At 38.4% G+C, this 144179-nt stretch overlaps 7 protein-coding genes and 1 long non-coding RNA gene across 14 annotated transcripts in view; 4 read left to right on the top strand and 4 right to left on the bottom strand.

The window, feature by feature from the left end:
• The first annotated feature begins 32668 nt into the window (after positions 1-32668).
• Positions 32669-35940, top strand: cdkn2a/b (cyclin-dependent kinase inhibitor 2A/B (p15, inhibits CDK4)). The gene is made up of 2 exons (XM_051705099.1): positions 32669-33011; positions 35116-35940. The coding sequence occupies exons 1-2, from the start codon at positions 32802-32804 to the stop codon at positions 35365-35367; spliced, it is 462 nt and encodes a 153-aa protein (XP_051561059.1). The 5' UTR covers positions 32669-32801; the 3' UTR covers positions 35368-35940.
• A 120-nt stretch (positions 35941-36060) lies between these two features.
• mtap (methylthioadenosine phosphorylase) lies at positions 36061-44885 on the bottom strand. Its single transcript, XM_051705074.1, has 8 exons — positions 44791-44885; positions 42600-42686; positions 42349-42407; positions 42055-42222; positions 40451-40553; positions 39490-39729; positions 36817-36939; positions 36061-36617 (listed from the first exon to the last, which is right to left on the bottom strand). The coding sequence occupies exons 1-8, from the start codon at positions 44812-44814 to the stop codon at positions 36579-36581; spliced, it is 843 nt and encodes a 280-aa protein (XP_051561034.1). The 5' UTR covers positions 44815-44885; the 3' UTR covers positions 36061-36578.
• Positions 44886-48781: 3896 nt separating this feature from the next.
• On the bottom strand, positions 48782-52865 carry toporsa (topoisomerase I binding, arginine/serine-rich a). Its single transcript, XM_051705025.1, has 2 exons — positions 52700-52865; positions 48782-51644 (listed from the first exon to the last, which is right to left on the bottom strand). Exon 2 carries the CDS (start codon positions 51639-51641, stop codon positions 49221-49223), a length of 2421 nt encoding a protein of 806 aa, XP_051560985.1. The 5' UTR covers positions 51642-51644; positions 52700-52865; the 3' UTR covers positions 48782-49220.
• A 1693-nt stretch (positions 52866-54558) lies between these two features.
• On the bottom strand, positions 54559-57017 carry ndufb6 (NADH:ubiquinone oxidoreductase subunit B). The gene is made up of 4 exons (XM_051705101.1): positions 56740-57017; positions 56491-56583; positions 56158-56202; positions 54559-54732 (listed from the first exon to the last, which is right to left on the bottom strand). The coding sequence occupies exons 1-4, from the start codon at positions 56917-56919 to the stop codon at positions 54661-54663; spliced, it is 390 nt and encodes a 129-aa protein (XP_051561061.1). The 5' UTR covers positions 56920-57017; the 3' UTR covers positions 54559-54660.
• Positions 57018-61759: 4742 nt separating this feature from the next.
• mxd4 (MAX dimerization protein 4) lies at positions 61760-88035 on the bottom strand. Of its 2 annotated transcripts, XM_051705087.1 has the most exons (6): positions 87793-88035; positions 87611-87707; positions 80599-80628; positions 74816-74930; positions 67799-67958; positions 61760-65415 (listed from the first exon to the last, which is right to left on the bottom strand). In XM_051705087.1, exons 1-6 carry the CDS (start codon positions 87854-87856, stop codon positions 65258-65260), a joined length of 624 nt encoding a protein of 207 aa, XP_051561047.1. In that variant the 5' UTR covers positions 87857-88035; the 3' UTR covers positions 61760-65257. The 2 variants fall into 2 exon arrangements, with proteins under 2 accessions (XP_051561047.1, XP_051561048.1); XM_051705088.1 differs by lacking the exon at positions 80599-80628.
• LOC127445210 (uncharacterized) lies at positions 67969-74793 on the top strand. Of its 2 annotated transcripts, XR_007897948.1 has the most exons (4): positions 67969-68093; positions 68744-69041; positions 70714-70904; positions 73269-74793. It is a non-coding gene; the product is annotated as an uncharacterized LOC127445210 (long non-coding RNA). The 2 variants fall into 2 exon arrangements; XR_007897947.1 differs by lacking the exon at positions 67969-68093 and having other exon boundaries at positions 68130-69041.
• Positions 88036-102663: 14628 nt separating the features above from the next.
• On the top strand, positions 102664-134521 carry pdcd4a (programmed cell death 4a). Its single transcript, XM_051705048.1, has 12 exons — positions 102664-102902; positions 103062-103135; positions 115871-116170; positions 120807-120904; positions 124368-124481; positions 124766-124987; positions 128637-128734; positions 130576-130690; positions 130970-131077; positions 131313-131423; positions 132996-133135; positions 133231-134521. Exons 2-12 carry the CDS (start codon positions 103090-103092, stop codon positions 133280-133282), a joined length of 1404 nt encoding a protein of 467 aa, XP_051561008.1. The 5' UTR covers positions 102664-102902; positions 103062-103089; the 3' UTR covers positions 133283-134521.
• Positions 134522-140927: 6406 nt separating this feature from the next.
• Positions 140928-144179, top strand: part of gpank1 (G patch domain and ankyrin repeats 1) — a 7448-nt gene continuing 4196 nt past the window's right edge. For 2 of the 5 annotated variants that reach the window (XM_051705059.1, XM_051705064.1), the window contains exons 1-2: positions 140945-141075; positions 142335-142584. In XM_051705059.1, coding sequence (XP_051561019.1) covers positions 142398-142584 — 187 coding nt within the window. In that variant the 5' untranslated portion in view covers positions 140945-141075; positions 142335-142397. Of the gene's footprint in view, positions 141076-142334; positions 142585-144179 lie in introns of all 5 variants that reach the window. The other 3 variants (XM_051705061.1, XM_051705063.1, XM_051705060.1) reach the window with 3 other exon arrangements.

Below are 144179 nucleotides of genomic sequence, written 5' to 3' on the forward strand. Positions count from 1 at the left end.
ATTTATAGTAGCATTTTTTCTGGGGAGTGATGGAGAGACAGCATTAATCCATTTTTCTGTTTAGTTTTGGAGGGAGGGGGGATAGCTCCCATAACGTAGAATACATTTACAGTATGTATGTATTAATATTTTTCTCATGCTTCTATGGTCATAATTACTCACATCCTAATGTTATCTTATGTTAAGACATTCACATAAGCATGCACAACAAGTGAATATCAATGAATGCAAGCAGCTGCTCAGTTTAACCCAAGAAAGAAGTTTGGCAACCAATTGCATTCAACAAAACATTTTATTATATAATATATCCAGGGAGAGGGTAGAAAAGTTTTTCCTTGAATGGGCAGTCTTCATAGAAACTCATTCGACATCCTACAGGGAGAGAAAGCTGGCAGAAAGCAGGCCAGGATAGGAATAAAAGTGTTCAAAATAGCCAGTGCATTCTTTCTTTCACCGCTACAGTAGGACGAAAAGGAGATCTGGATACCTGGCCAGGTGCGCTCAGTAAAATTCACTGGATGATGACTGCATAAAACATCTCCAGACACACATGCAAGAACCACAGTGTCAAACTCTTATCTATACAATGATAGCAAAAACATTCAAACTCCACGACACATGTAATGCCACAGTTACTTGAATTTTTGGGTGAGGGCATTCCACTGCCAGAAGCAGACAGTGGTGGAAGATGTATTCAGATGTTTTACTTAAGTACTAATGTACTAATACCACACTGTGAAAATACTCCACTACAAGTAAAAGTACTGCATTCAAAACCTTACTTAAGTAAAATTATGTATGTATTATCAGCAAAATTTACTAAAAGTACCAAAAGTAAAAGTACTTTGCAGAAAAATGTTTTACTATTATATATGATGTTTTTGGATTAATATTACTGCTGCATAAATGTGTATGTTGCATTTTACTGCAGTAGATGTTTAAGGTTGAGCTAATTTTAACTACTTTATATACTGTTGGGTAGTTTAATCTATAGCAGTGCATCAAATTCTATCATCATATGTTTGTAGCATCACTGTCCTGTGAGAACCACGTATCAAAAAGTCAACTTTTCATGATATCAGAAAAACAGCCCTGTTTTCATCTTTGTCACAATGCATTTTCTAGCTAATCCAAGGGGGTTTTAAATAGTTTATTTAGCTTAAGAATAGGAGAATTTTCTCAACCCATAAAGGAACACTTAATCTTTGAGTTTATCACAAACATTCAAAATCACCACATTTGGAGATACGGTTTTCACTGGAAAGGAAGGGTATGAAAAACTGTCAACTGAAAAGTAACTACTGTAGTAACTAAAGCTGTCAGACAAATGTAGTGGAGTAAAAAGTACAATATTTGACTCTGAGATGTAGTGGAGTAAAAGTATAAAGTTGCATTAAATGGAAATACTCAAGTAAAGTACAAGTACCTCAAATTTGTACTTAAGTACAGTACTTGAGTAAATATACTTAGTTACATTCCACCACTGGAAGCAGACCATGTCATAGGCCCCAGAAGAGACCGGGTCTTGAGTCGAGTTGATCCTGTTGCTGCTGGAGAGAACTGGGAGTAGTAAAGAAAGATGAAACTGTGTTAAGGTTAATACACTGAAGCACATAGATTAAATACACATCGAACGCAGTGTTTCCCAAAGATTTTAATGAGGTAGAGATTACAAAAGTGAGAGTACACACCTACAGTTAGGTCCATATGTATTTGGACATTGGCATGATTTCTGTCCAGTACATTGAATCTGAAATTAAATAATGACTATGGACTTCAAGTGCAAACTCTCAGCTTAAATTTGAGGGTATTTTCAGATGTATCAAGTGAATCATGTAGTAATTACAGCCAATTGACAGACTGCCAATTTCAGAGGACCAAAAGTTATTGCACAAGTTCCCATAAACCTAAATAAAATGATCATATTTAGTACTTGGTTGCAGATTCTTTGATTTTGAAGACCAAATAATACCCTCATACTAAAGCTGAAAGTCTGCATTTTAAACTCCTAAATCATTATTTAATTTCAAATCCAGTGTGCTGAAGGACAGAACCAAAATAACCAAAAATTGTGTCATTGTCCAAATATATTCGACCAATCTGTATACATCCCAAACCAACCTTACAGCTGTAGGCTAGCCCAACACCTATACTTCTCGGTTCAGACATTGTGGATATGGGGTGTGTTCCTCACCATCAGGAATCAGGGGTTAATCCCTGGCAACATTTCAGCGGTTCCCTCTACTCGTGAACACTGCTAGGCAACACCATGTGGACGTGCCTGGTGACAAGCAATCTCCCTAATAACAAAAATAACAACACAGAAACAACTCATTATCAGGGGTGCAACTCATCAGGGGTCAGGGAAGAAACTTTTTTAAATATCAGCTTTAAAATGTGGATTTACAGTCAGAAATAGGGGAAAACTCACCCTAGAACTAATGTAAGGAAGGGAGGGGTTCACTGGCACCCCTTCTCTGGAAACCGAAGTAGTATTCATAACATCTAACTTTTATAGATTGATCTGCCTTGCTTTGGAAAAATTAACCTATTTGGTCAGAGGGAAATTAAATAAATTCAGTCAAATATGGGACACTTTTACGCAATTTCTGGAAAGTGATTAGGCTGAAATTAATGAGTGAAATTAATAAATAAAACGACAGCGTCTATAAGAAAATACCTCTTACTATTATATATTATTTATTTATTTATTTATTTATTCTATATTCTATTTGCACTCCACTACTCTTACAATATACAATTTTGGTATTTCTACGAAGCCTATAAGCATATATACAGCTGCCAGTTTATTAGGTACACCGAGCTAAAACTAATACAGTCTAACAGTCCTGCAGTAAATCCTACATTCCTGAAGGTTATAATGTTCAGTTTTTGTTGTTTGGAGGCATTGATTCAACTCTGAAGCACTGTCTAATAAACGATGTCTGTAATGACTGAATTAACCAAGGAACAACCTTGCTAGATACAAGCTAGACATGCTATCTAGTTGAGCTAGCTACGATTCATTGAAATTCAGTGTACTAATACGGTATGGTCTTGTACTAAGTGTTGCTAACTTTAACAACAAATCGAATCACAAAAGATAAAGTTTGTATGTTAACGAACGCCAATAACCGCAATTAATTTGAGGTAAATGTAGGCCAACTGACATTTGGTTATGGTAGCTAGTGAAGCATTGCTCACGTTAGCTAACTGCAATTAGAATCTAACTAGCTATTATCTAACGATAAACATTAACTAGAGCTGGCTACATAAAATACCACTATTGACTAGATTCATGCGAGGTCAGCTAATGTGTTAAAATGTCATAAAATGCAGTCATTTCATCAAGTTACCAGCGAGTGTGCTTGAGAAACATTAAAATGAATGGGGTTCAGTGCTGGAACTATTCAGTGTTTGGAACTATCGGTTGCCCCACGACACGCATCACTTCCGCATTTTCCGATTACAACAGAAGTCTATGGCAGTGTCGCAACTCTCTTTTTCAACAGCGCTTGTGGCAACAAACTCTATATTAGCTCTGACTTTAGGCTGCTCTCTTCAAAAATTAGCCATTTTCTATTTGTCTGTGTGCTTGCTTGAGTAAATAATCCAATGTTATGTCTCAGATGTCAAGAACAAATATACAGTTCAGCAGAAAAAGTTTTATGAAGAAATCATCAACAAAATATGTTCTAAAAAATAGACTGAATGCCTATGGAAGAGCACATGGCAAGTACTCAGCTGCATTAGAGTGCCACCTGCATTTCAGATCTGTGTTGCAATGGAAGGTGATACTTGAAAATTTCTTTTTTCTTGCTGACATCTAGTGGAATGAACTAACACTTTTTGCAGGGACATAGTGCAAACAGAGCCTGAATCATAGGCTTGCAAAGGAAAAAAAAAAGTATCATAAGACTTTCCACATATACAATATTATTTATATTTATTTATATACAATATAATTGTAATCCTTTTTTATTTATCTGAGGGGGTGATGACCACATGAAAGAGAACGTTGAAAACTACCCCCCAGAAGAAGAAAACGACTGGTCTTGTTGCTGCTGGCATGTAGCTTGAGTTTGTGTTTGTTGTCTACTTAGCATTGTTTATTTTTCTGTTTTCACCATTTTAATCTTTAATCTCTTCTATTTTACAGTGTGTATCCTATTTTCTGCTTTTTTCCCCCTTTATCATGATTCAGCTGCATGCATCTGTTTTCTCCTCTGCATTTTAAATGGATTTTTGCATCTATCTTAAATCCCCGCTGGAACCACCACCACAACAAAAAATTGCAGTAAGTCAGCACACGTTATCACCAATTGCACTGCATGCCACATGTTTACTATAGCTTCATCCTTCAACAGTGAGGCTGACAGAGAAGATTAATAATGAGTTAGAGACACGCATCCGAACGGTAGTTGAGGTCAGTGACAAAGAGAAGCCGGTAGATATCTGTGACAAGGAGGAGGGCGTGGCCGGGCCTTGAGAATGCATGCCCAGCGCTGGGTTGAAAATGCCCTGGTTATAGGTGATTAGATTGTAAGGCATGTGGAAATAGATACTCCAGCCACCATTGTAAAATGCTTGCCCGGTACCAGAGCGTCTGCCATCAGATCAAATTTACAAGTGCTGGCTAATGCTAAACATAGATTTTCTAAGATTGTTATTCATGTGGGCACTAACAATGTCCAGTTTTGCTAGTCAGAGATCACTAAAGATAACTATAAGAGGTGTGTGAACTTGCAGAAACTACAGTGCATTAATAAAGTATTCAGACCCTTTCGGCTTTTTTTTCACATTTTGTTATATTGCAGCCTTATGCTACAATGCTTTTAATTATTATTTTTTTTTCACATCAACCTACACTCCATATCCCATAATGACAAAGCAAAAAACTGATTTTTGATAAACTGAAATATCGCATTGACAGTATTCAGACCGTTAACTCAGTACTTAGTTGAAGCACCTTTGGCAGCGATTACAGCCTCAAATCATTTTGGGTATGATGCGACCAGCTTTGCACACCTGGATTTGGGGATTGTCTGCCATTCTTCTCTGCAGATCCTCTCAAGCTCTGTCAGGTTGGATGGGGACTGTCGGTGGACAGCCATTTTCAGCCATTCTCGCGTTGTCTTGGCTGTGTGCTTAAGGTCATTGTCCTGTTGGAAGGTGAACCTTCGGCCCAGTCTGAGGTCCTGAGTGCTCTGGACCAGGTTTATATTAAGGATATCTCTGTATTTTGCTGCGTTCAGCTTTTCTTCAACCACCATGCTACCACCACCATGCTTCACCGTTGGGACGGTATTGTGCAGGTGATGAGCGGTGCCTGGTTTCCTCCAGACGTGACGCTTGGAATTGAGGCCAAACAGTTCAATCTTCATTTCATCAGACCAGAGAATCTTGTTTCTCACAGTCTGAGAGTCCTTTAGTGCTTTTTTGCAAATTCTATGTGGGCTTTCATGTGTCTTGCACTGAGGAGAGGCTTCATTCTAGCCACTCTGCCATAAAGCCCAGATCGGTGGAGTGTTGCTGTGATGGTTGTCCTTCTGCAAGTTTCTCCCATCTCCACACATGATCTCTGGAGCTCAACCAGAGTGACCATCGGGTTCTTGGTCACCTCTCTTATCAAAGCCCTTCTCCCCCGATTGCTCAGTTTGGCCGGGTGGCCAGCTCTAGGAAGAGTCCTGGTTGTTCCAAACTTCTTCCATTTCAGAATTTTGGAGGTCACTGTGCTCTTGGGATCCTTCAATGCAGCTGAAATGTTTTTGTAGCCTTCCCCAGATCTGTGCCTTGACACAATCCTGTCTCTGAGCTCTGCAGGCAGTTCCTTTGACCTCATGGCTTGGTTTTTGCTCTGATATGCATTTTCAGCTGTGTGATCTTGTATAGACAGGTGTGTGCCTTTCCAAATCATTTCCAATCAATTGAATTTGCCACAGGTGGACTCCAATCAAAGTGTAGAAACATCTCAAAGATGATCCAGAGAAATGGGATGCACCTGAGCTAAATTTAAAGTGTCATAGCAAAGGGTCTGAATACTTATGTCAATGTGATATTTCATTTTTAGGTTTGTTTTTCTTTTTAATAAATTTGCAAAGTTATCACAAATCTGGTTTTTGCTTTGTCATTATGGGGTATGGAGTGTAAATTGATGTGAAAAAAGTTTTAGGGTAGACCTGACCTGCTCAAGTGAGACGGACTCCATCCCTCCAGGGAAGGTGCCGCTCTCCTCTCTAGTAATTTGGCTCATAGTCTTAATAGTAATAGTATTTGACTAACTGGGGCCCAGGTCAGGAAGCAGACAGAATGGCTTAACCATCCACCTGTTAGCTGCCTTGAAACATCACACAGATCACATAAACTACAACACATTGAGACTGTATCACCTAAATATCATATACTGTAGAGACTGTGTCTGTTCTCTGAACTACCAATCACAAACCCCTCACTAAATAATTTAGAAAAAAATGTGATTGATGTCAAACTAGAAAATAACCCAAAATAATTCAGATGAACATCTTATAAAGGTAGGGCTACTAAACATTAGAGCTCTTTCTACCAAAGCACTAATTGTAAATGAAATTATTACAGATCATAGTTTGGATGTGCTGTTTGACTGAAACCTGGCTTAAAATGGATGAATATATTAATTTAAATGAGTCTACTCCCCCTCATCTGAAGGGTCAAGGAGGAGGTGTTCCTACAATTTATAGTGATGTCTTTTGTGTTAATCAGAGGTCAGGATACAAGTTTAATTCTTTTGAACTAATAATGCTTAATATGATACTGTCAGATATAAATAAAAAATCTCTGTCATCTTTTGCCCTTGCTACTGTATATAGATCACCTGGGCCGTATTCTGATTTCCTTGGTGAATTTGCAAATTTTCTATCAGATCTTTTAGTTACTGTGAATAGAGCTTTAATTATTCGTTCAACATTCACATAGATAATGAAAATGACACATTGGGATTAGCATTTATCAATATCCTCAACTCTCTTGAAGTCAGACAAAATGTGACAGGACCAACTCATCGCCATAATCATACGCTAGATTTAATTCTGTCAATGGAGTTGAGGTTGATAATATAGCAATTCTGCTGCAGAGTGTTGACATCTCAGATCATTCCCTCGTCTCTTGTTTTCTACGATCAGCTAATGTCACTCAATCTATGCTGCATTATCAATCAGGTAGAACTATTCTTTCAACCACTAAAGATAGCTTCACTAAAAATCTCCCAGATTTGTCTTAAGTACACAGTAAGCCAAAAAGTTCAGAAGAACTTGATGTATTCACAGAAAATATAGATACAGTCTTCTCTAGCATACTAGATAGTGTCGGCCCCCTTCGATTAAAGAAAGTTAAAGAGAAAAGCCCCACACTGTGGTACAATGATCACACTCATTTTCTCAAGAGAGCAGCTCAGAAAATGGAGCGCAAGTGGAGGAGTACAAGCTTGCCCAACATAATTAATAAATAATCTTCTTTATTTATCACACATTATACATTTGCACATATACAGTGAAATTCTTCTTTTTCACATATCCCAGCTAGGCTGGGGTCAGTGTGCAGGGTCAGCCATGATACAGCACCCCTGGAGCAGATAGGGTCAAGGGCCTTGCTCAAGGGCCCAACAGTGGCATCTTGGCAGTGCTGGGGCTTGAACCCCTGACCTTCTGATCAGTAACCCAGAGCCTTAACCGCTGAGCTACCACTGCCAATAGGAGGATTTGTCAATGGACAAAAGATTAGTAATTAGAGCGTAGAGAGTGTTTCCCAACCTTTTTTCATTCATGGCACTCTTTGAAAATTTACAAAATCTTGTGGCACCATGCATTAGGGAGTACTGTATTAATAAAACATCAAAAATTGTCAATAATCTAATCTAAATATACATCAAAGGTGACTACTTTCCTCAATTCTCACCTTTAGTTTTATTCAGATAGAATGATTTTTCTTAATATGCATCCTCACAACCTATATTATAGCTCTTCTCTTCGGTCACTTGTTTTCCAGCAAGACATGCAATCATGTGCTGACTTGCATTTGTATTGTTGTTCTTGGCAAACACCTTTTAAAAAATACTTTAACAGGTAGTTAAAAGGATAGTTCACCCAACAATGAAAATTCTGTCATGATTACTCAACCGTATGTTGTTCCAAGACCATAGGTCTGTGCATTGCGATATTTTTGTGTGAGTGAGACGAGAAAAAGACACTGTTTCAGAAAACTACATCTAGCTGTCATTATATGCACGTATTTTTCACGATGAGTGCAGACCAAATTAATTGCTGAACCTAACACTTTTCTTTCCTTAAGGAACTGAATGCCTTCACGTGTAAAAGTAAGATTTGTTGCCATTCAGGTGTTATCAATTGACAGCCTTAATGAATTATTATATTAGTAAATAATTTATAACAAATAAATAGGATTGAACAAATTACTAATACATTTTTGTTATTCCTATTCCCATCTATAAGTCGCTAAAAGCGTCTGCTAAATTGATAAAATGTAAATGTAAATAAATGACAATAACTTGTTAATAGCCCATTACATTAATCTCCCTAATTTGCACCTGCTCGACCTGGAGCATATCATTTTTGTATTAAACCATGTATTGTTTATTAATGTGAAATGTATTTATTTATTTCATACACTGTAATTCCATACATAGAAAAAAGTAATAACCTCACTGTGTCAGGTTCCTGTCACAAGAGTCTTCTGGTTATTGTTGTGTTGTTTTATCTGGTTGTATTCTTCTGTCATTTTCTCCATTTTGTGTTCAGTTCCTTTGTGTGTGAGCACATGGCTTTTGTATGTGTTGCCATGTGCTCTGCCATGTGCTCTACTGTCAGTTCTGTCTCATGTGCTAACCCCCCGTTTGCCTTGTTATAAGTTCATTTGCCCCACCTGCCCTCCCTCTTTACCCTCCTCGTTTGCTTCCCTATTTATGCTGCATTCCATTCCACTCGGAAAGTCAGATTTTCCAACTTTCTACAAGGAAAAAGTGCAATTGAATGGTACTTGAAGTTGGAATTCCAACTGGGAAACTCGTGAGGAAATTTTAAACTCAGATTTAGCCGAAATGCAGGTGCGTGACGTCACACAAACATGTCGGCACTCAGGGAGATATGCAAAGTAAGTGATAAACACTTTTATTAAGTAATATGGATAAATGATTCAAAGTTACTACATTATATGCTTGTTTAACCAACGGCTGCAGAAACAGGTGTATACAAAATTGTAAATTATACTCTCTTTTGATAATTGTACACCTGTAGCACAAATGCTAGTGTTGCAGCATTGTTTATCAGTTGGGTTGCTGGGAAACGTCTCTGGTTAGTCAAACACCTGCTAAGATGACGGGGAGCGTTGAACATTTGTTTCTTTGCACATCATCTTCTCAGCATCTGGCAAAGGAATGCATTTATGGTCGTTGAACAGAGACATCAAGTAGGAATGTCCCACATCCAACTTGAATGGAACGCAGCATAAATCTCCCTTTGAGTCCATATTTATTTATTTATTTATTTATTTTATTTTAAGGAATGTTCCGGGTTCAATACAAGTGAAGCTCAAACGACATTATTCGCGGGATAATGTTGATTACCACAAAAAATCATTTTGATTCGTCCTTTTCTTTAAAAAAAAAATTTAAAAAAAGAGCTAAAATCGAGGTGACAGTGAGGCACTTACAATGGAAGTCAATGGGGGCCAATTTTTGGAGGGTTTAAACACAGAAATGTGATGCTTATAATTTTATAAAAGCACTTTAATTCTTCTGTTTAAAATTATAGTATTTGAGATGTAAAGTTGTTTAAATTGTAATTTTAGGGTTTGTTGACATTACATCGTCATGGTAACAAAGTTATATGGCTATAACTTTCCACAGATGTGGTTAGTAAGTGATTTTATCACACTAAAATCATGTTAACACACATATTGTTGATGCCTTGTGGCGATACTTTTGAAACGGCGAGTATTTTAACGGTGTCGATTGAACTTAACTTGTATTTGAACCTGGAGTATTCCTTTAAATTGCAGATGAACTGCAATGATTAACAGGTGAGCTTGCCCCTGATTAAAGTGCCAGCTGAAGAGGCTCAGAGACCTAAGGTTCCCTCTAATGGTGACTCATGGTACTCTGAATGAAACAGCACATGCATCACCACACCACCAGTGTCAAAGAAAGCACACAGTTTTTAATGCTTTGATGAAGTCACTGTACTTAAAAATATAATTACACTATACAATATTTTTTTTCCCTATAGCATACAACAAGAAATAAAGAAATAGCTATATTTGAACTTAGTAGAGTAGGCTACTAAATTAAATGAACAACATGGACATATGATGTTATATTAGACACATTAATTCAAGACTGGTATGTTTTGTGTCGGTCTGGATCTGGATTTCCATACATCTGGCTATGTCCTATGAAAATTATTCATGCAGTCCCAATTTAAATGGTTTACTCAATTCAAGTAAAATGTAATTTTACAAATTTAAATTGCACATATTGAAATTGTTTAATAATTGCGTTGCATTTGTTTTAAACAGAGGACAGGAGAAGAGAGTAAGGAGATGAAAAAACACGTGTGAGTATCCTCTAATCCAATCTGATCAATGGTGATATTAATCTGCTAGCCAGTTAACCTGTCACCCAACTGTTTGATTAAAACAGGGAAGAAATATGATGTAACCAATAAAACCGTTTGTCAAAATGCCTAAGCTTGCAATGAGACAGTTAGAAATGCAGGCAGATATAAAAGAGAGTGAGAAAAAGAAAGAGAGACGTAGGAAGGGATGGAGGGATTGGGGGAGTGTGTTGAAACAACATTCACGTGTTTTCCTCTTCATGAGCGTATCTGTCAAATTCACTTTTCCCAGTTCCCACATTCCTGTTCTGTGTCTTGATTCTATTTTTGGAACTGCTGCAATGATACAGCAATCTTCAAGACATTTTTTTCCTGAATGATTAAATCAAGGTGTTTCTCTCATCGCCCTTTTCCAGCAAAATGGCGATGGTTTTCGTGCCGGGGCAGTGTCTGGAGTCTATCGCAAACCAGCCATGCTTTTCCACAGACTTGAGAACCAAAAGGTGCCTGTTACATGTCTACGTGGTAGTTTTACGTGACTACCTCACCTGCCCACAAATAAACATGGCACATCACAGTGATTGTGTACAGCTTTTACTCCTGTTTTTGAGGACATATTTAAACATACAGAAAAATGCAATCCAGCGTTTTTACATTGTGCAACAAGATTGCCAGAGACGACATCTAAGCACAAAATGACAGGTAATGTAATTACATTGTTGTTAATTAACTTTTTAATGTGGCTTAACTTGATAAGTACTCTAAACTGTAACAGTGAAATTGTTATTATCATTGGTGACTGGTGAGATATCTCGGGACACTTATTTCATTAATACCTTTAAGTGAGTAAGAAAATTTTTTGCATACTTTTCCATGAAAAAAATCACTTACAACACTTTAAGCTTTATCGATAGTATCTGTAGCATGCTATTGATTACCATAGAAAATTATTTTCCCACTTTCTAACTTTCTAAAGTATAGCCATAACTCTTAAATATTATAATAGAATTACACTAGCCTTGTCTGAGCAAAGTTATATTGTATGATGTAACTTGTGCATAATATTCACGAAAAGATACCAGTAAAGGGTAGGATTGCCACCCATCCCATAAATTACGGGATCGTCCTGTTTTTAAAGATGAAAATTCGAGTCCCGTATTTTAAGCTGACAGATGGCGTCATGGCGAAATTGTTCTAGATCGTTAATTTAACCTTGATAATTGTTGTAAATGTTACCTTATATGGGTATGGGACCATCTGCAGTGTCTCTCTTTATTGTATGTTATGATAATTATATTTATAATTATATATGTAGTCATTTATTTCAATCATAAAATTAAATGCGTAATTTAATTATAACTTACTACTATGATTAATACGAATAACAAATGATGATAATAATAATAGTAGCAATAATAGTAATAGTAGTAGTAATAATAATAATAATAAATATAGCTGCAAGCAGCAATTAATGGGGTTCAAGCCTTTAAGGTCCTTTAACCCTCTGGGGTCAACGGACGCACCGGCGCGTCCTGCTGGATTTTTTCCGCATAACAGCGGAAACAACTTAAAATACTCCGTCATTTTTGGGCATACAGATAAGTGTAAGACATCATTAGAAACTATAAAGGGTCTACTATTATTTGTGTACACTCACAATAACAACAAAACCTTGTGCTTTTGTAAAATAAAGAAAATATACAGGGTGCGCTTTCAGCCGTCTCTGTCTCTGCGAGCATCTTTCTGAAACACGTCACAAAAATGAACTGAAACTCCTCGGATACTTATCACACAAACATGAAACATATGTCTAAAGAAAGCTTAAAATGTCTACTTTTAAATAAAACCATTCAAATTGAAAACAAATATTCTCCTGCAATGTAATCTGTATGAAACTAAAGAGATGTACAGTTTCTCCTGGCTCAGCTCATTATCCCTAATGTGATCACACCCACCAGCAGAGGGCGCTATTCATACGGTAATGTGCTGAGGCGATCAATGCAAATGGTAAACGCCCCCAACAGTGCCTTAAAAAACATCAAGTTCATTCACTTTTCTGCACGTTTGGAAGATGGCACGCTACACAGGTGAGGAAGCTCTACAGATGGTCCTGGATAGTGACGAAGAGTTCACATTTTCCTCAGAAGAAGAGCGGGACTCCGACGATGAACGTTTACATTTTGAAGAGCGATTTGATCCAGCCGGGGATACAATTCCGGATGAGTAAGTCTTTACTTACATTAGTTGACATGCTATTTTATATAAACATGTACATATTTTACTAGTTGGACTATTTCCAGACTTGCCAGCCGGGATTCAGAGTATTGACATTTGAAATATGTCCTAATAGGAAAGTTTTAGTTGCATTTAAATGTTGTTTCAGCTAAATCAGGTATTTAAATTGTATGCTGTATGTTATAAATATGATATGTAATATAATATAAAAATAATATGAATGTTTAGATTATATTTTAACTAGTGTTTATGCCGCCTCATTATCATCAACGAAGCTTGTGCTTGTAAATATCTGTTCGGGTGTAAATGTGTAAAATGTGCTGTAAATATGCCCACATTAGAAAATCAGCATATTAGAATGATTTCTGAAGGATGATGTGACACTGAAGACTGCAGTAATGATGCTGAAAATTCAGCTTTGATCACAGGAATAAATTGCATTTTACAATATATTCAAATAGAAAAGTTATTTTAAATTGTAAAAATATTTCACAATATCGCTGTTTTTGCTGTATTTTGGATCAAATAAATGCAGCCTTGGTGAGCAGAAGAGACTTCTTTTAAAAACATAAAATCTTACAGATCTATAAACTTTTAAATGGTAGTGTAGGTCTAAAGTTTTTAAGTAAAGTCTTTATGTAAAGAAAATGTATAGTCAGATAATACATTCAATCATTAAGTCTCCTCACATTCATTCTCTCTCAGGGGAGGGGTCTTTGTCTCCTCAGGTGTGAATCACATTAATATTCATGATCATCCACGCCTCCTCGCATATGGCCTTTCTAACACTAAAAGTGTCTTACAAAAGTTAAATGACTATATTATTTTGCATGAATGAGTGATCAGGATGGTTTTCACATCATTTTTGTAGCAAAAACTCTAAGCTACAAGATCCAGTTCTCAAAAGTCTTGTGAACAAATGTTTAGTATAACTTTATTTTCTCAAAAATACAAACATGTACTTACATGTTGTTCACATATTATTGTAGCCCAGTTTGTGCTGAATACAGTGTTATCAGACTTTAGCCATTAATATGTTTTTAAGCAACTGAAAAAAGCACAAATGTCAAGGCATGTCAAAACTTCTCCAGGGCCCAAAACACCCTCAGACCCCAGAGGGTTAAGTATACATGTAACAGATATTAAATATTTAGTAGACAGTCTGTTAGCAAGTCAAACATTGATAAAGTGACTTAATATTCAATCAGGTTAGGTGGCACAGAGATATGGTACTTTTACATTCCTGCCAGTTATAGCGCCACCAAGAGGCAGAAGTATGCCATTTTTTTATGTGTCCTCAGATTGACCTCATACATTAGTGTACCAAATTTCATAATAATATCTCATTCCGTTCAAGAGTTATAACCACTACGTACGTTTTGGCATGGCTTTGCGATAGTGAATAGAAAGTTCAAACTTATTTTGATAATTAGCAATATTGGGACTCCAGGGAATCTTTCTGCACTACTTTGGTTCCGATCAGGCGAATGGCCTAGTACTAGTTCAAATAGCTGCTAAAAGTTGATTCTTTTTCGATAGCGACCATGTTTTTCAAGATGTATGACTGTCCTTATAGACCTTGATGGCATCTTGGACAAAGACACTGCATGCAAAATGTCAAGTCGATCGGACCAACGGTTCCATAGTTAGAGCCATGTTTAGATTTTTTATTATTATAGCGCCATCAAGAGGCAGAGTTGTTTAGTGTGTCCTCAGAATGACCTCATACATAAGTGTACCAAATTTCATAATAATATCTCATTCCGTTCAAGAGTTATAACCGTTTTAGTAAAAGTGGCCCCACCCACTACGTACGTTTTGGCGTACCGTTTGACGATGAAAACAGATGTAAAGATTTCTTTGATAACTTTTCAAATTGGGAATTTTTCTGTACTGATTAGGTTCCGATTGGGCGAATGGCCTAGGACTAATTTTTTTCAAACAATCCAAAATAGCGGGAAAACTAGGGGCGGAGACAAAATTGGCCGGAGCTTAAAATATTTTGTTTCTATCCCTTACGGTTCAAGAGTTAGAATCAGGCCGATTCTATGCGTACGGCTAGCCAAACGGAGTACTACCATCTCTAAAAATGTCAAGTCTCTAAGCCTTATGGTTTGGTCTGCACAATCAGTTTTATGGCAGAATAATAATAATAATAATAAAAACAGTAGGGTTTCTAGCCTTTCGGGCTTAAACCCCTAATAATAACAATATTATTATATAATTACAGGTGATGGATAGTGAGTTTTCCTGTCTTCTGCTGTGGCTGAAAGCAAATAACATTGAGGAGATCATCTTTAAAGACAGCAGAAGATTACATTTTAAGATTATAGATTATATTTGAAGGTCCTGCATGTGTGATGGGAGAGGGAGAAAAGGTCCATGGCCATGATAATTTCAGCCTCTCTCTCCCTTGAGACATCACGCTGTCTGAGCCAGTCTGCCCGTCTATTCCATCTTTCCCTCATTCCCTCCCATTCAAATCTTCCCCTCCCCCATTCAATCTCCTGACTGCTGGTTAAAGCTGGGTATCTTTTTTTTTTTTTTTTTTTAGTGGAGAAGCCATGCACTGCAGTGAAGTCCTGCAGCAAATCATCACATTAGGAATATGGTCAAATAATACTAAGGCTCATTTGCCTTTTGACAACACCTCAGAGAACAAACACACACACAGACACACGCGCGCAAACACACAAGCATATTTACAACCACTCACAGTTATAAAAATGTAGAGATTAAAACACAAAAAAGATGCTGTACATTTAAAACTCAAAACTTTAAAACACACTTGGACATGATCGTAGACGTGCAGTTTTTATGTTCAGCAATGCAACCACTTCCATCCATATAAGGACCTTCACGTTCAGTCAGATTTGTTCAGTAAACAGAAATGCCTTTTTTATCCATGCTGGAGAATATTATGTATACTTTTAAAAATTAAGATAAAAAAAAAACATTAAAACAAAATCAGGATGTCCAGTTATTTCTGATGCAAGAACACCAGTAAGACCTGTTAAAGCAGTTCCACCTTAAGAGTGGAACCTTAACAGATTATCTCGGTTATTTCACTGCCACTGAGCCGGCACTAATAGTCCAAGGCAGATATTGAAGGGTAGCGCAGGGCCGTGGAGATCTATTAGAAATTCCCATCTACACGGCTCATACATATTGATTTCTGACACCAAGCAGCACTGAAAGCCCCACGGGAATAATATATTTAGCAGGGTTGGCAGTGAGGAGGTCACAGAGTGCATAAAGATTAACCACACAACCCCCTGACAGGGCTGTGGGTGTGTGTGTCCACATACACACAAAACATGTTTATTTATTTCTATTCGTCCTCGGCATTGATGGAGGCAAGCAACAGAAAAGCACCAGTGATTCAAATATGACGCATGAAACGGGAAAGACATTGTATACATCATCATCAGTGGTTAAAACAAGAAAATACTAGTTGCACTAACTGTATGATTTACCTCTACTCATTTAGAAAATACACAATTTGTGTACTGATATTGTTATTCTACAGGGTGCACAGTTTTTGTGTTCATTTGTGTATGAATCTGTTGTTCTGTTGGAGTACGCTGGAGGTGGTGGGTGTTAGTTACATGCACGGCGCGCCCGCACTGATGAGCTTGTCCGGGTGAAAGAGTAATTACTGACAAGGGACGAGTGGCAGGAGCAAGACAGAGATCTGTAGAGGAAGGCTTGACTCCACACTGAGAGCACTTAAAATTACCCCCTTCCCCTACCCCCACACACAAACTCACACACACACATTGCCCATTTCCTCTAACAAAAAAATGTTCTGCGCTCTTGCTCTGCTTCTACCTCCTTTAATTCACTCGTTCAACCATTTTATCTCACATAGTACATGTACTGCAATCTGCGGTAGCCTCTGCAGAAATGACAGAAATGTGTTTTATAGACTGAAGTAAATGTACACCTGGCTGGTGGTTTAATTCTTCTGATGATCATAGAGTATCAAAAGTTAATGATGAGTTGATACAAAGCCTCTCTGTCACCACAGTATGTGTAAAGGATGATACAACTGAGAAAGCAAGATAATAAGTACTAATATTAGGGATGTCCCGATACCATTTTTTTGAGAACGAGTACGCGTACAAGTACCAATACTTAATTTTTGTTACTCGCCTGAACCGTATCAACTGCCACAAGGGTGGCACGGGGTCCATAACAACGTTCCGGCACCACCCACCCCATCACCGGCGCTCAGACATCTCAGACATCTGGCAGGAGACAGCCGACACCCGGGTACCATCAAATGAAACTCCGCCGGAGACAATCCCATACCTGGGATGACCACTTCTGAATGGAATGCACCCTGAGTGTATACACAAAGACTAACTGGGTAAATAAGACACACCTGGGAGTAGGGCTGGATGATATGATGATATATATCGTGGTGACGATATAAAGTGTCAACCGTTAGAGATTTTGCTATATCGTGTATATCGCGATATGTAAATGTTAATGTGCGCAGCACTTGCGTATCTATTTTTGTGTTTGTGTTTTTAAATAAATGATTATAATTTTGTAATTTATTTTCTGCAATCAAGGGGAAAACACAGAACAGAGACAACAAGAATAATACAAAAGAAATTCAAAATAAAAGTCACTCCTCTAGCGACCCTTACTGGCCGCTAGGGGAAAGTCCCACACAGAACACTTTGATTCTAGACTGCTTTCTGTCCTACATTTCGACTGTCCTCTATGGGTGGTAGGTCTTTCAGTGTAGTAGTGTAACGGTGGCCAGCTGATAGATAGCTGTGCGATGTGTATAAATCTCACTCTCCTGACCTCAAGCGGTGCACTAGCGACTGACGCTAGCCTCCTTGTTAGCGCACCTACCTCCCATGCTGGAGACGCAAATTCAAGTCCCGTACGGAGCGGGTAGAACAGGAGCGTCACAGTAGCACCTAAACTTTGAAACTTACTTCCACTGAACCTCCGCAACATCACCTTAATCTTCACCTTCAAATCTCAATTAAAGACTTAAAGTCCACCAAGTCCTTTTTATTTTTTTACATATATATGATTGACTATATCAGGGTTCCCACTCTTTACAAGGCACAATTTTTCAGGACATTTTAACGTGCCCAAAAAGTGAAATATTTAAGATAAAACACATGCGTTAATTTATATCTAGCTTTTATTTTGGCATTTTGTGTGTTTTTGAGGGTGGTTTCTCACCTCCAGGTAAGTAGTTTGCTACATAGCCCAGTGTGATTGTATTAATTAAATTAAATCTCATTAATAGAGTCTGTATGTGCTGCACGCTTCAGAGTGTTCTGCTCTCTGTCATCTCACACACACAAGAGCGCGAGTGATGATCATGATGAGGTGTTTTCAGTGTATGAGCGGCCGGCTTCACACGTTCATTTTGAAGTGTGCAGCACATGCAGATTATATATTTATTTAATTAAATCACATACTTTTGCAGTTTAATTATCACACTAGGACATATCTCAATTTTAATTTAATCATTTGTGCATTCAAACATTAATCTTCATCCAAATATGTCATATTCCATGACATTCTGCGTTTTATAGCTAATGCCATTTTTAGACTAGATTCCGTGATTCCGTCCGTGTTTTACACATACTTCATGCGGTAACCGTAGTATAAGCACTCTCCGATTGTTGAATTATTGAAAATTAATTCACATCCCGGGGTATTATGGTCGAATCACCACGCTACCAACCAAGGGAATTATTATTATTATTTTTTTTTTAATCAGTTGTCTGACTGTCATCATTATCTAAAGTTTATAACTCAAATGTTTTAGTGGTTAACACAACAGCAATGTTTGAATGAAAAAAATGATATTTTGTACTATATCAATACTTAAACTATTTCGTCGGAGCGAAGCAGAGATGGCATTAGATGAGCAGAGAGTGTATGTGACAGGAATTTGTTCGCTAAAATATTTTCCATGACTGGAAAGCTGTATTGCAAAATTCCAGGTATTCCAGAACACGTGGGGACGCTGTACATGATGTGATTTTCTTGTAAAGCGACCTTGAGCTCTTTGAAAGGCACTACATAAATAAAACATATTATCTGTATTATTAACTTACCCCTAAATAGCTCATCTTACCCACTGAACAAGAGCAACTTACCCCTAACCCTAACCATTGCCAAGTTGACCCAATGGATTACATTTTTCTAAGTGATAGCAGATACTGTACCTTGAAATAAAAGTAGCTCTATTTATTTTACCTTTGTCTTATTTTATCTTGTATAGGAGACAACATATGTTCATATCGGCTCAGCTTACCCCACTAAGCTTTGATGATAACATTAGGCTCACTCCCTCTTTTTTGGAATCTTTGATATGTCTTAAACTTTGAGTCACACATAGGTTTCAACCTCTGAAATTGAACAAAAGGAATATTTTCTATAAGCCAGGGAGGATGGAAATATCTGCCCTCAACATGATATTGCAATCTGTTCTTTTTTTGTAGACAGATGTATGTACGTTCCCATTATGGTCTTTTAAAATCTACATATCAAGGAAATTAATTTCAGTAGATGAAAATCCCAAACTGAGTTTCAAATGAATGTTAGTATTATTTAAATAGGAATGAAACCGCAGTAATTTTGTCTCTGACCTAGAGCATAGAAGTATAATATTTTCAATGAATCTACCCCACCACACAATCTTCACATTTAGTACACATTTAAATCTGAATATACAAATTCCAAGGACAATTTGGCAAAATTAGGAGCAAAATATGCATGCACAGCTGTACTTTGTTTACAGAACTGATCCTGAAAAAGAAAGTTAATGTTATTCAGAGTCCATTCTGCAAGTTGTAGAATAAATCCAGCAGAGGGCATTTGTTCTGATGGTGTAATTTCCAGGTAATGTGATAATGCTTCAAAGTGGTCTATGTTGGTATATAATGATTCAACATCCATAGTAAGAATGATGACCCAAGTTTTTTTTTTTAATCTCTTTGATTATATTCAAAACATGAGTAGTTTCTTGAATAAAAAAGGGAAGTTATGCAACCAATGGCTTAATGAAGTCAACACATTTTAAAGCAAGTTCACGGATAGATTCATTCCCACAGAACATTTTTTCATTATTTGCATGTGACAGTATGTACATGTGCCTATTTGAATGCATATTGTTACATCTGAGTCTGCAGCTCCACCTCTCCACTACCAGAGGTCCACTTCTCCTGAATTCTGGATACAAATGCATTGTAATCATTTGAACTATCATTATCTAATTTCCTTAGTCAGTGTATAAATATTCTCGGTTCATGAGTTTAAACATTTGGTTTAAATATAAAGGCTATTTAAAAAGTCACAACAAACCCTTACCCCTTATGATGAACCCTGTGCTTATTTCCCCTTCATTGACTATTACTGAGAGGGGTTTGGGTCCCTGAAGAACACAACAGTGATTCATCATTTAATTATGATTTGACAAATGCTGTTGCCTCCCGATTCCTTGCGCCCCTTCTTTTTCATTTCACAGCACTGTCAAACTGTCACGCACACTCACCTGGGATTAATTCACACTGTCTGTCTTTGCAAGGCTGTTGGGACTCCCAGGGCGGTGGGTGCATGACACTATCAATGAACAGAGCAGCAGACACTTCCACAAGAGCCACACACATTTTGGATGCATTTTTAACACCCAAATTTAAAAACTCAGCTTGCACACATACAGTGGACTAATTGCAAATTATTGGTGTCATGTTACAGAAAACCCTCAAAAGAAAAAAGATTCTAATAATTTTTAAATAATAGTTTGTTTACAATTTTCTGATGAACATATTTTTTCATCCTATTATTGAAACCATGTGATTTAGGCTTTGTTTGCTCTATGTCCCTGCTAAAAATGTTAGTTGATTCCACTTGATGGCAGCAAATACTAGGAAAAAGAAGTTTTGCTCTATCACCTTCAATCACAATATACAGATCTGAAATGCAGATGGAGCTCTAACATAGGTATGCACTCGCCATGTACTGTACTCATCCATATGCATTCAGTCTATTTTGTGGTCCCACAAACCTTGAGATCCTCAGCTTTACGAAGATGTGTAATATTACATCATTGGTGGTCAGGAACATGTTTTGCCAATGACTTGTGTATTATGCTTTTTCTGCTGGGTTGTATATTTTGTTCATATACATAACATGAGAGTATTTACCCAAGTTGGCTTACAGACAAGTAAAATATCCCATTTTGAAGAAAACAGGTAAGAGTTGATGTAGAGTTTGTGGCTACATGGGGCTTACAGAAGCAGTGATAAGAGCAGACATGAGGCGTTTGTCTTTGTTGTCTTACAGCAGTGGTTCTCAACCTTTTTCTCAACTGGGCCACATTATGGTCACACGGGCCGCATATCATTTCATTTGTGATCAGTAATGGATTGCAATTTAGAAGTAATCTACCCAGCACTAAGCATAGTTATTTGAAACATTTACTACTTTAAAATTATTTACTACTTGAAATATTATTATTATTATTACTATTATTATTATTATTATTAAGCATTTGGTTTCTTGGTACTGTGGAAATGTGCAAATAGCATGTAGGGTTTTTTCTTTTTTTTTACTACATGACTCAGTTGTCTTTTGTTTCAAAAATAGGGTATTTTGTTCTCAAAATTGCCATAGCATTCTGTCCCTTTCCTCCCTGGGGTTCTCCAACAACATTTAACATTATAAAAACAAAATTTAACTTTGATTTTGATCTTCAACTGGTCAACATTGTAAGATAAAGCATTCTTATTAAAGGGATAGTTCACCCAAAAATGAAAATTCTCTCATCATTTACTCACCCTCATGATATCCCAGATGTGTTTGACTTTCTTTCATCACCAGAACACATTTGAAGATAAATAGTAAAATATCTCAGCTCAGCAGGTCCTTAAAATGCAAGTGAATGGAGATTTCTCTTTTAAAGCTCCAAAAATCACAGACAGTCAGTATAAACATCATCCAATCGACTCCAGCGGTTAAATTAATGTCTTTTTCACACTTTTGGTGCGAAAAATATCAACATTTAAGTACTTTTTAACTATAATCCAACGTGAGGGTAAGCTTCACGAAAGGGTGGAGATCACGTGGTCTCTCGTGTGACGTATTACCGTTGCCATGATACCGAAGTACTCTCACATTCTCCACTTGGTTGAGACTCTGTGTGATGCACATGTGTCAGTTCTTGCATTTCAAATGCCAATAAAATTACATCAGACGCGTGTATCGCTCCTGTCCGGAAGCATGATTTAGAGTTAAAAAGTACTGAAATATTGATTTTTTTCACACCAAAAGCGATCGTGTCACTTTAGAAGACATTAATTTAACCGCTGGAGTTGTTTGGATGACGTTTCTGCTGACTGTCTGTGATTTTTGGAGCTTCAAAAGAGAAATCTCCATTCACTTGCATTTTAAGGACCTACTGAGATTTGTTTTTCTATTTTTCTTCAAATGTGTTCTGGTGAAGAAAGGAAGTCAAACACATCTGGGATATCATGAGGGTGAGTAAATAATGAGAGAATTTTCATTTTTGAAATGAACTATCCCTTTAAGAACATCCCAATCAATATTTGAGTGCCACCTTGTGGTGGAATTATGCAAGGAAGCCACATGTTATGTCAGGTAGAGTGTCTGTGTTTAATGAGATGAATAATGTAGAACACAACCAATAGAGGGGTTTAATGATATACTGTGCCACAGTATATTTCGATACAAAAATGTGACAATATGCATCATGGATATGAATACATTTCTCTCAAATCTGACCAAAAAAAAAAAAAAGTTTGAACAACAGAGGCATAGTCAACAAGTAGCGATTTCAAAAATTCAGGTGAGAAAAATAAATGACTGTACATAAATAAAATAATAAAATATGATGAAATGTGAGCTTAACTCATGTGTATAGCAGTCATCTTTCTAAAGTCACTCCAGTGGATAAAGTTTCAGTGGGAGGCAAGGTCTCTCAAGCCTCCCTTCAGCTCATTGCAATCTTATTCACCTCCTAAAGCATACTGAGCCACTTGAGCACACGCTCTTATATGTGGCAGTGTAAACATTTAAAAATAATACTTATAATACAATTCATAAACTTGAGTCTTTGATTTGACTTGATTTAATAAATAGTGTTAATATGAATATACAAAAATAAAGGTATTTCATGCTTATTTAAAGTGTAAGTTAAAAGGTATTTCAAATGCCTTCCCGTACAGAAATCTGATATATGGCAATTGACATATATGTTGTTGCATTTATGTGCAAGTATGTGACTTTTTTACAGCATATATTTTTATGTAGGTCTACGTTTTTCTATCATATGTTGTGTTAAATCAGATGATTTGTAAGGGTTTAAACTGAAAGCTATAGAAATGTAAAATGAAATTGAAATAGGAATTTACATTGGACCTTTTCAAAAGTCCAACATACGCCACTGTAGTCGACGTAGGCCCTATGTATCATGCACGATGCATCATTATTTTAAATAACCATAATAAGTTGTGGACGTCACATATCATAGATATCAATTGGAGAAGCATAAACCCCCATCACCCATTCTTCATGAGGATTCAGGTAGATCGCTGACTATGATTTGATCTGACTTGACATGTTTCAGGCTTACTGAATAACATTTGAGAAGGGATCAATTTGATATGATAAAAAATTATAATCTTATATCGATGATCAGCCACACAAGTTGTGAAGCCACTGCAGCCTTTTGCGGTTTAGTAAACATCATATTGCGATTTTAGTTTTCAATTATTAAGTGCAATTATTATTGTGCAGCAGAGTTTTGTTTTAGGCAAGTAAATTGGATATCCATGTGCAAAACTTTATGTACTGATCTGTTTACTAGTCTGTAGCTATGTTTCCATCCAAGTTGTGATTTTAATTTATGCGAAAAACCATAATACTGCAAAAATATTGTGCATATAAAGCTGTGTTTCCATCCAAAGAAGGTCCATGCTCACACACAAATTTGACATATTTGGGGAAAATTGGATGCAAAAATAATCAAATTAAATCCTGCGAAAGACTGCAATCTTAGTCTGCATGAGCTGCGTACTTTAAAGTGAATGTATGAAGAAGACTGCTCATAACTCCAAACTCCACAGAATCATGCGCGCTGTGTGTTGTATGAGACGACAGAAAGCACTATATATTTAAATAATTAAATCACAGCATTTGCACTTTAATGATCACACTGGGCCATGTTGCAAACTTTTTATCCAGACAAGAGAAGCTTCCATCAAAAACACACATCAAAATAAAAGCTAGATGCCTGAAATTGAAGAAATTCAACAGAAATATAATAACTGTGTAGTCACGTATAATATGTAATAGTCACTGTAATAATAATACAATATATATGATAATAACTAATAATAAGAATATTATTATTATTATTAATGATAATAACAATGATGATTAAGCAATATATCACAAGCAAGATTGCTGTTGTACTGGATAAAAGTTTGGTATCCAATGGTATGTTGAAAAGTAATTGTTCTATAGTAATTTGTTAAAACTTATTACTTAGACACTGTATGTTGATGAATTAAATTGAACTTTAAAACATGGAATTCTAAAAAATTAAATAAAATGGAAAACAGATTTCAGAAGGGCCCTACTTAAAAACACTTAAGCAATGCATACTTCATTGAGAAACACTTGAAGGACACATGCATTTGTTTTAATTTATTATTTACACTGAAATGTAACTTTTTAAATAGGCTAAAGGAGTGTGTTCAATAGCACATTACCATATTAAGATATTTTTTCGCTGTGATAAAATATGAGGAGGGAAATCCAGCTTGTGAAACAGCCTGTACTTATTTACTATATTTTACTCTCTACACATTTTCCGCCATATGTGTTTGTGTAATCAGTCACTGAGACTGTTGCTGCATTATTTAAATTATCTTTTCCCATGCCGGTCTATTTTTATAGTAATATACTGTATACCTCAAATAACCTGCACATAAATGGCACAAAAAAACAAAAAAAAAACACAAAAAAAAAACCAACTATGATTGATCACCTTCATGTCAGTCAGTTCTTGGCCAGTTTAAGCTTCCAAAAAGCCCAGCCCAGTCAAAGGTCTGGCTACTCGAGACTACGTGGGGGTTTTGATGTTTTGATATACTTAGCTGTGTTAACTCCTTTTTCTCAGAAAGAAATGTCTATTGCAGAACAGTTGTGTCTGAAATGATATTTGTTTCATCCTGTAATACAGAGTTTGCAGGTAAAAGGTAGGGATTTGCAAAACTACCAATTTAAAACTACTAACTGACCAGTCGGTGCGTTGTCTGAGCGATTAGCCGACTAATCAATGTTAAGGAACCCATGTATAAGGCTGCATTGTTATGGGACTTGCAGGAAGAAGGATCCAAACGCAGGAATGATTGAAATAAGTGATTATATTTAACAAAAGAATAACAAACAGGAAACACAAAACTCTCACGAGGGAGAAAACTGGTAAGAAAACAAAAGGAACAAAACACGATAACAAACTGATAACTGATAAACAAGATAACAAACCAAACAGAGGAGTAGAACACGAACACCGGTCCACAGACATGGGAACAAAGGGGCAGAGTTGGGAGAGCACATGGTAAACATAAACATTAGACTAAGCCATGTGCTTATACATAAACTCACACCGACAAAAAAACAACAAGGCACATGAGTAAACAAGACAATCAACATAACGAGGACTAAACTAGGGGTGAGGCCAGAGGGAATGAGGGGGCGGAGTTGGGAGAGCACATGGCAAACATAAACATTAGACTAAGCCATGTGCTCATGCATAACACAAACTCACACAGACAAAAAAAACGACAAAGACAGAAGGGCAGACAGAGAAGGATCATGACAGTACCCCCCCTCAATGGATGTCTCTTGGTGTCCACAACAGACAGGACCAATGGATTGGCCAAGGGAGTGGGCAGAGGACCAGGAGGGCAGAAAGCAGATTGAGTAGGGGGTGGGTGGGGAAGACCAGGCGAAAGGAATGGGCCAGGCCGAGGGACAGATGGCAGACCAAGGAGGGTGGGTGGGGGAGACAAGGGGGATGGTCTGGGCCAGGTGGTAGGTGGACCAGAAGGCCATGGCCTTCTGAGGAGGAGGAGGAGAACCCGGAGGCCTGGATGGACAGGGAGTCCAGTGACGAGCCAGAGGGGAAGCCGGAGACCAAGGCAAGGTCCGAGTTCAGCACTGGAAAATCCTTGGCCACTGGGCAAATGGGGTCATTGGCCGCTGCTGGGCAGATTTCAGACGGGTTAGTGGAGGCCGCTAGGCAATGGGTGAGGTCAGTGGTGGCCGCTGGGCAGATGGTGAGGTCCATCACAGCCGCTGGGCAGACGGTGAGGTAAGAAGCGGTACAGGACAGGTCAGACCGGGCAGGCACCCCAAAGGGCTGGACAGACCAGGCAGGGGCCCCAGAGGGCTGGACAGACTTGGCAGAGACCCCAGACAGCTGTACAGACTGGGCATTTGTGGCTGGAGGGGACAGGGCAGACTGTTTTTTGGTGTCCGCTGAGCCGAGGGTGTGATCTGTGGTGGCTGCTGGGCAGGTGGTGAGGTCAGTCATGGCCGCTGAGAATTGGATATGGTCAGACAGGGCTTTGGCGGCCAAAGAGAACTGTACAGGGTTCGACAAGATGTTGGTGGGCTCTGGCATGGGGTTGGCTAAGGGCAGGTTGGACAGCGGCCGTGGGTTTGGGACCAGTCTGGCTGACAGCCACAAGGTACTGGACAGTTTGGGTGATGTCCGCAGGGAACTGGACCGACTGTGCGGCAGCCACTGGAATGAGGTCAGGCCAGACGGCGGCCGCTGGCATGGGACCAGTCTGGGCGGTGGCCGCAGGATACTGAACAGTTTAGGCGGCAGCCGCAGGAAACTGGACTGTTTGACCGGTGGCTGCTGGATAGGGGTCAGTTTGGGTGGCTACCACTGAAAACTGGACTGACTGATCTGTGGCCACTGGGTAGGAGTCTGTCTGGGGAGCAACCGCTGGACAGGGGTCAGTCTGGGTGGTGGCCTCAGGGAACTGGATGTGGTCAGACATAGTGGCAGCCACTGGTGACTGGACAGACTGGGCGGCGGCCTCTGGTGACTGGACAGACTGAGCAGTGGCTGCTGGTGAGGGGTCACAGTGGGCAACGGTCATTGGCGACTGGACATGCTCATCGATGGCCACTGGGGACTGAACAGGCTCACTGACAGCCAAGGGGAACTGGACAGGCTCGTCAACGACCACAGGGGACTGGACAGGCTCGTCGACGACCACAGGTGACTGGGCAGGCTCGTCGACGACAACAGGTTAAGAGACTTAGTGGTCACCCAGGGGACAGCAGCAGACTCGGACCCCTCCAGTGACGCTGCAGTGGCTCGGACCCCTCCATGGGTGCTGCAGCAGACTCAGATCCTTTGTGGCAAGCTGGAGCGGACTTGGACCCCTCCAGGGGTGCTGCAGCTGATGCAGGGACCCCTCTCCTCTTCTTCTTTCTCCTCCTCTTGTGGATGGAAAGAGCAGTGGGCGGTCAGCAGCGGGCTCCTCCGCCTCCTGGTGGTCCGCAGCGGGCTCAGTTGTGGAGCTCAGTCTCTTCCTCCTCCTCCTCTGGGTGATGGGAAGAGCAACTGCAGCACCCACGGTCAGTGAGGGAGCATTGCTGTCCTTGGGCTGGGATGAAGAGAGAGAGCCTTCTGTGACACAGGCTGAGATAAATTAATCCCATTTTAAAGCCAATTTTATGGTGTCGCAAAGACTCCCTCCTTCACCCCCAACAGTTATAAAAGACTAGACGGGGCCCAACCAGGCCTGCCACAAAAAGATCAATGAGGCATTCCTGGTTGAAGCCAAGGCCGAGGTCAATGCTAGAAATTACAGCGAATACTCCCTCACTGACTGGTTCCCCTGACAGAGATCAAAAAGGCACTGGACAGTGGGATCACAACAGTGAGACAGGGAATGGGGTTCAAACTAAAACCAACTCATTCCTGCTGGGTGCTGTCTTGGTCGGATCGTTCTGTTACAGGATTTGCAGGATGGAGGACCAAAGGCAGGAATGAGTGAACTAAATTATTTTATTAAACAAAAGAAAACAAACAGGAAACACAAAACTCTCATGAGGGAGATAACTGGTAAGAAAACAAAAGGAACAAAACACGATAACAAACTGATTACTGATAAACAAGACAACAAACCAGACAGAGGATTAGCACACGAAGACAGGTCAACAAACATGGGAACGAAGAGGCAGAGTTGGGAGAGCACATGGTAAACATAAACATTAGACTAAGCCATGTGCTCATACATAACACAAACACACACAGACAAAAAAACGACAAAGACAGAAGGGCAGACAGAGAAGGATCATGACATGCATTATGTCCATGTTACCCAATCAGACATGTTCCATATGGACAAAGAAACCGCTTTCTCTAGAAACTCATTAGTCAATCATTGTTTTGAGGAATGAAGGCTATACAATGCTTGAAATTGCCAAAAAACTGAAGATTTCATACAAAGGTGTACACTACAGTCTTCAAAGACAAAGGACAACTGGCTCTAACAAGGACAGAAAGAGATGTGGAAGACCAGATGTACAACTAAACAAGAGGATAAGTACATCAGAGTCTCTAGTTTGAGAAATAGACGCCTCACATGTCCTCAGCTGACAGCTTCATTGAATTCTACCCGCTCAACACCAGTTTCATGTACAACAGTAAAGAGAAGACTCAGGGGTGCAGGCCTTATGGGAAGAATTGCAAAGAAAAAGCCACTTTTGAAACAGAAAAACAAAAAGAAAAGGTTCGAGTGGACAAAGAAACACAGACATTGGACAACAGATAATTGGAAAAGAGTGTTCTGGATCTTAACCCCATTGAGCTTTTGTGGGATCAGCTAGACTGTAAGGTGCGTGAGAAGTGCCCGACAAGACAGACACATCTATGGCAAGTGCTACAGGAAGTGTGGGGTGAAATGTCACCTGAGTATCTGGACAAACTGACAGCTAGAATAACAAGGATCTGCAAAACTGTCATTGCCGCATGTTGATGAGAACTCTTTGAAGAAGTTTAAGAAGTTCTGAAATTTTCACATTATTAATGTCCTGACTATACATTGTGATCAGTTGAATGACACTTTGATGAATAAAAGTACCAATTTCTTTCCATAAGAGCAAAATATGTACATTATTCCAAACTTTTGGCCGCCAGTGTATGTAAGTCAAAGTTCCCATCCAAAGGGAATACTAAACACCATAATGGTGAATTCAAATGAAACACTATTACCCCACAATGCAATGCGATATTGTAATAACTTTTTCACAGTAATTTGTTGTTATGACAGAAAATGACCTAGCCTGCATTGATTTTACTAGAAAATTCTGAATAGAGTATTTTATTGTAAGATAATACTGTGAAACCTTGTAAAATCCTGGCAATTTTTTTACAGTGTGGACACAAAGCACAGTCATTTAACAGGGTAACTAAGGGCTATTCAAAGATTAAATAGGCTAAATAACTATAACCTCTTATCCCACAAAACTATTAAAGTAAAAAAGAAAGAAACACAAAAAGCTCCAATACAGAGTGGCACAAAACTATCCCGGATGCTGAATGACTCATGACACAGGGTGATCCTCGCTGCGCATTCAGGAGGACACAAAGAACATAAATATTGTGGGGGCGTGACATGTGGTTTATGGCATCCGACAGTTTGATGAGCCTTTTTACTGCTTAACTATTTATTCAAGCAGTGTCAGACAGAATACAAATACTCTTCACAACAAATGTGGATTATGCTTAATAACAGGAAAATTACCCACAGCAGAGTGACGTCCAACAGTAAACAAGCGGCACTTTGATGGCTGCAACAGCAGTGCATTAAACTGAGCATCAAGAATTAAAGGGAAGAAACTTCTGGTTGAACTCTGCACAAATAAATAGGCTATAGTTCCTATATGTAGCCTATCTATCAATCATTGTATTAGCATTAAGCTTTACCTGTAATTTGTGTTTTAATAATAATAATAATAATAAAAGATTTTTTCATCAGGGAAACGATTTTAAAATTATTTGTCTCAAGGTTCACGATTTGTAACAGAATCATTTTTTCCCCACCCGTACTAAAAACAGATAGGCTAACAAATCTGTAACATATAGCCTACAGTAATATTAATAATGTAACAATGTAATGTATTACATACGTAATGTAATAATATTCTATAGTTTTAAGATAAAGAATATCGTGATTTATTATTAGCCTACATGAACATTAGGCTACACATGATTAGTAATAATTTGTATTCAGTTATATTGGTATGGTATGAGGTAGCCTACACATGAGCAGTATGTAGATGTTTATTTTAGAACCAGTATTGTGTAGAGTAATTTTCAAAACACTTCCGTTATGCACTTTAAAATCTAATTAGACTTTTCAAGGCAATCGGTTTGCATTATTTTTCTAAGTAAACATACTTATTTGGCTCAAGTAAACTGAACTTAATTTTTAAAGTAATGTTAACTAGTTACAAGTAAGCTTAACTCATCTATGATTAAAGTATGGTTGCTTTAATTTAATTATTTACATTGGGTCATAACATGTCTTATACAGTATAAGGGAAATTGCACTGTAAACCCTAAAGTTGTCATTACTGTATAAATCAAGTTGTCTTAATTATTACTTTGTCAAGTTTTGGACTCATAACTCAAATATTTAAATTCATTAAACTTATTTTTCTTAAAAATCCATAGACTTAAGATTTGAAGTGTTAATAACTCAAACTACTGAGTACAAAATTGAGGCTATGGGGAATACCCACAATCCCTTGCTGCTTGAATTATGTTTCCTTGGTCAGAGGGAACAGATTGGGGAATTTAAATAATTGTTATTAAGAATTAATAGATGTTTTAGCACTTTTGTTGTATTATTTATGCTTTGTTGCAAATAGTTGTTTGGTGTAATGTCACCATTAGGGTGATCTGTGTCTCTTTGGTCAAGTTGGACCCTGGTCACACTATCTCAGTTCTCTTTGTGCATGTGCAGCTGAAGTGCATATATGCATTTCTGTAAAGAATTATTTAATAACTGATCTAGAATCAGTTATCACCTTTATTTGAGCTGTGCTGTTGTTTGATCTAAAATTGAATCAATTCAACTAAAATGTTAACAGCAGAAACAACTATATTTAAATTAAAATCTGAGTCTACTTGCATGTAGTTAACTCAAATAGTTAAATTCACTATACTTGAAAACCAAGTTAAATCAACTTAAATACTCAAGTTTTGGAAGACCCCATTTCTCAATGGAATTGAGGGAACAAGTTTACACAATCAAATTAGTGCAATGAACATATTAGGGTTTTCAGTGTATGACTAGTCTCTAGGTTGGCCATATGGCACACTGAACTCTGCTCAGTACTTCTTAGAATAGATCAGTGTAAGAGGAAACACTACTCACCCTCATGGTGACTTTTCAAAAATCTCAATTATCAACCAGCTACGGGGGTCTGGGTATCTCAGCGAGTAAAGACGCTGATTACCACACCTGGAGTTGCGAGTTCAAATCCAGGGCAAATCCAGGTCTCCTAAGCAACCAAATTGGCCCGGTTGCTAGGGAGGATAGAGTCGCATGGGGTAACCTCCTCGTGGTCGCTATAATGTGGTTCTCGCTCTCGGTGGGGCACGTGGTGAGTTGTGTGTGGATGATGCGGAGAATAGCGTGAAGCCTCCACACGCGCTACGTCTCCACGGTAACACGCTCAACAAGCCACGTGACAAGATGCGCGGATTGATGTCTCAGACGCGGAGGCAACTGAGATTCGTCCTCCGCCACCTGGATTGAGGCGAGTCACTACACCACCACGAGGACTTAGAGCGCATTGGGAATTGGGCATTCCAAATTGGGGAGAAAAAGGGGAAAAACAAACAAACAAACAAACAAAATGTATCAACCAGCAACAACAAAACAACAACAATAGTCATAAGAATTTAAACGTATTATTTTACTACATAATGTCCCTTGTTTTGACCAAACAAACATAATTTGTTCAAGCGCAAGGGTTTATGGGTATTCCACACAGCTTCAGTTTTGTACTTGATCATTTTGAGTTGGCAGTACTCGAAGCCAAAGTTTAAAGGACTTGTGTATTTGAGTTGATTCCAAAATGTGACATTTCAAGTAATGTTTAATTAGGACCACTTTAATGACAACTTTAGGATTTAGAGAGTAACTGTAACTTAATTCAAACTAGTAAGAATAGTACAAATGTAAGATTAAGTTGAGTAAACTATTTTTCTTATAATACTAATTTGAGATTACTGGTAGTATTTACAGTGTGTCCTTGACAGCTGTGAACAAAAATGTCCAAATCAGAAACATTTTGAAAACAGTAAAAAGTCTTTGATGCCTGCGGTGGGAAAATATGATTTGTTGGGAGGTTTAATATGTGCCCAAAATTATGGAGCATTCAGACAATTAATCTGCCCATGGGCATTAATATGCCCATGTTTTTAGTCACCATACACCACTGGCTGCAACTAAACTTTAACTTCTAAAATGCCATCTTATCTTCTTTGTTTGCTTTAATATGTTACTACAATTGCGATTATGGACACCACCGAAGAACAGTACAAATTGGATGTTCTCGTGATGGTGTCTTTGCAGTTTAAGGCATAAACAGACTCCCTCCTTAACGGCTTATCCAACTTCAGTCTTCCTGGATCCATGTGAGAGTGGACATGCGCAGTACATACACTACTGCTGCCTGCACCGTTTCAGTGACGTCAGTAACAGAGGCAAGTCCGAACAAATATCTGCCTATGTCTAATAATTGTCAGACACAATATCTTGTACAGGAACTGATTTAACTCATTTACGCAGCGCAAATGAACGTTTAAAGCCTGGCAACAGCGGGAATTAATATGCAATGTGAACTGTGATGATTTTTGCAGTAATATCAGCATTGCTTTTACCTGTCAGCCCGGAATTCTTAAGTGTGACAGTGATGATGATGATGGTGGTGATGATGCATACCGAGGATGAACTGACCACTGCAGCAGCCACTGGGAACATGGACCGTGTTCAGTATTTATTGTCTATGGGGGTGCAGGTGAACGGCGTTAACAAATTTGGAAGAACACCTATACAGGTACGTTTTCAGACATGTCGACAGGTTTTGACTATATTCAAAAAAATATTATATATGAAGATACAATATTCAATATTACAACAGAACTATTTTGCAGTAAAGGTCAAATTATTTCACAACATTACGCAATGGAATTTTGGTTAATTCTGTCTGTTTATTTAAACGTATTCGCTTGGATTGATAGTACATTTATTTATTTATTTATTTTATTTACTTGGTACTTTGTTTCTTTTATTTAGCCTACTTAATTATTTGTACAAGTCAAATAGCTTGACCGGACAATTGCATTGTAGACATTAGTCTAAGTGTATTAATGCCCTTTAGTGATGTTTTGAAAACAATGAACATGCAGTTTCCATAATTTTAAGGTATAACACAAATAAAATAAATATCTCCAATAATGCATTTGCATAATTTAGTTATGGCTCCATATTAAGACCCACATTTTTCACGCTTGTATTGCAATTCATCCGTGCACTGTAAAAAATGTCTGTAATTTTAACGATAAAAGACTGTAAAAATGCTACAGAAAAAAATAATCTTTAATTGATAAACGAGTATTAACTGTAAATATACAGTACAAAAATATTCTATATTTTTTTAAAGATAATACAGTAGTCTTTACAATAAAATATTGTAAAATTTAATTTTTTTAGATGTAAAAAGTATGATTTTCCTGTATAATTAATGGTAAAAATGTACATTATGTTTAACAAGAGAGTACATGTACTGTTTTCAGTAAAATATTTTTAAAATTACAGTAAAAACAATAATCTTGCGTTCCCAGAATTCCCTGCATGACCCATCACATTTCATTATATTTAATGGGAATAGTTCTGTTTCTTCTTATTTTTAATATCAGTTATAAATATAAAATATAAATATAAAAGTGATATAGTGTTCTGTGTAATATTTGATGTAGTTTAGATAATGTTTACTGTATTATTTAAATATCACATGTGTTACCCTGATGGTGTTTAGTGTTTGTGTCTCGACATGTTTATTGATCATTGCTTCTGGAAGAGCCACTATTGATGAACTTCATGTCATCATGTGATCTGTCATATTTACAGTGGTTAAAAATACCTTATAAAGTAAAAAGCAGATTTTTACAGTTTCAGAAGATTAATATCAAGTTTATGATTTTTTTTTTCATTATTTTTTTTTTACTTTTTATTTTTAAATTAAAAAAAATTAACAGTAAAATGTACAGGTTGTTCTGTAAAGTTGTTTACATTTTTACTGTATTTTTTACATAATGATTCTGGCAACCACAGCTGAAAACCTCAGGGACAAAAAGTATAAAACTGTTGCATTTTTATTTATCAGAAAATAAAGGGACTGAACAATTGTCCTCTCTCATTAAAGACAACGGATTAAATCATATGATGCAAAGAACAAATGTACCAATTTCCATTAGCCTATATTTTATTATTATTATTATTATTATTATTATTATTTAAAAAGTAAGCTCAGAATAAGTTGTATCATTATGGACCTTTGAATTTAAAAGAAGTGCCCTGGGCATATTGTTTTGTCGGCTTTAAAAAGGAAAAGTCAACGACAGCACAATTGTCTAGAAACTTTATGCTAAAAGATAGCTACTTGAGTTCACAGATTAATTTGTAAGATAAAAATGCAGCTAGGATTATTCTCTTATAAGATGTTGTCAAAGTGCCCATACTCACACAACCTGACAAAAACTTCTCATTTATTTTAACCACTCGCAATTAAATAGCCTAATAATATTAACAACGATGATCAAAACATTAAATGACAAATGCATGGCATATTGTTGCAATATTAAACAAATGGCATAATAGTTCAAATGCCTGTGATTGTGGTTTTGTATTAGGTGGCCTGTTATAGGAGGCCTATTATACTGTATGCACTGAAATGTTCTTAAGTGAAAAAAAGCAGGTTTCAAAAGGTGCATCTTGCCCTCAGTTCGCCTTTTCAAATAGCCTAATATCATTTTTGTTTCTTTATCTGAAACATTTATTTTAAAAGGGGCCTACCACCACAATAACAAGGGTTTGACCATGCAGTATTGTGTAGCTCATTACTGTCTTTTTATGAGAAGGTAAACATAACTTGTTCACAGGTGATGATGATGGGGAACACAAGGTTGGCGAACATGCTGCTTGAATATGGAGCAGATCCTAACGTGCCTGATCCCGGGACAGGCAGCACTCCTCTACATGACGCTGCCAGAACCGGATTCATGGACACAGTGCGGCTTTTAATCCGCTTTAACGCCGATCCTAATGCAACGGATCACAGGAATTTCCGCCCCGTGGATGTGGCACAACAGACGGGCCACGTGGACGTAGTTGAATTTCTCAATCGCTTTTAAATGCGACCTTTATTATTTGTATTTATTACCTCATAAAAAGTATATCTGAAGTATATATGTGCAGTACTATTGTTAGGGATAATTACAGTGGACATCTTATTGTAAATTAGATTGCATAATTTTCAGTCGTTAAACATATCAAGTATAGCCTACATTTGAAAAGTTTTCATTGAGATCATTTGGGCTGATTGTTGTGCAATTGCTGTGCATTGATTTAAATAATAATAATAATAACAACAATACATTTTCAGTTCTTTCTTATATGAGGCATAAATGTTATTTCTAAAAGTAAATACAGAAACTGAATAATGCGTTCAGATAAAAATGATTGAGCATATTTAAATAAGTTAATAATATGATATAGTAGACTACTGATAATATTATTACCACAACCACCCCTCTGAAAAGTCGATCAAATGGGCTGATTGCAATGTGGACTAACAGCTGCAACCCCAAAGCAACATTTTAGCGCGTGCACCAATTAACGCTTGTACTGTTATTGATGTCAGCTATACAAACTACTGCAAAATATGTACTCTACAAACTACATTTGAATTCATTTTTAAAACTTGATTTTGCATTGATACCTTTATTTTTTTATTTTTTTTAGCTTTCAGCAAAGTGTTTAAGACAGATATGCCTTTAGTGGTTATGTTGGGTGAAATACCCACTAAGAGAGACTGATGACAAATGCATTGTGTAAAATGTTTTATTCTGTGATGTATTATCTACACTTTAAGTGGACAGTGGCATGCAACATGAATAATTGGTCTAATCACTGAAAAACATGAACAGTTACATCACATAACTCATGCACATCATGACGCACATTGGCCTACCTGAACAAACAATTGGAGGAACATTTAATCTGTCAGCCAAAACCAAATAAAAATATACAGTCCCCCCCGTGCATTTAATGGACAACATAAACCAACTGAAAAATAAAAATGTGATATCAAAAGGTTCTATACATCCAGAATTGCTCCCAGATGTGCATATGTCTAATTGGTGTTACATTTTTATACAAACCCTACAGAGTCACTCCATTTCAGGGGAAAAAATAATTTTCATAACTGTTTTCCCACATCATTGTTGTTGGCAAATCGACCCCACAGCCTTCAAGACATTTATAGGCCGTGGCTGTTGAGTGTCACACTCTTTATGAATACATGCTTGCAGTCATGGAGGTCGCATCTTGATGGCAATGTGCTTTAATGTTTTGGCAACATTACTGAAGACTGAGACATCAACTGGAAAAAACAAAACAAAAGAAAATTCAAATCTTCAGACATAAAAGGTTTGGTGGCTGTCAGATATGCAAAATATTTTTGATGATTTCATAATGTTTTTTTTTTCTTTTTTTTTTTTTCAAAATTAAATCAATCATTAACTTTATTCCAACAGCTTTAAACAGGAAGACACATACGTTTTGTGTAACGGCACACTCACTTTTTGTGCATTTATTGTGCTCTCCCAGTCCATTTGGTAGATCTGTGGAATTGCTGTGAGCAGGATGCTGCTAGCCTTATTTGCATTCTCTTTCATTGTTTTCAGAACATTGTCCACACACACCTACAAAAAAAGAAAAATAATAATAATTAAAAAAAAAAATGTGTGTGTATATATATATATATAGAGAGAGAGAGAGATTATAAAAAAAGTTTATGAAGAATCTGCAGTAATATCATTAATTATTCATTTTAGTTTTCTGCACATGTTTAATGTTTGGCAATTAATTGTGTAATTGGACCAAAAAGCCAGAGACCATGAACCATTAAGATGTGACTAAGCAGTGACTGCCCATAAAGGAACAATGCACTGAGACATTATAATGACCGCAATTTTTCTTATGATGGAACATTACAACTCCTACAAAGAAAATTACAAATAACAGATATAAAATCTGTTAGGTCTTTATGATGCACACATTTACCTGTGACAGTCACATAGACAGCCATGTGCTATTTTTTCTAAACAGACTAATTGCCCAACTGATGCCTGACTGTGTAATATATTTGGTTGTCTTCATATGTTCTTAACAGTTGCATTGTACAGTAAATACATGATTTTCCCAAGGTTGAAAGCTGTGGAGGTCTGACTAATCAGTTGGCAGTGTGATTAGTATGAGTGTGTGCATGAGTCAGAGGAAGAATGAGAATACAGGATGGGGGTGGAAGAATGCAGTGAAGAGGCGAGAGCAAACTAGAGGTCGGAGACAGGAACTCGGAAGGAGGACTCTGAATTGCAAGGGGAAGTAAACATTGCTCTAAACTACCAGACTAACCGGTCATCCGGCTATCGGAAACAGTATTCGGCAAAGTGAGTTTATTGACTAAAATAGGAATATCCTCAAATATTTGTTCCAAACTAAAATGAACCTTTATGATCACAAGAAAAACACATTTGCCCTTCATTATGTCATTTATGTGAGATGCCTTCAAAAAATAAATACATGCAGTCATACAAATAGTCTATTCAGAATTAAACATTTTGTAAAAGACATTTTCAAAAAACAAAGGGCTTTAATGCGGCACAATGCATTCAGTTATGGCACTCTATTTACTAGTACAGCAGATCTGTACTATGCAAATGAATATATAAAAATTAAAGAGACAGTTCCCCCAGTTTCATAGATTCTTTTCTCCATATAATGAAAGTGAAACATGACTGAGGCTAACATCTCCTTTTGAGTTCCACAGAAGAAAGACATACTGACACGTTTAGAACAACATAAGGCTGAGATGAAAATGATGACACAATTTTCATATATGGGCAAATTATTCCATTAAAGTCTGTATAATTTTTTGATTATGAGTATTTTCTCCAGAGATAAGGACAATAAGTGGAAAACGTAGGCTTGTATGACCCTGAAGTTGTAGATCATTCTTGCTATGATCTAAAAGTATTTTGTTCTGAGCTCATACACTGGAAATGTAACCGTGTCTTTGACATGAAATTTCAAGCAGTGACAGCAGTGTTACATGATATACTCCCATCTAATATTATTCGGAACTTTTTAACTCTTCTTTAAGTATTATACATACCATTTTAAAGACCTTATATTAATTGAGAGATAACAAGGAATATTTGTACTTGTCACAACACTATTTATGTGCACTGCAAAGGGGATTAAAATGTTGAAAATGAAAACTTGGTGTAAATGGTGACTAGTTACAACACTTAAAACTTTTACTTAAACACATACAGTATATAACATTTAACCTAAAATCCTAATGTAGAAAAAAAAAAAAAGTTCATGGACATGTTATTTGGCAAAGAGGAGGCATTAGACTAATTTATCAGATAGCAGGCAGTGCCTTCTTGGCATACTGTCAATATAAACAAATCTAAAAGCACCACAAAAAAAATAAAATAAATAAATGTAGAAAAAGGTTTAGCTTGTATAACACACTGTTAGATAGATAGATAGTAATTTATATATAACACATCATTATATACATTATACTTGATATACATTAAAGAAACAATGTTTGCATTTCAATATTGTGAACTGAACTGACTTGTAGTGAAATTACTAGTAAACAAAAAACAATATGTATTGCATAATGTAAGGTCTAAATTTAGATCAGATCTTTCTTATAAAACTACTACTGACACACACACACACACACAGACAAACAGACAGACACACACAAACGCACGCTCACACAAACACACACAGTCACACACACACACACACACACACACACAGACAGACACACTCACACAGATGCACGCTCACACAAACACACAGACAAATAGACAGACACACACACTCACACAGATACACGCACACACACACACGGACACGCACGCACACACACAGACACGTATGCACACACACACAGACACACTCTCTCTCACACACACAGACACTCACTCACACACACACACTCAGACATGCACACACAGACAAACACGCAGGCACGGACAAACGCACACACGCACAGACAGACACGCACGCACACACACAGACACGTATGCACACACACACACACTCACAGACATGCACACACAGACAAACACGCAGGCACGGACAAACGCACACACGCACAGACAGACACGCACGCACTCACACGCGCACAGACACACACAGGCACACACAGGCATTTATCTGCTCACCGCCTCTTCATGCTCTTTCCAGCAGTCATAATCAGTTGCCATTGCAATACTAGCATAGCACAGGCCAGCTTCCTTGGCAAGAACCACCTCAGGTACTGTGGTCATGTTAATGACATCAGCACCCCACTGTCTGAACATGAGGCTCTCTGCCCGAGAGGAGAAACGAGGACCCTCTATAGTCACCACTGTCCCTCGAGTGTGGCACTTCACTCCATGTGCTTGAGCAACCTCCAGCAGCACCTACAAGAAGAGGTATGAAACAATTAGGGATGCACCGATGCAATGTCTGGGTCAGTAAAGATAACTGATGATTCAGAGCTCATTGTGTCTGATACCAATAATTGATGATTTAACTTTTTGCATTTTAACCCTTTAAACTGGAATTCTTTAAAAACAACTGACTTGAAACAAAATACACAATTCAAGACTTCACAATCTGATGAACTATTAACAGCAGAATGAGAAGAAATGAATTCTGTCCATTCTAAATCAGACAAAGAGATAAAATAGTATGATAATATAAAGTTTATTTGAACTAACTAAATAAAAAGCTGTAGGTAAAATTGTAAAAATGGACATGAGTTTTTAGGAGACGTTGGAAGTCTCAACTCTTAAAACACAACAAGCACAAAAGTTACATCGACAAACTAGAACTTTGACCAAGATAACATCTCACACTGTGAGGATCATTTCAAGAACTACGTATCTACAGTATGTCTAACCATGTTACGCAGTGTTTGGGCTGATTTAACTGGGATCATCTGCTGTAAATTACAATATTCAATTATGATGTTCTGTTTATGTTTCACGAAGTAATAAGCAAAAAAGTATATACATAAGCTTTTTGGTGCATTTTCGATAATTACTTAATGAAACTTTCTAAAAGTCACTGTAACACATGGCCTCTCTTACAGGCTTAAGATGGAGAGTGGGAGAGAGCGAGCTGGGAAATGCCACTGACCTCTCTAGTCCTGCTGCAGAAGGGTTCAGCCATAGGGATGTGACACACACCTGGGGGACTGGTGGGCTGCCCGTCATAGAACGTTGAAACACGATTTGTTGTCCTTGAATTCAGGGTGGTGTGGGACATTTTAGTGTGTTAAGAAATAAAATCGAAGAGAAAAAGAGAAAGAATATGAACAAAGTTCATAAAGTGCATTGTGAGGAACAATAAGAACTCATCTGTGTTTACCAAACTAATTAAGCCAACTGATATGATTTCTTTATCTCTAGCCAATACATTGACGGATGAGCACTGTTTTGGTAATTACGTGAGTCGGGCTTCAGCTCTGCTTTTCAGCGCAGATGAATCTGATGGTTTGAGGAGTACTGGTGTAACCATGGTTACAGGTGATCAACTTAGAGCGAATGTCACTAACAACAACAAAACTCAAATAAATAAATAACGAAAGGAAGAAAAAGATGGATTTCCTACAGTAAGTAGCACATCTTCCACTGTTGTTTTGACTTATTGAAAACAACTGTTTCAAAATAAATAATGTTACAAAAGTTAGGCAACACTGACATTAGACAACGATTGCTAGTCATATCAGATAAAGTCAAACCGTGGAAACTATTATAACTTAGTTAGCAGGCATACAGACTAAAGTAGTAACTGGTTTAGGACTGGTGTTGTTACCAGCATAAAGTTAATTTTTTCCCATTGTCCTTCCTTGAAAATGAAATCAAGCACTGCAGTCCCACAATCCATAATAAAATACCCCATTAGAGTGGCTAACACTATCTAACGAACTACCACGCTACAAGACGGCCCAATAAAACGGTCCAGACGTGTCACGCGAGAAAAACTCAATCTCTGGATCGGTTTTAAATCCTTTCAGGTCTCTGAGTTGTCGCCAACCTCTGAAAAAGCCAAGCCGATGTTGATTCGTGTTTTATTATTATTACGAGCTCTTTCGCTTTCCATTTTTGCTTGCGGACTCTTCTCAGTTCGAGGTTTCTTTATTTTGATTCCCCAGACTGGTTGCCTTTTTGAATGATTCATGGTCAATATTGCTCATGTGTTGTGACATACACACGTGCTGTAGTAACTCCAGACCTTCCTTTCTTTATTTACAGACATGACGTAAACACGCACCGATGACTGACGGAAGTACGCGATTTACCACTAAATCCGTCCCGACAGCTCTTAAATATAAATCATTATTATAAACTTACCGTAGTGAATCAGGGTACGGCAAAAACATGGTTTGAAAGATGGATTGTTGGTGTACTTGCTCATTAATGAGATTTTGCTCATTTCTAACAAAAAAAAATCTTACATAGTGTAGCTTTAACTGGGCTGAGTGGACACTAAAAACTGGCTCACACTGACAATCCTTTAGTTCACACATTGTAATAAAAAGTGCCTTAAAGGGTGCATTTATTTATGGCTATGGGTAAGTTAAAAGCTTTTAGGCAAACTGAAGTAAAGTCTAAAAGGTTTTATGGGTTCAGTATAAAGGACGACTTATTGTCTGTTTAGTAGCTCTGTATTTTTCCAAACATTGGCAATCACCCAGATTCTTTGAAAGGGTTATGACAAATGATTATTGAGAAACTAACCTATCAATGAACTGGTCAATCAAAACAATGTCCCCAGGTTGGATGTCCTCTCTAAGGGAGCCACAGGCTGTGGTGACTAACAGGTGGGTGCAGCCTTCTTCCTTCAATGCCCAAATATTGGCCTGGTAATTGACATTGGTGGGCATGATGGTGTGTTGTCTCCCATGCCTTTTAGAAAGAACAAAATTTCTAGATTCGAGCGCTGGCCTGGACAGCTAAAAAAAGTTGGCATTTGAAGTCATTTAAATACACTATGAATAAAAGTATATTTTATATACCCATCATTGTAATTACCTTGCAAGAAGTACACACTCAACACTTTTTATTTTGCCCAAGACCAGAGCATCGGATGGCTTTCAAAAGAGAGAAGAACAGGATGGGCAGAAATGTTTCAATATTGGTACAGTAGTTGTGGTACGTTACAGTAAGCACATAGTTTAAAAGCTAACCCAAATGAATGATTCTTTCAACTTTATTAATTTCAAAGAAAGCAAATGCATCAATTAATTTGTAAAATGCACAGCACACAGTGCAGAGACACTCACCTTTCCAAACGGTGTGACTACATACCGTTCTGTCCTTCCCTCCAAGATATCTGGATCATCAAGGCCAGAACCACCAATAATTCCAATCTATAAGAATTTGACAAATTAAACGCTACATATCAGAAGTGGGATGTGTGAATGCATTTGGTTTAATAAACATTTTCAACACATGCAAATATAATTTAATGGCTCAAAATAAGTAGTTGATGGGCAAAGATATCAAAGAACTTGACAAAATGATGTCAGACTATGCATTGCACACTCAGTCACTGTAACTTTGTAACTTTCTGTTACTTTTCTCAGTGCTGATCAGGATGGACAAATCAGATGTTTGTTTTAACAGAGTACAATGGGGCTAAAGACACTTTAAGGAAAATGTGCTCTTTTTTTCTGGTTACAAAATGCAGCAAGATTCAAGAAATAGATTTATTTTTATTCAACACTGAAGGAGCAACATAACTTATGTGAAAAGAAATAACAACAGAAGGTTGTTTGGGGGAAAAAAAACAAATGTTGCGAGGGGGCCTTTCACCGCACACCTGGGGTAAAAGGCTCCCTCACTTGGGGTAAAAGGCTCCCTCACTTGGGGTAAAGGCTCCTTCACTTGGGGTAAAAGGCTCCCTCACTTGGGGTAAAAGGCTCCCTCACTTGGGGTAAAAGGCTCCCTCACTTGGGGTAAAAGGCTCCTTCACTTGGGGTAAAAGGCTCCCTCACTTGGGTTAAAAGGCTCCCTCACTTGGGGTAAAAGGCTCCCTCACTTGGGGTAAAAGGTTCCCTCGCTTGGGGTAAAAGGCTCCCTCGCTTGGGGTAAAAGGCTCCCTCGCTTGGGGTAAAAGGCTCCCTCACTTGGGGTAAAAGGCTCCTTCACTTGGAGTAAAAGGCTCCCTCACTTGGGGTAAAAGGCTCCTTCACTTGGGGTAAAAGGCTCCTTCACTTGGGGTAAAAGGCTCCCTCACTTGGGGTAAAAGGCTCCCTCACTTGGGGTAAAAGGCTCCTTCACTTGGGGTAAAAGGCTCCTTCACTTGGGGTAAAAGGCTCCCTCACTTGGAGTAAAAGGCTCCCTCACTTGGGGTAAAAGGCTCCTTCACTTGGGGTAAAAGGCTCCTTCACTTGGGGTAAAAGGCTCCTTCACTTGGGGTAAAAGGCTCCTTCACTTGGGGTAAAAGGCTCCCTCACTTGGGGTAAAAGGCTCCTTCACTTGGGGTAAAAGGCTCCTTCACTTGGGGTAAAAGGCTCCTTCACTTGGAGTAAAAGGCTCCCTCACTTGGGGTAAAAGGCTCCTTCACTTGGGGTAAAAGGCTCCTTCACTTGGGGTAAAAGGCTTCCTCACTTGGGGTAAAAGGCTCCTTCACTCACAAAATGACAAAATTGATTTTAAATCTTTTTATAATTTTAAATTCTTCCTATCAGCCATTGTGGCCAAGTACATTCAACATGTTTAATGAAATAAAAATCTTGTTAAAGATAATTAATGCATGTTTTCCAATTTTTCCACAATACAGGGTTAAAAAAAAAGCTATAATTACTGTACCCACATATCTTTTTACAGAACACTTTTGTGTGTATGTGTGTGTGCAAAAATACTCCACTCAGTAACATTTTGGAATTCCGTTGTTACAGTATATATTAATATTATAACCCAACAATTATTTATTGTTGTCCAGATTGTCATTATAATATGATACAGTAATATTATTATTACTTTGAAGATTTGATGTATACAAAAGTAATATATTTCTGTCTTATTTACTTTCACCTGGAGCTTATATTCTGATGGCAGTGTATTGTTCATCATGTTGCATAAGGCTGTATTTTATGTAAGCATCGCAAGGCAACATTATTGTAACAGTAAACAGGCGGCTCCTCAGAACATTAGAGCAGCAGCGGGAAAATGACGTTTATCAAGCGCTGAAACATCCGGGGACCCACGTGGTGGTTAAAAGTGCTACTGCTCACGGATCTGGATTTTTTTCCAGTGTTAAGTGACAAACAGGTGTTTAGGAAAGTGCTGTGGTAATTTTTGCTATTTAGTGTTTTGAGAGAAAATAAAATCAAAGAAGGCTTTAGCCCCGTTATATACTACTAATATTTGTATTATTATTATTACTTGCAGTGGCCCATCTACTAAATATAGAAATAATTTCTTATTTCAGTTCTTTGTCATGTTGTACGATAATCATATTAAATTTACCTTTACATGGCTGCTGGACGACATTTTCTTCAGACCCGTGTCTGTTTCCTAGTGAGGTTGAAGATAGTTCTTTCTCTTTTCTTTTCTGGTGCATCGTATCCTAAAGTAGTGCATTACCTCCACCTACTGTACTGTAGACCCACAAAACTGTATATGATTCATTTAACTCATTTTTTATTCACTTAATTTACTTAATATCATTAAGACAAACAGCATATATATATATATATATATATATACAGGTGCATCTCAATAAATTAGAATGTCGTGGAAAAGTTCATTTATTTCAGTAATTCAACTCAAATTGTGAAACTCGTGTATTAAATAAATTCAATGCACACAGACTGAAGTAGTTTAAGTCTTTGGTTCTTTTAATTGTGATGATTTTGGCTCACATTTAACAAAAACCCACCAATTCACTATCTCAAAAAATTAGAATACATCATAAGACCAATAAAAAAAACATTTTTAGTGAATTGTTGGCCTTCTGGAAAGTATGTTCATTTACTGTATATGTACTCAATACTTGGTAGGGGCTCCTTTTGCTTTAATTACTGCCTCAATTCGGCGTGGCATGGAGGTGATCAGTTTGTGGCACTGCTGAGGTGGTGTGGAAGCCCAGGTTTCTTAGACAGTGGCCTTCAGCTCATCTGCATTTTTTGGTCTCTTGTTTCTCATTTTCCTCTTGACAATACCCCATAGATTCTCTATGGGGTTCAGGTCTGGTGAGTTTGCTGGCCAGTCAAGCACACCAACACCATGGTCATTTAACCAACTTTTGGTGCTTTTGGCAGTGTGGGCAGGTGCCAAATCCTGCTGGAAAATGAAATCAGCATCTTTAAAAAGCTGGTCAGCAGAAGGAAGCATGAAGTGCTCCAAAATTTCTTGGTAAACGAGTGCAGTGACTTTGGTTTTCAAAGAACACAATGGACCAACACCAGCAGATGACATTGCACCCCAAATCATCACAGACTGTGGAAACTTAACACTGGACTTCAAGCAACTTGGGCTATGAGCTTCTCCACCCTTCCTCCAGACTCTAGGACCTTGGTTTCCAAATGAAATACAAAACTTGCTCTCATCTGAAAAGAGGACTTTGGAACACTGGGCAACAGTCCAGTTCTTCTTCTCCTTAGCCCAGGTAAGACGCCTCTGACGTTGTCTGTGTTTCAGGAGTGGCTTAACAAGAGGAATACGACAACTGTAGCCAAATTCCTTGACACGTCTGTGTGTGGTGGCTCTTGATGCCTTGACCCCAGCCTCAGTCCATTCCTTGTGAAGTTCACCCAAATTCTTGAATCGATTTTGCTTGACAATCCTCATAAGGGTGCGGTTCTCTCGGTTGGTTGTGCATCTTTTTCTTCCACACTTTTTCCTTCCACTCAACTTTCTGTTAACATGCTTGGATACAGCACTCTGTGAACAGCCAGCTTATCTGGCAATGAATGTTTGTGGCTTACCCTCCTTGTGAAGGGTGTCAATGATTGTCTTCTGGACAACTGTCAGATCAGCAGTCTTCCCCATGATTGTGTAGCCTAGTGAACCAAACTGAGAGACCATTTTGAAGGCTCAGGAAACCTTTGCAGGTGTTTTGAGTTGATTAGCTGATTGGCATGTCACCATATTCTAATTTTTTGAGATAGTGAATTGGTGGGTTTTTGTTAAATGTGAGCCAAAATCATCACAATTAAAAGAACCAAAGACTTAAACTACTTCAGTCTGTGTGCATTGAATTTATTTAATACACGAGTTTCACAATTTGAGTTGAATTACTGAAATAAACGAACTTTTCCACGACATTCTAATTTATTGAGATGCACCTGTGTATATATATATATATATGCCTGTATGTTACTGTCATGATTAAACATTTGTCTTCATATTCCTAAAAGTTTTATATACAGTACTGTGCAAAAGTTTTAGGCACTTGTGAAAAATGTTGCATAGTGAGGATGTCTTCAAAAATAATGTCATAAATAGTTTTCATTTATCACTTAATGTCATACAAAGTCCAGTAAACACAATAATAATAAAAAAAAAAGCTAAATCAATATTTGATGTGACCACCTTTGCCTTTAAAACAGCCCCAATTCTCCTAGATACACCTGGACACAGTTTCTCTTGGTTGTTGGCAGATAGGATGTTCCAAACTTCTTGGAGAATTCACCACAGTTCTTCTATCTATTTTGGCTGTCTCAATTGCTTCTGTCTCTTTATGTAATCCCAGACAGACACGATGGTCGGTGGGGGTCATGACATCTGTTGCAGGGCTCCCTGTTCTTCTATTCTAATCTTTTCTATTTGCAAAAGTAATGTTTGGGAGTCTAACCTTTATATTTCTTATTGACACACTAAAGCTGAAGATATAAATAACCATCTTAAGACAAATGCTTTTTGAACAGTACTGTATATATATTACACTGGCGGCCAAAAGTTTGGAATAATGTACAGATTTTGCTGTTTCAGAAGGAAATTGGTACTTTAATTCACCAAAGTGTCATTCAACTGATCACAAAGTATAGTCAGGACATTACTGATGTAAAAAACAGCACCATCACTATTTGAAAAAAGTCATTTTTGATCAAATCTAGACAGCAGCCATCACTCCAACACATTATCCTTGAGTAATCATGATAAATTGATCATTTGGTGCTAGAAAATCACTTGCCATTATATCAAACACAGTTGAAAGATATTTGGTTCATTAAATGAAGCTTAACGTTGTCTTTGTGTTTGTTTTTGAGTTGCCACAGTATGCAATAGACTGGCATGTCTTAAGGTCAGTATTAGGTTAGAAATGACAAAAAAGAAACAGCTTTCTCTAGAAACTCATCTGTCAATCATTGTTTTGAGGAATGAAGGCTATACAATGCTTGAAATTGCCAAAAAACTGACGATTTCAAAGATGTACACTACAGTCTTCAAAGACAAAGGACAACTGACTCTAACAAGGACAGAAAGAGATGTGGAAGACCAGATGTACAACTAAACAAGAGGATAAGTACATCAGAGTCTCTAGTTTGAGAAATAGACGCCTCACATGTCCTCAGCTGACAGCTTCATTGAATTCTACCCGCTCAACACCAGTTTCATGTACAACAGTAAAGAGAAGACTCAGGGGTGCAGGTCTTATGGGAAGAATTGCAAAGAAAAAGCCACTTTTGAAACAGAAAAACAGAAATAAAAGGTTCGAGTGGGCAAAGAAACACAGACATTGGACAACAGATAATTGGAAAAGAGTGTTCTGGATCTTAACCCCATTGAGCTTTTGTGGGATCAGCTAGACTGTAAGGTGCGTGAGAAGTGCCCGACAAGACAGTCACATCTATGGCAAGTGCTACAGGAAGTGTGGGGTGAAATGTCACCTGAGTATCTGGACAAACTGACAGCTAGAATAACAAGGATCTGTAAAGCTGTCATCGCTGCACATGGAGGATTTTTTAATGAGAACTCTTTGAAGGAGTTTAAGAAGTTCTGAAATTATTTTTTCAAATTGTAATAGTAATTTTTCATGTTATTAATGTCCTGACTATACATTGTGATCAGTTGAATGCCACTTTGGTGAATAAAAGTACCAATTTCTTTCCATAAGAGCAAAATATGTACATTATTCCAAACTTTTGGCCGCCAGTGTATGTATATATATATCTCAACACATTTACTCATTAATTCACTATTAATCATCCTTGCCCTCAGTGTAGCGATTCAATATTATGACAGAAGGCTATCTCAAGAAGTCTATTATTTCCTCTTAACCTTGTTAACACTTAATACAGATATCTACTGTAAATGGCAAAAGTCATAAACACCATTTTGAATTTATTCTCTGAACTTGTCTTGGAAATTGAAATGGACATTAAATGTGTCATATACACTGTGGACCAAATGGTAGTAATGATAAACTCCGGTGTAAGACACTGTGCTACCAGATTCTTTTAAGCAAACATACACCAAAATAAACATTATGGCTTACACAAAATAAATAAACATGTATGATCCATTTCAATGTATTTTAGACAGCCACATGAAAAAAACAACAACTTTAAAACACTGCAAAGTGGTGATTATTAACACTCTTGCAAAATAAGACCATTCTGTTGTGTATATTCATTGCATATCTTGATGTCATATAGTGTATTTAATGTTGTAAGCTTACATAACTATTTAGGCACAATATTTGTATAAGAGAGCTTGCGGTGTATACATTTTCATAAGTGCAAATGTCTTCAACACATCTTTTTACATAATTAAAAAAAGAAACCCCAGATAAAGATTAACACATTACATCTAAAACCTATCCCTTTATTTATAAGCTAAAACATACACAAAATAAACATTTGGGTATAACAACAACAGTCCTTTGTCACATCTTCACTGAGGAGTTCAATAACAGTTCGTTTTACCATATGAACTCATACCCTGGCATGACACTAATCTATTTGGGGGTGATTTCCTGCATCACCGACAGCACTATTTTCAACACCAGCAGTTCCTTGTTGCCCCATGTCTAGGAAACTGGACTCAAGCAGCTTACTTTCTGTAGCACTGTCTACAACGGTGGAGCTAGATGCACAGATACTACTGCTTGAGGGTAGAGTGGGGTCAGTACTGTCACTGTCAGAGGTAATTGTAATGAAAACAGGGCTGGGCTTGTCCGTCCTCCCCTTACTCTTACGTCTCTTACTTTTCCTCTTGTGTTTCTTCTTCTTGTGATGTTTCCTATTGTGCCTCTCAGATTTGTCATCATAAACAATGTCCGTGCTTGGACTCCTACTTTTCCTCTTGGACTTCTTATGATGTTTCTTGTTTTTCTTCTTTGCACAATCATCAGCAGACTCAGCATATAATTTTCTAGAACTCTCCCCAGAGGGTTCCTCTAGATGCTTTGTTTTGTACTTTCTCTTCTTGCCAGATTCGTCATGTCGTGACGTCTGATGAGAGGACCGGACTCTAGAATTGCTCTTTGAGCGGCTTCTGCCTTGGCGGCTGGATGAGTTGGAGTTCATTTTAGAATTGCTCCTTGAGCAACTTCTGTCATGACGGTTGGAGGAGTTGGAGCTTATTCTAGAATTGCTCCATGAGTGGCTTCTGTCCCGACGCTCCCTGCTTCGCCTTCTACTATGTGATCGAGAACGTGAGCGATTATATACATTTCTGTAATAGCTGGAGTAGGATGAGCATGTCTCTGTATAATATCTCCTGCCACTATCTCTCTTACTGTAATGGCTATATGAATGCCAAAAAGATGAAGTGCGGTGACTGGTCTCCTCTTCTTGTCTCCACTTATGCTTATCCTCTTTAGAGAATGGGTGCTTTCTGCTATGAGAGCAAGAGTGTGTCTTGTTGTTGTGTGAGGATCGTTCTCTAGATCCTGTCAACTTCCTTTTAAGATGGCTTTTGTCATATTCTTGTCTATGACGATTGGATGACATTTGCGTGGTGTCGTCAGGCGAGTGAGACCCTCTCTTTGACCCCCTTGAAAGGCTTTGAGTGACGGAGGGTGGCGAATCAGGCTCTGAAGTAAAACGAATGTGTTGGGGTGATCGTGGGCTTTTTGGTCCCCCGTTCTGCTCACTCTGTTCTGAATCGGAGGAAAGCTGGACAAGTTCTGGTGTCCTTTCTGCCGCAGGCTTAACATAGCCAATAATAACACAGTCTTCATCACTGTCAGAGGAATGCTCCCCTACCAATGCAGTAGAGTCAGCATTTACTTGACGGTCCTGATGTGGCTCATCAGACACTACTGCTTCGTTGTCCCTCACGAGGAAAGGTAAAACCTGAGAAGGTTCTGAAGAGTATGATGGTCCTGGTGTCTCATCATCCCATGCTGCTTGGCTTAAGGTAACCCTAGGAGTGGCATAATCCTGAGCTCCTGGCATTAAAGAATCACTCTCATCCTCAGAGATGGCGATCACAGAGGTATCTGAACTGCTACTCTCAGCGGACGGGCCAGGCAAGTCATAGATAGCATGCTGGTCATATGCTCCCATGTTGAATGGGGATTGAGCAAAGCTAAGAAACTCATGTAAGAAGTGTTCTGTGCGGGACAGCAAGTAGGGCCTAAGCTCATGTATGACAGCCTGGTCATCCAAGTTATGTCGAGTGATCAGAGTCATAATAATGTGCTGCACTATGTTGACAAGGGATCCATGGCTACCGTACAGAACAGTAAGCTCCCGTCTCAACCATGGCACAAGCCTGTGGAGACAAGCAGGGTTCCTTTTGAAGAACTCTGCAGAGGTCTCCCTGGTACGGCCACCGTCCTGCACCCTTTGTACTCGCACACCTCTTCTGTACAAAGCCCGTCTGAATTTAATCACCTCTTGTTCGTGAAGACTCCGCACGGACCTGCCCTCACTCTCTGCCCGCTGCCTGGCTGCCAATCTCCTCATCATGCGATGGAGATCTCGGTTGTGCTGTTGTGGAAGAGATCCACTCAGACCCTCAAATAAAATTCCATGATCAGGGGGAGGAGACGTCCGCCTAGGTGCTGGTCTGCGGTCGCCTGTAAGTGTGGTACGATACCTGAATCTTTGCCCTGCCATGTTGCCAAAGGACCCATTTTCAGTTGGTCGTAGGTCAAACCGCTTGTAGTCATTTTCGGCCTTGATGGTGTGATAGATGGAGTTAAATGGCTGTTTGCATAAAGGGCATTCCGCTTTGTTCTTGGACCACTCGTGAATGCACGAGAAGCAAAATTTATGTAGGCACACATCAAGATAAGATATGTTTTTGAAGTGATCCAGACATATTGGACATTTTGATTCTGGAGATGCTTCTTTTAATATTGTGTTTAATGAAACACCCGATGAGTTCTTCCTGAGGCACTCTTTAATCTCAGGCGATGCCATAATCTGAAAGAAGGAACATTTGAATTAATCAGCCGGAGAGTTTGCTGCATTCAGGCCAGCGGCACTGCTTCCAGTGTAAACTAATTCAAGCGTTTTCGATCAAGAAACTTGGACTAACACTATAAATAGGGGGGAAAGCCACAAAAGTGCTTTCATGTTTTTCAAGAAAACGCAATCAAATAAGTGGGGGCCCAAAAAAAAGTACTTTCAAACGGTTACATCATAATATCAGTGAGCTTGGTATATTTACACAAAATAAACAAACTATGCAGTGTCGCATTGTCTTTTGTGATTGTTTGCTCACAATGATCAATACATTTACAATCTGATGCATGTCAACTAATGTAGAAAAAATGTATTTATATGATGGGTGCAAAGCTCTCGCAAAAATGCATTTAACCCTTGAAGGCAAAGTCTGGGTCTAGTTTTTAAGAGGTAATTTTTACATGAAGTGGTCTTCTGATCTACCACACCAGGTATTCCTCAATTAAGGAGACTGGGATTTGACTTTTCAACATTGGTTAAATATATTTATTTTTTTAATTATAAGAGAATTTGCATCACTACCCCTAGAATGCATATGTGTGTCTCCTATATAACCAATATGTGTTTCCAATGGTAATCAATCCATTTTATTTTAGTAATACATAATTCTGCAATATATAGACATAAAGTCGGTATTTTACAAGTATACTGATTTATTTATATATTTTGCAAAAACATTTTATCCTAGTCCAGTGTATTTATCTGAATGTTTTTTGTGGGTACAGTTGTTGAGACATTTCATATTTAACCACCAAACACTGAAGTTGCCCATATATCTGATATACAGGCTTTTTTACACTCAAAACTCACCTTTTGTATCTAATGTGTCTGAAACTCTTCAGGGTTGAATAAAATATATATCAGCTATTTTAAAAATGTAATTACTAATACAATTATTATTAGAGTTTGATTTTTATCGAAAAACAATAAGTCGTTTTATAAAGATTTCACCTGGGTCTTTCGTTCTAGGGTTAATGTTATTGCATGTACAGTATATTTTGTATGAAACCTACTATATGATTTGTTTGTTGAAACTCTCGGTGTCCTGTTGTCGTTTATCCTCTGAAATCTCCGTATCAAACAAACGAGCGTTATTGTAATTTTCTCAGTCGGTTTTCAAAATCATTTTTTGTACACGATGTTGATCCTGATGTAAGAAGACTTTTCGGAAGTGAAATGTTCGAATACTTTCAGTACTTCCTGTTTTCACTTCAAAATAAAAGTCCATTTGATGAGAAGCTCCTTAACAGACATGCGTCAGAGAGGACACGCCCAAAAAGAACAAGGTGTTCCGAAGCACTAAGTCGCACGTATGATTCTTACATCGTTCTCAGTTTGACAGAGAAAACGGATATTTAAATAAATTATGTTAATATATTTTGATAACCGGAAAGCCAACGTACTCTATTTCCGAAGATAAAAGTAGTGTAAAAAAATAAATAAAAAAAATAAATACAATTCTAAATAGGCTATTCCGCAGTCTGTGCACGTGATGTTATGCCAAAGTATTTTTTAGCAAGTCAATTCACTCGGCGGTCATCGTTGGAACGCTCCCGGGCGGCTATTTTTCAATGTAAACAAGCGGCATGCCAGTGCAGTCTACTTGAATGGGGAAAGACCGAAATCTACAAAACAATTTGTCAAGATTACGATCAAAGAATATATTTCAAATCAGCAGTAAAATCTGGCAACACTGGTACCATAAATTATGCTTCTTTACCACAGATTACGCTACAAAAATAAAATGTTCCCAGCTTGTATAGCTAATGCGCATGCGCATCCTCAAGTTGATTGACAGTCGATGTCTGCGCATTTAAAAGGTGATTGGCTCTTTTACCTGTAAGGCGGGACTTCCTTTATTTCCTTTCTACGTCTGTTAAGCGTTCCAATTTCTCCCATTCAGTTTAGTACAAGTGGCCCGTCTCTGCTAAATATTTTCTCTGGCAATGCCTAAACATAACTATTGGCAACGGAGAAATTATATAGTCTTATGAATCATATCGATTTCGCAAGGAGACGTATGTGACCCTGCAATTGTTTAAAACGTAAATTATGTGACAAAATAGATAATAAAACACAACATTATTAAAGGGAGTTAGAATGAAAGTGCTGATATTGATTGTTTCCCTCTCTCTTTCTCCCTCCAATGCACTCCAAAAAATATTTTAGACTATTTTTTTTAGATTTACGCATCCCAGTTTCATAACAACATTTCATTAAATTGAACTGTGTAATGTTTAACCAAATTAAATTACTAAAATGTTTAGGTTTATTATTTTATCAAAAATTACTCGATTCAGTTTGATAGATTTTTTTTTTTTCTATAAAAGTTAAATGCATAAATCATATATATATATATATATATATATATATATATATATATATATATATATATATATATATATATATTAGTTTGGCTAGTCCAAATCTCCTCCAGGACCCTAGTCTGTCCATACATAATGTCCGTACATTTGTGGCATAATGTTGATTACCACAAAAATTAATTTGGCTTGTCCTTGCTTTTCTTGAAAAAATAAAAAAAATAAAAAATAAAAAAATATTTCAGATGTTGATTAAATAGCATTGACAGAGCTTGTGGAGTATTTAATTTAGCTACTGAATTAGTCCCACGTTTTATTTGATGTCTCAGTCTTTCATTCTGAGAATGTCTTCAGGTCAGCTCTTTATTTAAAAAAAACATCTGGACCCTGAAAATTGTCATCTACATGTGTCAAACAAAACCCGAAGAACTGTAATAAATAACAAGATTTATTTATTTGTAATGTGTATTATTTAGTTTTACAAGCTGTATTACTTTATGCCACACACTGAATAATGTCAGTTCCTTAACTAAAGGTACAACAACAGCATACAGAATCAGTAATAATCTTTATTGACATAGTATACACACAAGTGCATCAATTTTACAATAGGAGCAGATGAACATGTTTATACTGAATATTAACTTGGATCTTCAATGATGACCATGACTCTCTGCTTCAGGAAGATCTGGAACAACTTCTCCTGTTTCCATAATGGTGTCTCCCTGAAAAACATGCAGGTGTTTAAAAAAATATGTTAATGAGAAAATTCAGATGCATCAAATTCAAAAATAAAGGTGTACTGACAGCACTTAACCCTTGTGAGACCTTCGGGACATTTTTGTCTTTTCGATCATTTTGGCTGTGTTAATGCCATTGACATACATTTTGCCAAAGGTGTGTATTTTTGGAGGAATTTTGATATTTCAAACTCAGTTCCTATAATACATCTATAATACACAAAAGAGTTACACTCAGGACCTTCAGGACAAAAATGTCCCCATTGAAACCCATTAAAACTGCAATATTTGATCCCAGTGCCATTAAAGCATGAAATCATGAATTCTATAATATTACACTTTCATTCCGGAGCCTTGACTTCAACATTTACATTTTTAATATTTTCCACCAGATGGGGCCATTTTTCTCATATTTAGCCTATGGAGCAAATACATGCTTTTTCCCTATTCTCTGTTTGCTGTATTATAGAGCACTGCAGGACAATTGAATAAATGATGCAGATAAAATTGTGTGGGTGTGTTGGTATGGATGTCAGAGTGTGTTTTGTATGTGTGTATTGAGAAATATGTGTATGTGTTTTGTATGTGTGTATAAAAAAACAACAGTGGCATTATGTAAACAAACTGGCATTTAAAGGGTTAAAATCCTGAAAATGAATGAATATTTGGTAATTATGATCAGGACTGATGTTGGTTAAAAAAATCTAATTCAGTGAAAGTGGAAAATAATATTAATATATAATATTATGGGGGCCTGGGTAGCTCAGCGAGTATTGACGCTGACTATCACGCCTGGAGTCACAAGTTTGAATCCAGGGCGTGCTGAGTGACTCCAGCCAGGTCTCCTAAGCAACCAAATTGGCCCGGTTGCTAGGGAGGGTAGAGTCACATGGGGTAACCTCCTCGTGGTTGCTATAATGTGGTTCTGGCTCTCAGTGGGGCGTGTGGCGAGTTGTGCGTGGATGCCGTGGAGAATAGCGAAGCCTCCACATGCGCTACATCTCCGCGGTAACGCGCTCAACAAGCCATACAATAAAATGCACAGATTGACGGTCTCAGACGTGGAGGCAACTGAGATTCGTCCTCCACCACCCGGATTGAGGCGAGTCACAACGCCACCACGCGGACTTAGAGCGCATTGGGAATTGGTTATGAGAAATTGGGGTGAAAAGGGGAGAAAAAAATAAAAATAAATAAATAAATTATATATATATATATTGGTCAGTGAAAGTGGAAAACAATATTAATATATAATATTTTTATGGCAGTTTTTTGAAATGGACATTTTTGTCCTCTAAGGTCCACACACAGGTTAATATGCATGAAGTGTCATGGACTGATACAATTTGTACAATAAATTCTGTTTGTTCGTGTGATGATAACAACTGACCCAAATAATGATATACTTACAGGAAACAGCCTGGGTTTTAACTCAACAATTCCATATGGCATTTTCTGTGAAAACAACCAACATCAGCATATGAGCTTTACATTGGCTCATGATAATGATCAGTCTGAGAAACGTATTTACCTTTTATCCAAGCCCTTAGAACACTAGTACAATAATGTATTACTTATTAAAATGCATGAGTATGACGTTGATATTGTTTAAATTAACCTATGACAGACTGGTAATTACATCTGTATCATACAGTGGCTTGCACTTTCGTCATTTAGGGTAGAATGTAAACAAATGACACTTGTGTGTGACTGTAGAGGAAACAATGTATCAGCATGACTTACAGCGACGTGGTACTTCATGTAGTAATGCACAATCCAGGCTGGGATCAGAATTCGCGTGATGGCAAACACACTGGCATTATAGGCTTTAAATGTCTTGTTCATCCGCATAATAAGAAAAAAAGACAAAATGAAACATTATAAAGATTTTCTGCATTTCTAGTGCTTGCCATTTTCAGTTCAATGCATGTCTCTCGTATAAATCATACAGAAGTCTTTTATCTGAATACATGAATTAAATCACCGACTCACATATAATCTCCAGAGAGTCTTTGGCTCCAGGAATCCAGCCCAGAATCGGGCGACCCGGCCGGGTGTTTTGGGTGCAGTGACGGGCTCTCGAGGACTGAGCTCCTGATCTTTCAGCCACTGTCGCCGCAGCTTTATTAACTGCTCATAGCGGAGTTTTTCATCCGCTGTGTATCCAGACATCCTGATTATGCTGCTACTTTCCAACTAACACACACTTTACAACAATGACATCTAAAAGGACAAACCTCCCAGTGTGCAACACGAACTAAGAGCGTTCGACTGAAATATCGAGCGACATCTACTGATCTGGAGTGAAATAACCGATGTGCAATAATGCATCACATGGAGATAACGCGTCATAAACCAGGACCACACCAGACCTTTTTATTTTATTTTATTTTATTTTTTTATTGGAACATATAACAGTGGAATACAAATACATACATCATGTGCAGCTTAATATACATATACAATATACTTCTGACTTATAGAACCCCCCCCAAAAAAAACAAATAATAATAATAATAATAAAAGATATATATATATATATATATATACACACACTATATTGCCAAAAGTATTCGCTCATCAGCCTTTAGACGCATATGAACTTAAGTGACATCCCATTCTTAATCCATAGGGTTTAATATGACGTCGGCCCACCCTTTGCAGCTATAACAGCTTCAACTCTTCTGGGAAGGCTTTCCACAAGGTTTAGGAGTGTGTTTATGGGAATTTTTGACCATTCTTCCAGAAGCGCATTTGTGAGGTCAGACACTGATGTTGGACGAGAAGGCCTGGCTCGCAGTCTTCGCTCTAATTCATCCCAAAGGTGCTCTATCGGGTTGAGGTCAGGACTCTGTGCAGGCCAGTCAAGTTCTTCCACACCAAACTCGCTCATCCATGTCTTTATGGACCTTGCTTTGGGCACTGGTGCGCAGTCATGTTGGAACAGGAAGGGGCCATCCCCAAACTGTTCCCACAAAGTTGGGAGCATGGAATTGTCCAAAATCTCTTGGTATGCTGAAGCATTCAGAGTTCCTTTCACTGGAACTAAGGGGCCAAGCCCAGCTCCTGAAAAACAGCCCCACACCATAATCCCCCCTCCACCAAACTTCACAGTTGGCACAATGCAGTCAGACAAGTACCGTTCTCCTGGCAACCGCCAAACCCAGACTCATCCATCAGATTGCCAGATGGAGAAGCGTGATTCGTCACTCCAGAGAACGCGTCTCCACTACTCTAGAGTGCTTTACACCACTGCATCCGACGCTTTGCATTGCACTTGGTGATGTATGGCTTGAATGCAGCTGCTCGGCCATGGAAACCCATTCCATGAAGCTCTCTATGCACTGTTCTTGAGCTAATCTGAAGGCCACATGAACTTTGGAGGTCTGTAGCGATTGACTCTGCAGAAAGTTGGCGACCTCTGCGCACTATGCGCCTCAGCATCCGCTGACCCCGCTCTGTCATTTTACGTTGGCTACCACTTCGTGGCTGAGTTGCTGTCATTCCCAATCGCTTCCACTTTGTTATAATACCACTGACAGTTGACTGTGGAATATTTAGTAGCGAGGAAATTTCACGACTGGACTTGTTGCACAGGTGGCATCCTATCACAGTACCACGCTGGAATTCACTGAGCTCCTGAGAGCGGCCCATTCTTTCACAAATGTTTGTAGAAGCAGTCTGCATGCCTAGGTGCTTCATTTTATACACCTGTGGCCATGGAAGTGATTGGAACACCTGAATTCAATTATTTGGATGGGTGAGCGAATACTTTTGGCAATATTGTGTATATACACTTTGCTTGTGTATGTGATATTTACCAAACAAAGAAAAAACTTTAATTGTGTTGTCAGTCTCCAATAAACTGCTATCACATTCCAAAAACAAGACCATTGAATCAGTTGAATAATTTTGTGAAAAATCTCCAAAACAATTAAAGAAATCTGAGACCAAAATGATTTTGTATGCGTACAATTAAAAGATAAGTGTAAGATTGTTTCTGCTTCCTCTTTGCAGAAACAACATAATGGTGAAAGATCATCCTTAAATTTGCTAATAAAGGCATTGCAGGCGTAAAATAGATTTATTATTTTAAATTTGATTTCTTTAATTTTGTTAGGAATTATATATTTATTAACATCTAACCACAATTTCTGAACAAAAAGAGACGGATAATCATATTTCCACTTCATAACAGCGCTAGGAGGGAGACGTTTATCTTTGGTTAATATCTTTCTAATAAATACATTATTAAATGATGTCAATGCCACCAACAGCAAGAGACCTGGAAGTGAACCGGTTATAGAAATATTCATCTTTTCACTTTTGGTAATAGTAGTTTTGGGGAAATACAACAAACAAATTTGAAGTATTCTTTTAGAGGTACATTTATTCCAAAAGTATTAATTAATTCATTGTAACTATATATTTCACCAGAATGATTTAATAATTCTGCAACAAAAACTGACCACACCAGACCTGCATTACAGGGATTTTGCCATGATCAGCAGAGTTTCTAAAATGTCCTTAAAGGGACAGTGCACCCAAAAATGAACATTTTCATGCCATCCCAGATGTGTTTGACTTTCTTTCTTTAGCAGAACACAAATGAAGATTTTTAGAAGAATATTTCAGCTCTGTAGGTCAGGGGTTTCAAAGTCTTGGACAGATTTACAAACATAAAATAATGTTGCAAAGGCAAATATCAAAATAAATAACAAATAAGATGTTATTTACAAAATGTAAAATATATACAGCTCTGGAAAATTGATCAGTTTCTCTGGATTTACTATTTATAGGTATGTGTTTGAGTAAAATGAACATTTGTGTTTTATTCTATAAAGTACTGACAACATTTCTCCCAAATTCCAAATAAAAATATTGTCATTTAGAGCATTTATTTGCAGAAAATGACAACTGGTCAACATAACAAAAAAGATGCAATGTTTTCAAACCTCGAATAATGCAAAGAAAACAAGTTCATATTCATTATTAAACAACACAATACTAATGTTTTAACTTAGGAAGAGTTCAGAAATCAATATTTGCTGGAATAACCCTGATTTTCAATCACAGCTTTCATGAGTCTTGGCATGCTCTCTGCCAGTCTTTCACATTGCTGTTGAGTGACTTTATGCCACTCCTGGTGCAAAAATTCAAGCATCTCTGCTTTGTTTGATGGCTTGTGGCCATTCATCTTCCTCTTGATCACAATCCAGAGGTTTTCAATGGGGTTCAGGTCTGGAGATTGGGCTGGCCATGACAGGGTCTTGATCTGGTGGTCCTCCAGCCACATCTTGATTGACCTGACTGTGTGGCATGGAGCATTGTCCTGCTGAAAAAACCAATCCTCAGAGTTGGGGAACATTGTCAGAGCAGAAGAAAGCAAGTTTTCTTCCAGGATAACCTTGTACATGACTTGATTCATGCGTCTTTCACAAAGACGAATCTGCACGATTTCAGCTGAAGCACCCCCAGATCATCACCGATCCTCACATCCAAATTTCACAGTGGGTGAGAGACACTGCGGCTTGAAGGCCTCTTCAGGTCTCCGTCTAACCATTGGATGACCAGATGGAGGACTGGTGATGATCTGGGGGTGCTTCAGCAAGGCTGGAATCGGGCAGAGCTGCTTGAATTTTTGCACCAGGAGTGGATAAAGGAGTGGCATAAAGTCACCCAACAGCAATGTGAAAGACTGGCAGAGAGCATGCCAAGACACATGAAAGCTGTGATTGAAAATCAGAGTTATTCCAGCAAATATTGATTTCTGAACTCTAAGTTAAAACATTAGTATTGTGATGTTTAAAAATGAATATAAACTTGTTTTCATTGCATTATTCGAGGTCTGAAAACATTGCATCTTTTTTGTTATTTTGACCAGTTGTCATTTTCTGCAAATAAATGCTCTAAATGACAATATTTTTATTTGAAATTTGGGAGAAATGTTGTCAGTACTTTATAGAATAAAACACAAATGTTCATTTACTCAAACACATACCTATAAATAGTAAATCCAGAGAAACTGATCATTTTGCAGTGGTCTCTTAGTTTTTTCCAGAGCTGTATATAAATATCTAAATATAAAACAGCAGGTACATTCTGGCCACATTTTTGAAGTTATTTCAGATATTGTCCTCTAGTGTAATATTATCAAAATGTATCATATTTCAGGTGTTGGAGCAATTCACCAATGATGATCAATAACCTGTAATTCAGTCTGACAGACTCATTCCGCCAATGCGTTAAACAATGATGCGTGATTAACAGCTATACATTTTTCGACATTAACAATATTATAACACTATAGAGCTATGGTCTATTATGCAGGACTATGGTCCATTATGTCAATAATTTTCATTCATCTTCACAATAGATTTTTGTTGTATTTGTGTATCTTTTGATTTTACTTGGTGAAATGATCATCAATCTCCACGCCTCCCAGTTTTGAAAAACTTGGCTGTAGGTCCATATAATGCAAGTGAATGGTGACCAGAACTTTGAAGCTCAAAAAGCACATAAAGGCAGCATAAAAGTAATCCATAAGACTCCAGTGGTTTAATCCATGCCTTCAGAAGTGATATGGTAAGTGTGGGTGAGAAACAGATCGATATTTAAGCTGTTACTATAAATTCTCCACCTTGTCCATTAGGGGGCGATATGCATGAAGAATGTGAATCACCAGAAACAAAAGTAGAACTCTTAGGAGAGTGGAGGGCTGTTTGAAAGTGGAGATTTATATATAAAATAAAAAATATACTTAAATATTGATGTTTCTCATACACACCTATCATATCACTTCTGAAGACATGGATTAAACCACTGGAGTCTTATGGATTACTTTTATGCTGCCTTTATGTGCTTTTTGGAGCTTCAAAGTTCTGGTCACCATTCACTTGCATTGTATGGACCTACAGAGCTGAAATATTCTTCTAAAAATCTTCATTTGTGTTCTGCAGAAGAAAGAAAGTCCAAAAAAAGAAAATGAGGGTAAAAAAATGACTCGGACCAATGTGTATAAAACATTTTAATCATTTGTATTACAATACAAGAATACATTATACCTCAAAGTGTGGGCTCAAAACATAGCCAGCACCATGTAATTGTGTACACACAAATGGGTTGGGTGGGGGGGGCGACCTTTATAATATTATATATGAATGCATATTACTAATTTTCTAAAAGGAAATCTGTTCACAGGCACAGAACCCTCCTTCAGTGAAGCACAGTATGTCACAAGCTCCTCCTTTCAACGCTAACATTAACAAGTTTCTCTCATAACAACATGTATGGATTGTGTGATCCATGCCAAAATCTCTGACCTGTCAACAAAATGCTGCATTAACACTTAACAAATAAAAGCAGGGGAATAAGCATGGTGCACAGAAAATATGACTTACAAATCTATAGGCTATTCATATAAAGATATAAATCTGAAATTACACCTGATGTCTCCTAAAATGAGAAGGGGTTACTTAGAAAAATAAAATGTCACTTATACGGCAGGAAACGTTTTATTGAAGTTCTTTCTTTTAGTGCCATTACATGTATACCAAGGGTAAGAGGATTTGTTTTTTATAGCTACATTTTTTATTTGTCACTCTGATCTGATCTGTTTCAGAAGCCCATGTGCTTTTGTTGAAGGCTCCATCTTTCTAGACCAACAACATCATCATTTGTGTTTTCCTAGTGGATAAAACTCTCTCTTTCTCTCTCTCTTTGGAGTGATGGAAGATGGATCTAAGATTCACATAATTATAGTTCCAGTCAGTTGACGTACTCAGTTTAGTGTTTTAAAGCTTTCCTCCAAAACCATGCTGCAACTGAATAGCACTGTCATAAAGTATATTTTTTTCATCACATTGCTATTGCATAACTGATCTTTAGCTAAATTTCACGACTTCACATGCAAAATTATGTAGCATGTAATTTGAAAGCTAAAATCTCAGAGATTTCATAAAATCTCATACGTAACCCACAAGTCCAATTCTCTAAACTTCCAACTAAACCATGTCAATGGGAGGTTCTGTGCAAGAGGTTTTTTTGTTGGTATTAATTTGCAAGCCACTTGTTCAATATAATGGAACACACTGAATAATATGTTTTGCTACGAACAGTCAGGCATACCCATGACATAAATGTAAACTCTTCCTGAACAATGTAGCTTTCATTAAAGTAAAAGAAAAAGACATGAAAAAAACATATTTGCTCCCTCCTTTCAATATTGAAGTGGAGAGGTAAAATCAATGTTATATTCACTTTCACAAAAATGTTGGTTACAAATGCCCCATAGTTTTGAAACAGGGCTGCTTTACATCCACCCCTTTGAAAAACAAACAACAAAAATCATATTCAAATTGCTGCATTTTTGCTCCTACTGGCATAGGAATCCATACTATGATTTAACACTAGAACAGGAACTACCATTGGGGGTCTTGAGCTGCCATTAATTATTGATTTCGATGCTCTTCTCCTAAAGTCTTCACTTCGCTTTCTGAATTACAAAACACATTTCAGGCGTAAGGTCAGAGTTGATTAGATGATGTTTTTAAAGGAGAAGCTGATGTTGCCTGGCACACAGAAAGGAAAGCAGGTTTTCAGAGAATGAAGAGACAAGAGCTTTTAATTGTAGTCAAAGGTGACTAACTGATAGTTACAACACGCCTATTCCTCATTACTTTTTGCCAAAAGCATGAGGAAGAGTCTATTCTAAGGCCTGAGGATGGAGACTGGCAGTTTATTTGAGCAGGGTTGGAGCGATGTGTCAAGGAAACGAGAGGAACATGGACATGGCAAGTCACCAAGGCACGGCATGACAGTGGGAAATCTAAGGGACAAAAGCCCAAATTGTCGTAAGAACCAAGCCTGGCCTTACTTTTTATAATTTTCATATACTCTTCTTTTTTTTGTCTTTCAACTAAGGAACATTTAGGAAAATAAAATACAAATGTTACTTTAGAAAATATACTACAATTCAGTCTTTTTTTCTCTCTCACTTTTTTGGTCAAACCTGCTGTGCAGACTGGGTCTGTCTGTGGATGTTGGAGTACCCAACTCTAAGAACCCTCTTTTTTATACTAAATATTGCACACTGTATTGCAAATATACTGCATTAGACCTTAAAGAATGATGGTGATGTCATCTACATTGAACATAAAGAAGGGAACAATACACTGTAGAAATGAATGTAATTCTAGGATGGTACCAACACCTCAACAAAGAGCTTTTTCCACCCATACACCTTTACACGTACAGTTTTGACATGTCAGTTTGAGTGCTGGCCTCACACAGATACAAGCTAAGCAAATGAATGTGATAAATGTGCTGTATAGTTAAAAGTATGTTGTATTTTTTAGTTCAGAAGGAGCAGGTGAGAGGAGATTAATGAATTGGCCTACTCATCTTCCAAGCCTTGGTCCAAAATTATCAATGCATGAGAAAGCCACAGCTTTCCATGTTTATGCTACATCATTTACTACTGAAAGAAGAAAAATATATGAGTATGTGGGATGTGCACAACAGACAGATCTTGTTCAAACCCATTATGCAAAATACTGTAAATGAATTTTTCCCCCCTCAAATTCATACAAAAGTACACGCATCATTTCTCTCTCTATTATTTTAACTAACATGCAAGCTCTATTCCAACACCTAGTGAGTTGCCTGCCAAGACAGCATCTGTAGGCATCATTCGCTCACTCCTGATGTGAAGCCATGACTTGTTGGTCTAAGCTTTAGGTTTTGGATTCAAGGGGTTCAGCGTTTAATTGAATCCCATAATATGTTTTTTGTCGTTGTTGTGGTTTGTATTTGGTTTTGTTATTTATCTGGATCGGAGAGCGGGCAGCAGATGAGCGACAGAGAAGAAGAGTGCGAGTGTGCAAAAGAGAACATTGCCAAGCATTGAACATTTTGCTACTTTGGACAATCGATGCAAACACAGCAAAACACTAAAAACTATAAACTCCAGTGAAGACTTAGATTAGATTATTAGATACATACCTGACGCAAGCTATTTCATGAAGCGGTGGGGACAAAATCAGCAATGGCAAAAAGTGTTAAAAGACACCTATGACATCTACACTTCACATGAAAACTGCTTTTTGTGTGTCGTGAGCGTTAACGGTTTCTGCCTAGAAAGAGTGTTTCAATTCAGTCACCTAAAATGTTCCATTTCATTTAGGTTGCTGCCTCACTACATAGCTGCCCATGTAAACTGTCCAGCAGACATCAAGGCAGCTTCTTAGGTTTTGGAACAGAGCCTCTGTTTCTCAGTTTTATAGTACATAAATACACAACTGAACAGACAAGTCAAAACTGCATTACCACACTACATATGTTCCCACCAAAACCACAGACTGCTAGTCTGTGTCTTCTTGTAGGGCTGATTTAAAGGGTTGGGAGAGGAAAGAGTTTTCTGATGAGTGGAAATCACATGAGGAGGCTCAGCCAGGTGCTTCCTGCCAGCTGAGGGCTGATGGGCATGTCGGAAGTTGTGGTCTGGCACAACCTAGCAGATGTGAGCCTGTAGTCTCTGGGAATGTAAATGGAGACCTCCGTCGCTGGAGCTGCTCTGCAGGCTGAAGTGGTCCTCACCATCGCTAACACTGTCCACGCTATCACCCTCGCCTGGTGTGAACTCCATCCCCTCTATGTCAACGTCCACATCTGTGATCAGACAAAAAACACTGCTGTAATTCTACAGTTGTTGAAGAAGGTCTTTTAGCATTGTGCTGACACTTAAGTCATTACTATGACACCCAATGTAGAAATACCAGATTTGAACAACACTGACTGCATTTACATGCACTTAAAGGTGCTGTAAACGATTTTAGCAGTTCTGAAACTTCCACCAGACAAGCCGTTGAATTAGCCACGCCCCCTGTGTCCAAAATCTACACACAAACACACTAGAGACCATTGTGTTGGAGCAGAACTATTTTTAATATTTCAATCTTCTTCTTAACCCATTATATGACTGGACTGATAAATATTAATTCAATTTGACACAAAATTATATAAGAAATGCAAATTAACTATGTTCATGTCCGAGATGATAACTGGATGCCACTTTCAGAAATTAAACAAAATAGTGAGGTCATATTACAACCATGTAGTATATGAATGATTTTAACTAGGCTTGCTTGCATATTTCCATATTTAGGCCTATTTATTCTTTTATTACTGACACTCTTTTATTTTTGGGTGCTTTTAATTCTTTTATTTCCCTTTGTTTTGTTTTTAATTATTGTTTTCTATTTGTTTGTTTTTTTTTTATACAGAATCTTGATCCTGTCAGTCTATGATGTCCTTCCAAGCCCGTCAAACCTCTTCTGCTGGGGCTTGGCAGAAACACCAGAATGCCCACTAAGCCACAAAAAGAGACCCCTGGAGCACATATTGAGCTGCTGCCCAAAGGCCCTGGGAGAGGGGCACTATCGCTGGCATCATGACCATGCCCTGAGGGCATTAGCTGATGCCATCTACGTAGGGATCTCAAGTAGTATGCAGAACCCCCAGGCGAAGAAGAGCATCACCTTCATCAGGAAGGGAGAGAAACCCCTAGCACAGCCAAGAACTGCAGATGGGCTTCTTGCCACAGCAGGAGACTGGCAGCTTCTGGTCGACCTAGGGAGACAGCTCAGATACAATCGCAGTGATCACCCTCAGGCCAGACGTGGTCCTGATGTCTGAAATAACAAGGCAGGTGGTCCCGCTGGAGCTGACTGTCCCCTGTGAAGACCGTATTGAAGAGGCATATGAGAGGAAGAGGGCCAAGTGTGTGGGCTTGGTGGGCAAATGCCGCAGTCGCAGTTGGAGGGCTAGATCTTCTTAGACTAGCTTCTAAAAGCTTCTTAGACACAAGCTGGGGTATGATCACCCCCAGTTGGGTCACCTGGGGGAGTGTGTCTGATGATTGAAGTCCCGAAACACAAGTTGACCCCAGGTTACATCACTAATGATGTGTCCAATTTGCATCTTGAGGTGTATGTCAGAACTATGTTTTTTTTAAATGTGAGATATAAATATTAATAAACAAAAGTTTATAAGGTAACTGTATTCTGAATACAGGTGCTTAAAAACGTAACAAGGGATGAATGCAGTTACTTCATTTTTCTATTCTGAATGTGTAACTCCATTACATGTATTCTATTACAGCCCAACCCTGCCAATTGTCATTCAACAATTTAAAATAATGTCTACTGTCCTTTACTTCCAGGTATATGCACTCAAGTATGCTGGGGGAATCCCGAAGTATGATGTAAGAGGGAAACCCCACTATTGCAGCGCAATTCCACTGAAGGTTGTGGTGGAAAGTAAGGAAACAAAAACAGCAACAACAAAATATCTGAAGATAAAGTCGTCTTCTGACGCCATGTTCGATATCTTCATCAGTGTTGAGGGGAAATAACATGCTGTGTAGAAAGCTGTTTACTGACTGAGCCGCATGTAAACAGGAGTAAAGAGAAAGCCTATAAAACAATGCATGTAAATGTGAATGCTGCTGTTGAATCTTAAGCAACTTTCACACAATAAACAGCTTTCTGGTGTTTATGTAAACATGTAAACGAGCTCACTGTCAGACAGATCTGATTTCATCACTTGCAAAATGACAGTGAAGAAAAGATTTTTTATTTTTTATTAATTGGGATTTGGAATTGGGTGCATTGTGAACAAAGCGATTGGTCCATATTTTTTAAACAGGCTAAATACCAATCCAGGATATCATTACAGATTACCATCTGTTTGACATATTTGTTTATGTAAGCTACAGGAGAAGTGGCCCACTTGCAGTTGTGTTTTTTTAAATTATATATTAATTGGAGCTGTGTGGTCAAACCAAGCAGTCTTTTTTGTGTGCAATTTAAGTAAATCCACTCACATGATAAGTATGGCAGGATATTAACCATGTCAGAAGTTAGTAAACAGGCTTTTTGCATGTTAACAGTAATTGCTACAAGTGTATAGTCACCTAAAGGTTTGAATAGCATAACAAGTAAAAATGGTGAATGCATCATTGAACACAAAAATAATTGTGTCTGTTCTGTACCTTGCTCAGAGTCAGTGGAGATAGTGGAGCCCATGCTGTCAGTGCGAATGCGTTCTAAGCCCTGTACAGAAAGCTGCTCCAGGCGCCGTTTGAGGTAGCGATGTTCTCTCTGCAGCTGTTCTTTCACATTTACAGCCTTCCTGTCCTGTTCCTCAAGCTTCTGTAGAGCACATGTTTCCAATGATCAAACCACAGAGCACAGAGACACCACAATGTATGACATGTTCATGTACCAATCAGTTTGAGAATGCACAGTGCAAGAAGTCCACAATCTTTGAACATGGGCTAAAGTAAGGTAAGCAAATTTATGGCTGAGCAATAAAGACAAACCAATGCTGCATGACAGGAAACCAGGCCGACTGAGCTGAGATATTGTGTAACAAACAAGACAGAAACTAAGGGTTAACAGTGCCATGGTACTGGGTTGTCTTTCTTGTCTGCGTTTCACACACCTGTAGTGACAGTTCGTTGAACACTGTCCACTCCACTGAGGCTTACACCCATTTTCATGTGGCAGAGATAAATAATAAGGCTGGACATGGATCAGTATTGTTTTGCCATTATGTCAAGAGCAGAAACTGTCTTGCCTTTGTCACACACTTGAATGTAAACCAGACATGCTAATGTGCTTCATCATTTGATGCAATGATTTATGTGAGTGACCTTGAATTTTCACTCTTAAGGATGCATAGATGGGGAATGGAGAAAAAAAATAAAATTAATATAAAATGTAATAATTTTTAGGGGAGGTAAATTATCATCTCTGTTGTCAGGAAACATAGGTCAACGAAGTTGCAACATGTAGAGTGATTCACTTCCTGTACTTCCTGTGGTTTTCAACTGGTTTTCCTTTTGCTTCATTTTACATTGGACATCAAGTGGTGACCCAACACAGTAAAAAACATAACCTGTATTTAATGTAACATTTATCTTATATTCTTCAAGCTTTATTAGGTAAGCGAGGCAGAAGTGGCATAGATAATAGACCAAGCACCTGTGGAGGCAGTGCCACGGTAGGGTCAGCATGTCGAGAAGACGCTGTTTTCTTCACTGCGAAAGCAAGACCTCTATGTTTGACTTCCAAAGGCAGATGAATTGAAGAATCAGTGGTTCAAATGTATTTTTACCACTATTCCTCAGCAGTACAACCACAACCAATGCCGGATTGTCAAGACGGTTACTCCTGAAAGATGGTGCAGTTCCCACTTTATTGGGACAATCTGGTGCTTCAGGATCACAACCTGTAAGTATGCTTGATTATTTGTGGATTTATCCGCTACTGAGAGTTCAAATGCAGAGTTTGTGTTGTAGTTACGGTGTACACCCAGTGCACAGCTGTAGGACTCTGCTAACCTAACAGCTAATGTTATTGTGTTGAAAGAGTTTTGCTTATCAGTTGCGGGCCCACTTTTACCTACAATTGTGTAGAATTATGCAGATTGTTTGTTGTTCTTACTATCATGAATAGTGATCAAGTGTGGAGATGGACTTATTTTTACAAACCTTCATTTTACATCTGCAATCCACGCTAGTGCTCAGCTTTCTTGCTATATAACGTTATCGTTTTGGTCCATATTGTAATTGGGAGTAAGCCGTTGTTCTCCGTTCATATCTCTGGCGACAGAAGTTCGGCTTCACCCATTCCAGCAAAAGATGACTAACTTAGATGCACTACGTGTCTTTTACTTGAAGCTTTGTTAGGTTCACAATATTCAACAGTGTTCTTGTAAGAAAGCACCAAAATTAAAACTTACCACTGTGAAACGTCCTGCTCAAATCATGCTTGCGAAGGTGGTTCGGGTCGATCAACTTGTTCCTCCAAACTTTCATTATTTCATTCATTATTGGACTCGGGTTCGAACTGGTACGGCAAAAACCGACGCCACTGTTACCATAGTTACAGTAGAGTTTACAGAGATGCCCAGGAAAACTCGGGAGCTGAAACTCGGTTATGGTAAGGGGCGTTACATTTCCGACACACGCTCTACGCGGTTGGCCAATCACAACAGACTAGGCCAGCTGACCAATCAGAGCAGACTGGACATTTCGGAAAGGGGGGCTTTAAAGAGACAGGAGGTAAATCATAGCGTTTAAGCCAGATGATGAAGAGAGGAGAAAAGAAATGTACAGTATGAGAAAAATTATGTGTTTTCTGATTATTAAAGCATGTAAACCTATTCTAGTAGACTCCCAAAATAAAATTATGAACCTGTAAATTAGCATAATAATTTTTTGAAAACAAAATTGAGAGAGGGAGACAGCTATTTTATTTTTTGAACCTCGGATATGCTCGGATTTAATGATGAACTGATCACAGGCTGAGATCCAAACCAGTCACCTTAAAAAAGGCATTAATTCAGGGCAGTGAGAATGGCCATTGTAAATATACTGGATGGTGCCTTGATTATCGTGATGGACTAGAATGCTTTTTGTCGTCCATTCTTTCCCCCATAGAAAGGCTGCTATTACCAGAGAATATAATTCGAACAGAGTGGATGATGCTACAGATTGTGGTAAACTGGAAAGCTCGGGGGGGCCAGGTGAAGGAGAACCAGCGGCCTTGGTAGTATCCTCCAAATCTGACGGATGGGGCAGCATCTGTAAACAATTTGATGTCATTGGGATGTGAGACACAGTAGTCGTAAAAGAAGGAGAGTCCATTCCATTGACTGAGAAGTGCTGACTACAGCTGAAAGTCTGTGCAACATTGGGGGGTCATAGTTATTTATTCATTTAGTGATATTACAGATGATGCTAGTAAAAGGAGGTGCGATATGAAGGGGTGACTTTGTGGAATTATGCGTATGGCAAAATTTAGATGACCGAGGAGAGAAAGGATCACGCTTAGTGCAACTCTGACTAGACAGGATTATCTCAATAACTTCCAACCTTCTATCTATTTTTTTTTTCTTTAGGCAAGTAATTTGAATTTGTTTGCATCAAGATGGATGCCCAAAAACGCAATGGATGTCAAAGGACTCATGGTTTTCTCTTTAGAGATGGAGACTAGTAAATCAGAGAAGACTTTCTAGATGATGCATAGGTGAGCAGCTGGAGGTGCATTGTGTGGCGAAACAATGAGGACATCATCAAGCAGGTGGACAAGGTATGGAACTGAGTAATTGTTTGACAAAATCCAGTGCAGAGATTCTGATAACATGTAAAAAATGTTGTGGCTGCCAAAGGTTAGATGGACCACTAAATAATATTTGTCGAGCCAGCGCACACCAAATAGGTGCCAAAAATCAGGGTGGATGGGCATCATTTTAAATTCAGAAGTTGTGACTACTTTTGAAAGCCCCTCTGCCTACATTTTTGATCATTTGGATAGCATGCTCGAAATTGTGGTAATGGAGTGAAAATTTGTCAATAGGGATCAAGCTATTGATGCTCGGGTGAGGGCATTCATGGGAGGCAGAGAGATTGATGATGCGCTTTTTTTCTGTGAACTTTCTGGTGGCTACCCCGATAGGACTAATGCAGAAGACGATGAATGGGGGAACCTCAAAGGGCCCGATCATAAAACCTGATTTAACTTCTTTATTTAAGAGGTGATCAACTACCTCTGGTTCAGCAAGTGCGGATTGCAAGTTATTGCGTATCAGGTTTGTGGTGGGTAAACTCTCTAGACCTGGATTAAAACTGTTTCAGTCCAGATAGTAGATAATGGGTGAATTGTGTGTCAGGATAGTTCACCAGTTCTTTAGCCAAGGCAGAGATATTGACAGGAGTGAAGAGGTACTTTTTAAAATCTTTATTTGGAGCATTTTTTCATACCAGGGAAAATAGTGCGAGCATGCATGCCTCTGCAGAAATTACATGTTTGCAAGAAACGGCAGCAGTGCCTAGGGCAACCACATTCATTTAAATTATTACAGACTTGCCTGCTTGATGTGAAGCGAACCACCCGACCCCTGGAATCCTGGATTGCTAAATTCAAAGAAAGATCATCCCTCAAGCATGGGACATAGTTTGTCAGTTTGACTGAATTTAGGTCATTGGGGCAATTAGGAATGGTAGGGCTGATTAATGGACTTGAAGCGGTTTGGTGTTCCACTGATCTATAGACTGCATGTGAGATTCTACGGCATCCCAAGAAGATTCTGTTGTGAAGATCTACATCGAGGGCTCCCCAATTCGGATATTGGTTCTATTGAGCCACTCTCTCCATGCATTTGGCGGAGGTAGGTGTAGAAATGAGTGCCACCACAGGAAAGGGAAAGTTCAGCTAATTAAAAAATAAACAGTCTTTCAATTCACAATACCTGTGGGGAAACACAGAACAAATGATTTCCGTGTATCGCCCGAAGGTGATGTCGAATTCTGCTAGAGCGAGTACACAAGGGAGGAAAAGGAGAGAGGCGGAGATGATGCAGTAGGGGCAGGATTGGGTGCATGGGCTACGCTGGTTAGACACCTTCGGTGCTGACAGGCTGCTGTATTCACCTTAGGGGAGTCATCTAGTGTAGCTGGGTTAGTAGACAGAGTAGATTCAGAAAATAAGTGAGGCATCTGTAATTTTTGCTTGGAAGAGTTCACTTGGATGAACACCTAGAGGTTTTGGGAAGTCCAGAGGCTTTTTGGGCAGTTTGGTTACCATGCAATGTTTGCACCTTAGAAGACATCTTTTGAGACTGACGCAATCCTAGATTCAGGTAAAGTTTATCTGTAATCTCAGCAGTTTATATATAAATATTTTCTGTTAAGAATAAAAAACTTTTTATTAGAATTAATTGTTAGATAGATTTATTGTTTACTCGACCTATTGCCTCAAAAGGCTGTTAGATGTTTGACTCTAATAACAAATGAGAAATCCTTTACCTGATTATTGCAGTGTAGTAATTCTACTGCAATATAATCCACACAAAATCTGCTAAATTTACACAAATAAAAATGGTAACATTACAATGAACACATAGGCTATGATTGAGTAAAAAACAGTCAGCTTAAGGTAGCTGCAAGTATTATGCAGTTAAATCTCAATATAACTCTTTTAAATGGTTTAATTGACCTAATTTCACTCACAGCTGTAAACAGCTTTCCCTTCCTTCATACACTAGAATTGTTAGGGATGGGGGTAGGTTAAGCAGAGATTCTTTTATACTGAGACGCCAACATCGCATCTCTACTATAGGAGAGAGAGCGTAATGGTCTACTAGCATGTTACGACAGTAAATCACCATTTGTGGATACCATACAAATGAATGGGGAGAGCCATAAACTCACACCTACCTGTCATAAAATTGTCCTTGACTCCTTGTGACGAGGAGGAGGGCGTGGCCGGGCCGTGAGGATGCAAGCCCGGCGCTGAATTGTCCTAATCAGCTGGGAGGGGGATAAAGACGAGCCGGAGGTGCCAGTTAGAGAGAGAGAGAGAGAGAGAGAGAGAGACACACATGGCCACTGTATGTGTGTGTCTGTGTGTTTATGTTTATTTATGTCAATAAAGTTATGTTGACTGTTCTGCCAGTTCCCGCCTCCTCCTTGTCCATCCTGAATCCCATTACACTGGTGCCGAAACCCGGGAAGGAGGCGCTGTCGTGGAGTCCTCACCACTGCCGTCTGCCGGGAAGCGGAGTAGCCGCGGCTGTCCGCCGGGAGTCGGAGGAACCGCTGCGGTCCACCAGGAAGCGGAGGAGCTGTTATCATCTGCCAGGGGTTGGAGGACTCTCTACCGTCCACCAGAGGGCGGAGGAGTGGCTGAGGTCCAGGCGACGGCATGTCCGGGGACCGGCGAGCGAGGTTTTCTCTCTCTCTCTCCTCTCTCACTGTCTCTCCCCCTCGCTCTTTCCCTCTCCCCTCTCCCTCCCCTCATCTCTCCCAGGGCTCCAAAGAGGTGAGGAAGAACTGCCGGCAGAAAGACGGATGGAAGGGCAACACCTCCCCTCCAGGAAGGGAGGGGAGTATGTCAAGCCAGAGGTTTCCCCGGCCTGAATTGGGCGGTGAAGGAGTGTGACGAGGAGGAGGGCGTGGCCGGGCCGTGAGGATGCACGCCCAGCGCTGAATTGTCCTAATCAGCCGGGAGGGGTATAAAGACGAGCCGGGTTAGAGAGAGAGAGAGGCACACGTGGCCGCTGTGTGTATGTGTATGTGTGTTTATGTTTGTTTAAGATGATTTATGTCATTAAAGTTATGTTGACTGTTCTGCCGGTTCCCGCCTCCTCCTTGCCCATTCTGAAACCCGTTACACTCCTCTTATAATACAGTAAAAAAGAATATTTAGTGTGAAACACATTGAAGATTAGCGGACAGAGTGATGAGCTGTTCCCTCACAAAAGCAGTTTATTAGTCTATTAACATCCATTCAAAAGGAATGGCCTCTGATCTCTTCACCAGTGTACCGCTGCGTACCACCACTAACCTTGAATGCTCCCCCTTGATAAAGGGGTTCTCGGTTAAGAGCGATCTGCTACGATGTCACAATCGAGTTGCATTCTGGGAGATGGGGCTGCCTGAAGCATACATATGTGTAGGGTCTCTCACTCAGTCAAAATTGAGAGGTTGAGGGTCTGTCAGAAGAAATTTCCCTCAGCCACTTAACAAAGTGGAACGGACTTCCAAAATGGCAGCAAGGATTCCCCTGAGAGGAAGTGTTTAGGAAAGTTAGCGAGTGTATGTTTAAAGTGAAGTGGAACGCAGCCCACATCATTGGTGCAAGTGATTCCGTGATGGCTCACGCCACACTTGCACGAAAAACCAGGTTTTAATCGCATCACGGTTTCAGAAGAGAAGCATATTTAGCACATTTAAAGTGCCAAACGCGAGTTGGATATAATTACATTTGTCTTGAATGCTCCGAAATTGAGCCGTGGAAAATTGGAATGGAGAAAGAACCCTGGCATTGTTCTTTCCTTGCTGTTTCTTGCAATTTAATGTTGCAACCCACCAGTTGAGAAACACTGCTGTAGACAGATCCTGATTAACTGTCTCTCTGACCGTAACTGCTCTAAGCTGCTCTAACCTCTTAGCTGCTGTGCAAACAGAGATATTGGCATAAAGTTGCTGACTTTTTTGTACCTTGATGTGCATTTTGGCACGTTTGAGCAGGCTCAGTGTGGTGTGACGGTTGCTATCAGGACCCAAAGGCACAAGCTGTTTCAACTCCTCCAGGTACAGTCGCAGTTTGGCACGTCTGCAGCAAAACAAAACAAAAAAAAAGACAGGTTGGGGGAGTGGAGTAATACTCGGAATTAGTATATTGAACTTGAGAGTGATCCAGGGTATTGGTATTCTAATGCCAAAAGGTTTGAAGCCTTGCAGGCATGACAGAGAAAATTAAGATTGCAATCTGGGCTTCATAGATTACAGTTTTGCTATGAAAACTGCTAAATTAAATGGTTATGTTTTGATTTATGTTATGGGGTACAGCAATCAATTTAGAATTGAGTCCCAGGCAGTTTATGACCAGTTCTGACTGTGGACCAATGACCAAGTTTAGTCTAATTTTCTCTTAAGTCTCATTATCTTACTTGCTTTTGACATATTCTACATGTATTATCTTATACTTTGTAATTTCTGCACCGCTAGGTAAATATGTGCAAAAAAGTTTGCACATGAGGTTAATTTAACCATACAATGAAAGTCAATATGGCCCAAACTTTTGAGCTCCAAAAAGGACATAAAGGCAGCATAAAAGTAATCCATGTCTTCTGAAGCGACACAATCTGTTTTGCTACGGGGGAATTGTAAATCACATTCATCACTTTGTCTCTAATCACAGAAGAAATCAACTACATGGAAGTTGCACTACAATGGCAGTGGAAGGTCAATCTCCTTTGTGTTTCTATTAAAGTTTAAGCCCCTTCAAAAACATTTAATATACATGCCTGTATGGTTTTATTGTCTTCCCTGGTACTCTACCTAGTACTGTGAATGTTTCAACAGAAGCAGAAGCTCTGATATGTGGAAGGACGTGACTGAACATATTTTTTTACCAAGTGGCAGTAATCAATCCCTCAAACATAGGCATGTGACTGGCAAAGTCCAAGATACCAGCACATGGGACACAAATCTCATGCAAACACGCTCCACCTCTTGCACACATTAGCACAAAAAGGTTTGACATTTTATAGAGGGCACAAATGCAATAATGTGTAAAATGTGATACAGGCCCCAAAATGTAATAGAGACCCTATATGTAATAACTTTTGGTCGTAAACATAATACATGTCCAACATGTAATAAATTGTTGGCCAAATAAAATAAAGAGTCAATATATAAAACTTTTGAGAACTGATGTATAACAGTAAAGGGGTCATGAAATGCTCTCTTTTTTTTAAATAGTTTTATTATCTTTCCTGAGGTCCACTGATAATGTTAGTAAAGATTTTTTTGCATTAAAACAGTCATAATTTAATAATATATGATCATTTGATCACTGAAATGCTCAGTTTTGGCCTCAGCTCCAACTTTAAACGGCAACGAAAACGCCCACTGTTCTGATTGGCTAACATCGTGCAGCCCCTCAAATACAGCCATATTTGAAATTCAATCGGAAGTGAATTTTAACAACTCCGCAAGACAACAACACTTATAAATCAAAATGTCAGGGTTTACAGATAATGTGCATCCAACACATTGCATCTGAATATATAAAACTTCATCTCAAGCACAACTGTTAACACACGTCCCGTCTACACCAGACGCGAGAGTCACGTCAAAAGCAATAGAACCCATTATAATCAATGACGCTGTCTACCATGGAAGTGTCAGTTGCGGCGCATCGCGCCGACTTTAAACAGATATCCCATTCCATTTTGTAATGCACACGCTGGCGCTATTACTGCCAACAACACATATAAAGGGTTTAGAAAGTTCGTGTTGACGCGCCCAGTATCGAGAGCCTCAAGCCGTTGCGATGTGCCCCGTGTAAATGGTGTTTAAACACCATAAACTATCAAACAGTCATTTAAAATATTCATGAATGGAACTGTTTACTTATGTTTTTGATCTGGTCCAAGTGTTTTAACTTCACCATCCATCAATAACAATTCCTTAGCAAAGTTGAATCGTTTTATGACTGGTTCACAAGCAATCACAGTGATACAAGCTGACAAAACATGCAATCCACGCTGAAATACGCTGATGACATATCCACATGATGCACACACATAGTCTAAAGAACAATGAACAGGCACACATCCAGTTTCCAGTATCATACTGCACTGAAATGCACATCGCTGGAAATGCATCAAAACTGTCAAAGACGTCCGTCTAGTGCGTGTTTACATACACCAACAATTAAAAATAGCGCAGATGGGTGGTGTTCAGGAATAGTTACGCCACACTAGGCCTATATCCTGCTCTCTCTCTCTGAGAACGAACTGTGCCCCCAGTGGGCGGGGCCAAGGGTGCGATGATGTAAAGTAGGCGTTGATGTTGTTGCTGTAGGCGGTCATGAATTAATTAGTACCCTTTGTGACATCTCAATATTATGGAAGTAGAGAACGAGGCATTTTGGCAGCTTGGTTTCGATAAATGCTTTTATTGCATTGGGGGTTAAGTTTTGAGTTCTGAAATTCACAGTATGTTTTTATAGAAGAAAGACCTCTTATATGTCAAAATATCAAGGATCATTTGATTCCTCATGACATGACCCCTTTAAATTAAATTCTATATCAATTCTCCGCACAGTACGTGTGACACAAATTTCATAATCAAAACAGTCTGCGTGGACTCACGACCAAGGGTCTGTGCGCATCGTCGAACGCGTTCGTATTCCGTCACGGTCAATAGAGTATACTTTGAAAGGTAACACGGTCAACCGGCCGCGATCCGATATGGAATGCAGAAAAACAAAATATGCCCGTGATTTAATTGCCCTGTTCACTTACTGAATGTTTTTACTAGGGGTGATGAAACAACATTTTGTGGGGATGTGAAGAGTTGCGTGTCACAGCGACCTCAGACTTATCCTGTTTGTTAACACAATGGGCCTCATTCATGAAACTTTCGTAAATATATGAGTAAATTCGGAGTAATCTGGACGTAAAATGGACCTTCCCAAAAACTTTCCGCCGGGTTCACAAACGCTTCGTACTCACCAGATTTGTTAGTAAAACGTGTTTGTAAGTGAATTCCAAACATTCGTGAACAGGGGGCGTGTGCACGTTCACTCACAATTATCATAATCCACACCCATAGAAACGCCATATAAGGAAAGCTTCAGACTTGCTAGTAAATGAGAATAGGAAGCTTTTAACATCTATGCGAACAGTAATACAAGTTATTTTTTTTTATTTTATTTGTTCAAATGGAATGCATTCACATCGTAAAATATTCATTTAGCAAACACTCGCAAGTTCGTTCTAAAAAGAAAGTGATGAACTTACAGTCATCGTATACTTCTGCTGTCATCGGAGGTTCTTTTGTCAATTAAATGGTCCAAGAGGTCAATAAAAATGGTTTGAAATGAAGCTTTAGTGTAAAAAAAAAATTCAGTTCACGCCGGCAGGAAAACGTCCACCACCATTAATCTTCTCTGGTTCAGTTGAGCGCATCGCCAGCGTCATTGGCAAAACTTCTCGTGTAAATCATAATGGTAACAGTGATTTTTTCCTTGCAACAGGAAAAATCTTTATAGAAATTGATAGAATGCCTGAAGAAGGTCTTTGACTGAAATTGACTTAAGATTTTACAGATTTGCAAGCTAAACGACAGTGTTGTATTGTGTATGCACCTGCCCGCAATGTGTTTATTTACAGTATTATACCATTGACCATACGTTATGCCGAGCTCATATCAAATATAAAAAACAGCCAGTCAAGTCAGAGGGCATGAATTTTTTTTTCCTCGAGTAAATCAAATGCAAACTGCGTCTTTCCAAGAACCTTTCATGCCATGTTAAAAATAAATGCCAGCAGCTAAGAAACGTTTCTAAATAAAAGTTTATGTTATTTTTTAAGGTTAATTTCACTAATTTAATTATTAGCTATTTTTCATTACTTATTTAATTTTAGTTCTATCAAAATGTAGTCATGTCAGTTTGCCTGAAAGAACACAACATGTGCGCATGTCTTACGCACGATTTACACGTGTTCGGGAGCAGGTGTAAATTTTGTTCGTACAAAAGTTTTTGAAAATACGAAAATATTTGTGAATCAGAAAATTTACATCTGAATGGCTTTACGAACAATTTACACAAAAATTCGTTCTGCCCGTGTTTCATGAATGAGGCCCAATAATGTTATAGTGGACAAAATATTCTGTCCACTTTGTACAGAAAAAATACTCTAAATAGGCTACTTAAAAACAATACTACCAGGGTCTGGGTTGCTCAGCGAGTAAAGACGCTGACTATCACACCTGGAGTTGCGAGTTCTAATCCAGGGTGTGCTGAGTGACTCCAGCCCGCTCTCCTAAGCAACCAAATTGACCCGGTTGCTAGGGAGGGTAGAGTCACATGGGGTAACCTCCTCGTGGTCGCTATAATGTGGTTCTTGCTCTCAGTGGGGCACGTGGTGAGTTGTGTGTGGATGCCGTGGAGAACAGCGTGAAACCTCCACACGTGCTACGTCTCAGTGATAACGCGCTCAACAAGTCACGTGATAAGATGCACGGATTGACGATCTCAGACGTGGAGGCAACTGAGATTCATCCTCCGCCACCCGGATTGAGGCGAGTCACTACACCACCATGCGGACTTAGAGCACATTGGGAATTGGGCATATCCAAATTGGGGAGATAAAAAAAACGCTACTACCGTCTGACTGATATTTTGATCTGTTTGTGCACAAGCATGTGTGTTTTGGTGCGCAGTGTGTTTGCCCGGCTGACATCAATTACGCATAAATTATATACAGTAAATAAGTTGCTTTGGACTATAAGTGACAGGACCTTTTGGATGAAAAAAACAACAACACAAGCATGACTTATATTCTGGAAAATTCTGGAATTTCCCTTAATACCAACCAAACGTTATAAAATAGTTCTCAGGAGTGGGTCATTAAAAACTAAAACAAGCTTGATTGTCATAAAATCTAATTTACTGTTACCTGTTACTGCCTGTCAAACTTGCGTCATTTTTTTCTTTCAAACAACGGCTGAGTAGTTCACTCAGTTATTTTGTGTTGCTCCATATTGCAAACACTTGTGCTCCTAAAAAGATTTATAGTGCTTTTTCAACATGTTTTCGGCAAAATTCAGTGTCTGCGGTGTGAAAAAAATAGGTTCTGTGCTGAACCTATGCACTCACTGCCACGTCTGGGACGCTCCGTCTATGTAGCACTGCAAAGCTCATATGCCACAAATACAACATTGCATTTAACAAACATAAATGTGCATCCTGAAAACAAATTTCTTAGATGAAAGTTTTTTTATTCCCTTTTCTCCCAATTTGGAATGCCCAATTCCCACTACTTAGTAGGTTGTCATGGTGGCATGGTTACTCACCTCAATCCGGGTGACGGAGGACAAGCCTCAGTTGCCTCCGCTTCTGAGACCGTCAATCTGCGCATCTTATCACATGACTCGTTGTGCATGACACAGTGAAGACTACCAGCATGTGGAGGCTCATGCTACTCTCCACGATCAACGCACAACTTACCACGCACCCCACTGAGAGCGAGAACCTCCAATCGTGACCACGAGGAGGTTACCCCATGTGACTCCACCCTCCCTAGCAACCGGGCCAATTTGGTTGCTTAGGAGACCTGGCTGGAGTCACTCAGCACGCCCTGGATTCAAACTCACGACTCCAGGGGTGATAGTCAACGTCAATACTCGCTGAGATACCCAAACCCCGAAAGTTCAGCTTTAAATAAAGCATACTGGATATGGTAAACAAGCAAACAAGGTCTTACCTGTGTTTTTCCAGCTCATTGTGTGACGACCTGAACAAGAAATCAACAAAGGGATAGAGTGAGGAAGAGAAGCTATAGACAACATGGAAATGAAAAGATGAGAAAACACACAGCAGTTCATGCTATCTGATGAAATGTTTATTTATTTATTTTTATTAATTTTTTTTTACATTTTGAGAATCATGTCATTTTAACTATTGAACCTAATTTTATAGATATATCAAAAGATAGATGTGGCCACAATGGCCTGGTTACAAAGAAATGTTAAAACATTACAGTGAGATCTGCCGTAGCAAAATGGGAAATTAAAGTTATAGTGGTAATGTTCTTCACGTAATATAGTGTGATCCATAAGGAGCGTCAGAGCTGCAAATGTCTTTTAGCACCATATTCACTCCAGTTTGATATTTGGTCAATATGTTATGCATTGTGATTGTGAACAAACAAAAATTCTCAGTTGTCAGAAGAATTAAAAAAAAAAATCTAATGGGCCTGAAAACAAAGACAGACGGCAATTTGACTTGCTGACATACTATGTTAGGGCTACTTCTATCTTTAAGGCAGCTCAACTGCAAACAGCACCAGACAGCACAAATGAATGCAAGAGAAATGTTAAACTTTAGTCTTGGGTTTATAAACTCATTCTAGTTTTGTGTAAAAACATTTTAGCATTTTTAACTTGTGGCAAATAAATAAATAAATAAATACATCTTTTGGTCTCTCCACCTAGTCTCTCCTGAGTCCTGCAAACATAATCCTTTTTATTGATATATAGAGGCTATTAGTCCATACTCTACTGGCATGCACTCAATGACAAAAAAGGAAACTCAGCATGCTATTGCATTGCTATTTTAGTCCTATGAATGCTGGGGTGTATGATATATGGGGTTATTACATTCTCTCTTAACAAACAAAATAAGGGGATTGTAGTAAATGCATAAAAAACAAAAATGTATACCATGTTTATCCTACTCTGTTTATGTGTATTTGTTAAAATAACCAACGACTAAAAGATATTTCACATCAAGCTGAGGCCCCATCCACCCGAGTATGATATTTCTAAAAAAGGAAGAGTTTTCTCTGCGTTCTGGCCTCTCGGCCACACGTAAACTGCGTTTTAGACCACTCAAAATTTGGGTTTTTGAAAAGGCCTTCCAAAATTAAGACGCTGATTTCCAAGATGTGTGTGGACAGGTGAAAAAGAAGCTGCGTCTCATCTTGCTCCCTACAGTTCCCTCTGCCGTGAATCAGAATATCGTGAACATGAACTCAGGCACTAACAAGGGTGCTGATCCACTGAACAATGGACACCGTTGACTGAAATACCTGCGACACGATAATGGGTGACCTCGTTAAAACACAGCTGGCATTAATCAACAACATTACTGTATTAAAGACATTACTGTGTATTTTCATTGTAGATATTAAAAAGTACAGTGCTATTTTGAAAGCAAATACACAGCAGTGTGGTTTTAATCTTCTAAAAACTTAGTTTGGCATCCTAAATTTAAACTTGCTGTCGTCTTCTAACAACTTGAGACTTTAGAAGAGATGACGACATTCCAGAAAGGGAACATAGGGAGAAGCGATGCTCAGAGTAACCTGACTACTGCACTAGCTGATTGAGATGCATTAAGCGATTTTGCAATACGGTGACATCATGAACACAAACATTGTTTCTAAAAAGCTCTGAAATTTCACAGTGATGGTGGAATGCTGGTTTGTTTTGTTGTGGTCAGCGGTCATGGGTTTGACGACTTGTACAAGTCAGCCTTCAGGTGAAAGCATCAAACAATTATACACAGCAGATTTAAAATGATCTTGAGGAAATCAGGGCAGAGGCACAATGAAGAGAAAGACAATCTCACCACTAATACAATCCAAACAGATCTGCCAGTGTCAGAAATGTACAGATTTGATTTTCAGTAGGGATGCACCGATACCAATTTCTCTCTTCCGATCCGATTCCAATATCTGAAATCTCAGTATTGGCCGATACAGAACCCAAGCTGATACCAGTGTTGATTTTTTTTGCAAAATCAGTTTAGAATGTCTTTACATTATTGTGTGGAACTAATTGGGGGTACTCTTTAATATTTAATATGTCTGTTTGTAGGCAAGTTCACAGTAGTTTAATTCGCTTCTTATTCAAATTCTGGTCAAATGCACCTCCGTTGCCTTTCTAAATGCATATTATAAGTGAACCGAACTATTAAGTATCTACATCTGAGATGCTGTTCTTGAGTAACGCTCAAATATTGCGCACCGCTGTGAAGGCTAAAAATATCCGCGAGTGTGTGTGTGTGTCAACAGAGTAGCGCCATTCACTAACGCGCTGGCGCTGCGCAAACTATATATTTACTTATTAAACACAGTCTTTTGTGATTCACAGAGCTATCGCACGTCTTCAAGTGTCTTTGAATAAAATGCACGAGTCATATGAACTGCTTTAAAGGTGTTTTTATGGTTCTTTTATGTCATTTTTGGAGCTTGACGAACACAGTAACGAACATGACTAACACACAGTATCGGATTTAGATCGGGCTCGTCAGACCGATATCCGATCCGCCTAAAAGCTTCAGTATCGGAGCCAATACCGATCCAGGTATCAGATTGGTGCATCCCTAATTTTCTGGTGCATTTTTACGTTTTTTGGGGGCGTTTAGTTTATCTAACCATATAATATGGTTATATACTTATGCACATACTTGGTGTTAACCTTTTTTCTCTAATACATCTAAGTTCATTAACATAAATTCTCAATCTCAAACTCAATTCATGAGATAATGTGTTTAGGTCTAGAATAGAATATTGCAAAATAGATTCAAAATAGAGAAATTCATATGGGGGCATTTTTTTTTTTTTTTTTTGGTCAACACATTTTGAATTTGGTGTCACTTTTTTGGCACTTTCTGTGGCATTTTTTGCCTCAAGCCCTGGTTAATTTCAGACATTATGTAAACTTTGTTCTGTGAAAAAATCAGCTTGACTTAAAATACAGGCAAACTGTTAGTGTCTGTGGGTAGAGCAGATTGTGGTGTTGGAAAAAGAGCATGAACAAAACAGGCCTACTCATTATAGCTCTACAGTATTACTATATCCACATCAACAAAACTGCTCAGTAAGACTTTAAGTCAATAGGGGCCCCCAAAACAAAAAAGCTTATAAGTACACAAGCAAACTCTTGAGCACTTCATGTACAAATGCCAATATGCAAAAGTCTTTTGGTTTATATTTTTGTGCTGTGCTCAAATTAAACAAGGGGCCGATTTCAGCAGAAGCTTCTGCAATGTGAATTCTGAACCAATCAAAAAAGTATTTAAAGTGCTTTGGTAAAAAAGACAATTTCACAAATTCCCTACATTTCCTCCACTTCCACTGATTTAAATGCACATATGGAGGAAGGGCTGCCCACTAGCTTCCTGCTGCTTGGCTTTCTGTTAAGGGACACTGCAAAGAAAGGGGGCTATTACAGGCCAATGCAGCAAAACAGACCGAGAGGTCAAAGCTCTCCAGCAGCTGGCATGGGTCTATTAACCACCACACCCAGCTGCAAGTGTTTAACCACACCTCAATGAAACTACTGCAAGCACACTATCCATGACGTGTGCAAGTGTCACAGTAATGCTCCTACGGTATATGAAGTCAACAATAAGAGTTAAAAAGTAAAATAGCAACATCTGAACAAAACACTTCGTCTACAGTACATATTTGTTTTCATTTTACTAGAATGCATGATTAAAAAGGTTTTGGACAACTTATTTTGCATGCCACATTTAGTGAGGGGACAGGTATGGTTTAGTTTAAAAAGGGGGTATAATTCCTTTAGTTATTGTTAAGTCAAGCAAATGAAATGTTACTATTGACTTCCACTATAGGGTCAATTGTAATGTATAGCTTCATTAAGTCTGTTTGAGTTAGGTTTCAATTATCTACAGCAGGCAGTAAAGGACCCTCATATTGCACAATATATTTATTTTTTTTACCAGAAGAAAAATGTTTCTCTTTTAAACTGCATTTAAAGTGCTGTTTGTTCTAAAACATTACACACAGACACCAATTGGCTGATTTTATGGTGATGTCTGACAAAGAGTCATGGCCTATCTTGACCCAGACATCTTGAGAATCATTTGTGAACAATTTTCATTTAAAAAACACACCACAAGGGTGGCCTGTGTAGCTCAGCGAGTATTGACGCTGACTATCACCCCTGGAGTCGCGAGTTCGAATCCAGGATGTGCTGAGTGACTCCAGCCAGGTCTCCTAAGCAACCAAATTGGTCCGGTTGCTAGGGAGGGTAGAGTCACATGGGGTAACCTCCTCATGGTCATGATTAGTGGTTCTCGCTCTCAGTGGGGCGTGTGGTAAGTTGTGCGTGGATCGCGGAGAGCAGCATGAGCCTCCACATGCTGTGAGTCTCTGCGGTGTCATGCACAACGAGTCACGTGATGAGCGGATTGACGGTCTCAGAAGTGGAGGCAACTGAAATTCGTCCTCCGCCACACGGATTGAGGTGAGTAACCACGCCACCACGAGGACCTACTAAGTAGTGGAAATTGGGCATTCCAAATTGGGGAGAAAAATATTTTAAAAAACACACCACTATTTTGTAGTTTATTTCATTTTACATGCTTGAGTTGGCAAATAAGATTAACAAGAGATTGAACAACAGATGATAACAGGAGTGAATTGTATTGGCCAACATATAAAAACAACATAAAATGGAATTTACTCTGATTTCAGTTCAATCTGATTTTGGTGACATGCATACATTGCACTGCTAATAGTGTATTCTTTGTGTGCCCACTGTTTGGAACATCATCACTGTTCACAGGGATGAAGAGTAGCTTTCATGGCATACAGTACAGAATGCAAATAGAGGAAATGAAAAATATAAATAGTAAAGCTTAATCAGCTTAACCCTTAAATGCATGGGTGTTTTGCCAAACATTATTATATACTCTGGTCTTTAGTGACCCGGCATGTATATCTGTCACTAATGGATCTACAAAATGCCCAGATAGTGTCACATTTTCAAAACATTTTCAAGACAATTAGAAAATAATAGAATAGAATTTATTCTGACATATTTCGATGATTTTATTTTTCATATATCAAGGAGATGATGCAAAAAATCTAGAACAGGATTCATTAATTTCACAGTGAAATTTAATGAGACGCAACTGACTGTCAAACACATATTGAGCTCCACATAACACACATAATACACATAAGCTACACATACTGTGTGTATATTATCAGGCACTTATTGAATCTAAATAGACGCACGATTAACATCATTTCAGTATGACAATAGTCATATCCTACTGTTCATGTGTTACACTTGCTATAGTTTACTTCAATGTTGCTTCTTCATCAAATAACAATGTCAAATGTAAATCAATCATTGAAACATCAGCGGTAATTTGAGTAAGAAATAGCATGTATAATATGTATGTGTACACGCATATGGAAAACTCATAATTCACCACCTGTCACTCAGAAAATCAACGTGATATAATAGTCATTAGTGTGAATATAGAACTCATTTTTCTTGTAATAAACAACTAAATAAATATCCTGTGATAGTAAACTTATATAGATATGAAATAATCATAAAAATATAATTTAAGGAAGGGGAGAAAAAGCAACATATATCGGGTCTAATGACCCTAAACATTTTTGGTAATTAAACAGTTATAATATATATAATTGATTAGGTACACCTGTACATCTACTTATTCATACGATTATCTAATCAGCCAATCATGTGGCAGCAGTGCATAAAATCATGCAGATAAGGGTCAGGAGCTTCAGTTAATGTTCACATCAACCATCAGAATGGGGAAAAATGTGATCTCAGTGATTTGGAGCGTGGCATGATTGTTGGTGTCAGATGGGCTGGTTTGAGTATTTCTGGGATTTTCACACACAACAGTCTCTAGTATTTACTCAGAATGGTGCCAAAAACAAAAAAATGGTTGATGTGAACATTAACTGAAGCTCCTGACCCATATCTGCATGATTTTATACACTGCACTGCTGCCACACGATTGGCTGATTAGATAATCGCATGAATAAGTAGATGTACAGGTGTTCCTAATAAAGTGGCCGGAGAGTGTTATATACACTGTATATAAATGATGTATTTATATTATATATTAAACATTTTTGTTTTTTTTGCTACACTATTCAGAAAAGAACGGTTGATACTAAAGAGGTGTGGGCATGACTCCAAAAAATGAATGAGGTACAGGAAGTGGAATGAGTTCCGGGATTTTAAGCATTAAAGGGTTAATCCAAATCTAACTCAGTATTTATTTACACTCACTATAAATAAATGTTACAGTTCATATAATCTGGTTGATAGCTACGCAACACACTTCAGCACTTAAACATGCCAATCATGCCAACTAGACAGTGATCAAAACAAGACTACTTCGATTTCATTTGCATCAAAACTGCTGACACAATCAAAAATGTTTTGCAGATTTTAACATTTACTTTTGCACCCACAAAACTAGAGACTTTTGGATATGAAATGTGCATTGGTGTGAAGAGGCTGCTGATCATCAGCATGCAGAAAGGAGTTGTTATTGCGGATGTGCATGTGCAGTGGCATGAGGGTCTGCACTTACACTACACATTTTGGATGTCTCTCTTATTTGACACACATAATTCAGATCATGGAGCATGCATGTAGATAAAGGACACATCCAAAATGTGTAGAGAGATCAGCAAGTGCCTTTAAATGTATGTTTCCATATACAGAACTTCAAAATGTGTCGACGCTGCTGCTAGACGTGTCGTCCTTGAATATAACAATAAAAAAGTTCATGGTTAATTAAATGCATGAACATGATGAAGCTGAAGGGAGTTTGTGGAAAGTTGATGCTGTACGCGTGGCAATGTTTATGCACAGCCAAGCCCAAAGGAAAAATGGCGATCACATGTAACATAAACATCGCTTGAGAATTATTATCTATTAATATAACGTCAGAAATATATTTACCTGTTATTGTGAGATTTCCTTAAAATTGGCGAAGATGTTTTCTTTCTGCAAAGGTCGCTGTCGTATCGTAAAACAGTCGCGTAACCGTGTTCAGCTTCTAGTGAGAAAGTAAACAAAACCAGCATTAAATATTTAAAGAGTTATTATTGTGTCACAAGTAATGCAGTGACGTTTCGTTATACCTCTGTCTCTTCTTTCCAAATACTCTGCTGCTTCAAGAAGAATTAGAAGAGAATTGAGTTCCATTCTGGAGAATTTATTGGGGAGGGGGGGAGGGAATAGTAATACAAAAACGTATGTACACAATTTAACAAATTATTTAAAAATAACGGGAGAAAAACAAAACAAACAAAATCGGGGTGAAAGTGATGAGGCTCGATTAGGTCAATTGTACAGATTAATGCAGACTGCACGTAAACTAAAATCTGGAGAGTGACTGATGGCTCATTTATCCAATCAGACGGCGGAAAATTATTAAAGGCGGAGCTTAAAAACAACTGTATCCAATCAAAGACTTTCAAGCGAGAAGTTCACGGGAAAGATGTTGACACATCGCGAAGTGTCATATGATTGGTTGGCCAGTGAGAGTAACAAGGTTGAAGTCGTGCCCTAGCAACAGTACGTGTGACCCAGCCCCTTAATCGTTCATTGGTCTAACGGATACTTAACTGGCTGCTGATTGGCCAAAAGAGAGGCTCAAATACGGGGGTGATATTCATATTAACCTAGTTTACTGAAGTATGTTGGCAACGGCAAACTTGTTTCTGAAGAACTCAGCGACGGGAAACGTGTTGTTCAGCATTTAAAAAAGAAGATAAAGATGTTTATTTCTTTCAAGGTGACAAAGACACAAACATACACACACACACACTGCACACACACAAACACACGTATTGTACGCCCAAACACACACACATACTGTACACACACACTGTACAAACACACACATACTGTACACACACACATACTGTACACAAACGCGCACACACACTGCACCACGTACTGTACGCCCAAACACACACATACGTACACAAACGCACACACACACTGCACACACATACTGTACGCCCAAACACACACATACTGTACAACACACACATACTGTACACACACACTGTACAAACACACATATACTGTACAAACACACACATACTGTACACACACACATACTGTACAAACACACACATACTGTACACACACACACACATACTGTACAGAAACACACACACTGTACACACACATACTGTACGCACAAACACACACATACTGTACACACACACAAACATACACACATACTGTACGCACAAACACACACACACTGTACACACACATACTGTACACACACATACTGTACACAAACACACACACACTGTACACACACATACTGTCACACACACACACACTGTACACACACATACTGTACGCACAAACACACACACACTGTACACACACAAACACACACACTGTACACACATACTGTGCAAACACAAACACTACACACATACTGTACACACACATACTGTACACACACAAATACACACACACATACTGTACACACACATACACACACACAGTACACAAACAAACACACAAACACACATACTGTACACACACACATAAACACACATATACTGCACGCACACACATACTGTACACACACAAACAAACACACACATACTGTACACAAACACATGCACACATACTGTACACACAAACACACATATTGAACAAAAACACACATACTGTACACACACATACTGAACACAAACACACACACTGTACACACACACACACATACTGTACGCACAAACACACACACACTACACACACAAACACACACACACACACACACACACACTGTACACACATACTGTACACACACACAAACACTGTACACACACATACTGTACACACACAAACACACACACATACTGTACACACACACAAACACACACACACACTGTACACAAACAAACGCACAAACACACACACATACTGTACACACATACTCTACACACACACACATACTGTATACACACACATACTGTACACACACAAACACACATATACTGCACACACACACACAAACAAACACACACATACTGTACACACAAACATACACACACACATACACACACAGTGTACACACACAAACACTCAGACACACATACTGTACACACACATATACTGTACACACACAAACACACACATCCTGTACACACAAACATACACTCACACATACTCTACACACACGCACACATCCTGTACACATACGCACACAAACACTCACACACATACTGTACACACACAAACACACACATAGTGTACACACACACAAACACTCAGACACACATACTGTACACACACAAACACACATATACTGTACACACACACACACTGTACACACACACAACACACACATATACTGTACACACACGCACACATACTGTACACATATGCACACACACACTCACATACTGTACACAAACAAACACACACACATACTGTACACACACACAAACACACACACATACTGTACACACACAACACACACACATACTGTACACACACGCACACATACTGTACACATATGCACACACACACTCACATACTGTACACACACAAACACACACACATACTGTACACACACAAACACACACATACTGTACACATGCACACATACTGCACACATATGCACACACACACTCACACACATACTGTACACACACAAACACACACACATACTGTACACACACAACACACACACATACTGTACACACACGCACACATACTGTACACATATGCACACACACACTCACATACTGTACACACACAAACACACACACATACTGTACACACACAAACACACACATACTGTACACATGCACACATACTGCACACATATGCACACACACACTCACACACATACTGTACACACACAAACACACACACATACTGTACACACACAAACACACACACATACTGTACACACACAAACACACACATACTGTACACATGCACATACTGCACACATATGCACACACACAAACACACACACATACTGTACACACACAACACACACACATACTGTACACACACGCACACATACTGTACACATATGCACACACACACTCACATACTGTACACACACAAACACACACACATACTGTACACACACAAACACACACATACTGTACACATGCACACATACTGCACACATATGCACACACACACTCATACACATACTGTACACACACAAACACACACACATACTGTACACACACAAACACACACACGCACACATACTGTACACACACACTCACACACATACTGTACACACACACAAACACACATAATGTAAACACATGCACACATACTGCACACATATGCACACACACACTCACGCACATACTGTACACACAAACACACACACATGCACACATACTGCACACATATGCACACACACACTCACGCACATACTGTACACACAAACACACACACATACACATACACATACACACACACACCTACAGGAATCCTGCAGGAATTTCATGAAGGAATGCAAATAATTTTCTGCAGGAATTGTGCCTTATAAGGAATTAAAAAGCATCTTTATTCCCTGCAGGAATAGTGTGTAAAGTACTATAGTTGAACTATTTATGGTGTCCTGCTGTATCTGATTTTCTCCTACAAGAGAAATAAACACACATATATATATATATATAATAAAGTCCATACAAGAGAACAACAGAAAATGTCAGTGTTGATTGTTTCTTGACCACGAACACAAGTAAATTCTGCAATAATCTTTTTCATCACTTTTAGTAATATTTTCATTATTTGTAATACATTTTTCACTACAGTTGTTTGAACTATTTTAAATAATTCAAGCTTAATGAATGAGAATAGAGCAGGCTGTAATACGGAACAAAGTCATCATGCTTACTGGAAGCCAGTAAATGAAAATTGCTTGGCTTGACAATATTTAGTACAAAATTAAAAATACATAAATAAATAATGATAATAATACAGTTGGGACAGTGTGTAAAATGTAAAGAAAAACATGTAACATATTCAATGGAAAAACAATACAAAGATGAGAAAAACTTGATTTGTGTGTGTGTGTGTGTGTGTGTGTGTGTGTGTGTGTGTGTTTTCATAAATGGCATTTGCTGTTTTCAGTTGAAGCATGTGGCATTTTAACAATGTTGTCCCTGTTATTATTTAAATCTCAAATGATGTAGATAATTCATCCAACTGACTTAAATTGTAAGGTGCTGTCTTCACAGAAGTTTTGAGTATTAAGTTTGTAGAAATGTAAGGTGTCCATGTTGGTTATAAAAAAGTAAAGGTAAGTAAAATGCATTAAAGCTGAAGGGAGTAATTTCTGAACCACTAGTGCCACCATACTTGCACAAATAAACATTGTTTTCAACAGCTTTCTGTGAACGGCCCCTTGTCTGCTGTTGATCGAACAGATGGTCCCACCCCCAACTCATCCCACCACTGGTTGAGTCAATGTTGTTGTGTTGGGCTGGACAGGCCACTCAAAACAAACAGAATTTTTATAGCACCACAGTTGCAAAGTGTTTTCGAGAAAATATTTCTCTGCATTCTACTCTGGGTTAGGACGTTACACTCTTCAGCTTTAAAGTACTTTCCTTGCTCCTTGAATACACGTGTGTGTACAAATCTGAATCATTAATTTCAAAAAAGTTTTCAAACATACGTATATTAGTTATTGATCTATTTTATACAAATATTAATTTTTGAGTCACACATATCAAGAAGACTTCTTAGGGTTACTTCATTTAAACAAAATATGCCTTTTCATAAAAATATATGATATTTTTTCAAAACATCACACACACCCTGCATCCACACTTCCTTACCATAGTATGACAAAAGTAGTATGCCAATGGAGAAGTACAGGTGCATCTCAATAAATTAGAATGTCGTGGAAAAGTTCATTTATTTCAGTAATTCAACTCAAATTGTGAAACTCGTGTATTAAATAAATTCAATGCACACAGACTGAAGTAGTTTAAGTCTTTGGTTCTTTTAATTGTGATGATTTTGGCTCACATTTAACAAAAACCCATCAATTCACTATCTCAAAAAATTAGAATACATCATAAGACCAATAAGAAAAACATTTTTAGTGAATTGTTGGCCTTCTGGAAAGTATGTTCATTTACTGTATATGTACTCAATACTTGGTAGGGGCTCCTTTTGCTTTAATTACTGCCTCAATTCGGCGTGGCATGGAGGTGATCAGTTTGTGGCACTGCTGAGGTGGTATGGAAGCCCAGGTTTCTTTGACAGTGGCCTTCAGCTCATCTGCATTTTTTGGTCTCTTGTTTCTCATTTTCCTCTTGATAATACCCCATAGATTCTCTATGGGGTTCAGGTCTGGTGAGTTTGCTGGCCAGTCAAGCACACCAACACCATGGTCATTTAACCAACTTTTGGTGCTTTTGGCAGTGTGGGCAGGTGCCAAATCCTGCTGGAAAATGAAATCAGCATCTTTAAAAAGCTGGTCAGCAGAAGGAAGCATGAAGTGCTCCAAAATTTCTTGGTAAACGGGTGCAGTGACTTTGGTTTTCAAAAAACACAATGGACCAACACCAGCAGATGACATTGCACCCCAAATCATCACAGACTGTGGAAACTTAACACTGGACTTCAAGCAACTTGGGCTATGAGCTTCTCCACCCTTCCTCCAGACTCTAGGACCTTGGTTTCCAAATGAAATACAAAACTTGCTCTCATCTGAAAAGAGGACTTTGGAACACTGGGCAACAGTCCAGTTCTTCTTCTCCTTAGCCCAGGTAAGACGCCTCTGACATTGTCTGTGGTTCAGGAGTGGCTTAACAAGAGGAATACTGTAGCCAAATTCCTTGACATGTCTGTGTGTGGTGGCTCTTGATGCCTTGACCCCAGCCTCAGTCCATTCCTTGTGAAGTTCACCCAAATTCTTGAATCGATTTTGCTGGACAATCATAAGGCTGCGGTTCTCTCGGTTGGTTGTGCATCTTTTTCTTCAACACCTTTTCCTTCCACTCAACTTTCTGTTAACATGCTTGGATACAGCACTCTGTGAACAGCCAGCTTCTTTGGCAATGAATGTTTGTGGCTTACCCTCCTTGTGAAGGGTGTCAATGATTGTCTTCTGGACAACTGTCAGATCAGCAGTCTTCCCCATGATTGTGTAGCCTAGTGAACCAAACTGAGAGACCATTTTGAAGGCTCAGGAAACCTTTGCAGGTGTTTTGAGTTGATTAGCTGATTGGCATGTCAAAATATTCTAATTTTTTGAGATAGTGAACTGGTGGGTTTTTGTTAAATGTGAGCCAAAATCATCACAATTAAAAGAACCAAAGACTTAAACTACTTCAGTCTGTGTGCACTGAATTTATTTAATACACGAGTTTCACAATTTGAGTTGAATTACTGAAATAAATGAACTTTTCCACACCATTCTAATTTATTGAGATACACCTGTATGTGTGTGACATAATCACATTGGCATTCAAAACATGAGAACTGAGGCACGTGCGTCACAGCCGGAAGAGCAGTGCTGTTTACAAGTGAGAAGGAGGAACGCTGTACAGAAGCTTCGTTGGTTTTGGTTTAGATCTGTATTTATCTGTTTCTTTACTCACAATGGTGCATTTGTGTGATTATCCTGGATGTCTCAATCGAGTGGAGAACAAGAGATTATAATTTTTTGCCCTATTAGTGATCATGTCGCTTTAGAAGACATTATTTCAGCTCTGTAGGTCCATACAATGCAAGTGAATGGCTGCCAACATTTTAAAGTTCCAAAAAGCACATAAAGGTAGCATAAAAGTAATCCATAAGACTCCAGTGGTTAAATCCATATCTTCAGAAGTGATATGATGGGGTATGGGTGAGAAATAGATCAATATTTAAGTCATTTTTGATCATAAATTCTTCTCCCTGACCAGTAGGGGGCGATATGCATGAAGAATGTGAATCATCAAAAACAGGAGAAAGTGAAAGTGAAGGAAAAAAGGACCTAAATATTGATCTGTCTCTCATCCACACCAATCATATCACTTCTGAAGACATGGATTAAACCACTGGAGTCGTATGGATTACTTTTATGCTGCATTTATGTGGATTTTTGAGCTTCAAATGTTGGCACCCATTCACATGCATTGTATGGACCTACAGAGCTGAAATATTTTTCTAAAAATCTTAATTTGTGTTCTGCAGAAGAAAGAAAGTCATACACATCTTGGGTGGCATGAGGGTGAATAAATGATGAGAGAATTTACATTTTAGGGTGAACTACCCCTTTAAGTGGCAGTACAGCAAATCAAAAATAGAAACAGAGCTTCCGTGAACTGAACTGGTGTGTAATAAGCCATGTGGAATATATTAGGCTATTGTTTGATAATCCTTTAAGAAAACTACAGGGAACATTAAAGACCAAACAAAAATGCAGAAAGCAGGCCGGATGAAACTATCAGGCTTGTGTTTTGAGACCTCTGACTCAAGCTCAAGGAAGTTTAATCAAGCTTCTCGCATGAACGCCAAGTAAACTGCTGATGTCAAGATTTATAGTGAAAAAGGAGTTATATTTTGGTCTGTTTCTTACCCAAAACCAATCCTATTGCTTCACAAGACAAATATTAAACCACTTGAGTCATTGAACCACTTAGTTTGTGTTCCGCAGAAGAAAGAAAGTAATACGAGTTTGAGAGGGTATCAGGTTGAGTAAATAATGAGAGAATTATAATTTCAGAGTGTCTATTTGTGAATGAGTACTGTTGTCCTAGCGACCACGGTTCGAATCTGCCTTTTGTCCCACTCTTTTTCCCATCCGATTTCCTGTTTCCACTCTTAATATTTCCTTTAATGCTACTTAAAATAATAGATAAAAATGAATATAAATGTTGATTTCATCACAGTGATTTGGTCACGGTGAATGTCGAGAAGTGCAGAGAAGTGTTTGATCCGAAGGCGGGGTCTGTCGATCGCACTCGTTCCCGCGGCTGGACATCGCTTGTGTGTAGATTGCATCACTGTATAATATTGTAGGAACCATATTTTTTGGCAGAAACCATAGTTTTTATGCAATTAACCATGGTGTTAGTACTGTAATATGGTGGTAATATAGTAACCATGTTTAATTTTGTGGTTACCAGTGTTGGGTGTAATGAATTACTAAGTAATTAATACTGTAATTAAACTTTTTAATTGAAAAAAGTAAAGTAAGAGATTACTCTTAATTTTTCAGTAATTCAATTACAGTTACTTCTGATGTAATTGTGTTCAATACTGTGTATATAAAACAATAGTGAATTTAAAATCGAAATGTAACTTCTGATGTTACATGTTTTCTAATTTAACGCTGCCCCCTTATATTCTTTGGCCAGTTCATGAATAATTTATTTGAAAGAATTAAAAGAACAGTTTCATGTCTATCTGTGTATTTTTCATCTGGTCGAGGTTGATCAGGATTTTAGAAAGTAATTAGTAATAAGTAATGCAATTACTTTTCAGACCGAGTAATTAGTACAGTAATCTAATTACTCTGTAGAAGATGTAATTAGAAGTTAGAAATTAATTACTTTTTTAGAGTAACTTACCCAACACTGGTGGTTACTATAATTTTACTACAAAATACAATGGTAAAACTATGGTTACTGTAGTAAAACCAAGGTTATTTTTTCTAAGGTAAGGTTAAGGATAGTTTTAGGGGTAGGGGTTAATGTAGTGTGTCTGTGGGACTCTAAATAAACACAATAAACATCTGTCTATATTCACAATAATATCTGCCACTATTTGCACTGGGGTGCAAATAAAATCTGCCTCGTAATTTTTGGGTGAACAATCCCTTTAATTGCTATTAAATCAATCAAGTGAGTTCCATTTGACTGGAAACCATAATGTAGTCAAATCATCTATTACTACGTTTGCGCTTGAGAAAACCTAAATGGAAACACTTGATATGTGCATAAACTCTTAAAATTAACTTACATTTTTATGTGCTAGGCAGAAGTGGATTTTCTACATTTTCAAGGTGATGTCAGAAGGTGATGGAAACAGTTTATTCACAAAACGATGACGTGTTTTGACCATTTGTGCTTGTGTTCTGGGTGTGCCATAGCTGACCTAAAAGTCTGACCTTGGCATTCAATTCTTTGAACATAATCCTTGTTTAACCCACAGCTGGTTAGTGGAACTCACAATCCGTCTTAACAATTTTGAGCGTGGGCACTTTCAGGTATACAGAGGCTGGCAGCGTTATGGGCATAGCATCCATTTCAGCTATGAGCCATCATTATATGAGATATTACTCTCATTCTGCCTGCGGTGTCTACTAGCAGCATTTATTAAAACGTACAATTGCTCCAGTACTGCAAATGCAACTCTTCCTTAAGTAAGGATGTCATTTAGCTGCTCTATCATAAAAAGACAGGCGCCCTCAAGATCATGCAGTGTTCGACAACCTTTTTAGCCGTAATGCCCCACAACTCCATCAGTAAGGCCCGATCCCTTCATCGACACAAAACCAAAGATGTCTACCAAAGATTAAACATTATCATTAATATTGATTATAATTGATCAATCAGTTTTGGGTTGATCTATTGACATCCCATTAGAGTTGGGTACGGGTATTTCGATTCAACCAATTAATTTGGGTACATTTTAGTTAAAATGAAATTCTCTCTCAGCTAATGCTGTTAATTATAAAGAGGACCTTCTAACTCTACATTTATAAATTCACAGGTACATGTATGTTGTTTTAGTTTTGCGCATCCATGTTATGTGTGACTATAATTACATGCAATGATTCCCATTTTCTTTAGTAACATTTTTAGAAATGTGCTTTACAGGGAGGCCTGGGTCGCTCAGCAAGAAAAGACGCTGACTATCACCCCTGGAGTCGCAAATTTGAATCCAGGGCGTGCTGAGTGACTCCAGCCAGGTCTCCTAAGTAACCAAATTGGCCCGGTTGCTAGGGAGGGTAGATTCATCCTCTGCCACCCGGATTGAGGCGAGTCACTATCCCACCATGAGGACTTAGAGTGCATTGGGAATTGGGCATTCCAAATTGGGGAAGAAAAGGGGAGAAAATCCAACAAACAAAAAAAGAAAAATAAAAGAATAGAAATGTGCTTTACAAATGCTAAACATCGGGGGCCTGTGTAGCTCAGCGAGTATTGATGCTGACTATCACCCCTGGAGCCGCGAGTTCGAATTTAGGGTGTGCTGAGTGACTCCAGCCAGGTCTCCTAAGCAACCAAATTGGCCGGTTGCTAGGAAGGGTAGAGTCACATGGGGTAACCTTCTTTGTGGTTGTGATTAGTGGTTCTCGCTCTCAATGGGGCGTGTGGTAAGTTGTTCATGGATCGTGGAGATTAGCATGAGCCTCCACATGCTGTGAGTCTCCGCGGTGTCATGCACAACGAGTCACGTGATAAGATGAGCGGATTGACGGTCTCAGAAGCGGAGGCAACTGAGATTCATCCACCGCCACCCGGATTGAGGTAAGCAACCGCGCCACCACGAGGACCTACTAAGTAATGTGAATTGGGCATTCCAAATTGGGGAGAAAAGGGGATAAAAAAAACAAAAACAAAAAACAAATGCTAAACATTTGGATGGAAACCCAGCTTATGTATAGGTAGAATTTTTGACAAAAGTGTTACATAAGATAACTGAGAGCAGTGATCTGTCCCAGCATCAGCTCAGGCTTGTCTTTTCATCTTGGAATGTGAGTCTGGTAATGCTGCCACTATGCCAGTGGTTTCCAATGATGTAAAAAAAAAACACGGGCACGGATGATAAGTTTAACCCACATTTTACTCTAGGGGAGCACACCGTATATACAGAGAACACTGAGTGGAGACCCGCAAGAAAAACATGACACTCCTGGCATAACTTATATTATTTAGAGATAAATTTCCATAAAAACAAAAAATAAAAACAGCTACATATACTCCCCAAAGTCCAAAAAAAAGGTTGGACTCGTGCAATAAAACCCAATCTTTTTTTAGGTTCCTTTGTTATAATTATAACATTAATAATAATAATAATAATAATATATAAACATTTATTCATTTTATTTTCCACATGATTTGCTGTTTAGGCTATTTACGCTACTTAGCATAGTACGAAATGAATGTATATGTGTGACTGTTTTTGTATTTATGAGGGTAATGTTTTGTGTCCTGTCTGTCTGGTCACAAAAATAAATCTATGAAATTAACTGAATTATGCATTCATTCAACCCAGCATCCAACCGGTCTACTCCACAATCTACAGTATTACTAGAGTGGAGAAAGAACATTCATTTTGAGTTTAGGTTTTATCATTTGGAGCAACAGCACAACAACATCATAAATCAATGAAAAGGGACGCCTTATTTTTCAAGAATGGGAACTCAGAGAGGGGAAAGAATCCTGAGAGAATGGACAAGTCTGAAAGCAGAAATCGTCGACCTTGTTGAAAATAAAAAATACACAGCTGTTTTTAATTGGAAACTCAGCACCGACTGCTGACCTACATTCTGCTTGATATTCTAAACTCAGAGCAGAGGAGAGAGAGAGAAAACAAAGAGGTGAAGAAAATGAAGATAGATTTGTTTCAGGAACTGAATAGGGGAAGCCAGGCAGTCCCATTAGGGAAATGTTTTTGCCTGCACCATGAAAATGACACTGTCATTGGAGGATTCTGTCACAGATGGAATATATTATCTTGTGTGTTTAACCGCAAGATGTTTTATTATACTTAAACATACTGTATATTTGTTTAGTTATATTATACTGCAGCCTTTATTTAGATCCATTACCCCATCCCTTACCATAAACCCATAAAACGCATAACAGGCAGATACATTTACAGTCAGTAATTTTAATTACATTACTTTAATATATATTTGAGCATCTAACCTCACCCCTACCCTTAAACCTAACCACTTAAAGCACATTAATTGTAGGCCTATTCCAAATGACTACAATAGGGTCGCGGACAGTTTTCCTATCAACATGCGCTACACAGCGTTCACTGTTGCACATCATCTCCGTGTTTAAATCAGTGTCTCCTTCAACAGATTTTCAGTGACTTGGAAATCTTTGTATCCATCCCCTGCCTTGTGCTTTTCAGTTACTTTTTCCACAGTTGCTTAATGTTCTTTTTTATTTTCAAGTTGTGCCACAGTACTGACCAGAAGTTGGATCTTCTAGATAGAGGTGTATTTACACCGATCAGCCACAACATTAAAACCACCTGCCTAATATTGTGTTGGTCCCCCTCGTGCCGCCAAAACAGCGCCAATCCCAGGAGATCAGCAGTTACAGAAATATTCAAACCAGCCCATCTGGCACCAACAATCATGCCACGGTCCAAATCACTGAGATCACATTTTTTCCCCATTCTGATGGTTGATGTGAACATTAACTGAAGCTCCTGACCCGTATCTGCATGATTTTATGCACTGCACTGCACTGCTGCCACATGATTGGCTGATTAGATAATCACATGGATGATTGTTGGTGTCAGATGGGCTGGTTTGAGTATTTCTGGGATTTTCACACACAACAGTCTCTAGAATTTACTCTGAATGGTGCCAGAAACAAAAAACATCCAGTGAGTGGCAGTTCTGTGGATAGAAATGTCTTGTTGATGAGAGAGGTCAACAGAGAATGGCCAGACTGGTTCAAACTGACAAAGTCTACGGTAACTCAGATAACCACTCTGTACAATTGTGGTGAGAAGAATATAATCTCAGAATGCTGTTCTTGTTTTGGCGGCACGAGGGGGACCTACACAATATTAGGCTTGTGCTTTTAATGTTGTGGCTGATCGGTGTACACTTCATTCATTTGAAAACCGTTGACTACACACAAGTGGCCTCTACTTCACTATTTGACTCCTAAAACCAATTAGTTGCACCAGTGATGTTTTAGCAGTGATTAAAGGAGGTTAAAGGAGGTTATTACTTAAAAATGCTGTAAATGACAGAAAGTCACGAACAGGAAAAGGTCGGGGATTGCACAAAAAAGGTGAGACTGGGAAATGCAAGCCACTTTCACTACAGACCAATAATTGTTTTACAGATGTTTTTCACTGATTTGTACACTTTTCAGGCCACTTTATCAGAATCCCTTGTGCTAAACTCCCAAACTTACATTGACAGATACTGTAACATTTACTTGCACCTCTGGAAATAATGTAAAATCTCGGTGACGAGACAGCGTTTTGACTTAAACCTACCAGACAAAAATTACAAATGGCACAACAAATAGGCTATGTGTCTAAAATTGATTTTGTGTTGTGTGAGAAGAATATTAGAAAATATTAGTAATTATAAAATCAGTTATGTTAGACATAATATTCATAATTTTAAGGTATTTACTTTCTTAGAATTGTGTAATGATTACTGGAATCAAGAGGTCAACTCAGTAACCAGTATTATGGTGACAGTGACATCTGGTGGTCTGGGTGGAGACTACCTTATGAAAATCCACAAATCCATCAGAAATCATACAATAGAAAATATCCAGAATGTTCTCTCTCTCTCTCTCTCTCTTTCTAAAAACTCTTACTATACTCATCATATCAAAACAAATGAAACAAATCTTCAATTTGGAGATCACAGAAAGAGAAAATTATATCAAATTCATCAGACGTAAATTGTTGTAAAATTGTTCTTGTAGGGTAGCACCAGTGTATCAGTGTATAACACATCTTTAACTTGATTATAAATTAACATTTATTATTTTATTAATATAAAACAATTTGTGAACAGTGTCAGAGCTAGGGGGTGATCAGGGGTGGCTGTGGCCACCATGGACCAAAGCCTGGCCACCCCACTCACAATTGCCATTTTGATCATTTTTGTCTTGGCCACAATTTCGTTTTTTTAGAGGTGGAACCGTCTCTGTACAACCGCAACTCACAGGAGACTTTACATGTGCGCACACCAAAGTCGCCGCACCTCTCTGTCCCGGGTGTCACCAGGGCTGTAGATAGTGGGGTGAAAGGTGGTAACGATTCTAGGGGCCCAAAGGTCCAGGGGGGCCCCACAACAAATTCTAAACTGTATTTTTTAATAAGAAAGGGGCCCAGAATACCTTGCTACTCATACTCATTTGTTCGAGGGGTAGCAACATCAGGCCAAAGTAATAGTTGATTTGTTTAGGTGCTATTTAACAATTGAGATATTACATTTGTTTTCATTTTTGTTTTGTGTTAATTTATCATGTATGTATTATGTTAAATAGTCCACATTGTTTCATAGTGGTGTTATAGAAATGTCATGTTTTGTGTATTATTATTATTATTATTATTTACTAAAGTCATAACAATCAACAACTGTCTTATGTTTAATTATTTTTAATACTGGTATGGTAATCCTATCAGCATATTAAAGTATTGAACCTGACAGTAGCTCATGCTTTAATGCTGTGTTAAGCAATCAATGAAGTTATTATAAAATGATACATATGGTCTACAGTGAAGAAATATACACTGGTGCTATTTCAATTTAATTTAATTAATATTTCATCATTTGTCTGACGTGAAACAACTTAAATACACATTACCCGTGTAACACAATTTCTCTACATCCTGAGGAATATAAAATAGGAACGTATACAAGAAAAGGTGAATTTTATTTGCAGCAGACATGCATTATGCATGTATTTTGTCAGTACTGCATGATTTTTATTAGCACATCCTTTCACAGAGACATTACACACCGTATCCCGTCAGATCTCCCGTCAAAATGTTCAAAAATTGAAAAACATAAAAAATCATTTTCAGATCAATTTTAATTCAGCGCTAATATAAATGTCGTCTTTTCTTCTGTGCCTTCAGTTTGTTTGTAAACAGTAACTTCATCTATTTTCAATTTCCGACAGCGTGTTTCCGGTTTCGACATCGCGAGAGTATGTGACGTCACACTAAAGCGTGCATGCGTGGGTCTCAGTCACAACACCTAATTAATATTCATGCGCTTCAACAAATGAAGGCGGAAGTCACGTTACGTACATTAATATGCATGAGCCTCACGCAACCTCGCAACTCACGTGACGTGCTCTGAGCTGAAGTTGAAAACATTGTCCATGATATTGCTCTGTCTCTGTATTTCGAATGCAAAATACATTTTTCTAAACGTTTTTTTTTTTTACCTAGATTGATAAAACAAAGATAATATACGTTTTACGGATCATCTTAATTCCCTTAAGTGCTGTTTACTCAACCATCACACTTACTGTATTTAAAGTGACAAGCGAGCCTTCAATTTAAGGTGAGCCTGACCATGCAACGCATTTACGACATAAACGTAATTTAAAAGGAACCAAATGATTTAATGTGACAAAACAGCAGATTTGTGTTAGTCATGTAAATCAAGTAAGTTTGCACGTCTGATATACATGTAAGCAATACTTGTTTCCGTGATCTGTAGGCTTAGGAGAACAGTAAACAAGCGTGTAATGGCGACTGAGATTGAAGCATGGACTACTGGCCCTCAAAACGACGGTAAGAGCATTAAACATTGATTCTTTTAACAGCTGCGTGCTTTTGCATGGTAATTGCCTTTGACTAATGAATATAATGGAAGTTGGTCTTTTAATGCGTCGTTTTTGCAGACGAGATTGGCATTAGTTGCTGTTATGCTTTACCATGTGCTCTGGCATAGGGTCTTATAAATCCAATGTGTGATATAAACTAATGCAATATTATTATTATTATTATTTGTACATTTAATCGCCTATTCCGCATATTTTGCTTGATATTAACTCGAGTTCATTTCATGCAAAACATTTCCGGAATAGCTTTTTGTTCCAGAATTTTTTCAGATAGAGATAAACTGGGCAAAAACGAGGAATGATCACCTCACTAATCGCATATGTGATCTATGTTATCACTGTTTTTTTTTTTTTTTAATTGAACGCTGAAATGAAGTACACAAGCCTGTAATTAGATGGTAAAATTGGCTTATGATCAATTGGGTCTTTAACCCTTGTGCGACCTTGAGGACATTTTTTGTTAATGCCAACGGTATACATTTTAGCAAAGGTGTGTATTTTGGGGGAATTTTGGTATTTCAGCCTCAGTTCCTATAATACATCTATAATACACAAAATAGTTACACTCAGGACCTTCAGGACAAAAATGTCCCCATTGAAACCCATTAAAACTGCAATATTTGATCCCAGTGCCATTAAAGCATAAAATCATGAATTCTATGATATTATGCTTTCATTCTGGAGCGCTGGCTTCAAAATTTAATTTTTTTATATTTTCCACCAGATGGGGCCATTTTTCTCATGTTTAGCCTATGGAGCAAATACAAGCTTTTCCCCTATTGTCTGTTTGCTGTATCATAGAGCACTGCAGACCAACCGAATAAATGAAGCTAAAATTGTATGGGTGTGTTGGTATGGATGTCAGAGTGTGTTTTGTATGTGTGTATTGAGAAATTTGTGTGTGTGTGTAAAAAAACAACAGTGGCATTATGTAAACAAACTGGCATTTAAAGGGTTACAATCCTGAAAATGAATGAATATTTGGTAGTTATGATCAGGACTGATGTTGGTTAAAGTCAATGAAAGTGGAAAATAATTATTTATATATAATTATTTATTCATATATAATATTTTTATGGCAGTTTTTTGACACGGACATTTTTGTCCTCTAAGGACCTCTGAGTAACTTTTTTTTATTGATAAACAAGGGTGAAATATCTTTTGTATCACATTCACTTGTATTTGACATCGAATATATCATTAAACGTCTTTGTTAAAGCTGAAGTGTGCAATTTTTGCCAGTGTTGGGTGTAATGCAGTACTAAGTAATTAATTACTGTAAATTACTTTTTTATTTAAAAAAGTAACATAAGGGATTACTCTTTATTTTTCAGTAATTTGCTGAAAAACTGAACAATTATACATAAAACAATAGTGAATTTAAAATAAAAATGTAACTTCTGATGTTAAAGTATGTTTTCTAATTTAACGCTGCCCCCTTAAATTCTTTGGCCAGTTCATGAATAATTTATTAGATTTTTATATGATTTATTTGAAAGAATTAAAAGAACAGTTTCATGTCTATCTGTGTATTTTTCATCTGGTCGAGGCTGATTAATTACTTTTTTAGAGTAACTTACCCAACACTGATTTTTGTGCAAAAATAAACATTAGCCATGTCCGAAAATACTTCAATAACTGTTTTCCTAAGCAGCCACTGGGCAGCGTCATGATGATTCTAATGGCCTGTTTTCATTCTCAGCAATGTAAAAATGACCAAAACGAGCAATCCAGATGGATAACTCTTTTTTGATAAGTTAATCCATATGACACAAGTGTGTTAAGCCTTGTCTTCAGAATTGATCCAATTGGTTTTGGTGAGAACAAACCAAAATGTTGATTAAATGCAAAGGCAAAAAAATGCAGCAACATGGAATACATTGTAAATACAATCCACATAAGATCATTTTTAAAGGGTATGCAAGGCAGTGATGCAGCAATATCATTTACATGTTAAAGGGTCATGAAACACTCTGTTTCAGGACAGTTGAGTTCTCACCACAATTTAAAAAAATGCCTGGGACAGTGGGCGTGGTCAGCAGCGGAGCGGAGGGGAGAAGGCGGAGAGAACAAAACAACTGTCTATCTGGTCTAGTCAACTTAACTTCACTAATGCAGTTAACAGCATCAAAGATTCTCACAATTGCTCGTTGCAAAAAGCACAAATTGTACAGTGTTTTGTAAGCTCACAATACATCACACGGAAACACACTGGTCATTTTATTTGAACCACTTTCCAATAATTACAATTAATAGATCCTAACATTGTCTTGTATCACGTGCATCACATGCATATCTGTTAACATCTCAGAAAATGTAGTTTAGTGTTTTTTTTTTAAGGCTTTTTATGCAGATGAAATGCACATGCTCACTGCTGGTTCAGGATTTCATCCTTGAATGTTTATTGTCTGTGGTTAAAACAGCTTTCTTGCATTAGCACCAATTGTTGCGCTGGTTTTGGTGACCGCAACAGCTCCTGACACATGATCCAAAGCTCGTATTTTATTGGTCAGTAAATTGGCACACTCATCGTAAAAAAACAAAACCCCAACAACGTCACTTTGTCAGCATGCGTTTTAGAACAAATGTTCATTCCAGGTGTGAATGGCTCTTTAGGAACCCATTGTTTTGATTAAAAATGTTGATTGCGGTGAGAAAACACAGCGAAGGCTTTAATGCCATCTCAAACTCGTGACTGCAGAACACAAAGACAATTGGAGATATGATGTGTTTATATCCATACAGTGCAATTCAATGTGGTCCAACACTTTCAATGTCCAAAATGGACATAAAAGGCAGCATAAAAGTAATCCATACGACTCGAGTGGTTTAATCCATGTCTTCTGAAGCTTTACGATTAGTTTTGGGAGAGAAACATGTTACATTATAAGACTATTATTGACTTAGTCCTATAAAAAACAGCATATTTTGAGGTTATTACTAAATACAAATAACTATGAAGTTTGAGAGTGTAGGGATTTCATTATTCGGAATAATGGGAGTGGGTAGTTGCTGTTGAGTTCTTTAGACACATTTTCCATTTCCATGGAAACAGCATCTCCTTTTATCTAACCAACCAACAGCATAATTTATTATTAGAAAATAATGTGTAAAGAGATTAAAATCCGTTTGATTATCATTATTCAGTTACAAACAGTCAGAAGGACTAAAATGACCCATGCATTTAATATTGTGCTTGTAGAAGTGTGCCTTTGTTCAGTCTGCAATAAACTGATTTAGACACTACTCGAAATTCCTGCACTGTATTTGGGTCCCTATAATTGATATTAAATGACTGTATGTGATTTTGTAAAGGTGGGTCTTGCGTTCACCCCCTTAGAACTTGTATTTTAAATGATGACTGCTTAAAATCAAAACATTAGTGGTAGTCTACTGAAATAAGCCATAGCTGTCAAAAACAGATAAGACTTCATTCTGTCATTTCAGATGGTTCCTTTTTTGACAGTTGAACGGCTTGTTAAGCACACCAACCACACCCTTCGGTCTCCCATTTTGCACTTAAAACTGAAAAGAAGGAACAACAAAAGGAGGTTGAGTGACTTTGGCTTTGTTCACACTGTAGGGAAATTTAGATTTCTTTTTTTCTTCCCAAATCCAATTTCTTAGACTGACAGTTCAAACTGCAAGTTATATTTGGTTAGATATGATTTTGTTTTCTGTTCAGACTGCAATCGCTTTCACTAGCACGTCCACATTAGTTGTCATAGTTAGTGGTTGACCAATATATCGCCGAGGACTTCAATCGGCTGAAATTCTGATTTAAAAAAAAAAAAATGCTTTCTTTTGTCCCCAATTTGGAATGCCCAATTCCCAATGCGCTCTAGGTGCTTGTGGTGGTGTAGTGACTCGCCTCAATCCGGGTGGCGGAGGACGAATCTCAGTTGCCTCCATGTCCGACACGTCAATCCGCGCATCTTATCACGTGACTTGTTGAGCGCGTTACAGCAGAGACGTAGCGTGTGTGGAGGCTTCACGCTGTTCTCCGCGGCATCCACGCACAACTCACCACGCGCCCCACCGAGAGCGAGAACCATATTATAGCGACCACGAGGAGGTTACCCCATGTGACCCTACCCTCCCTAGCAACAGGGCCAATTTGGTTGCTTAGGAAGCCTGACTGGAGTCACTCAGCACACCCTGGATTCAAACTCACGACTCCAGGTGTGCTAGAATTATGACTTTTTTAATTATTGGCATCATCCGATAAATTTTCCCGTTTGGCAGATTAATTTCTTCAGGGTGCTGAAAATCACCTGTTTGCATGTGAAGCGACTGAGACATGTAAACGACCAGTCACGGTTCGTTTTGTTGTTAAGTGCATCATGTTACTACAGTAATAGGTCGGTGTGCAACACAGTCTCATTTAAACAGTCCGCATATCAGAGACACGGCAGACGAGTTTGAGCTCATAATGTTAAAGTGCTCGCCTGTTTCATTCTCCCTCTCTCTCCTCAACAGTTCCCTGTAACTTTTAACTCTCTTGTCTAATGATAAAAAGGCAAATATCAATAAAACTTCTATTGTATACCGTCTGCAAATCCAGCGTTTTCTTGCCGTCAAGCGCTCATCTAATATCTTCCTCTGAAGCGTGTATTCTATCAGCCAGAATCAAAACTTCAGGATCAAAAGTTCCTCTCATTCACAAATCATAACGGTCTGTCCATGACAGTCCAAGCAGGCGATCCAGGCCGTTTAAACTGTCAGGAGATTGCTGCTCTCGCTGGATCCGCACGAGCGCGTGAGTGCAACTTCAAAGCTGCGTCCGAAATCAGGAAAATGTTTCCCTCGGAGGCTGAATATGGAGGTATGATGAAAATAAGGTGCTTTTCAAACTGTTCGGAGATCAGTTTCCTTAAGCGTTCCATTCATTCAAAACAGCTGTCAGTTAAGCCATTAACAGATTTGGCAGCGAGGTAGTAAGTCAGTTGCCTATGTTTTCGGATGCAACCCAAGGTAAAAGCGCTTAACGTGTGCTATAAGTAAATTTCATATTCACTGTGCACTGTATGTACAATTGGTTTGATTTGGTAGTTTTTGAGTAAATGCAATTGTTAATGCGCACATGCCATCTATGGTTGCTGGACTACTGTGTGTACTGTTATTTCCTTCTTTCTTATATATTAACAATTTCTTCATGTGCAAATAAATTACTACAATTTAATGATTAAACAGAAATCAGAAGAAACTATCTACCATTTAAAATACTATATTTTTTAGTTTTGTGTGAAATTGAGTAAATGTAGTGCTAAAGAGTTTTTATTTTTTATTTTTATTTTTTAGCAATTTTATGGTTGTTATTTACTATATTAAATTGTGTCATATTTTGGCATTGTATCAGCCTGTCGGCCACCCTGCTCTCTGGATATCGGCATTGGCCATTAAAAAAAAAAAACATATCGGTTGACCACTATTCATAGTAACGATGCAAACTTGCATGTTCATCATGCGTAAGAGTTTAGCAACTGATGTTTTGCCATTAATTATGCTTTTCGTGAGAGCAGTGTTTGAATATGAACACATTTGTCACAGGCATCAGCCGCTTTTCCACCATTGGGCCGAACGGTTCTGAGCACGGTACGGAACGGTTACAGAACGTTCTCGGCACGGTTAGCTAACTGTACTCAACCATTCTCAACCGTGCTGGAGGAATGGCTTCAGTACATGGCAACTCGTTTAGTGTATCTTCATAATTTTATTATGATGGTTTAACTAGTATTGTAGCCTATGTTTATTTTTATTTTTCGTCAGGCCAGTAGGTTACTAGCGCATTTAAACTCACAATACATCAATATAGTCTCATATAATATTATCATATAATACTTATAGAACATTTTGTCAGTAAATATCCTTTTTAGCTACTCTGGTAACTTTTACCTTTCTGCATGTTCGTGTCTGGTGGCAAACACAAGCACTCAGCAAATGATGGTAAACTTCTCGCCTTTTTCTCTTTACTTTCCTTTTTGCGACATGGTCCACGTGCTGTGTTAGCAGAGTAAAACCAGGGAAAAAAGCATGTAGATTCTCCTGGTTTCACAGCACCACAATGGAAAAATAAACTGTAACCGGGCCGGATTGGCACGGAACGGTGCGGTTTTACAATGAGAACTGTTCAGTCTGATGGTGAAAAAGTGGCTAATGTCTTAAAAACAGGAGAGGTGGCATAAGCAATGTTTGTTCCTGTTAGGACTGACAACTGTCCCGTTTAAGCCGGGACATCCTGTATTTTGGCCAAAATGATGATGTCCCATACAGGATGCCTTGTCTGGTATTTTAGCATATAGGTGAGTTCCATTCACCTCAAAGATTTAGTAAATGGCCTTTTTGAACAAATTTTTATTGAAAATTCTGCTTGCCATCATTATTGTTTTCCCTTCGAAGTGCACTGTGAAGGCATCATTTAAGCCGTTTGGAATGCATAATATGTCAAATAATTTTCCACATTCGCATGCAGTAATTTGTTTAAACTTTCAAATGCAAGTGAAATCCTCGCTCTGTAGATCTGTGAACATGACACCATTTACTCCTTCAGGTTGCTATTAACTAGAATTACACGAGGCACAGTGTTATGCAGCCTAATCATTGTGAATGATTAAAAACCCTATCAAAATTCATAGCTTTTGAAACCTTCATAATGGTCTGAAAATTGGAACACTTGCTTATAACATTGGTTTCGATGTGTTAAAGGAATGCTTCGCATAAATGACAATTCACAATTCTTGGTGACTTTAATTTTTATGTATTGCATTTTGTACAGTAACACTTCTGCTTTGGACCTACTGCACCTATTTTTGTGTTGCTGCTGCTGTCAATTGCATTTATGCACACATAGTTACTGTGGTTCTTCCTCTGACTGTACTGTTTAGGACTGGGGTATTTATTACCACAAGGCCTCTCCTGTGAACGTCAACACCCTCTCCAACCTAGCAGGACATACACTGCCATATGTAGTCAGCCTAGGCAATCAAAATCAGCAGTGTCAGCTTTTCTGCCTCCTTGTGCTGCTCTGCTCAGTCCTCTGTATTTCTTCATTTTCTTATTCTTTTGTGTAGTGCACTTTAGGTACACTTTAGGGATAGATATATGGAAAAACTTGCAAGTAATGTTATCTTTTCACCCTCATGTCTCTTCAAACCTATATGAACTTTTATTTTTCCAATGGTCTGTCCCTTTAAAGCTGTGTGGAATTTGTTTTGTCAAGTAGCCTATGCTCTCAGATGAACCTCAGCTCATATATTTGGTCCACAGCTCTTTTTGGTCAACGTTGGGTACTCAGTCGACTCTCCACTGACATTGGAACCCAGTCCATTTCAATTATATAGGAGTTCTGTGCTCCAGACTACCATATGAGAGCAGTGACACCGGTGGGGGTCTGGGGCTTATATAACGAAAAATGAAAAGACACTAATAATGAAATGATTATTACTGGTTTAAGGAGTCTTAATCTGGCCCTTAGCCTAATTCTCATTGAACTTTTGATTTCTTTATAAAATCATTTTGAAATTCTATTCTGAAACTTGAATACAATAGATATGTGCTCTATTTTGCACATAAAAATCACAAGATTTCCTGTTTTATTTCAGATTTCTGATTACTGCAATGCATCCAGAATCAAAATTAGGACCTTTTAAAGGAATAAACCAAAAATGATATTTCTCTTATCATTTACTCATCCTTATTCCATTTCAAACTTGGATGACTTTCCTTTTACTGCAGAAAACAAAGATATTTTCAGTGGAGATACAATATGAATATATCCATGCCAGTCAATCCAAGTCAGTCCAACACTTCCAAGCTTCAAAAAGGACAAATGCAGCATGAAAGTTATCTAAACGAGTGGTTTAATCCATGTATTCTGAAGTGATACGATCAGTTTTGGGGGTGAATAGACCAAAATGTAACTCCTTATTTCAGTTTTGCCATCTGCAGTGTCCTAGGCACGATCATATTTTGAAGCTCGATTACACTTCTTCGCTCTTGATACATGTGTGTCCGGCTTGTGTACACGGGCAGAGTAACCAAATTGGCCCGGTTGCTAGGGAGGGTAGAGTCACATGGGGTAACCTCCTCGTGGTCACTATAATGTGGTTCTCACTCGGTGGGGCGCGTCGTGAGTTGTGTGTGGATGCCGCTGAAGAATAGCGTGAAGCCTCCACATGCGCTACGTCTCTGCGGTAACGTGCTCAACAAGCCACGTGATAAGATGCGCGGATTGACAGTCTCAGGCGCAGAGGCAACTGAGATTCGTCCTCTGCCACCTGGATTGAGGCGAGTCACTATGCCACCACGAGGACTTAGAGCAGTGTTCATGTATAATATAAATGTGAAGACCCCCCCCACCCCAGTTTGCTTAGTATCTGTTTCAGTTATTTCAGTTTCAGTTGCATTACGCTTCACTAGCCAATGCATATTCTTTCTCCAATGTGTCATTAGAGGGTTGCATAAAAAAAATAAAAATAAAAGGGAAACATGTAAATAGTTATAATTTATTTTATTTTATTTTATTTTTTGCTGCCTTGCGTCTTATTTTGTGTTCCAAAGTAAGAAAGTAATACAGGTTTGGAACAACATAACAGAATTTAAGGTTTTTGCTGAACTATCCCTTTAAGTAGGGTGGGCTATTGGGCAAATTCTTCAGGATTCATTACGTAGTCGATCACGATTCAGTTGTACATACTATACAGTCTGTCACGATTCAATAAATTGTGATGCATCATCAGATTGCGACTGAAACTATGGCAAATGCATAAGAGAGATCCAGAGTGCGAAGCCCCGTTCACATTGTCAGCGATTTTGTCGCTGGATGTCGTTAGCCTCCGTTCCTACAACTGATTACTATATTGTTATTGGCCGGTTTCACAACTATGGCTGGGCCACAATATTGATATTTATTGAAAAAAAATTCCCGATATCGATGATAAACTTTTGAGTAATTAAAAACTTTTTTTTCCTCTCGATTTTCTCCCCAATTTGGAATGCTCAATTCCCAATGCACTCTAAGTCCTCATGGTGGCGTAGTGACTCGCCTCAATCCGGGTGGCGGAGGACGAATCTCAGTTGCCTCCGCGTCTGAGACCGTCAATCTGCGCATCTTATCACGCGGCTTGTTGAGCGCGTTACCATGGAGACATAGCGCGTGTGGAGGCTTCACGCTATTCTCCAGGGCATCCACGCACAACTCGCTACACGCCCCATCGAGAGCGAGAACCACATTATAGTGACCACGCGGAGGTTACCCCATGTGATTCTACCCTCCCTAGCAACCGGGCCAATTTGGTTGCTTAGGAGACCTGGCTAGAGTCACTCAGCACGCCCTGGATTCGAACTCACGAATCCAGGAGTGATAGTCAGTTTTTTTACTCGCTGAGCTACCCAGACCCCCCAATTAAAAATTTGAGTAAAATAAAAAGCTAACAGAATCACAGTCAAATATTTGCTGGCTAGCGGCTACCTCTCATCCTCTATCCGGCTAATATGAGATCGTTGTGTACCGAATAAGACTGCACTGACAACACAATACTTACATATTAATATGCAAATGTTGAAAAAGTGGACCTGGAGTGCTTTGCATTGATGATGCACAGTCTCTACTGCAACATGGGCTTTAAGCAAGCCGTAGCAATTCCTGTGACAGTGTGAGATTTGGTCCAAGTTCATGTGCATTGTTTATGTATAAACCATGCCGAGAAAATAACCACGAGTTTAAATGCCTTGAATTAAGTTGATTTTAGGTCTGCCTTCATTTCTAGTTGTCTGCAACATGACGCAGCAAAGAGAACTAGAACGTTCTTTGATAAACCTTTCAGTTTATCTGATGTGAATGTGAGACCTGACCAGGTGTGCTGGAAAGAAAAACACTTCTGTATGGTGGACAAGCAGTCATGGGATAACTGAATTAAGAAATACAATTGAATTAAGAATTACTACTGAATTGAGAATTATACAGAACTGTTTACAGAAACATAAGATACTTGATATGTCAAAAGACATTAGATACTATCATGGATATAAAAGCTATATATAAAATAAGATAATAATAATAAAGGCTTGTTCAGAACAAATCCGAGACGAAGTTGCAAGATGAACTTCTGACAAAGGTCTATTGACATCAAGACCAAATCGAATAAATTGAAAAACTATTTCACTCCTGTACATTAGGCAGCTGTTCTACAAACATATTTACTCTGAATGCTGAAAGGTCAGTGCAGGAAAGCAATGCATGAGATTAACACATTAAATTCTGTTAAGACATTTATTTACCTTATTGGTTTACATTTACATCAGTGTAATCTTTCCATGTTTTGATGCATTTTGAGAAATATACAATCTGTGTTTTTTTTTTGTGTGTGGTTGAGTGTATAGTGACAAACAGGTGTTTAGGAAAGTGCTGTGGTAGTTTCTGTTGCTATTTATTGTTTTGAGGAAAAATCAAATCTATGGAGCTTTTAGCCCCGTTGTACCCTTTTCCAAACAAATTCCCAAACCCAGCTTGTGACCAGCCAAAACAAAACATCAAGTATGTTATAAAATATGAGGTATCTGCACATTGCATAAAGAAAGAAAAAAAGGGGGGGCCTGGGTAGCTCAACGAGTAAAGACGCTGACTGTCACCCCTGGAGTTGTGAGTTAAAATCCAGGGCGTGCTGAGTGACTCCAGCCGGGTCCCCTAAGCAACCAAATTGGCCCGGTTGCTAGGGAGGGTAGAGTCACATGGGGTAATGTCCTCGTGGTTGCTATAATGTGGTTCTCACTCTCAATGGGGCGTCGTGGTGAGTTGTGCGTGGATGCCGCTGAGAATAGCGTGAAGCCTCCACACGCGCTATGTCTCCGTGGTAACGCGCTCAACAAGTCACGTGATAAGATGCACGGATTGACGGTCTCAGACGCGGAGGCAACTGAGATTCGTCCTCCGCCACACGGATTGAGGCGTGTCACTACGCCACCACAAGGACTTAGAGCGCATTGGGAATTGGGCATTCCGAATTGGGGAGGAAAAAAATGAAGGAAAAAAGAATGTGTTTACAGCTTCTATATTATTTATTTACTGCATATTGGCATTAAACTCAGTGTTTTTGTGCATGAGATGAGTAAAAGAGCAAAAGAATACACTTTGGTGTCTTAATATTTATGCACATTTATAATATGCACATATATTATAAGCAGACTTTTTAAAACAGATTGAATGTATATTTGTAGTACATTCATGAACTGCAATTTAAGTATGTAAATTTCAGGGGTGCGTAAATGTATCAGAATCTGCCACTTGATGAGCACCGCCAATGTGCTTGATTGTGCAGTAGTAGCGACTACTGACTAAATGACAAAAAGCTCATTGGACACTTTTCTTCGCAGTCTGAACCAAAAAAAATCTGTACTGCTCTCCGTAAAAAACAAAAACAGAAAAACGTTGGATTGTTGGCAGACGATTTGTCTGACCTGGTGTGAATAATCCAATAGGAATCTATTGTTCCTATTCAAAAGCTTGTTCGCAAGTTCTAGGGCTGTCATGATTATGAAATTTGGCTGACGATTAATTGTCAAAAAAAAAAAAAGAAATTGTGATTATGATGATTAATTGTCTCTATACGGGCTTTCACGATTAATTGTCATATAAATTGTCATTTTCTATTTTCCAGTGGTTTAATCCATGTCTTCAGAAGTGATATGATAGGTGCGGGTGAGAAAAGGATCAATATTTAAATCCTTTTTACTGTAAATCTCCACTTTAACATTCTTCTTGTGTTTTGGCTATTCACATTCTTCATGCATATCGCCACCTACTGGTCAGGGAGAACGTTTATAGTAAAAAAGGACTTAAATATTGTTCAGTTTCTCACCAAACTGATCCATGACGGGAAACCATCTAATTTACCTTGTATACATTTTACATTAACATTGTTTATAATTTACATTTACCTTGAGGATTCCGATAGATCGCTAACTCTTGTGCCCATTCGTCAGAGAGAAGCGTGTGTGTGGCTTCTTAAGGCTTTTATTGGCAGGTACCTCCGACAGCCACTGGCAGACACTTCCTGCCTTGTTTTTTGTTTTTTTGCTTAACCCTCTCAGCTTGTTCATGAAGTCAAATCGATTGTTTTGCATAAACATGATGTTCTATTCACCAGCCTTGTGATTTACATGCAACTTTGTGTTGGCCTTCTCACTTTTTAGCTGATGAATTGCCATTTTTATTGATGATGATGTAGTTATGAATTCCTAAGCATTGTTTTCACATTTGCATAATTTTAAAAGTATTTATTGCAATTTTGTTTAACATTCATTTGACCAGATGAAAATAATAGTAAACGATAATTAAGCAATATCACAGGTGCAAGAGCGCTGTTCTGAATATCAGTATGTCTGTGATTCAGCTGTGGGCATGAGGCTTCAGTTCCTGAAACCAGTGATGTAATGACAAATGATAGACTAACCTGGGCTCAAGGTGATTTTCAGTGGATGTATTTTCTGTGGTTAGTCCTTGCGCAATAGTGTAGACATCCAAATACTGTATTTTTAATTTCTTTCATTTTGAGCAGTAAATGTAATGTTTTATAATGTTAATATCATTTATGGAGTGTGCTTGTGCTATGCTTCTCTAATGCCTCTTTCAGTGAGAGTGCTAAATTGTTGTCTGTGTGCTTGTCTCTTCTGTCTGTGTCCGGTACAGGAGTTTTCCCATTGGAGCCAGAGCTGGATGAGCAGAATGGGTTGTATGGCAGTGAGGATCTGAATGAGTTGGAAGTGAATGGGAATTGGACCCCTCAGGAAAAGGCCCTGCATGAGGCCAGACTGAAAGCGAAGGCTAAACGCCGCCTACGCAAATCATCCTCCCGAGACTCCACCCGGGAATCGTTCTCTGACTCGGTTGCAGGAGAGGTGTCTACTGATCCACACAGCCCCAAGGGCAAAAATGCTGTAAATGACAGAAAGTCACGGACAGGAAAAGGTCGGGGATTGCCCAAAAAAGGTGAGACTGGGAAATGCAAGCCACTTTCACTACAGACTGATAATTGTTTTACAGATGTTTTTCACTGATTTGTACACTTTTCAGGCCACTTTATCAGAATCCCTTGTGCTAAACTCCCAAACTTACAGGTGCATCTCAATAAATTAGAATGTCATGGAAAAGTTCATTTATTTCAGTAATTCAACTCAAATTGTGAAACTCGTGTATTAAATAAATTCAGTGCACACAGACTGAAGTAGTTTAAGTCTTTGGTTCTTTTAATTGTGATGATTTTGGCTCACATTTAACAAAAACCCACCAATTCACTATCTCAAAAAATTAGAATACACATAAGACCAATAAAAAAAACATTTTTAGTGAATTGTTGGCCTTCTGGAAAGTATGTTCATTTACTGTATATGTACTCAATACTTGGTAGGGGCTCCTTTTGCTTTAATTACTGCCTCAATTCGGCGTGACATGGAGGTGATCAGTTTGTGGCACTGCTGAGGTGGTATGGAAGCCCAGGTTTCTTTGACAGTGGCCTTCAGCTCATCTGCATTTTTTGGTCTCTTGTTTCTCATTTTCCTCTTGACAATACCCCATAGATTCTCTATGGGGTTCAGGTCTGGTGAGTTTGCTGGCCAGTCAAGCACACCAACACCATGGTCATTTAACCAACTTTTGGTGCTTTTGGCAGTGTGGGCAGGTGCCAAATCCTGCTGGAAAATGAAGTCAGCATCTTTAAAAAGCTGGTCAGCAGAAGGAAGCATGAAGTGCTCCAAAATTTCTTGGTAAACGGGTGCAGTGACTTTTGGTTTTCATGGACCAACACCAGCAGATGACATTGCACCCCAAATCATCACAGACTGTGGAAACTTAACACTGGACTTCAAGCAACTTGGGCTATGAGCTTCTCCACCCTTCCTCCAGACTCTAGGACCTTGGTTTCCAAATGAAATACAAAACTTGCTCTCATCTGAAAAGAGGACTTTGGACCACTGGGCAACAGTCCAGTTCTTCTTCTCCTTAGCCCAGGTAAGACGCCTCTGACGTTGTCTGTGGATCAGGAGTGGCTTAACAAGAGGAATACAACAACTGTAGCCAAATTCCTTGACATGTCTGTGTGTGGTGGCTCTTGATGCCTTGACCCCAGACTCAGTCCATTCCTTGTGAAGTTCACCCAAATTCTTGAATCGATTTTGCTTGACAATCCTCATAAGGCTGTGGTTCTCTCGGTTGGTTGTGCATCTTTTTCTTCCACACTTTTTCCTTCTACTCAACTTTCTGTTAACATGCTTGGATACAGCACTCTGTGAACAGCCAGCTTCTTTGGCAATGAATGTTTGTGGCTTACCCTCCTTGTGAAGGGTGTCAATGATTGTCTTCTGGACAACTGTCAGATCAGCAGTCTTCCCCATGATTGTGTAGCCTAGTGAACCAAACTGAGAGACCATTTTGAAGGCTCAGGAAACCTTTCCAGGTGTTTTGAGTTGGTTAGCTGATTGGCATGTCACCATATTCTAATTTTTTGAGATAGTGAATTGGTGGGTTTTTGTTAAATGTGAGCCAAAATCATCACAATTAAAAGAACCAAAGACTTAAACTACTTCAGTCTGTGTGCATTGAATTTATTTAATACACGAGTTTCACAATTTGAGTTGAATTACTGAAATAAATGAACTTTTCCACAACATTCTAATTTATTGAGATGCACCTGTACATTGACAGAAACTGTAACATTTACTTGCACCTCTGGAAATAATGTAAAATCTCGGTGACGAGACAGCGTTTTGACTTAAACCTACCAGACAAAAATTACAAATGGCACAACAAATAGGCTATGTGTCTAAAATTGATTTTGTGTTGTGTGAGAAGAATATTAGAAAATATTAGTAATTAAAAAACATTAGTAAACATAAATTATGATATGCCTTCTCGGCTGGACTCGCAGTGATGTTTTTGGTGTTTAACTTTTCTTAGAATGTATTATTTCATTAGTGATGCTCCAAAATGAAAATACTAGACACACTGGGCCAGAACCGAAAACTGAAAATGATTATTTTAAATGAGACTTTGTTTTTGTATAATTAAATGTTGTTATTTGTGATGCACCGAAGCCATTTTTTCTATAACTACTAGTGCTGAAAATGTAAAAATTTAAATTCGAGGGGGGCCTGGGTAGCTCAGTGGTAAAGACGCTGGCTACCACCCCTGGAGTTCACTAGTTTGCAACCAAATTGGCCCGGTTGCTAGGGAGGGTACAGTCACATGGGGTAACCTCCTCGTTGTTGCTATAATGTAGTTCGTTCTTGGTGGGGCGCGTGGTGAGTTGAGCGCGGATGCAGCGGTGGGTGGCGTGAAGCCTCCACACGCGCTATGTCTCCGTGGCAACGCGCTCAACAAGCCACGTGATAAGATGCGTGGGTTGATGGTCTCAGACGCGGAGGCAGCTGGGATTCATCCTCCACCACCCGGATTGAGGTGAATCACTACGCGACCACGAGGACTTAAAGGCGCACTGGGAATTGGGCATTCCAAATTATGTGTAAAAGGAAAAAAACAAAAAATTTGAAATTCGAATATTCATTGAAAGCCCCTTGGTTTTTGGCTGTTGCGTCTTACTCTTATTAGCGTTTCTCAGATTAAGCAATGGACATTTGTGTCTGGAGGTTGTTGTGCTCTGTCTGATTGAACAGCCCCTGGGCTCATAGTATGAGCACTTCACCACAGAGTTCAGTTGAATAGCACTGCTATCGGTGAATATTACTACCGTACATACAGCTGTAATGAATGAGAAACACTGTGGTATTGCCGTTGTTATTAAGCTTGAGTCGGGGGTAGTACTACTAACAGCATTTTAACATAGAACTGTCTATTCAAGCGGTTTCCCCCACCTCGTTTTATTTTTTACTGAACATTTGAGAATATGAACCATCTAAAACTTTGATTTAGTAATTTTTTATTCTATGCACATTAGTATAAAATTGGAATGCTCTCTTTTAACGGCTAGGAATGTTCTTTGAAATCATTTAAAGCAAATACTTCATTAATTAGTGTTATTCATGGACTAAAAATTATGGTCTGTTTATATGATTCCTGTTTGAAAAGAGTCCAAGTTTGTAACATTCAATTTTTTTAAATGCATCTGTATTTTTAAGGAATATTCTGGGTTCAATAAAAGTTAACGTCAATCAAAAGCATTTGTGACAGTGTTGATTACCACAAAAATTAAAACCACGAGGAGGTTACCCCATGTGACTCTACCCTCCCTAGCAACCGGGCCAGTTTTGTTGCTTAGGAAACCTGGCTGGAGTCACTCAGCACACCCTGGATTCGAACTTTTGACTCTAGGTGTGTAAGTCAGCGTCAATACTTGCTGAGCTCCCCAAGCCCCCCTTGTCCCTCCTTTTCTTTAAAAAAGGCACAAATGTGTGTTCCAGTGAGACACTTACAATGGAAGTCAATGGGGTCAATTTTTGGAGGGTTTAAAAGCTTATAATTTTATAAAAGCACTTACATTAATTCTTCTGTTAAAGCTCATGTGTTATTTGAGCTGTAAAATTGTCTATATCTTTCCACAGATGTGGTTAGTAAGTGATTTTATCACCGTAAAATCATGTTAACACACATATTGTTTATGTCTTGAGTCTATACTTTAGAAACAGTGAGTATTTTAATGTTTACAGACTGACCCCCATTGACTTCCATTGTAAGTGCCTCACTGGAACACACGTTTGTGCTTTTTTGAAAGAAAAGGAGAAAACGAGTCGAAACACATTTTTGTGGTAGTCAACATTATGCCACAAATGCTGCTGATTGAGCTTAACTTGTTTTGAACCCGGAATATTCCTTTAATCAAAAAGCGTCCCAAGTCAAACATTGAAACGAGCCAGCACTGACATGACATAAATTCTTCCCTGAGCTTGTGGAGAAAACTCATCCTGTATTTCATCTTAACTTCCAAAACTTGTCAAGTTATCTCTGCATGACATCTTCGGGGAATGTAGATCCAAGCGGTTGCGTTTCAGTTTCATTAGCTGCGCTCTCAAAAACAGTCCTTATTATTTATTTGTGATGATATCGCGGCTGAATGTGATTGATGATGAATACATTCAGATCAGAGCGTGACGTCTTCTCTGTTCTTCAGTAAAAGCTCATTGGCCACTTAACGAGACCACATGTGTCCGTCCCGGCGACTGAACGATTATTAATCTCATGTTTGTTTGTGAATAATCTGAAAAAGAACTTTAAGTGGACTTTAAGGCAATTAAAAAAATGACAATGAAATTATATATTTCTTTAAAGAGCAGTTCACTTTTCACTTTTTTTGCTGACAGTATTGTTTATTTGTCTCATGTCTGTCCAATCCACTTGGGAAAAACTCAAATTAATTTCATGACCTTTTAAACTCGAAAATGCAGTTAAATTTATGAAAAGGCTGTATGTATTAAAGGGCCTAGTATAAAGTTATTTGAGCCAGTATGGATTTTTTCCCCCATTATATCATTAATTAAAAGGAGGCAGATATGATGAGTAACAAATTCAGGTGATGGTTTAGACATTTCAACATAACAGACTCTTCCTGTATTGTTTTACCTCTCTAGGCTTTGCTTTTCACTTTTAGGTGTTTTATATTGCTTGTTCTTATGAATAGGTGGAGCGGGTGGTAAAGGTGTTTGGGGGGCAGCGGGCATGGTGTATGAGGTGGAGGAACCAGACTCCAAAGACCCCAACTATGATGAATCTGCTCAGGTAAGGGTACACCTGTAGTTCATAGCTTTATAGACTACTTCAGTTTAGTTTAGGTTAGAGAGAGAATAGATGAAATTGTAATTTCACATTGCAAGTGACCATGTTCTTCAGACAAGCAGTTTTATGACTATGAACAGCGCTACCGTCTGTTTAACCATTCTTAAGCTGTTTATGATTAAAAAAAAAATTTCTCCAGCAAGCATTACAAAATATATTTACTTAACACATAAAAATGTTGTCAACATACCCAACTCAAACCTATAACATGTACCAGTCACATTAAAGGGACAGTTCACCCAAAAATGAAAATTCTCTCATCATTTACTCACCCTCATGCCATCCCAGATGTGTATGACTTTCTTTCTTATGCAGAACACAAATGAAGATTTTTAGAGATATGTTGAAGCTCTGTAGATCCTTATATAGTGTAAGTAAATGGGTGCCATCAGGCTACTGGCTATTTGACTGTCCAAAAGGCATGTATTATAACCCTAACCCAACTGCTGCCGTCCGCCAAAGAAGGGGAGGAGCGTTTCCATCTGCCAGGGGCAGGAGGACTCGCTGCCAGGGGAGGAGCAAGCTGTCATCCACCAGAGGGCGGAGGAGCGGTTGAGGACCAGGCGACAGTATGTCAGGGAACCGACGAGCATAAAGGGGAGCCGGAGACGCCAGTTCAGGAGAGAGAGATGCATGCGGCTGCGCTGCATGTTTGTCTGTGTTTGACTTATGTTTTGTGGTGTTTTAAGTTCATTTATATCATTAAACCTTTGTTGACTGTTCAGCCGGTTCCCGCCGCCTCCTTGCCCATCCTTGAACTGTTACAGCATGTTTTAATTTTGTCAGTCCAAATCCAATCGAGTCACATACGTTCTGATATATGCGACGTCCAGTGCTGCTTCAGAGATCACGTTCACGGGGAAGGTCCAGTACCAAGGGAAAGCGTGGCGTTGTTGTAATAAAAACTAATTAATTGTATCAACTTCAGTGCAGTTAATATTTGCCAACTATGTCTGATCTCTGTGGAACAGTCAGTCAGTGTTTTTATATTATCTAATATAGATTAAGTTTTTGTTTGATCGGTCACTGTTCATTTACTTTGGTGCTGAAATGCATTTGACAGGTTTTGCGGCATCTTTACACTTTTCTTAATGTTCAAAGAAAGATGTAGCTTGTTATCTTATTTCACTGTGAATCCTCTCCTTTATTAAAAAATAATAATATATAAAACCTAATATATTTTTGAAGTATACAGTATAATTATAAAAACTAAGTAACGAAAGGTGGTTTTACATGGTTCCTCGATAGCCGCGTGTTCAGTATTTTGGGAGAAAGGCGGTGCGGCAGTGGTGTAGCCCAGAATATTACAGACATTCTTTGCCTTCAAATAAATATTCATGAAATAGTTTAAAACATGCATAAATTCTGATTTCTGAAAGTGTGAAAGAACTGTTTGAATGCGGCATCTTTCTGTTATATAGGACATTTTGGTAAAAAAATGGATACAAATTTAGCCCATCCATTTTTATTGAGGCCCACCCCAAAGTAATTTCCTGGCTATGCCCTTGCGGTGCGGGCATCTGAACGGATCGAAGAAGCAGCGCTTGTATTGACGAAACTTCAGACGCTTTGTTTCATGACTGCTTAGGTGTGGTTTGGATTGGGGTTTTGGTGTCTGACCTTGAAGCCCCCTCAAAAAAAATAGGTGCACTGGGTGAGTGCAAATGTTTATTACTGTTATTTTTAAATCCATTTTTATTAATGTATATTGTTCATTAAATTTTTCCCCAACCGTTTACAGTAACGTTTGTGAATAAAGCAAAATATAAGACTCATGTACCTGTCATACTTGTTATTTTTAAAGTGCATTTTAAATTATAAGTTATTGAGTACTCGATGGGTTTTTGTGGGTTAGAGCATTTGACTACAATAGTACTTGAAAATGCCCATCCCTAGTTACCAAAAGGATAGTTCCCCCAAAGTATTGTCTGATCATTAACTCCCCCTTATGCCGTTTTAAACTTGTTTGACTTTCTTCTGCTGAAAACCAACAAATATATTTTGTTGGAGATATGATATATGCATAACATTCAATTTAATGGGGACCAACACTTTCAGGCTCAAAAAAGGACATAAATCGATCAGAGAAGTAAGTTGGCATAATGGTGAATAAATGATGAGAGAGTGATCATTTTTTTGGGTGAACTTTTCCTTTAACATCTCAAACTGCTTGAAATATTAATGGAATTTCAACTGGAATTGAAGCAAATGTTTAATTCTTGGAAATCATTTAATTTTGAAAACATTGCCCCATAGAGACAAATTTCGTGATGTCCACTTCCCCACATTAAATTGAAATTTTCTACAATGACAACAAAAGACTTAGAAGTGAGTAGTTTTTCGAGATTTACGATTATACTATAAATCACTTTAATGAATCAGCCCTCAAATGTAGTCTCCCATCATGTTCTCGTTATACTGTCCTTGGTAGCGGCGTTCAAAGTCCAGTATATCCTGATGGAAGCGCTCGCCTTGATCCTCCGAGTACACTCCCATGTTCTCCTTGAATTTATCAAGATGAGCATCAAGGATATGGACTTTGTGCCGTAGTTCTTCACCAGTGTCTCAACCAGTTCCACATAGTTTTCGGCCATCTGATTGCCCAGGAAGCCCCGAACCACTGCGACAAAGCTGTTCCAAGCCGCTTTCTCCTTACTAGTGAGCTTATTGGGGAATTCATTGCACTCCAGGATCTTCTTTATCTGTGGTCCAACGAAGACACCAGCTTTGAACTTTGCCTCAGACAGCTTAGGGAAGAAGTCTTGAAGATACTTGAAGGCTGCCGACACCTTATCTAGAGCTCTGACAAATTGTTTCATAAGGCCCAATTTGATGTGCAGTGGTGGCATCAGCACCTTCCGGGGGTCCACCAGTGGCTCCCACTTGACGTTGTTCCTCCCCACAGAGAACTCGGTCTGCTGTGGCCAGTCCCGCCTGTGGTAGTGCGCCTTGGTGTCCCTGCTGTCCCAAAGGCAAAGATAGCAGGGAAACTTGGTAAAACTGCCTTGGAGGCCCATCAGGAATGCCACCATTCTGAAGTCTCCTATGAGCTCCCAGCCGTACTCATCATACTTCAAGGTGTCCAGCAAGGTCTTGATATGTATCCACTTAGGCAGCTGGAACTAAACTGAACTGGTGGGCTTAAGGCCCCTGTATTTATACTACTATTTATATTACTGGAAAGTTCTACAAAGTTCTAGAAGTTACTCCAAGTTTACTCAGCAAAAAAAAACAAAAGTGTTACACGGTGTAATGGATCCAAATGAACTCTCACTAAATTAGTCACTTTATACCAATTAATCTTTTACCCTGAGAATTTAGAAATGTAGAAAAGTTTGCCTAGTTTCCCCTGTTCTCTTCTCATTAAAGGTGTTTTTCTAGTGCCAGACTCTTGTTTGTTTATCAGGGAGACACCGTATATGCCACAGTAGTACCTGAGCTAGATGAGAAAGAACTTGAGAAGACCATCAACCCCATTGTGCAGGAGTACTTTGAGCACGGAGACACCAAAGAAGTGGAGGTGAGCTTTAACTAAGCTATGGCTTATACCTAACACAACTACATGCCAAATAACCTTCGTTTCAGTGTAACGTAGAGGAAAACATTTTGAACACGAATGCTACATGTTCTGTTCCCATTAATAGTTTACAATTTGACCTTCACTGTCTATCATCAAAGTTGATGTAAGATACACTGTATTAATTAGTCCTCAAAATGCGGAGGTTTACTGTGACTGTTATCTGAAACTGATGCTTATAATTTATTGTTTGTGAGCTTATCTCTGTTTCCATCTCTGCCCGGTAGATGTTACTCAAAGAGCTGAACCTGGGCCATAACAGATACGAGTTCTCCTCTCTGGCTGTGTCTCTGTCTCTGGAAGGCAAAGCCAGCCACAGGGAGCTCACATCACGGCTTCTCTCGGACCTGTCTGGGAAAGTTCTGTCTGAGAATGACATGGCACGTGCATTTGACAAAATGCTTAAAGAGCTGCCAGACCTCATCCTGGATACACCAGAAGCCCCACAGGTAGGGCAGAAATGACAAGAGTCAAAAAGCAAGCCCAATTCCAGTGTAAATCCAAAGGTTATTTTACACAGGTGTGTTAAGTCTTCTCTGAACAGACTGCTCAAAATCTGTGTTAGAATGCAATGCAGCATAAAAGCTGAATATGCCAGATCAGCCCCTAGTATCAAATGTGGTTTTGATGCTGCTTTGGTTCTAGTTTATCTCTTGTATTTGTATAAACTCTGAAAGTGTGGTGTAAACTTGTGTACTCAGCTGTACCTTTTATCAGTAGGCTAAATGATGGAGAAATGACCTTTGGTGCTTATTTAAATGTATAGACAAAATACAGTTGAAGCCAGAAGTGTACATACACTTAGGTTGAAGTCATTAAAACTCATTTTTGTAACCACTTCACAGATTTAATATTAGCAAACTATAGTTTTGGCAAGTCATTTAGGACATCTACTTTGTGCATGACACGAGTAACTTTCCAACAGTTGTTTACAGACAGATTGTTTCATTTTTAACTGACTATCACAATTCCAGTGGGTCAGAGGTTTACATACACTAAGTTAACTGTGCCTTTAAGCAGCTTGGAAAATTCCAGAAAATGATGTCAAGCCTTTAGATAATTAGACAATTAGCTTCTGATAGAAGGTGCACTGAATTGGAGGTGTACCTGTGGATGTATATTAAGGCCTACCTTCAAACTCAGTGCCTCTTTGCTTGACATCATGGGAAAATCAAAAGAAATCAGCCAAGACCTCAGAAAAAAAATTATGGACCTCCACAAGTCTGATTCATCCTTGGGAGCAATTTCCAGATACCTAAAGGTACCACGTTAATCTGTACAAACAATAGTACGCAAGTATAAACACCATGGGACCATGCAGCCATCATACCGCTCAAGAAGGAGACACATTCTGTCTCCAAGAGATGAACGTAGTTTTGTGCGAAAAGTGCAAATCAATCCCAGAACAACAGCAAAGGACCTTGTGAAGATGCTGGAGGAAACAGGTAGACAAGTATCTATATCCACAGTAAAACGAGTCCTGTATCGACATAACCTGAAAGGCTGCTCAGCAAGGAAGAAGCCACTGCTCCCAAACCGACATAAAAAAGCATATGGGGACAAAGATCTTACTTTTTGGAGAAATGTCCTCTGAAACAAAAATGTAACTGTTTGGCCATAATGACCATCGTTATGTTTGGAGGAAAAAGGGTGAGGCTTGTAAGCCGAAGAACACCATCCCAACCGTGAAGCATGGGGGTGGCAGCATCATGTTGTGGGGGTGCTTTGCTGCAGGAGGGACTGGTGCACTTCACAAAATAGATGGCATCATGAGGAAGGAAAATTATGTGGATATATTGATGCAACATCTCAAGACATCAGTCAAGAAGTTAAAGCTCGGTCGCAAATGGGTCTTTCGAATGGACAATGACCCCAAGCATACCTCCAAAGTTGTGGCAAAATGTCTTAAGGACAACAAAGTCAAGGTACTGGAGTGGCCATCACAAAGCCCTGACATCAATCCGATGGAAAATTTGTGGGCAGAACTGAAAAAGCGTGTGTGAGCAAGGAGGTCTACAAACCTGACTCAGTTACACCAGTTCTGTCTGGAGGAATGGGACAAAATTCCAGCAACTTATTGTGAGAAGCTTGTGGAAGGATACCCAAAACATTTGATCCAAGTTAAACAATTTAAAGGCAATGCTACCAAATACTAACAAAGTGTATGTAAACTTCTGACCCACTGGGAATGTGATGAAAGAAATAAAAGCTGAAATAAATCATTCTCTCTACTATTATTCTGACATTTCACATACTTTTTTATTTTTATTTGGAATGCCCAATTCCCAATGCGCTCTTAGTCCTCGTGGTCGCGTAGTGATTCACCTCAATCCGGGTGTCGGAGGACGAATCTCAGTTGCCTGCCCATCTGAGACCGTCAACCTGCGCATCTTATCACGTGGCTCGTTGAGCGCATCGCCAAGGAGACATAGCGCGTGTGGAGGCTTCACGCCATCCACCGCGGCAACCACGCTCAATTCACCACGTGCCCCACCGAGAACGAACCACATTATAGTGACCACGAGGAGGTTACCCCATGTGACTCTACCCTCCCTAGCAACCGGGCCAATTTGGTTGCTTAGGAGACCTGGCTGGAGTCACTCAGCACGCCCTGGATTCGAACTCACGACTCCAGGGGTGGTAGCCAGCGTATTTTACCACTAAGCTACCCAGGCCCCAACATTTCACATTCTTAAAATAAAGTAGTGATCCTAACTGACCTAAGACAGGGAATGTTTTCTACGATTAAATGTCAGGAATTGTGAAAAACTGAGTTTAAATCTATTTGGCTAAAGTGTATGTGAACTTCTGACTTCAACTGTATATAATATATTATGTTACGTGATGTCATATTTTGTTTTTATTTTAATGAAAAATAACTTGTTTTGTGTATTCACACACGCACACTATTTTATAATATTGCATAAAATCACTGGATGGAAAGACCAAGATGTGGATCTCCAAAATGTGCATCAAAGAAACATATACATTTTTCATTCGATGAGACGAAATGCACAAACTATGATGGAAACACATTTAGCGAATAAACTCCTATTGAATTTATTAGGAATACAAGATGTGCATAAAAAGTCATGTGATTGAATAACCCATTCATAACTGGATTAACCAGAGGACCAATCATCGCATCTGAAATGTTGCTCTGGTCATCCTGAAATAACGGTGTCCTGAACATCCAAATCCTGCATAGAGTTCGCAGAGAAAAGGAAGTCGAATACAAACTTGAACTGTGCCGAAGAACAGGCTTATTGACATTTGACAGATATCTTATAGATCTGCACGGTAAAGTCATAAAGATGGAGGAACGCACACACATAGTGCACCCAAAACTGTGTGACACGCTGTTGCTCCCAGACATGAGACAAAGTTCTTTAAGTGTTAGTGTTTTGTCTGCATACTTTAAACCTCGAGTATTTTAGTAATAAGTGTCATAGTGGCTACAGTTTATCCGGAAGAAACGATTTTATTCTTTTGAACACATGGGATGGAAACGCAGCTCTTATACGCACATTGTTTTTGCGATTTATTATGGTTTTCTGCTTGAATTAAATGTCCTTGTCTCATGCATGTGAGAATCCGTAACACTATATTTTTCCCATTCATCACTGTAATAAAATTATTTGTGCAATTACAATTTCTACATAAGTGTATCTTTGCTCCTACATTTAGTTTTATTAAACCATTCGAATATATATTAAAAAATTACATGCAGAGTCTTCCCTGAACATTGTTGTGTGACACAAAGAAATGGTTAAATCAGTGTTGTCTTGCTCTTTATAACTCTTACTGCTTGTTTGCTACTTGAGTTTAGATCAGAGAAAATTTAAAACATCTTTGTTTCAACACTCTTGGAAAGAAGGGATCGTAAAATTGGTCTAATTACATGGTCATTAGGAAACGTAAAAAGCACATTAATAAAAGCACAGTTAAGTCATCACAATATTTACAGTGTGTTTAAGATTATTTTCGGCAACACAACCATTGCAAATATTGTGACTGTTCGGTACTGCACAGCAGCTCTACAAGGACACTTAGTTTGTGTTCAGCAACTTGGCAACCTGGTTTCCTTCTTTTCCTCAGATGCTTGGGCAGTTTATTGCTCGAGCCATTGCTGACCACGCTTTACCCATGAGTTTCCTCGACTGTTACAAAGGCAAGGTGGATTGTGACCATGCCAGGTGAGCTTGATGTTTGATAGTCTTCTAGATTATTTATTTCTAAAGTGTACGGATATTCCCAGTAGTCATGTGTCCAGATTATGTAAGTATTCTGTTGCTAGGGACTTTCTTCTCAGAGTGCATAAAACTTGAATAAAAACATTTATTTTTATGTTTTTGTAAATGCATGATTTCCTGTGAAGCTGCTTTGAAAATGTTGTGAGTGTTGTGAAAAGCGCTATACAAATAAAAATGACGACATGCGAGCTTTAAATAGCTTTATACAAGGAAGAGTCTGTATCCCTCACAGCCTCCTTTTCATTCAAGTCAAAAATCAAATATGACGTTACTGTAAATAAGGTCTACTTCTGGCTGTAATGTTTATTTTAGGCGGTGGGAGAAAATAAAATGAGCAACAGCACCTGTCAGTGATGATATTACCTCATTAGCATTCAAAACATTTTGAACAGCTCTTTGTTTAATATTTAGAAATGGACTTATTCATTTTTATTGTGTTACTGATATGTAAATAAGTTGCCTTTGACATTTAAACAACTGAGTCATTTTTTACCTTATCTGTAACAATGTTGCACTCTTGTAAAAGTTACATATTTCATTATCTTGAGGAACAGATCAAATAAAGGCTGGTGAGGAAAGTCTTTGGGCTGTTTTTTTTTCTGTATATTTTCAGTGCTCCTCATTCGCATGTCGCTCATCATTGCGCTCTTCACACACATACATGTTAAATGTTTTTCAGTGATTCGCAAGACTTTTGACATATATGTGAATATGCGAACCAAACAACAACTTCAGTGGCAGCTAAAATTGGACGGTGCACTGAAAATAAATAAATTGTTGGCTCAACAACCAAAACATGAAAATAAATAGCTTTTACTCAGAAATGTAATTTTTTTTAAACATTTTTTTATTTTTTATTTTATCCCCTTTTCTCCCAATTTGGAATGCCCAATTCCCACTACTTAGTAGGTCCTCGTGGTGGCGCGGTTACTCACCTCAATCCAGGTGGCGGAGGATGAATCTCAGTTGCCTCCGCTTCTGAGACCGTCAATCCGTGCATCTTATCACGTGACTTGTTGTGCATGACACCGCGGAGACTCACAGCATGTGGAGGCTCATGCTACTCTCCGCAATCCACACACAACTCACCACACGCCCCATTGAGAGCGAGAACCCCTAATCGCCACCATGAGGAGGTTACCCAATGTGACTCTACCTTCCCTAGCAACCGGGCCAATTTGGTTGCTAAGGAGACCTGGATGGAGTCACTCAGCACGCCCTGGATTCAAACTCGCGACTCCAGGGGTGATAGTCAGCGTCAATAATCACTGAGATACACAGGCCCCAGAAACATACATATTTTTTTAACATTTTAAGCTTTACTTAATTTGCATTAATGTGTACAACACAAAATATTACTATAATGTGAACTTGGAGTGATACATAATGTAAATTACTAATTGTGAGTTCCTTACCCTTCTTGGGCTGAGGCGAGTTATAAAGTGGATCTAGAAGAGAAATGTGAAAACAACAAGAGAGTATAGCTGCCAAATTTAATTCAGTGTGTGTGTGTGTGTGTGTGTGTTCAATTTCATATATATTCCTTTATATTTGAGTTAGGAAAGAAAGCTGTCCGTATAATTCGTATAATAAGATGGTGGTTAGTAAAACTGTGTTTTCAAGTTAACCCACCCTACTTCTGTGTTGATTAATTCTTTAGATGTGTGTTCTTTATTATCTGTTTCTGACTCGCTGTTTTACCCTTTCTTCCCTTTTCCGTATGTTTTTGTGTACATCTTTTCATGATTTTTTTTCATGTGTACATCATATCATGATTGTGTTAGAGCTGCACTGGACAGAGCATCAGTTCTGCTCTCCATGAAGACGAAAATCATGCGGCTTGATAATGTGTGGGGAGTTGGCGGCGGCCAGAGGCCTGTCAAACATCTCATCAAAGAGGTGAGGTGGGGCCCGACATTTCAAAAACCTTGTTCATCAATACTTCTATAAGGAAATGTGCTATATATTGTGTATGTGGCCCTTTTGGCTTCTGATCTCTTTTCCTCTTGTGGACAACAGTAAAAATCAATGACTGGTAGGTTGAAAAAAAAAAGTTACTATCTAGCTTATAAAGTGTATTTAATAGTGACAGAGACCTTGCTGATTGCAAATGCCAATACGCATTTTGCCACCCAGATATGACAGGTTACGGTAGAGTTTTTGCCGTCTTTGTTACAGATGAACCTGTTGCTGAAAGAGTACCTGGTTTCAGGTGAGCTATCTGAAGCCGAGCACTGTTTGCGAGATCTAGAAGTGCCACACTTCCATCATGAACTGGTCTATGAGGTATGCCGGGATATTTAAATACTGTGATTAAGTTCTTAAAATTAAATTCTCCCGTACAAAGACTGCAAATGACTTAAGTTTTGTTAATAGTGTCCCATCTAGATTTGATTTTTTGGCCAGTGATATATTTGTCTTGAACAACGGTTCAGAGATTGGCAAATCCTGAACTTTTATATATAGATTCATTATTTCCTCTTCCTGTCACATGACTCATTTCTCTTGTTGTTGGGTGTAGGCTGTGGTGATGGTACTGGAGTCTACAGGTGACACGGCCTTACAGATGATGGTCAAGCTCCTGAAGGCTTTTTGGCAAACTGGCCTAATCACTCTGGACCAGATGAACAGGGTTTGCACAGACTTTCTTTCCCTGTTCTTGATTTAAAACAACAAAAGAGAAGCATTTAATTCTGATCACACATAGCACAGATGCTCTAAAGAAATGCATCCTGATGCCAGTAGTCTTAAAGAGACAGTACCGATTTAGCACTTGTTCTTCATATCAATATAAATAACACAAATTGTGCATTTTAACAAAGATATATATGCAGTATAAAATAAGCAATTTCAAGACATTTATTGATGGAATACACTGAATTTTAAAAATTTTCAAACCCTAAAATGTGACCAGTATGGTAAAAAACAAATGAAAATATTATTTGTAAAATGAACAATTAAAATTGTACCTAGAATGTTCCTTTATAATCAAGAGCATAAGCTGACAGAGAATTGATTTCATATGAAAATGTACCCATATGAATCGATATCAAATCAGAATCAAATTGAATCGGGAAAACTGTATCAATACCAGCCCTAGTTCTTTTTTTCATTCTTTTTTTTTTTTTCTCCCAATTTGGAATGCCCAATTCGCAATGCGCTCCAAGTCCTCGTGGTGGCGTAGTGACTTGCCTCATTCCGAGTGGCGGAGCACGAATCTCAGTTGCCTACGCATCTGAGACCGTCAGTCCACGCATCTTATCACGTGACTTGTTGAGCGCGTTACCGCGGAGACACAGAGCATGTGGAGGCTTCATGCTATTCTCCGCGGCATCCACGCACAACTCACCACACGCCCCACTGAGAGCGAGAACCACATTATAGCGACCACGAGGAGGTTACCCCATGTGACTCTACCCTCCCTAGCAACCGGGCCAATTTGGTTGCTTAGGAGACCTGACTGGAGTCACTCAGCACGCCCTGGATTCAAACTCGCGACTCCAGGTGTGATAGTCAGCGTCAATACTCGCTGAGATACCCAGACCCCAGTTCTTTTATGTTTTAATTAAGTCTGTCAATTTAAATCATTAATTTAGTGTGATTAATTATATGAATAATAACATGCACTTAATCATGTCCCAGACCTGTAAAAACCAGTAAACCTCTCTAAATGATGTAATGAGGAATGTTCCTACCATCAGAGCAATTCAAGCTTGAAGTATGACCTTGATGTTTTCTTATATATATATATATATATATATATATAAATATATAAAATGTATTTTTGTCCTGCCTGGAAGCCCAGCTTGTCTATTTGATGATTGGTTGAGCTCTCAACTGGGCGTGACTTTGCAACAAATGGCCAATAATTGAAACAGTGATGTGCATGATTGACAGCGTATAAAAGCACCACCACCTGAGCGCAGAGAAAAGCACCCGGTTATTTGCAATCTGACGTAACACATTTGCTTCTGTTTTCATCATATTTTGCTGCAAAAACAGTTTAGTTAATTTGTTAAGTCACAGACACCCAAAATCATTGTCTGTGCTTCCTCACTTTGGAGAAGCACCAGCAGCCTCTGTTAATCATTCATGTCATCGTGTGTACCATACGGAAAACCATGTATCCGTTGTAAATTGTATAGCTATGTAAATTCTTAGTTGTTTGTGAGAGCATTATTGCTTTTGCATGTGTTGTACACAGGGCTTCGAGCGTGTGTACGATGAGCTGCCAGAGATCAACCTGGATGTGCCTCATGCACAATCCATCATGGAAACCTTTGTGGACCTCTGTTTCCAGGAGTCAGTCATCACTAAACAGCTGAGAGATTCCTGTCCAACCAGGTCAGAGAGTTCGACTTTGTTTTCCCTACTAAGTCTCTTCCAGTAAACCGTAACATCATGAATTTACCCACCATATGTGTTCTTGTGGCAAGCAGGGGGCGTAAGCGCTTTGTGAGTGAGGGTGATGGAGGGATCGTGAAAAGCTAGACGAATCACAAGAGTTCTGGCAGGCCCCTAATGCTGAACAGGCAACTTCTCCGGGTATCTGTCCTCACTGTAATCATCGTTCATCCCGTTCATGAGTACACAGAAATATTCAGCGTCAGAAACGCTATTCTCATTTAGAAGAGTGACAACTGGGAAATGCTGTTCTCTCCTCCTTTATGCAAGGCTTGTTTTCGATTTGTTATAATTGTGTTTGTGCAGCTTAAGTGCTGCAGAGAAAGAAAGGAGAGAGGGAAAATCAGCACTGTGACTTCAGACAGCCAATAAATACAGTTTGGGATGAGGGATTTTCAGTCTTTTTCAGTTCAAGTTGCTCCTATGCTATTATAACAAGTGTTCACATGATAGTGTTCACAGTGGTCCCTCAATCTTTTGCTTTCCTTGCCATGTAATGTATAAAATATAAAGCACAAAAAAACTAAGGTATTAAAGAATTGTGCTGTTCAAATGAAGCCCTTAATCACAAATTATTGGGCCAAAAAGCAATATTTTGCAAAGCGATTGGGGTCACGTTTATTGGTTTTATGTTGCATGTTTAGCTGCCATTTTTTTTTTCTTACTCAATTATTGCACAAAAAAAAAAAAACATCACCATGATTGTAACAAGATTGTGGAGCTTTCTTAGTTAACTGTTTATTGACTCTGGTTATTTTCAGTTGGATTTTCCATCATGCTTATTGTGTTTTTTTTTGTTTTTTTTTCAAATGCATTTCAAGCAAACTAATTCCATTTCTGGCTAGTTTGGGCTCTACATCAAGAAGGTTTTTGTATGTTTTAGCTGCCAACGTATGGAGGTAACAGCATCATCACCACACTTTCTGGCTGATGCCTGTGATACTACAATCTTTGGTTGTTTCTCATTTTCATAGCAGCATAATTTCGTACCCTCTCTGTCTGATGGTGTAATTGAGAACAATCTTTTACTTTTCTGTTCTTGTGTTGAAGTGGACAACAAAATCAGTTCAGTTAAGCTTACTATTATGATAAATTCATTGTGTACCATTTTTGTTAGTGGTAAGCATCATTTTAAGCAAATACCACCCATCTCAATCAGTACTTTAAATATCTCAAATTAACCAAAATGACTTTTGTACATGAAATCAGTCTTTGTATCTGTTTGTACATGGGACACTTTTTCAAAAGTGAATTCATTATTTTTGTCAACAAGCAGTTCGAGAATCCAGCATTTTGACTAATTTCAATAAAAATGTGCATGTTTCATTGTGTGAATTTATTCCAGGGCAAGTTGTCACATTTGACTGCAATTCATATTTCTCATGGTAGGGTTATTTTTGAGAGTAAAATGTTTTTTTTTTTTTTTTTTGAGGAGTCATATTCCCTTTAGGCCCCCTCAGATGTTAGCCAGGTTTTCTGCACCAAAGTAGTCATAATTTACTTTTACATAAGCTTTTTCACCCTCTCCCTGTCCCTTATAATTAAATGAGTTCATTTTTGTTGCTGTACCTTTAAGACATGTAAAAGACCTCTGCATGTAAAAAAAAAAAAAAAAAATGCTTGCAATTCTTGGAGGGATTTTCTGAGGGTGCTGCTCTATCCTTTAACAATGGTCTCTTTGCACTGAAAAATGCCACACAAAATATTAAGGTCAAAGGTCACACTGTTTCAAAAGTAGCTAAGTTTCTAAACGGTTGTATGTTTTAACACAAGACTAACGTAATTGCTATCCTTGTCTGGACTAAGGAATGTCTGATTATTTTTTTAACTCTTGTCATGATGATGTAAAGCCACTAAACCCTTAACTTTTGCGTGATACACGAGGATACCCGAAAGGGACTGTTTACAAAGAAAAATCTACGCACAGGAATTACATTAGAAATGCATAATCAGGAGTTCATTAGCCACTAGTCCCACCATTAAAAGGACTTTAAAGTTCAAGTAACACTTATTTTTGCATTGAAGAATTAATACATGTGCTTTAACAAAAATATGAGCTGCACATTTCTGTTTGTAAAACCTCTGGAATGCCTTGCCTCTTAGACTTTCAGTGTAAGTGCATTAACATACACTGTTAATGTTTGTTTATACAAACTGAGGGATGAGTCAAAACGGCATGCCACAGATGCTGATGATGGAGCTTAATTGTTTTGAGCTTAGACCCATCCATCCATCTAATCCATGTGCTGTACCCACTTGCGCTATATGTAAAGGGTCTCAGGGGTGCTGGAGCATTAGGCAGAAGGCAGTGAAACACCCTGAACAAGTTGGCCCATTGGACAAAGGTGCCTCTGTTTGTTCCTGGCAGGCAGCAGATGCCGGAACCATATGGAGCCTCTAAGGTTGAGTACCCTGCCAGGAATAACCTGAGGCACCTTTCTCCCATCTCATTAATTTAGTGGTGAGAGGCTCGAGTGGGTTCTCAGATAACAAAACTGAAACATCCGTATTAAAACAGCAAAATGCCATTACTACAGGTTACTGGCCTGACAAAGCGATTGCAATTAACCCTCCTATGGTACTGAAAAATGGCACCTCCCTTTGGTATTTGTGGTCATTTTTGACCGGAAGGGTCAGATGTGTTACCCTTTTTTTTTTTTTATGATGATAATGATACCATTTCGTCTGAAATAAGAACAATAAAATTATGCATTTCTCTTGGGATTTACATGTACATTTCTGAATTTTACCATTATTGTGCATATACAAATAAGCACATTTTTGAAAAATAAAACAAAAATTCAGAACCTACTCTTTATAAGTTGAAACATGGAAGAAAATATGAGAATGTGACATAAATTGGTGGCAGATTGATGCCATCTGGTGAACTTGTTTTTTTCATGTTTTGCCAGTAACAGCCAGTAGATATCTGTAGCCACACACTGTGTCGTCCAGGGGTCGGCAACCTTTTTGACATGGAGTTTAATAACAAATGATATTATCAGCATAACAGTTTGAGTGAAACATTTGTGCAACACCCGACGATTATGATATAATCATGATCCTGCATGTGAATTTTCACAGAGCATCTTAAGTGCTTTAATGAAAGAATACCTGTCCTTTTGTACAAAATGACTTAGCACAGTTAATGTCACAAAATTGTGTAGAATCTTCAATGTTTCTTATATCATGTCATTTTAATCATGTAATCACTAGTACACAAGCAGCAGTGAGAGAGGAGCAGGCTGTTTTACTTATATGAAGTTTTAGCCCTTTTCGGTGAATCACACCTGCAAAATCCTAAAATTTGAATAGACTCTGATTTTTGAACCACACGATGTGGGTTTCTGTTTTGTCTTTTAATCGTTTAATGTAATTATGAGTGTGATTATGGTTTAAGGAGGGTGTACCTGTATGCTGGGTTGGACATCTAAAGAATTAATAGTGTTTTATTTATTTTTTATTGTATTACGTGTTGTTCTGAAAGCAAAAAGAAACAAATGAAACACAGAATGTAGGCTGTCATCTGCGCAGTCTGACCGAAGCAAAGAGGGTGTGTTTAGTGAAGTGCTGCCGGCTCGTGATGTGCGAATGAATTGCACACGCTGCAGGAATCTGTTGGGTATAATGCAGTCTCCTCACATTTTAACTATCTCCCATTCAGCTGATGAAAGCATGCTGTGTTATTGTGAGGAAGGATTACATCAAGATGTAGATTGGAATGCAGGTGCAGTGTTTAATATAAATAAAATAGTCTACTCCTCTCGCCGTTCCTGGCGTGCCACGTGCCATAGGCTGCCAACCCCTGGTGCAGTCTTGATGGCTTGTTGTAACCTAATTTTATGTTTTATCACAAGATATGCATTTGGATATATATTTAGACATTATCAAACTATTATTTTACAATTTGAAATTTGATTTGAAATGTCAGTTTTTGCAGTTAACGTCAATATGCTTGCAATCAAACCTGACCATGGTGTTACAAAGACACAGACTAAGCATTTTTCTACCAATAATTTATTTCAAATATAAACATTTATAACTTAAAGTAAATCAAGAAACAGACATGAACTGTGAAATTCTGAACATTCAATTAGAGGATAAAACAGAAGAGTCAGAGTAAACATTTTGCAGTTTCAAACTTTCTATAGTAAAAATTTATTTTGCAAATGTGTGTGAGTGGGTGTGTATGTTTTGCACTGAGGATGTTTTAGAGTCTCACCTTGTAATTTCAGTCTGTTTATTTCTGCATTGTGGCTGATTTATTGATTGTATTTGACAGATTAAAAAATGCTCTATTTTTTGGTCTTTTCCATTCATTTTTAATGGTCGGTCAATTTTGACCGTGACTACTAAAGGTGTCACATTTTTTTACGACCACTTAGACTTATCAAATCATTATTATTATTATTATTTGTATATTCAGATGGCAAATGAAGGAAAAGTCACCAAGTCTTGTACTGCTCTGATAAATGAAACCATTTTTATTAAATGGGGAAAATTCATTTCGGTCAAAAATGACCGAATTCCATAGGAGGATTAATGGTGAATGTGACAACTACCGAAACTGCGGTGAAGACAGCGCCTTGCAAATGCTTTACCATCACCCCATGTTGTGTGAATAGAAGTATGTATGTTATTTGAGATATAAGTGTTAGACTGAGGTTTGCTAACGCTATCACCTGCATTTACATATTTCATTATTATTATAATTTTTCTTTTCTCAAAGTGTGTCGTAGATTGTGTGCTTGTATTGTTATATTATTTACTATTTATTTGTTTAGTTGTACAGGACTTTGGTCAACTCCTGTTGTTTTTAAATGTGCTTTATAACTAAACTAAACTTTGAAGGTCACTTCCTTTAGCTTAAAATCTGCAAATACTTTGTTAGTTGACCCTTTTCAGAGACTGTGATGACGTGTTTCAGCCTTATTTAGCAAACTTTCTATTTTTTTATTTCTAGGTTACTTTGAGTACTTTTTATGGAGCCCCTAAGAGGACAGGGTGGGAATTTGTTTTTTTTTCCTGAAATAGTTTTGTGTTACCTCGCAATACATTGGCCATGGTTTTACTACAGTAACCATATTTTAACCTTGGCATTTGTTGTAAAATCTTAGTAATAATACAGAAAAATGAAATATGACATATTTAATAAGTGCTATTCTCTGGGTTGTGTGCAGCAGGGTTGTGTTCTGTTGTTTCTGTCACTGTGGAGGACCTGTTTTTAGATACACAAAACGAGTTGTCGCTTGAATGCCACATTTCGCCAGCGGTCTGCTTGAACTACTGCTCTCATGCAGTCTCATGAACACGCAGAGGAGATCAACATCTCATGGGATAATTGATTAGACTTCTGAATTATGCTTTTGTGTTCTTTTGAAGCTTGAAGAGGTGGTCACCATACACTGCCATTGTATGACATCACTGAGCACAAACATTTTTCACAATTTCTCCCTTTGTGTTCAGAAAAAGAAAGAAAGTCATATAGGGTTATAACAACACTGGGGTGAATAAAGAATGACTGAATTTTCATTTTGGGGTGAACTATCCCTTTAAGCACTCATATACAGGACTGACAACCATATTATGGTGAAGGGGTGGACACCTGGATCACCACCTCCGCTCTTCAATATATCCTTTGAGTGAATTACATTTAAATTGATCAGCATTTAACCTAATGTGTTAAGTGAATTATTTTAGTGGAACTAATCAGTCATTTTATCACATATATCCTTTTGATTTATTATTGTAAGTATCTTAATATATGTTCTTTGTGGTGTCATGCTCGTACAAGCAATCTGAGACAACTCCATATCTTCATGCTTTAGGAGACAGTGTGTCTCCTGACTAAGAGGTCTAGGTCACGTAGGCCGCTTCTCTAGTGTCTTCATGACGCAACAACATGCATTTGATTATGAATGTTTCTGCCAAGTTAACAAGAATACAACTTCAGTTCTCCTGAGAGAAAGTACACTTATCTCTATGTTTTGAGTTCCAATAAGATAAGGCCAGTCTCCAACAGAAGCTTTGTAGTATAAGACCTTGAATAGGAAAAAATGTGTGTGTGTTTTTCCAAAGTATTTCTGTTTCAGGAATTCAGTAAAGTGAGAATAGCAGTCGAGAGGTGGACAACTGGACCTCAGAGACCTACTACTGCTTATTAAGGGAGGATTGTCCGTGGCCTAGGACCTGACTCGGACCACTGGATCCTATATACGGAACTAAAACGCCATGCCAACAATCAATGAGATAAACGATGTACATGATGACCATGTTCAGAAAGGTTCTATATAATATAATTCTAGAAGCTAAAGCATTCACGTCAGCTTGATGCTGTATCTGACTATAAGTATTGATGTTTTTGGACCTGCGTTCACTTCGTGATTCTCCTGTCTTTGAACTCAGAGGCTTTTGTACTGCTGACTTCTGCCATTTGATTTTGCAAACAACTCTCTTCAGTAAAATTCAGCTAATTTGATTGACACCTCAACTCCTGGTCTTCATTCCAAGCCTACTGGTCTATGGGCCCAAGCTGTAATCCCCTACAATGGTGCTGTGTGAATGTGCCATAGGCCTATATGTTTTTTTTTCATTAAAGAAAACAACAAACCACGTTTAAATTTTATTTTTTTACTAATGCATTTATTACGTTTAATTTCACACATTCAACTGAGTTATTTTTTCATTACTTATTTCCCATAACTTCTATCAAAATGTAGTCATGGCAGTTTGCCTGAAAATCAGGAGCAGGTGTGTATTTTATTTGTATCAAATAATATTTTGAAAATACAAAAACTTTCATTAATACGAGAATTTACGTCAGAACTGATTTACACAAACATTCGGTCTGCTCGTGTTTCGTGAATGACGCCCATCTAACACGAGTCATCCCTTTAAACAGCACTGGAAACAGAGCGAGAGGTGTCGCAACAGTCAAAGACGTCTATGTAGCACATGTTTACATGGGCCAAATTAAAAACTACCGCACAGTAGGTCAATAGCAGCATCGATATACCTGGTGGTTCATTTCATCAAAAAACCAGAAAGAACTCCCATTGTCACACTATCACAACGAATGCCATATGAAACATAGTAACCTGAGGTATAGTCATTTAATTGTGGGATCTCACGTATTATTAACTCTCAGACATTATATACAGTATGTTTCTTTCCTTGATTAAGATTTGCAAAACATTCCTTTTGTATTTTACAACAATAAAAATAACTAGATCAAGTACCACAGCTGTCATCTGTCACCTTTAGCACAAGATTTTAAGCTTACTGATAGTGGCACCTGGTGGTCGAGGCTGGTACCGCATGCTAATTGTTTGCTAGCAAGCAACAACAACAACAAAAAATCAAAACAAAACAAAAATATTTTGGAGAGAAAAAAATATTTTTGGAAAGAACATTTTTTTTTTTTTTTTTTTGGAGAGAAAAAAAGTATTTTTGGATTAAAAAAACATCTTTTATTGTTTTGTTTTTTGTGTTTGAAGAGAGAAAAAAAAACATTTGAGAGAGAATTTTTATTTGTATTTTTATTTGAAAAACATAGGCTCAGGAAGGCACAGCCACCTAAAAAGAAATTACATAGTGAACTTTTTTTTTTTCTTTTTTTTTTCACTGTGCGGTTCAGGGCTTCCATAGTGAATGACGCCCATTGTGATCATCACTCGTGTTGTTTTCACAGTAAACAGTAGGTGGCGGTATGTGTCAAACGCGCGACATCCGCCAACAACCCGAAGAAGAAGAAGAAGGAGCAGAAGCAGAAGAAGAAGAAGAAGAAAGTAGTCGCTGACTGGTATTAATTTATATTTATTTTATCATTTGCTTATTTTCTCAGGAAATAATCACGCAGGTATCAATCGTACATTAACGTTGTAAGTACTTGTTGTGTATGACTTTTTCTAAACTGCTCTGGGTTAATAATGTACAGATTTTTCACACATTCTTTATTAACATATAACTGTTGTAGCTCAGTGTTGTGGTAAGTTTGTGTTTCAGATGTCTTGATTACTAATTATTTTCATTCTTTGAGGACATCAGCCTACCTAGAGCAAAGGAAGTTTATTTTTAGACATCAATATATTTGTATGATAACATTGAAAAGTGTATAAATGCCTCGGGTCATCTTTTATCACGTGTAGTCATACCGGTTGTGCAGGTGATCAGCAAAGGTTATGAATGTCTTTAACCCTTGTGTTACCTTCAGGACATTTTTGTCTTTTTCATTTTTGTTTTTCGATCATTTTGGCTGTGTTAAGGCCAACGGCATATATTTTTGCCAAATGTGTGTATTTTGGGGGAATTTTGATATTTCAACCTCAGTTCCTGTAATACATCTATAATACACAAAATAGTTACACTCAGGACCTTCAGGACAAAAATGTCCCCATTGAAACCCATTAAAACTGCAATATTTGATCCCAGTGCCATTAAAGCATAAAATCATGAATTCTATGATATTACACTTTCATTCCGGAGCCCTGGCTTCAAAATTTAAATTTTTAATATTTTCCACCAGATGGCGCCATTTTTCTCATGTTTAGCCTATGGAGCAAATACATGCTTTTCCCCTATTTTCTGTTTGCTGTATTATAGAGCACCGCAGGCCAATTGAATAAATGATGCAGCTAAAATTGTGTGTGTGTGTTGGTATGGATGTCAGAGTGTGTATTGAGAAATGTGTGTGTGTGTGTGTGTGTGTGTGTGTGTGTGTGTGTAAAAAACAACAGTGGCATTATGTAAACAAACTGGCATTTAAAGGGTTAAAATCCTGAAAATGAATGAATATTTGGTAGTTATGATCAGGACTGATGCTGGTTAAAAAATCTAAGTCAGTGAAAGTGGAAAATAATATTAATATATAATATTTTTATGGTAGTTTTTTGATGCTGACATTTTTGTCCTGGAAGGACCTCTGAGTAACTTTTTAAATTGACGCACAAGGGTTAATATCTCCTTGTAAGTTCATCCGTGTAAAAATCTCAAATTTACTGTTTCTTTGTTTTAGTCCCACCTGCTCCTCAAATACACAGAACTCTTTCTTCTCAGTGGCACTCTCGCTTATTATGCTAATATTTCAAAACTTCTCTTTGTCTTTGGATTAATCTCATGGACTCTGGGACTGTCAATCAAGCAGCAACAGTGGCAGCATCTCTCAGAAATCTCGCCATTAGCAGAGACTGAAGATGCGTTAAAGATGAGCAACCCAGTCTACTTTACAAGGGCCAAAGAGGAGGAAACGCTGTGGATAGAAGGAAAGAGAGAAGCTGTCCCAACATTGACTGGGGAGGAGGCCAGAGACTTTTACCAAAGCCTGCTGAGTGATGGAGAAAGGCCAAGAGGTGGAGGAGTCGTGACGACAGGCAGAGTGAGAAGAGGAGCAGGTACAGAGAGATTCAAGCACAAGCACATTGAATATAGACCAAACGGCTAACATTTGTGATTTGTCACGTCCTTATTAATATTCAGATGATCATTTGATGACATTAAGAGTTACTGGATTTGTATGGTCCTCTTGATGTTAAAATCATATGCTTGTCACATTGATATTTGAGTACTATGAAAACAGATGGTTAGAACTCAAAATTTCCTCCCCACCCCATAAACACATTGTTGAAACTAAAATGATGAGTATTTTACAACATGACCGACCACAGTTACACAGCAGCGATGCCCAGTCAGTCTCGGTGAGATAAAATAGAAAAAGTAAAAGGATAGATACTATTATTTTGAAACACCAGAAGAACAACGATAAGAATAACATTTGACCCGTAGCTCTGTTTCTGTTGCCCTGCCGCCATTACTCTGACAAGCGTTTGCTATTTTCCTATGAGAGACTATGGGAGTAATGTGTGTTTGAGTACTTTTAAGTGGGATTTTATCAAAATAATCCAAAAAATTTCAAACACATTGTTGCCGGGTCATTTGTAATAGTGACTTGAATTACCCAGAGAGGATGCGCAGTGTTTTTCTTTATTTTTTTATTTTTTAATAATCTTTAAATATATCTGGAGAAGAGCATGTTCTGGATTAAAGTGTATCAGCCCTCATTCTCAAATGAACATAAAACATCTGCAACGACACCTACTGTACATTTGCTCCAAGGTAAATTAAAGCTAATAACTGAACGTTAATTCATTTATGCACTGATTCAAGTAAATAAACAGTCCACAGCATCAAAATGAGTGTGTTAAGAGACGTTATAAACAGCTCTGTTCACTTACGCTAATGTTATTAGATGTGTAAGTGACTGTAATAATCGTTCGCCGTGATTCTGAGTCTCCACAGTTTTCAATCAAATTACTGTGCAATTTAACAATTTCTTTGACATAAAACTTCAGATAAATATGCTTTACAATGTCTGTCTTCATACCAGCCCACGTTAAAATATTATCCATTCTGTTTATGAGAGTATTTGGCCACAAACCGCGTCGTTCACGGCAATCTCCCATTCATTTCTATGAGCTTGTCAAAGTGAACGACCGTAACCAAGGGGGCGGAGCTTAGAGAAGGGTCAATTCTGCCAAAGCTTGTGCAGTGTTGTTGCACCTCTCACAAAGTATACATAGAAGTCTTAATGACACATCAGAAAAAAAGGCCTGTTTATGTTAGAGAGATGGTGCAAAATGGTCTTGATAATAGATCTAATCAATGTGCTTTTTAGAGCTTGAATGTTTTAATCCCTGTTGATTGCACTGTATGGGGAAAAAAAAGTTTGCAAATAAAACAGTCATATAGTAGTAAAACATGATCATTTCCCACCCTCATTCGGACCCTCTATCGCTGTGTTTTGGTGCTGCTTCTCCTTTAAGACTTGACAGTAAACGCCCACTGTTCTGATTGGCTCTCTCCTTGTCATCTCACTGCTACTGGGCGGGGCTACGGAAGCGATAAGTCAAAGTAGGCGTTGAAGTGTTGTTGTGGAGGCGGTCAGATGCAAATGTCTATTGTGACATCATAATGTGGAGGAAGTAGAGAA

Source organism: Myxocyprinus asiaticus, chromosome 8, assembly GCF_019703515.2.
Source record: "Myxocyprinus asiaticus isolate MX2 ecotype Aquarium Trade chromosome 8, UBuf_Myxa_2, whole genome shotgun sequence".
NCBI classification, from domain to species: Eukaryota; Metazoa; Chordata; class Actinopteri; order Cypriniformes; family Catostomidae; genus Myxocyprinus; species Myxocyprinus asiaticus.

Bases quoted from the DNA above. Each gene is read 5' to 3' on its own strand.
- cdkn2a/b (XM_051705099.1), top strand. From the start codon at position 32,802: ATGATTTTTGCAGTAATATCAGCATTGCTTTTACCTGTCAGCCCGGAA. The intron at 33,012-35,115 runs GTACGTTTTCAG...ACTTGTTCACAG, and splicing joins TTGGAAGAACACCTATACAG to GTGATGATGATGGGGAACAC.
- mxd4 (XM_051705087.1), bottom strand. From the start codon at position 87,856: ATGGAACTCAATTCTCTTCTAATTCTTCTTGAAGCAGCAGAGTATTTG. The intron at 87,708-87,792 runs GTATAACGAAAC...CTTTCTCACTAG, and splicing joins TTTGGAAAGAAGAGACAGAG to AAGCTGAACACGGTTACGCG. The intron at 67,959-74,815 runs GTACAAAAAAGT...TGTGCTCTACAG, and splicing joins GTGCCAAAATGCACATCAAG to AAGCTTGAGGAACAGGACAG.
- mtap (XM_051705074.1), bottom strand. From the start codon at position 44,814: ATGTCGTCCAGCAGCCATGTAAAG. The intron at 42,223-42,348 runs GTAATTACAATG...TCTTTCTAAAAG, and splicing joins GAGTGTGTACTTCTTGCAAG to GCATGGGAGACAACACACCA. The intron at 40,554-42,054 runs GTTAGTTTCTCA...CCTGAATTCAAG, and splicing joins ATTGACCAGTTCATTGATAG to GACAACAAATCGTGTTTCAA.
- ndufb6 (XM_051705101.1), bottom strand. From the start codon at position 56,919: ATGTCTGGATACACAGCGGATGAAAAACTCCGCTATGAGCAGTTAATA. The intron at 56,584-56,739 runs GTGAGTCGGTGA...CGGATGAACAAG, and splicing joins AGACTCTCTGGAGATTATAT to ACATTTAAAGCCTATAATGC. The intron at 54,733-56,157 runs GTAAGTATATCA...CATGTTTTTCAG, and splicing joins TAAAACCCAGGCTGTTTCCT to GGAGACACCATTATGGAAAC.
- pdcd4a (XM_051705048.1), top strand. From the start codon at position 103,090: ATGGCGACTGAGATTGAAGCATGGACTACTGGCCCTCAAAACGACG. The intron at 124,988-128,636 runs GTAGGGCAGAAA...TCTTTTCCTCAG, and splicing joins ATACACCAGAAGCCCCACAG to ATGCTTGGGCAGTTTATTGC. The intron at 130,691-130,969 runs GTGAGGTGGGGC...TCTTTGTTACAG, and splicing joins TCAAACATCTCATCAAAGAG to ATGAACCTGTTGCTGAAAGA.
- toporsa (XM_051705025.1), bottom strand. From the start codon at position 51,641: ATGGCATCGCCTGAGATTAAAGAGTGCCTCAGGAAGAACTCATCGGGT.